The 144,179-nt window shown below is 43.1% G+C and overlaps 1 protein-coding gene across 1 annotated transcript; it reads left to right on the top strand.

Moving 5' to 3' along the window:
- The first annotated feature begins 49,959 nt into the window (after window positions 1-49,959).
- LOC141110042 (all-trans-retinol dehydrogenase [NAD(+)] ADH4-like) lies at window positions 49,960-113,239 on the top strand. Its single transcript, XM_073601281.1, has 9 exons — window positions 49,960-50,097; window positions 72,882-72,983; window positions 80,990-81,131; window positions 87,994-88,081; window positions 98,088-98,319; window positions 101,396-101,656; window positions 105,640-105,775; window positions 105,893-106,031; window positions 112,948-113,239. Exons 1-9 carry the CDS (start codon window positions 50,080-50,082, stop codon window positions 112,970-112,972), a joined length of 1,143 nt encoding a protein of 380 aa, XP_073457382.1. The 5' UTR covers window positions 49,960-50,079; the 3' UTR covers window positions 112,973-113,239.
- The last annotated feature ends 30,940 nt before the right edge of the window (window positions 113,240-144,179 follow it).

The raw sequence follows: 144,179 nt of genomic DNA, 5'->3' as shown, positions 1-144,179 counted from the left end.
ATCTATGTCTTATTGTATACATTTGGGTACCGTAATAGTCCAAATCTTTCTTGGAGATCCAGGGCAATTTTTGAGTAGCCCTTGCAAATTTCTCGTTCACCTGATTTGGATGTAAATTAAACCTGAAAGTCTGCAGTTAAAGCACATCTTGTTAGTTTGATTTCAAATCTATTGTGGTGGTGTATAGAGCCAAAAAGATTAGAATTGTGTCGATGTCCCAATATTTATGGACCTGACTGTACTTTACATTGTAGCAAAGTGTCATTTCTTCAGAGTTGTCACATGAAAAGTTATAATAAAATATTTACAAAAAAGTGAGAGGGGTGTACTCACCTTTTTGAGATAATTTTTGAGTAATTTTTTTGAGTAATTTTCACTTTTTTGAGTAATTTTCTAGCAAAAAAATTATGATTTTACATGTAGGAGAGAAGTATCAGAATTGGCCTGGCTGGCAAGGGGTTAATTACCATAATTAAGTAATATACAAATAATTATTATATATTGTTTCTAAGGTAATTTACTATATTTGCAAAAACTGTACTCAAGCAGGTGGCTTAACAGACAAATTACTTAAGTTTGAAGTTATAACTTCCAACCAGTAATTGCACAGTAAATAGATAAATATTAAAATATTATGTTATAACATATAACATAATAATCTATGATTTAGCTTGATTAAAACAGTACCTTTTCAACAGCAGCAGATTCTCATTCTACCACCTAAAGTGCAACTATGGGCAAAACTACTTTTTTTTCATTTTGGGTAAAGTAAGAGAGGGTTATAACCCTGATGAGATTTTTGTGGCCCTTTGCGCAGATTTCCCTTCGCTTCCTGTCCCCTAGCCAAACAGGAAGTGAGAGGAAAACCCTGCAAATGAAGGGAATTCATTGGGGACCCCCAGATGTCCAGAACGAGTGTCCCCATTGGAAGATTTCCCCTCTATTACTTTTCTGGGGACAACCCAAAATTTGGGATTTTGTTATACTTTCATTTTCAATGACAATGGTAGAAAGGACAAATAGAGAGGGTGAATCTCCCTAATGGGGGCACAGACAGCAATAAAAACTGAAGGTGTTCTAATCCCTCTCTACTCTATCCAAAACTAAAACAAAAGTTTTGCCTTTAGTTGTACTTTAATTGTGTGAGAAAAACATGCGATTGTGAGTAAATCTTATGACCATAAACCCATGTTTTCTCCTTGTAGTTAAGAGGGCTGGGCTGAAAGGGAGCATTTGTCTTTAAGACACGTCCGCTTCTATGATGCTGCAGTGAGAGGCGTGCCTCCACTGTGCATTTTTATTGGACAGCTTGGGCCAGTGGTACTTTATCATTGGTCCATGACTCTAAGCTGTCCATTGAGCTCAGTGCCTCTGACATGAAGTGAGGAGAGCCACTGTGAGTTCATCCTCTCAGTCTGCTGCAAACAGAGTGTGCCAGCTTGTATTTAAACTTGCCATTCTGTATGTAGCTTCTGACAGGCTGTGCAAGGAGCCCCGTATCTCCGGAACCATAGGTCATGGGAGCCCCAAATATTGACCAGTGGTGGGGTAGGAATGCAACTACATACCCCTAGGTCACCGAGCTACGACCCTTGAAGCTCGTTCTTTTGTGGGTTTTTTTTTTTTTTTTTTTATGTTAATGGCAGGTGAGACTCTACCTCACCTGCCCCCCCCTGACTGCACGTCCCTGCCCTCTTTTCTTATAATATGTGCATTCACCCATTGCCCCCCATAAACAAAATTGATGTATATATGTAGATCCAGCAAAACTAAAATTTAGTGCCAAGTGCATACAAAAACAAATGACAGTGCAAAATTATGGGTCAATTAAAATGTGTTGAATGGAGTTTTATATACAACCTTTACAACAATCAGAGGTCTTTCTCTATATATTAATTTTATGTAAAACATTACTTAACAGAACCAGGACTAAGGGAAGGTGGGCAGCAATGTGAGTAGAGTTGGGCCAAACACCTCCCGATTTGGTTCGCGCCAGAACTCTTGAACATCACAAAAGTTCAGACCTGAACCACAAATCCTATTAGTGACTGTGGAACCCGAACTTGGACGTGCCCATTTTGAAGGCTTATATGCAGGTTATTGGCCAGAAAAAGGGTATGGGGGCCAGGTTACTGCTCTGGGGGACATATATCAACGCAAAAAATGTTTTAAAAAGATCATTTTTACAGGAGCAGTGATTTTAATGATGTTTAAACTGAAACAATAAAAATGAAAAAATCCTTTAAATATAGTGCCTGGGGGGGTCCCCTTAGCCTGCCTGTAAAGTTGTGCATCTGTACCATGTATAGAACCTGGTGCAGCAAAGCTGACATTTATAAAGAAAAAAAAATCATTTTATAATGAATTAAATAATACCACTGCTGGCAATCAAAAAATGTTTAAAAAAACAGCATGGGGTCCCCCTAAAATCCATGCCAGACCCTTACCCGAGCATGCAGCCCACCAGGTCAGGAAAGGTAGGATGACAAGTGAGCATCCCCCCTCCTCCTCCTCCTGAACCATTTCAGGCCACATGCCCTCAACATGGGGAGTGCTTTGGAGCAGGGAGGCTCTGCCCCCCCAACCCAAAACAACTTGTACCCATGTTAATGGGGACTACGGCCACTTCTTGACAACCCTGGGCGGTTGTGAGGGTCTGCGGGCAGGGGACTTATCGGAATCTGAAAGCCCCCTTTAACAAGATGTCCCATAGATCCCGGCCCCCTCCCTACCTGAATGAGTAGGGGGTACATTGTACCCCTATTCATTCACCAAAAAAAAGTGTCAAAAATAAAGACAGGAGGCTGTTTTTGACAATTCCGCCCATGACAAAGGCTATCTGCCGAATGCCTGCTCCATCGTTAGACAGTTCTTAAATAGGTACTTAAATAGGCACCTGGTGGCACTGCCCCCCTTGTGACGTCACCGGCCAGTGCATGCTGGATCAGTGACAATACAAAGGGTCTTTATTTTTGACACTTTTTTTGGTGAATCAGTAGGGTGCAATGTACCCCTACTCATTCACAAGGGGGGGTGGGATCTGGGTGGGCCCTTGTTAAGGGGGCTTCCAGATTCTGATAAGCACCCTGCAAGCAGACCCCCACAACCACCATCCAGGGTTGTCAGTAAGAGGCCCTTGCCCCCATCAACATGGGTGCTTTGGGTGCCCATCAACAAGGTGCATAGCCCCCCCAAATCACTCCCCCATATTGAGGGCATGTGGCCTGGTATGGTTCAGGAGGGGAGGGCTCGCTCGTCTCCCCTTTCCTGACCTGCTGCATGCTCAGATAAGGGTCTGGTATGGATTTTGTGGGGGGGCCCTGCAATGTTTTTTTTCATTCAGCTGTCAGTGGGGAAGCCCGTTGACAGCTGATGACTCATCCGTTGTTAAGGACTCAGCGGCCGGCTTCCCAGCCCGCTCCCTAGCAACCAGCTATTTACTATGCAGCACGCAGTGCATTTTGGGGTGCTCAGCGGGCGAAAAAAAAGGGGTTCGCCAAATGGGTGAACAGGCGGTGTTTGGCCTGAAATTTTGCTTGTCTCGAACTGTTCACCCAACTCTAATTGTGAGTGATTTAGGCACTACAAAAGTAGACACACAGTAGTATCAATCTAACACTGGGTTTTCTAAAGGCTAAACAGATTTACATAACTTCTGGCAAGTAACACAGCTCACGTTTCAACTTTGTACAGCTCCAAACAGATTTACATAACTTCTGGCAAGTAATACAGCTCACATTTCAACTGTGTACAGCTCCAAACTGAAAAATACCATTGTGTCAAATAGCTAACACTTCTAGGATTGGACAACTAAGAAAATATATATTAAACATTGCACAGCCTACCATCTAAAAGCAATAAATAAACCTACTTGTGAAGTGTTACAGGGAAAGATGTGTTTTTTTTCTCTTTCAGATCTCTGTAACAGGAAATATAATGTAAAATGCACTGGAAGCAAATATTTGCCATAGCAGTCCATAAAGGTCACAGTTTGCAAGTACTGAGTCTTGTCTGCTTGGAAACCTTCTAGCTTATTTATTGTTCATGAATTCAGAGCTGCAGATTGAAATATGCAGGTGAATGCTTGGGCAGTGTCAAATAGTGCATATTAATTTATAAAATATGCGTGCATGTGTAAGATCTTTTCTTGCACAGTTACTGCACTGAAATTAGGCTATCATCTTCCCACCAACTTGTGATTAGGGGTGGGCAAACGGTTCGGCCCGAGTATGAGTTTGGGCCAAACAATTGCCTGAATTTGCAGAGTGTTCCCCCCCGACAAACACCCTGCAATGCACAGTACATTCTTTGCCCAATCAGGGCTCTGTGTAAGCTGGTTGGTAAGGAGCGGGGCCGGGAAGCTGGCCATGGCATCCCTAACAACCGATGAGTCATCACCTGTCAATGGGTTTCCTCACTGACAGCTGAACAATAAAAACAAATTAAAAATAAAAAAAGGCGTGGGATCCCTCCCAGTCCATACCAGGCCCTTTGGGTCTGGTATGGAGGGGAACCTCACGCCAAAAAAAAAATGGCGTCCAAAAATCCGTATCAGATCCTTATCCATGCATGCAAAAGGGAGGGACGAGCGAGCGCCCCCCTCTCCTGAACCATACCAGGCCACATGTTCTCAACATGATGGGGACAAGGGCCTCATCCCCACAACCGTGGCCAGTGGTTGTCTGCTTATCGGAATCTAGAAGCCCCCTTTAACAAGGGGCCCCCCTCCCATGTGAATAGGTATCGGGTACATAATACCCCTACCCATTCACCAAAAAAGTGTCAAAAACTAATAAACAAAAGTGAGAAGAGTGTCCCTCGATGTAAATCTATCGTCAATAACTCCGCCCGCTGACCCAATAAAATGAAAAAACAAAAAACGCTCCTGCCTCCTGGGACGACCGCCTGCCACCTGCCTGCTCTGCACTTTGACATTTCTTATATAGGTAAGGGGCGGGCCACCTGGCCATGTTACCCAGTGGCCCCGCTCCCTTGTGTTATTACATGCCCAGCATGCACCAGTCAGTGACATCAGAAAGGGGTGGTGCCACCGGGTGATGTGGCCAGATGGCCCCGCCCCTTACCTATATAAGAAATGTCAAAGCACAGAGCACGCATTTGGCAGGAGGCCTACCAGGAGGCAGGAATGGGTTTTTTTGTTTTGTTTTTTCAAATCAGCGGGTGGCGTGATTGACTTTGGATTTACATCGAGGGACACTATTTTTTTTATTTTTCAATAAAGGAATTGTAAAAACTTGTCTCTTGGGATACTTTTTGATACATTTTTGGTGAATGGGTAGGGGTACAACGTGATACCTGATACCAGCGCTGTATTTTGGCCTAGGCCGACAATGCCCAGGCCTAGGGCGGCACTTTGCGGGGGAGGCAAAAAAGCTGCCCCCTCCCGCACTAACAGTCCCCTGTGGGGACTTGCTATAGAGCCAGTGTTATGGGGCTTACTTGGCAGGGATTGGCGCTTCAATAAAGTGGCCAGACCGGCCGCACTTCATGCAATGGGCAGAAGTGGAGCCTAATGCTCTGCCTACTGTCATCCGTGGCATCCTAACTTCCTCCTGGCTCGGTTGTAGTAGGAGAGAGGAGGACGAGGGGAACCCCCAGGCCTGAAACTTCCCATTAAACAGTCAGAAAATCTCATTGTGTAGCCAGTTTGCTGTTCTCCTCCTGGGTCTCTATGGTGTCTGGAGCTCAGAGCGATGCTAAGGGTGAAAGCCATGCTGCAGCTGTCTGTGTTTTTATTGTACAGTTCAGGCATCGGGGAAAGTTTTTCTGTCCTAAGCAAATGTGTTTTAGTGCCTCACCCAATGTTAGACTAGTCCCACCTGCTGAGCAGAGCTACATATTTACATATAGCACTCTGCTTTAGATTTCCTTCACTGCTTGAACATGGGATGTGTGCTTAGCTACAGATCTACCATTTATAATTTTTCATGGTCTATTTCCTATACTAATGCTGCAATATTCTGCAGTGGCTTTACTATGTAGAACATCCACATGGCACTGGTGAGGTTGCACTGATGGGCACTGGTGAGGCTGCGCTGATGGGCACTGGTGAGGCTGCGCTGATGGGCACTGGTGAGGCTGCATTGATGGGCACTGATCATGCTGCATTGATGGGTACTGATCATGCTGCATTTATGGGCACTGGTGAGGCTATGCTGATGGGCACTGGTGAGGCTGCTTTGATGGGCACTGGTGAGGCTGCTCTGATGGGCACTGGTGAGGCTGCTTTGATGGGTATGGGTGAGGCTGCTTTGATGGGCACTGGTGAGGCTGCTTTGATGGGCACTGGTGAGGCTGCTTTGATGGGCACTGGTGAGGCGGCTTTGATGGGCACTGGTGAGGCTACACTGATAGGCTACACTGATAAGCTTCACTGATGGGCCCTAATAGGCTGCATTGATGGGCACTGATGAGTAGGGATGAGCCGAATACCCCCCTGTTCAGTTTGCACCAGAACATGCGAACAGGCAAAAGATTTGTTCGAACACACGAACACCGTTAAAGTCTATGGGGCTCGAACATGAATAATCAAAAGTGCTAATTTTAAAGGCCGATATGCATGGTATTGTCATAAAAAGTGTTTGGGGACCTGGGTCCGGACATGTATCAATGCAAAAAAAAGTTTTAAAAACGGACGTTATTTTGGGAGCAGTGATTTTAATAATGCTTAAAGTGAAAAAGTCCGAGAGCAAAATGACATTTTTAAAGGAAAAAAAGTAATTTAAAAGTATTTGCGGCTATATGAATTGTCGGTCCCGGCAATACACATAAAAGTCAATGAAAAAAAAAACGGCATGGGTTTCCCCCACAGTCCATTACCAGGCCCTGAATGAATGGTATGAATAGTAAGGGGAACCCCGAACCAAAATTTTAAAAAAAAATTGCGTGGGGGTCCCTCCAAATTCCATACCAGGCCCTTCAGGTCTGGTCTGAATATTAAGAGGAACCCCACGCCAAAATTTTTTTTTTAAATGGCATGGGGGTCCCCCTCAAAATCCATACCAGACCTGATTTTAAGGGGAACCCCGCTCCAAAATTGTTTTAAAAATGGCGTGGGGTCCCCCGAAAAATCCATACCAGACCCTTATCCAAGCATGCAACCTGGCAGGCCGCAGGAAAAGGGGGGGGACGAGAGAGTGCCCCCCCTCCTAAACCGTACCAGCCCACTTGCCCTCAACATGGGGAGGGGGCTACGGGGTAGCCCCCCAAAGCACCTTGTCCCCATGTTGATGGGGACAAGGGCCTCATCCCCACAACCCTTAGCCAGTGGTTGTGGGGGTCTGCGGGCGGGGGGCTTATCAGAATCTAGAAGCCCCCTTTAACAAGGGGACCCCCAGATCCTGGCCCCCCCTGTGTAAATTGGTAATGGGGTACAGATGTACCCCTACCATTTCACAAAAAAAGTGTCAAAAATGTTAAAAAAGACAATAGCCAGTTTTTGACGATTCCTTTCAAGACCAGAGGAAGATGCCGGAGGAGAAGACCGGAGGATGAAGCAGAGGAAGATAGAGGAAGAAGCAGGGGAAGAACAAGATGGAGGAAGAAGAAAAAAACCGAAGGAAGACCAGAAGAAGATGGAAGAAGAAGCGGGAAAAGAAGAAGACATTAATAAAGGAACTGTCAAAAACCGGCTATTGTTTTTTTTAACATTTTTGACACTTTTTTGTGAAATCATAGGGGTACAATTTTACCCCATTACCAATTCACACAGAGGAGGGCTGGGATCTGGGAGTCCCCTTGTTAAAGGGGCTTCCACATTTGGCTAACCCCCCCCCCTTAGACCCCCACAACCACCGGGCAAGGGTTGTGGGGATGAGACTCTTGTCCCCATCAACATAGGGACATCCTCCCCATGTTGAGGGCATGTGGCCTGGTACGGTTCAGGAGGGGTGGTGCTCTCATCCCCCCTCTTTTCCTGCGGCCTGCCAGGTTGCATACTCGGATAAGGGTCTGGTATGGTTTTTTAGGGGGACCCCCACACCATTTTGTTTTTTGAATTTTGGTGCGGGGTTCCCCTTAAAATCCATACCAGACCTGAAGGGTCTGGTATGGATTTTGAGGGGGACCCCCACGCATTTTTTTTTTTATTTTGGTTCGGGTTTCCCCTTAATATTCATACCAGACCCAAAGGGCCTGGTAATGGACTGTGGGGGAATCCCATGCCGTTTTTTTTCAATTACTTTTATGTGTATTGCAGAGACCCGACAATTCATTAATAGCTGCGAGTACTTTTGAATGACTTTTTTTTCCTTTAGAAATGTCATTTTGCTGTCGGACTGTTGTAAACATGGGAAACGTGTGCCACTTTACAGGTATACTATAGACACCCCCCAGGTACGAAATTTAAAGGAATAGTTCACTTTTATTTTTTCACTTTAAGCATTATTAAAATCACTGCTTTTAAAACTTTTTTTTGCATTGATACATGTCCCCTGGGGCAGGACCCGGGTCCCCAAACACTTTTTATGACAATAACTTGCATATTAACCTTTAAAATTAACACTTTTGATTTCTCCCATTGAAGTTTAAAGGGTGTTCCGCAGCTTTCGAATTTGCCGCGAACACCCCAAATTGTTCACTATCCGGCGAACGGGCGAACAGCCAATGTTCAAGTCGAACTCATGTTCGACCCGAACATAAAGCCCATCCCTACTACAGATGCACCACTTTAAAGGTAGACTAAGGGAACCCCCTGGCACTATATTTAATCACGTAAGGACCGGAAGGATTTGTCTCCTTAATGACCAGGCTATTATTTGCAATACGGCACTGCGTTGCTTTAACTGACAATTGTGCGATCATGCGACATTGTACACAAACAAAATCTATGTCCTTTTTCCCACAAATAGAGCTTTCTTTTTTACTTTTTGCCATAATAAATATCCAAAAAAAACAAAAATAAAAAAACGAATTTCTTCATCAGTTTAGGCCAATATGTATTCTTCTACATATTTTTGGTAAAAAAATCACAATAAGCATACATTGATTGGTTTGCACAAAAGTTATAGCGTGTACAAAATAGGGGATATATGTATGGCATTTTTATTATAATTTTTTTTTTTTTTTTTACTAGTAATGGGGTTGATCAACGATTTTTTGCGGGACCATTGACATTTATACAGCGATCAGATCTAAAAATAGACACTGATTACTGTATAAATGACACTGGCAGGGAAGGGGTTACCACTAGGGGGCGATCAAGGGGTTAAGTGTTCCCTAGGGAGGTTTTTCTAACTGTGGGGGGAGTGTACTGACTGGGAGTAGAGAGAGATCGCTGTTGCTGATCACTAGGAACAGCAAATCTCTCTCTACTTCCCTGACAGAACGGGTATCTGTCTGGCTCTCTGAGGAGCAATTGCGGGTCGCTGGCAGACATCGGCCACGAGCATCGGCTCTGGCGTCGTGCTGCGGGCATGTGCCACGCCCTAGAGCTCTTAGGCTCGGTTCACACTGGGGCGACTTGTCAGGCGACCTAGTCGCCTGACAAGTCGCCTCCCGTTCTGTGCTATGGAACCGTTCTAATCGGAGCGACGCAAGTCGCTCCGACTTAGAAAAAGGTTCCTGTATTACTTTGGGGGCGACTTGGGGCGACTTGCATAGACTTCTATGCAGAAGTCGTCTCGCAAGTCGCCCCGGCAGTCGTTTGCAGGTCGCCTCGCTGAGGCGACCTGCAAGTCGTGCCGCCCATGTGTGAACCGAGCCTTAAAGCGGCCGACGTACACCTACGATGATAAGCGCAGGTGTGGCCACTGGCCAGGCTAAGGCACACCTGTGCAATAATCATGCTGTCTAATCAACATCTTAATATGCCACACCTGTGAGGTGGATGGATTATCTCAGCAAAGAAGAAGTGCTCACTAACACAGATTTAACAGATTTAGACAGATTTGTGAACAATATTTGAGAGAAATAGACCTTTTTTGTACGTAGAAAAGGGCGCAGATCTTTGAGTTCATCTCATGATAAATAGGGGCAAACACAAAAGTGTTACGTTTATAATTTTGCTCAGTGTATTTGCCTGTGCATGTTGGTTGCAGTATCAAGCATTACACCAGATGCTTTGTTAATTATGGCTTCATCATAACTTTGCCAATTTTAATAGTAGTTGAATTAAAAACATTGCCAACATCCTGACAATTTTAATAATGCATGGGAAACTAAGCAATTATGCTAATATGTCACACGGACAACCAAATGGTAATGGTGTCAATAACAGCCAAAGAAAAGTGCAGCTCCGCCCACCCTGTGCTTCAATCCTCCGGCAGTCTGGGAAGGTAGATCAGTAGTCGGGTGTCGGTGATCTGATCAGAAGGTTCATGTTGTGTCTCTCGGACTCTGGACTTCTTTCCCATCAGGAATACTCAGAGATCCTCTGGCTGGACTGTTCCCTGGCAGACATTGTGGGGTGGGCGCTGTGTCCCAGGTAATGCAGTACAGCTGCAAGGCAGTGAGGGAGCGGAGATGATGATCAGATCCTGGGGGAGGTCATTTACCGGCCCCTTCCCTTTATGAATAAACACAGCGAGTGATCGGTACCGATCACTCACTGTGCTCATTCACAAACTGAAGCATAGTAAACTGTGTTTACTATGCTCAGTTTGTGAATTAACAGGAAGCAGCTCAGCACAGAGTACTTACCTTTCATTCACGGTCCAGTACAGTTGAGGCTGCAGAGAAAGGGACTGGGGAATCTCTGTCCTCCTCAGTCCCTTTCTCTGTCTCAAAAGTGGGACATCAGGAGTCTGTTTAGACACCTACGGGGGCTCCCAACAGGGCTCCTACATTTTTTTTTAAATGATACGAAATAAAATATTAAAAAATAAAAAACTACTGACACCAATCTCTGCCCTACTGACACCATCCACTGCTCTACTGACCTCTTTGTCATGTGTTAGCTACAGGGCAAAGGGGGGGCAGTTCTGCATCATTGCTCTACAATCTTGTCACAGTACTGATAGTATTGGTAAAACAATTGTCTATGAATTTTCACCCAGTATTGATCTGAAATACCATATAAACCATGTTCACGGTACAGCTCTCTTAGCTGGAGAGCTGTACTGTGTGAGGGAAACAGTACTAGTTTGGGGGGATCTGTATTGGTGGAATTTTGGCTTGGGGAGGGAGTTAACTCTTTGTTGAATTCTGTCTACTGACCTATGCATTATTCTCTACTGACCCCTGTGCTTTGTGTTATACACTCCTGCCCCTGTACTCTGCCTTATACATTCCTGACCCTTGTACTCTATACATATGCTCTCTGTGTCTTACACATTCCTAACCTCTGTGTATTACTTACTCCTGACCCCTGCACTCTGTGTGTTACGCACTCCTGACCCTTGTACTCTATATATATGCTCTCTGTGTCTTACGCACTCCTAACCTCTGCATTCTGTGCATTATTTACTCCTGCACCCTGTGTTTTACTTACTCATTACCTTGTATTCTATACATATGCTCTCTGTGTATTACACATTCCTAAACTCTGTGCATTACTTACTCCTGACCCCTGCACTCTGTGTGTTACGCACTTCTGACCCTTGTACTCTATATATATATGCTCTCTGTGTCTTACGCACTCCTAACCTCTGCATTCTGTGCATTATTTACTCCTGAACCCTGCACCCTGTGTTTTACTTACTCATTACCTTGTATTCTATACATATGCTCTCTGTGTATTACACATTCCTAACCTCTGTGCATTACTTACTCCTGACCCCTGCACTCTGTGTGTTAAGCACTTCTGACCCTTGTGCTCTGTGTGATAAGCACTCAGTTTTGAAGTTCCTCCCACAGTTGTGCACCACAATTTTCCATAGTATGCAGCTTGCACCAACCAATTTTTGTTTAAGATATAATCATATATTTATGTTTTTCTTCTATGTTTTTTGACATTTGCTACTATTTACTAATGAAAAGATGTACAGTATCTCACAAAAGTGAGTACATCCCTCACATTTTTGTAAATATTTTATTATACCTTTTCATGTGACAACACTGAAGAAATTACACTTTGCTACAATATAAAGCAGTGAGTGTGCAGCCTGTATAACAGTGTAAATTTGCTGTCCCTTCAAAATAACTCAACACACAGCCATTAATGTCTAAACCGCTGGCAACAAAAGGGAGTACACCCCTAAGTGAAAATGTCCAAATTGGACCAAAAATGTCAATATTTTGTGTGGCCACCATTATTTTCCAGCACTGCCTTAACCCTCTTGGGCATGGAGTTCACCAGAGCTTCACAAGTTGCCACTGGAGTTCTCTTTCACTCCTTCATGACGACATCATGGAGCTGGTGGATGTTAGAGACCTTGCGATCATCCACCTTCTGTTGAGGATGCCCCACAGATGCTCAATAGGGTTTAGGTCTGGAGACATGCTTTGCCAGTCCATCACCTTTACCCTCAGCTTCTTTAGCAAGGCAGTGGTTGTCTTGGAGGTATGTTTGGGGTCGCGCTCATGTTGGAATACTGTCCTGCGGCCCAGTCTCTGAAGGGAGGGGATCATGCTCTGCTTCAGTATGTCACAGTATATGTTGGCATTCATGGTTCCCTCAATGAACTGTAGATCCCCATGCAGCCCCAGACCATGACAGTCCCACCACCGTGCTTGACTGTAGACAAGACACACTTGTCTTTGTACTCCTCACCTGGCTGCCGCCACACACGCTTGACTCCATCTGAATCAAATACGTTTATCTTGGTCTCATCAGACAGTAATCCATGTCCTTAGTCTGCTTGTCTTCAGCAAACTGTTTGCGGGCTTTCTTGTGCATCATCTTTAGAAGAGGCTTCCTTCTGGGACAACCAATTTGATACAGTGTGCGGAGTATGGTCTGAGCACTGACAGGCTGACCCCCCACCCCTTGAGCCTCTGCAGCAATGCTGGCAGCACTCATACGTCTATTTCCCAAAGACAACTTCTGGATATGATGCTGAGCACGTGCACTCAACCTCTTTGGTCGACCATGACAAGGCCTGTTCTGAGTGGAACCTCTCCTGTTAAACCGTTGTATGGTCTTGGCCACCATGCTGCAGCTCAGTTTCAGGGTCTTGGCAACCTTCTTATAGCCTAAGCAATCTTTATGTAGAGCAACAATTCTTTTTTTTTCAGATCATCAGAGAGTTCTTTGCCATGAGGTGCCATGTTGAACTAACGAGTCACATGACACTGGAGAGGGAAAATGGCTAATTGGGCCCAATTTGGTCATTTTCACTTAGGGGTGTACTCACTTTGTTGCCAGCGGTTTAGACATTAATGGCTGTGTGTTGATATATTTTGAGGGAACAGCAAATTTACATTGTTATACAAGCTGTACACTGACTACTTTACATTGTAGCAAAGTGTCATTTCTTCAGTGTTGTCACATGAAAAGATATAATAATATACTGTATATATGGTTCATATTGTCATAAGATCTATTTTTTTTTCATTCTTTAAATAACTTGGAAGGCTTCTAGAAACGTTTAAACGAACTTTATATAATCCCCTTCAGCTGTTATTCAGTTCAGCAATAGGAATCTTTGTGTGGATATGTTTCACTTTGTCATATTTATACTAGATGAATGTCTTTCTCTCACGCTAGGAATACCAGACTCGCACAGACTTTTCCCTGTGCTTGTTGCAAGTAAAAACTTAACAGTTTTAATTTGATTTCATATTTTAGGAAAGGAAATAAAAATGATGTGTGTAGTGGAAAAATATACGCAGAATACTTCATTCTAAATAATAGGCATTAGGTATGTAAAGTCTTTACATTTTGTTGGTGAATTCATATATAAATTACATATTTGTCCTCCCAATCACATACTATAAACAAATATAGTAACATTATAGTTACATAGTCGGTAAGGTTGAAAAAAGAGACCAGTCCATCCAGTTCAACCTGTGGTGCATGAGAGTGCTTGTGTTTATGTCCATAGTACAGCGTATATCCCTGTATTTTGTTGTATCGCTAAAGTGGCCATCTAATAGTTCTTTTAAACTATTGACGCTTCCAGCTGACACCACTGCTTGTAGAAGAGAATTCCACATCCTTACCGCTCTGACAGTAAAGAACCCTCTACGCTTATTATGGTTAAACCACGTCTCTTCCAATTTCAGTGAATGGTCACATGTCTTTTTAACCACTTCACCCCCGGAAGGATTCGCCCCCTTCATGACCAGGCCGTTTTTTGTGATACGGCACTGCATCGCTTTAACTGACAATTGTGCGATCGTGCGATGCTGTACCCAAACAAAATTGACATCCTTTTTTTCCCACAAATAGAGCTTTCTTTTGGTGGTGATCACCTCTGTGGTTTTTATTCTTTGTGCTATAAACACACAAAGAGCGACAATTTTGAAAGAAAAATATTTTTTTTTACTTTCTGCTATAATACATATCCATATATATATATATATATATATATATATATATATATATATATATATATATATATATATAAACACATTTCAAAATCCGACAAAAAACTCAGCGCTTAGGACAAAAAGAAGGTGTGCAGCCTCCCCTGAATAACCCTCTAGGGGGCTAATAGATAAATGTAGTGAATAATTTGGGGTAAATGGCACTCCCTATGCTTGGGGAAATAATTCTCCCTATTTATACAAAAAGGCGTACATTCCACACATTACAATGGTTACATAAGCAAAAAGCGATGATCCACTAGTGATAGCCACTTATAGTATATAACTGCATTCAATCAAATCAGTTGTGATATATAAATAGGTATCAAGAAAAATATATATATTTAAATACCAAAATTCTGACCAGTCAAAACAATTAAAAAGTGGCCACGAAAAAGCTAAAGATGAATATAAATATGTGAAAAATAATAAAAATCAGTGATGTATCAAATCATAAATAATTCTCAGTGTTACATTGAAAAAAATTACACTAAACATATATCAAAATATGTGCATCACAAACAAGTCCAAATGATAAAGCATCCCAAAAAAAACGGTGTCAAAAAAGAAAAAATGGTGAAACTCCAAAATGGCAAAAGGAAAATGGTGAAGCTCCAAAAAGGCAAAAGTGTTCAGACAATCTAGTGACTCTTGTGCTTGATCAAATCTGGTGACCCTTGTGCTCCCCCTTGTGGGTCCCCACTCACCAGCTCCTCATACCCCTACAGGAGTGGTAGGCATGTATGGATGATCGTGGATGGTCTCCTTTGGTAGCTCTACCGTTGGCACGTACTTGCACCCATTACACCAAATCAAGGCGTCCAGACTGGTCATGCCCTCAGCACATCCTCTGCCATTAAAACATAAGCTGATGATCACAGGGGTCAGGACTTAGCCCTGAGGAGCTGCTGGATTATTTCTTGGATATGGTGGCGGAGGATGTGCTGAGCGGATGACCGGTCTGGACGCCTTGATTTGGTGTAATGGGTGCAAGTACGTGCCAACGGTAGAGCTACCAAAGGAGTCCATCCATGATCATCCATACATGCCTACCACTCCTGTAGGGGTATGAGGAGCTGGTGAGTGGGGACCCACAAGGGGGAGCACAAGGGTCACCAGATTTGATCGAGCACAAGAGTCACTAGATTGTCTGAACACTTTTGCCTTTTTGGAGCTTCACCATTTTCCTTTTGCCATTTTGGAGCTTCACCATATTTTCTTTTTTGACACCTTTTTTTTTGGGATGCTTTATCATTTGGACTTGTTTGTGATGCACATATTTTGAAATATGTTTAGTGAAATTTTTTCAAGGTAACACAGAGAATTATTTATGATTTGATACATCACTGATTTTTATTATTTTTCACATATTTATCTTTAGCTTTTTTGTGGCCACTTTTTTATTGTTTTGACTGGTCAGAATTTTGGTATTTAGATATATATATTTTTTCTTGGTACCTATTTATATATCACAACTGATTTAATTGAATGCAGTTATATACTATAAGTGGCTATCACTAGTGGATCATCACTTTTTGCTTATGTAAGCATTGTAATGTGTGGAGTGTACACCTTTTTGTATAAATAGGGAGAATTATTTCCCCAAGCATAGGGAGTGCCATTTACCATAATTTATTCACATACATAAAAACACATTTATTCATCAGTTTAGGCCGAATATATTCTTCTACATATTTTTTGTAAAAAAAAATCACAATAGGCGTATGTTGTTTGGTTTGAGAAAAAGTTGTCGTGTCTACAAACTATGGGATAGATGTAGGGACTTTTATTTATTTTTTACTGTTTTTACTAGTAATGGCAGTGATCTGCGATTTTTAGCGGGACTGCGACATTGCGGCGGACAAATCTGACCCCAAATGATACTTTTTGGGGACCAACGAGTCCACCCGACCCGCGGGCATGCTCCCGCCTGCAACTGCACCTGCATGAGCTGCCGACCTGCCGCAGTATATCTGCATGAGTTGGTCGGCAAGTGGTTAAACTCCCTTTTACTGAAAAGTTTTTCCCTATGCTAAGGTCACCAGTATGGTATTTGTATATCGCTATCATATCACCTCTCAAGCATCTCTTCTCCAGATCGAAAGAGTCAAAATGCAAGTCATTAGAAAAACAACCAGCAGTCTGTTGTTTTCCACAATGATATACAAAAATAAGTAATTGTGCTAATGGCATGCCTGTGATAGATGGAGATCAGGCCGAACCAATGGGTAAGCAGAAAAAAAGTGTCTTGGCCTTATTCTATGCTAGCCTTCCACCACCCTGACACTGGGTCCCAATTTGGGGGGAGATTTTTGCATCAGCGTCCTGGCTATATAATAGGGACTGGAAAGGGAGCAAACATGGAAATATATTTTCTGGGAACAGGACAAAATGTTGAGATAGATAAGGAAATACGCTGCGCTTAGATATGAGACTATATATGCATTCACCTTATCAATATAAAAGTGCCTAGTACCTGTATTTCAAATCCCAAAACCAAACCATATACCCAAAAATTAGTGCTATTATATATCCCATCCAAAAGCACAATGTGCCAAATATTGAATGGTCCTGTATAATTAAATATATTGTGCTACTGAATATCTTTTTATCATTTTCTTTCAACAAATAGAGCTTTCTTTTGGTGGTATTTGATCACCTCTGCAGTTTTTATTTTTTGCTAAACAAACTAAAACAGACCGACATTTTTGAAAAAAAAGTTTTTCTTCGTTTCTGTTATAAAATTTTGTTTTCTCCTTCACTGACGGGCACTGATGAGTCGGCAATGATGGACACTGATGAGACGGCACCGATGGGCACTGGTGAGTTGGCACTAATGGGCACTGATGAGGAGGCACTGATATGTAGAATTTATGGGCACTGATAGGCAGCACTGATTGGCACCGATATGTGGCACTGGTATGCAGCACTGATGGGCACTGACAGGCGGCACTGACAGGCAGCACAGATGGGCACTGACAGGCGGCACTGATGGGCACTGACAGGCAGCACTGATGGGCACACTGACAGGCGGCATTGATGGGCACTGACCGGCGGCACTGATTGGCACTGATAGGTGGCATTGATTGGCACTGACAGGTGGCATTGATGGACACTAATAGATGGCACTGTTGGGCAGCACTGATTGGGCAGGTACTGACAGGTATTAATGCTGGGCACTGATTGGCACTGTTATGGACACTGGCACTGTGGTGGGCTCTGATTGGCACTGTGATGGGCACTGATTGGCACTGTGGTGGGCACTGGCAGACTTTATTATTGGGCACTGCTGGGCACTGATTGGCAGCTGATTGGCACATCTAATGGGGCTGTGCAGATAATCAATGTGCTGATTATCAGCACAGACCCCCCCCCCCCCCAACAGGGAGAGCCACTGATCGGCTCTCCCTGTCAGCACAAACCGAGAAATGCCGTTTACCGGCACTTCCTGGTTCTCGCAATGATCAGCTGTGATTGGTCACAGCTGATCACGTGGTAAGAAGCCTCTGTGAGAGGCTTCTTATCACGATCAGAGATGCGGCGTGTCAGACTGACACGCCGTGATCGCTGCGCTGCGCGCCCCCGCGGGCGTGCGCCGGCATGTTATCCTGCTGGACGTCATATGACGCCCAGTCAGGATAACAGAACCACTTCCTGGCCGTCATTCTGTTATAGGCCGGGCAGGAAGTGTTTAAAGTGTTACTACAGTGTTACAACAGTAAAATCAGTTTGTATATGCAGTAAAGCACGCTCGGTATACTCACTGTGAAACCTAAGGGGTTAATCCTGGGCATTGTGTAAAAAGGCTGTTTGATCCTGTCTTCTCTGATCCTCCCCTTGTTCCACTGTCCCCAATCCATCTACTGATAGAGCCACTCTGCACATTCTCAGTTTGGTGTGTCTTGCTAGAGATTTTTTTTTTTTTTGGGGGAGGTTGCATGTGATCGGCACAGTGCCAATGACCACTGTCCAGACAGAGGGTCGGGAGTCATACAGACACATAGGACAGTCAGAGGAGAATGAAAACTTCTACAAGCTTTAACCAGACACTGATAGAAGTCATAAGACTGCTATATAATGCTGATGAGAAAGGGTATTTAGCAGTTTATATTTACTAAAATAATTGTATTTCCATGTTCTGTGTACTGTGGGAGACCAGATATAGTGAATGCAGGGTCCTGGGTTCAGTAACACTTTAAGCTCTAAAGGTGCCTTAAGGCTTAAAGACTTGTTTGGCAGGATTTGGACTTGTGTCAATGGGCAAATGCAGCTTGCCATCAGGTACATTCTTCTTGCATTTGAGATCAGTTTGAGCTGCTTCTGTGATCATTCAAAGTTTATTAACAGTTTCATCTGACTGCAGTATATCTCCCTAAGGCCTAAAATGAACTTCTTTCTAAGATGCATCAACCTGTTATAAGAGACTTGTATAGGTGACAAATGCCTGGGGAAATAGGCCTTAGGCTCGGTTCACGTATATATGCGAATCGGATGTGTTTTTAATCTAATTTGCATAACACGTGAAGCGGTCTGGCTTTCAGTGGTGCTGGTTCACACATGTCCTAGGCAGCTGCGGTCCATTTTTAAAAAGGGTCCTGTGCAATTTTGGGCCTGGTTTAGGTGCTAATTCAAGTAAAAATTTGCACTTGAATGACACCTGAACCGGTGAACAAAACCGCACCAGACTCCAATATGCAAACCGCAGCCGAATGTGTGAACCTAGCCTTAAAGCTGGCAATGTACAAGGGTTTTTAATTCTATCAGAAGCAACTACACTCTTGGAAGATTTGTATTATTTTTTAATATGGCATGCACAAAGGTGCTTTATAATGAAGATCTCTGTAGAAGTTATACCCATCCACTTATCTCGAATAAATTAGCAAGGATGAAAATATCTGTTATACTCTCTCCACATACAGTACATCAGATTGTTCCATTATTGTACAAAATACCTCTAAATGTGCAAAAATAATTTACTTTTGTGTTTACATTCACATTTTTAGCCCTTATGCCTCTAAATTTATTGTTCACCCATCATACCATCTGAGTTCCTTTGAAGAAATCTATAAAACTTGCACTGTTGTTAGGTATGTGGACAGCTTTGACAGTCTATGCCCTGAACAATATCTCTATTAAAGGGTGGAAGTAAACACAAACACAACCAAATCAAACAGATGGACAATTACATGGCATTACATTAAACATCACACACCATTCCTGGGCAGGTAGGTTCTTAGTGAACTTCACAGCAAATGCACCATGCACTACTTTCTTTCTTGAAAGATATTATATTACTTGAGAAGTATATATTTAATTATACATATATTATTATACATCTAAACTAAGAACCCAGTGTAATCAGTTCAGCATTGTTGCTAGCACGCTGAATCAAGTATGTGAAGCTTTTACCTCTTCAGGGATTCCATTCATGAGAACTCACCAGTCCCACCCACTGTCACAGTAATTACAAAGTCAAATGATGGTGTCACGCTTCTCAGTGGATGGTCTACAAAGTAGAATGCACAATAATAATTGAAATAGATTAATTCATTTGTGAGAGACTGGCATCTAATATGAAGGAACTCACTATTTGAGTCTAAGAGTGACATCAGTGCAGCAGGTAACCCACTTACTTCCGCCCACCCAAAAACCAAAATACTTAATTGTTGTGGGGTTGGCTTAATGTGAACCTGACAGCAATTTTTATCTTTAAAAAAGTAAAACTGCTTAAAAGCAATATATATACTTGCAAATTTCTTGTATCTAGAAGCATCCTTTGGGCATTAGTTGGCATCATGGGGTATGTATTTTAGGAAAAAAGGTGTGTTTATTGGGCATTTTTCCTGTATGAAAGGTCCTTTGACCGAAGAACCAAGCTTGTGAGCACTAGGAGCACTGTCTTCTGTTGATGAGTATCAAAATAAGGTGCCAGCTTTAAGCACTACTGATCAGACAAAAACTTCTACAGAAAATTTTCAGTGGTAGGTTGTACACAAGCAACAAATCAGCTCTGTAAGTTGCTGGGTCTTCTTTATTATGCACATGTGCACCATGACCCATTCACTTTCTTTTGGCAAAACGTTACTCTATAAGACCGCTGGAGGCTGTCGTGAATACAGCTCCCCATAGAGATGAGTGGGGTTGCAACATGCATACGTGGGATGAAGAGAACCTAGAAACAATGCTTTCTGAAGAAAGGCTGTGCTGCTCCTACCAGGGCCACACAGCCAAACTCACTGAAATGAAGGCAAAGGTAAGAATCAGACCAAGTGGGTAGCACTCAGGGGATGAGGCCATACCTTAAAGGACAACTTGTACCAAAGGTACAGTTGTCCTTTGCAGAAAATACTATGTGCCAGCACCCTAAGCAACAAACCTGCTTCATCTGGTGAATTCTGAGCAATGTGGCTTGATGTAGTCCTCAAAGCCTACCACCAGCCAAAACTTGAACAGAGCAGAGAAGAGTTGGGGCCGTTTTTTTTTTAATTTTTATTTTTTACAACTGTTACAATGTTGAGCGATTGATGGCTGTGCAGGCAAAAACAAAATGTGTATTTAGCATGCGGAAGGGTAAGAATTTCTGACAATGTTTTATTTGTGTCTATCTTTCTTGTTCAGCCATTAGGGAACAGGAAAGGGGGGGAAATAACCCCATGGGCCACAGGCAGAAATGAAGAACATCAAAGAATGCTTAAGTCTTTCTCGTGCTATTTAAAAAAAATATTTTGAGTGGACTTAGTATTTAATACTAGTTGTACTAGCTGTACAGCCTGGCATGGCATTGTTTAGATAGAATAGGAAAATACAATTTGGTTGTAACTGGTCCACAATAAGGCCACATGGCCACGAGCGTTTTTACAGCCGCTTTTATGAGCGTTTTTTGCAGCTTAAAATGCCTCTCCATGTTAGCCTATGGCCTCATGCCCACCATGGCGTTCTTGAGCTGTAAATGGCATAGGCGTTAAGGTCTAAAAAAAAGCCCAGGACTAGCACGTTCTGAGGCGCGACGCTAGAGCTGTAAAAATGCCAGACGTGCAAAAACGCGCATAAACGCCAATGCAAAATGCGTTTTTTAAGCCGTTTTTTTCCAGGCGTTGGTACGAGCTTTACAGCTCGTTTTTTAAAACGCCCCTGGACATGAGGCCTTAGGCCTCATGTACACTGGAAATTTGCTCTGCTACTCGTTGGGGCGTTTAGTGTTTTTTTTTCACTGCCTCTGAAGGCCTCTGTATGTTAGCCTATGCATCCATGCACACATAGCCATTTAGAGGAATTTAGAGTCAGAAAAAAAAACCCACAGCCAATGTGACCAGGAGCAGCAGAGTTTGGGCAGAAAAAAATGCTTGACGCACCTAAACGCGTGTACATGTATCTAAAAGCGCCTAAGCACTAGGTATGTTTAGTACTTGCACATTAATTCATTTCACTGGCCAGAATAAATTATTATTCTGGCCAGTAAAATTAATCAACACCCAAGTGCTTGATGTGCCTAAACGTGCTAGATGAGTTTACAAGTGTCAAGCGTTTTTTTTTTCTGCAAAAACTCTGCTGCCAGGAGGGAAGGAGTCTAGGAGAGTTAGCAAAACGTCCAGTGTGCATGAGGTCTAATACTTTGTACATAGTAGTAAGCTATGTACAAAGTTGTATGACAGTTGTACATACAGTGATCTTGTTATTCCTGCTCCCAATTCTCAAATCTTCTGATACTCACAAACAGCTGCATAACATTCAAGGAAAAGCCATATAGTTCAAGTTCAGTTCAACTTTGTATAATAATTAACAGAACTCTAGAAAAATCTGGTATTCTAAAATGTTAACTCAGCACTTATGGCATACCATTGTAAATGTATATCATTTTATATTGAAAAGTACTTTTTTTTTTTTTTCAGAATATAACAGTGTTGATAGTTTCCGCTTTTAGTGAATATACTTGTGTGGTAAAGCAGGCTTTCACTGGTTTCACCTTCAATGTCAAAGCGATGACCTATACTGTACATTAAAGAGGAAGTAAACGCAGTTTTTTTTTTCTTTTTTCTTACCTGCAAAGTAAAGGCATAATGTGCTAGTATGCATCGCATACTAGTACATTATGTGAAACTTACCTGCAAACAAAGCCCTCATTGCGGACGGCATCCATCTTCGCTCATCTTCCTGCCTGGTCCACAGACTCCGTCTGTGTGACTGGCCGGAGCGCGTGACCTCACTCCCGCGCATGCACGTGGGAGCCACCGGTCATGGCACAGGGCTCTAAGGAAATGGCACAGGTCACCGTTCCTTCAGAGCACATAGGTCTACATCATCGGCAGGCGCATACAGTAAATATCTCCTAAAGGGTGCAAGTTTAGGAGATACAGTATCTCACAAAAGTGAATACACCCCTCACATTTTTGTAAATATTTTATTATATCTTTTCATGTGACAACACTGAAGAAATGACACTTTGCTACAATGTAAAGCAGTGAGTGTACAGCTTGTATAACAGTGTAAATTTGCTGTCCCCTCAAAATAACTCAACACACAGCCATTAATGTCTAAAACGCTGGCAACAAAAGTGAGTACACTCCTAAGTGAAAATGTCCAAATTGGGCCCAAAGTGTCAATATTTTGTGTGACCACCATTATTTTCCAGCACTGCCTTAACCCTCTTGGGCATGGAGTTCACCAGAGCTTCAAAAGGTTGCCACTGGAGTCCTCTTCCACTCCTCCATGACAACATCACGGAGCTGGTGGATGTTAGAGACCTGGCGCTTTTCCATCTTCCCTTTGGGGATGCCCCACAGATGCTCAATAGTGTTTAGGTCTGGAGACATGCTTGGCCAGTCCATCACCTTTACCCTCAGCTTCTTTAGCAAGGCAGTGGTCGTCTTGGAGGTGTGTTTGGGGTCGTTATCATGTTGGAATACTGCCCTGTGGCCCAGTCTCTGAAGGGAGGGGACCATGCTCTGCTTCAGTATGTCACAGTACATGAACTGTAGCGCCCCAGTGTAGGCAGCACTCATGCAGCTCCAGACCATCACACTCCCACCATCATGCCTGATTGTAGGCAAAGACACGCTTGTCTTTGTACTCCTCGCCTGGTTACTGCCACACACGCTTGGCATCATCTGAACCAAATAAGTTTATCTTGGTCTCATCAGACCACAGGACATGATTCCAAGAATCCATGTCTTTAGGCTACTTGTCTTCAGCAAACTGTTTGCAGGCTTTCTTGTGCATCGTCTTTAGAAGAGGCTTCCTTCTGGGACGACAGCCATGCAGATCAATTTGATGCAGTGTGTGGCGTATGGTCTGAGCACTGACAGGCTGAACCCCCACCCCTTCAACCTCTACAGCAATGCTGGCAGTACTCATACCTCTATTTCCCAAAGTCAACCTCTGGATATTACGCTGAGCATGTCCACTCAGCTTCTTTGGTCGACCATGGTGAGGCCTGTTCTGAGTGGAACTTGTTCTGTTAAACCACTGTATGGTCTTAGCCACCATGCTGCAGTTTAGTTTCAGGGTCTTGGCAATCTTCTTAAAGCCTAGGCCAATTTTATGTAAAGCAACAATTCTTTTTTTTCAGATCCTCAGAGTTCTTTGCCATGAGGTGCCATTTTGAACTTCCAGTAACCAGTATGAGAGAGTGAGAGTGGTAACACCAAATTTAACAGACCGGCTCCCCATTCACACCTAAGACCTTGTAACACTAACGAGTTACATGACACAGGGGAGGGAAAATTACTAATTGGGCCCAATTTGGACATTTTCACTTTTTCACCTTTCACAGGGGTGTACTCACTTTTGTTGCCAGCGGTTTAGACATTAATGGCTGTGTGTTGAGTTATTTTGAGGGGACAGCAAATGTACACTGTTATACAAGTTGTACACTCACTACTGTGCATTGTAGCAAAGTGTCATTTCTTCAGTGTTGTCACATGAAAAGATAATAAAATATTTACAAAAATGTGAGGGGTGTACTCACTTTTGTGAGTTACTGTATTTACAGTACCTTTAGGTAAGCCTTATTATAGGCTTACATATTTACATTATTTGAAAATTCTCTTGGCTCCTGGTGAGCTTTGTTTACCCTAGTTCAAGTGCAGCAGAAGGTGCTATTGGAAGTGGGTTGCCGCATTGACTGCCGAGGGACTTCCAATCTATCACAGGTGTAGATGCTGCTGTAATGGTAGCCATATGATTTGGCGAGCGTTGAATTTACTTGACGTTAGTGGCTGTGCATCTGAGCACTATTCACATGTAATGGTTTTTCAATGCTAACTGTATTATTCACCATTAGTTTAATAAACCTAATTTAGGCTAGGTTCACACTGCTGCAGTGCGAATTTACCGCGATTTTACCGTGAATTTACCGCGATTTTACCGCGAATTTACCGCGATTTTACCGCGAATTTCAGGAGTTGGATATAGCTGCGATTGATAGTCTAGCCAATGGAATCATAATGTAAAAAAAAAAAGGGTCTTAACTTCCTGTGTACTTCCTGGTTTTTGTGGAGAGTAGTGTGGTGGAATTCGCACATATGTGAACCAATCAATGCGATTCAAGAACGATTTACATTGATGTCTATGGAGACTAAATTCGCAACGCAACGCAGTAAACTCGCACAGGACCTTTTTTTCACGCAGGTTATATTCGCAACGCGTCGATGTGAACGGCACTAATGTTAATCTATGTAATTTAAATGACTTGCGAATTTGAGCGATCGCAACGGCTCAAATTCGCAATAGAATTCGCAGCAGTGTGAACCCAGCCTAAAATTTTAATAAATCTTTATGTTATCTGTATTATCTCTTATGGAAATCTTATCAGTGCCTACTATACTTTGCTTCATATCACATCATCTGAATGGAGCACCGAGTTAACTTTGTTTGCATTTTTATTGCTTGCTCTACTCTGCACAACTCTGGGTTATCAATAAGAAAACTGGAATAACCTATTGCAATCAAATAGAAATAACTCAACAACTACCTATAGTAAGAGATCAGCCTGAAACTCATCACATTTGATAAGTGACACTATTTACAGTAGTTTTTTTGTTTCACTAGCTTATGGAAAGTAGCAGCAAGAAAGTTGAGTTGGAGGAAAATAACTAACATAATTATTTGGGAGTTTTTCCAGTCTGAAATGCTGTGCAAAGAGAAGCTTTTAAGGGGAAAAAGGAAAAATATGGATTTAAAAAATAGTATATCTTCCTCAACTTTTGCATATATTCTATCCTGTCATTATATAAATGTATCTCTCATCTTGGAACACTTCAGTTCTTTTGATCTCACAAAATGTCAGGGGTTGAAAAAAGTGCTTCTAGTTTATTAACGTTCGGCAGAATTGAGGATAAGCTTAACTTGTTCCTAAAATCAAGTCAGAATGTATGTTTGCATAAGGAGTTGGGTTCATTATCCTTGATGCTAACCTCAACTGATCAAATAGTCAATCTTGCACTGATAGTACTAACACTATAGAGAAGAACCCCCTTCAGTTTTACTATAAAGTTTGCAAAAACAACACATCCTACAGACTAGAAAAGCAAAAATATTGAGAACAAACTTGGCCATTTTTTTTTTTTTTTTGCCTTAAGGAAGGAAATACAATATTCTTTGTTTATTAATGTAGTTCACTAACTCAGTCACAAGTTTAGTACTCTTAACATGACGGTCACACATAAAGTTATAAGAACACCGAAAAAAATAGCTATATTTAAAGTTATTTATTTATTTATTTATTTTATTCATCTGTTTCATGCAGATCTGGTGCCAAATCTGATGAGTTAAACTAAAACTGCAATTCCCATTACGCTAAATGGGAAGCTATGTGCAGTAAGTCATAAAGCCCAATTCCAGAATATTAACAGTCACCATATCACCAGAGTTGGGCGAATGGTTTAGGCCGAGCAAAAGTTTGGCCTGAACATCGCCTGTTCACCCGCTCGACGAACACCCAAATTTGCAGGAAGTTCAGCGGCAGTTTGCCTCACCGAACGCCCTGCAATTCACTGCATGCTGCACAGTGCATCCTGAGCCCTGATTGGGCAAAGCTTTGCCCAATCATGGCGCAGTGAATAGCTGGTTCTTAGGAGCGGGCCGGGAAGCTATCTGCGGCGTCCTTAACAACCAATGAGTCATCAGCTATCAATGTGCTTTCTTGCTGACAGCTGAATAAAAAGTGAAAAAAAAAAAAACGGTGTGGGGTCCCCCCTCAGTCCATATCAGGCCCCCATGCCAAAATTAAGAAACTAAACGGGTCCCCCCCAAAATCCATACCAGACCTTTATCCAAGAATGCAGCTTGGCAGGCCAGGAAAGGGGTACCCCCCTCCTGAACCATTCCAGGCCACATGCCCTCAACAAGGGCCTCATTCCCACAACCCTGGGCTGTGGTTGTGGGGGTCTGTGGACAGGGGGCTTATTGAAATCTGGAAGCCCCCTTTAACAATGTGAATGAGTATGGGGTACACAGTACCCCTACTCATTCACCAAAAAAGTGTCAAAAACTAATAAAAACACAGAGACAGTTTTCGACAATTCCTTTATTAAAAAATAAAAAAACAGTTTTCCCGATGTAAATCAATTGTCAATCGTGATGTCACACAAGAGGATGGTGCAACCAGGTGGCCCCACCTTACCTATATAAGAACTGTCAAATGGCAAGCAGGGCATTCAGCGGTTTGCCTTAGTTGACAGCGGAATGTTTTTTTTTTTGGGGTAGGCGGTGGCAGTGAGCATCATGATTGACGATGGACACTGTTTTTTTAATAAAGGAAATGTCAAAAACAGTCTGTGCTTTTATTACTTTTTGACACTTTTTTGGTGAATGGGTACTATGTACCCCAGATTCATTCGGGGGGGGGGCGGATCTGAGGGCCCCCTTCTTAAAGGGGGCTTCCAGATTCCGATTCCGATAAGCACTCTGCCTGCAGACACCCACAACCACAGCCCAGGGTTGAGGGGATGAGGCCCTTGGAGGCGAGGCCCATCTCTACATACCACCCTCTATAACAAGCCACTGGTAGGAAAAAAAAACTGTCCAAATGCCCATTTTACTTGACTTAAGCCATGGTCACATGACAATCCATCTCTCTTCTTCTGCTTTCTTACTAAGGTCTTTCTTTGGATTTCCATATCACTGCCTGCTTGATGAGGAGATCTCTTATTCGTTCCGGTAACACTTCCAGTAGCTGCATCCTCTCTCATAGGGTCCAAAGGCAGAAGAGCTCCTGGGATGGTGGGGGGGGGATGTCTGGTCCCCAGGGCAGGAAATTAGCTTGGCTCATAGGGGAAACTCTGACTTTGATCCATTAAACTGCAGGATGGCTTAGGCAGAGGTGTTTGGAACAAAGATGGAGAAATAAGGTAATTAATTCATAATGCACTATTTAGATTTCATTTTTTTCCTGCAGTTGACCTTTAAAGCACGTTTCTAAACACAAAACACTGAACATAACTTGCTGCAAGAATGATCTCAATGAACTCAATTTAATTGTGTACATTTTTAGCTTTATGCAATGCGGACACAATTTTTTTTTATAAACTAGCATCTGAATGATGCTGATGGTAAAGCACAACTTTATATAACCTAGTTTACTGTTATACCCATTCATACCTTTGTGCTTCATGAGATGGTCAGAACAGTCTTCATTTAAAAAAAAAAACTTGCTGACAATTACATAATTGTCAAGATGCTCACTGAAAATGTAAAGTAGCTCTAAAGCCATAAGGTATTATTACCTTAATGCATTCTATGTATTATAGGGGTATTATAGGTTCAGCTTTCTTTTTTTCAAATAACAAACATGACATACATACCTGCTCTGTGCAATGGTTTTGCACAGAGCAGCCCTGATTTTTCTCGGGTCCCTTGCCGACGCTCCTGGCTCCTCAACCTTGACCAGTGCCCCTATAGCAAGCAGCTTGCTATGGGGGCACTGGTGCATGCTCACTCCCGAGCTCTGCTCTATGTGTCCATAAGACACATAGAGCCATGGCTTGGTCCTGCCCCCTGCTCTCTCTCCTCATTGGCTCACACTGCTGTCTCAAGGGAGCTTAGGTGCATTCTGGGAGGGGGGGGGGGTGCTGGACACAGAAGGTTGTTTACCTTCATGCACAGTATACATGAAGGTAAAAAGCCTTCAGCATTTACAACTGCGTTGTGGTAAACCTTTTAGTGCTCGTTTCTCCCTCTTCCCCCCATATATTTACCAGAGTCCTGTATCTATTCAGCCCTGTGCTTGTGCAGTTCATCTCTCCTCTCTCCGCTGTCTTATAGGCTTGGCTGAGAGCAGCCAGAGACATTAGCTCCTGCCACTGTTAGTCAAATCCAGTGAGGAGAAGCAGGGGGGCAGGGCCGAGCCACACTGTGTGTGTCAATAGATGTAAACAGTCTGGCTCAGGTACGTGTGCCACCAAAGGAAGTGGCTTCCCATTGTGGCACATTCAGAAGAGGAGAAGCCTAGAGCGCCGACGGGGGACCACAGAGGAGGAGGCTCTGGGCTGCTCTGCACAGAGCAGGTAAGTATAACTTGTTTTTTATTTTTTATATCTACGCTGGATCTTTCAGCCAGGAACTGACAGAAAAATGAAGGGTAAAAAATGCTTGTTTTGGTTTGCAATTAAGTGTGTTTATGCACATTTACAAGCATAGGCTGTTAGGAGCATATGAGCATAAATTCTACTGGCTAGAACAGCTTTTTTTAACCAGGGTGCCTTGCCTTGAGGTTTCTTCATGGGTGCCTGGGCAAAATGCCTAAAAATTGCCCAAAAACTGTATACAAGCCGGTGTATGGATGAAGTCTGCCTTTAGTTACACAAAGCCACAGGTTTTCATTGTGCACCATTACAAGCTTCTAGTTGCGAGTCAACCATTGGCGTCATTGGTTGATATAGAGGATGTCACAGCCTGCACAGCATCCTTGTTTGACCCTCCCCTGCCCCTCTCCATCAGCATTGGGGGTCATATTAGCTGAGTGATGGAGAAAAACCGAGGGAGAAGAGAAACATTGGAATACTAGTCAGTACCAGTTTGCAAAAGTGTATTCACTTCAAATGTTGAGTGTCCTACATGTGTGAATGTTGTTGCGTTATGCAATTAGAAAACTTTTTACATTTTTAAAATGGGGTGCTTCCAGACTGTCCACAATTCTTAAAGGGTGCCTTGACTGAAAAAAGGGTGAGAAACACTGGGCTAGAATATTAGTTCATTCTAACCACTGGAAAAATGTTTTTGTGCATATGTATATGTTTACGCATTTGATTGAACAAATTATGCTATCTAGCTCCTCTCCGGAGGTTTGGGGCATTTTTTTATGCCTCAGAACACCGCTCTAAAATATGAACCTAAATGCCTTGACTTGTTGGCTGAAATGTAGCTGCGTTCTGAGCTATAAAAAAAAAAGCCTTTAAAAATGCAGTTGTTTTTTTGCTCCTGTGTGCATGAGGCCTAAGAGATGTGTGTTATTTTTCAACACAGGTTAAAGTGGTATTAAACCCAAAAACAAAAATTGGCCCATTAGATGGGCTTAGACTTTAAATCTGTTAAACTTTTTTGAGAGGAAACATGAAAACTTGTAACTTTATTTGAAGCTACAAAAGGGATGGTTCGAATAAGGTCTGAAACATGACATTGATGATAATAAAATATGCACATTTAATTTTTTTTCTACATACCATAAGTGAGTGTTATGATGACCTACTGTAGAAGCCCTATCACGTATCGACACACATCTAGAAGAGTTGAGATATGTGATATTTATTGGAGTCACGCCGCTAGAGGTGCTGACCGGTGATTCATGTTTGCTAAACGTGTTTTCCTGGACCTCCCCATGTCAGCCTACTATGGGTCAGCTCCGCCCCCTCTGACCCCTCCAGGACCACCTCTTTTCTAGCCCATAAAGGGCTCACACCAGTGTTCTATTTTCGTCCTCGCTCCGGACGCCTTTTAAAGTTTATTTTTATTTTTTTCTTTATTTATTTCTTTTTTCTCCATCCATCCATCCTGTTGGGTTCAGCCTCTCCCGGTTCAGAAGACCACCCCATATAGGCTGTAAATCCCCTGAGGAGGTGGGTTCCCGTGGTGCTGGGATTGTATGGTACAGTATAAATGACTGTGTATTTCTGGAAAGGTCACTGGCAGTATAAATGATTGTATATACCTTCATTAGGCAGGTGTTGGCACTCTCTCCTTCCATATTTTTGTTTGTTCAGGCAGTGGTTTGGCTTGCTGGGACTTGTAGTTCACTGCCTCCACATGTACTCCTTTCAGGAAGCTCAGAGTTGAGCAGGTGAGGTCAGAGGTAGCTTCGTCTTTGGGTTGCCTAGCAAACATCAGAATGCTCACTGCTGATTGCAGCAGGCTCTGTCCTCTAGGCTAATCTCAGTCACCAGCTGGTCAGTTTGCTATTCTGCTCTGCTCTGGTAAGCCTCCTTTCAGGTCTCTCATTACTTTCTGCTCTGTTACTTGTCTGTCAGTGTATTTTTATTATCCTGTACCTTCTAGGACTGGGGAATTTTGCCTGCCTGCCTAGCTGCCTTAGGACTGAAGATTTGGATGGAGAAGACACAGCGTGGAAGGAAGCGTGGAAGGAAGACCAGAGAGTGATGACCTGGGTTCAGTCTGGTCTGACAAAAGATGCAGGCTCTTGTATGACCACAGCCTGGGGACATACATGTAATCTGCTGCTGTTCAAGATTCTCTTGGACTTCTGGACCAGACTGCACTCCCTTAGATATGGACTCCTCAGGCCACCAATTTTGGCAGTAAATAATTTATAGGTGCCCTGGGGGCCAAAGGCTTCACCAATTTCGGATGTTTCTCCAGCGTTCCCTCCCTCTTTGTTTGGTTCGGATCCCTTAATAAAGGTTTTTTGGTTTCAATTATACTCGCCTATGTGTGTTTTCCTTCAAAAAGGACTGTTTTTTAGGAGGCAGGTACATTTCAAAAATACAATGTGAAATTAACAAGGGACAACAACACCAAGCAACCTCCTTGAGATTAAATAATACAAGATAATAATGGTGTTGTGGTAACTTGACACACAAAACACACCCAAAAATATTCTGGAGTAAAAAAAAAAAAAAAAATCACGCTTTAAAAAAATAACCCAAAAAAAAACATTTTTGAGTCAGATGTGACAAATAAAAATATTTTATTGATGAAATCATGAGAAATTATAAAGAAATAAGTTTGTGAGAACTGTGTGAATATGAGCAGCAAAACAACTTCATTCTTCTCACATTATAAAGAAGAAGAGAGTGCGCTGCATTAAACAATTTAAAACATTGCAGCCTGATGAAAGTGCTATATCCATTCCGAATGCTAATTTTACCAGATCGAGCTGTTCCATCTCGGAATTTCTTCTGAGCATGCGTGGCACTTTGTGCGTCGGAATTGTCCACACACGGTCAGAATTGACGCGATCGGATTTTGTTGTCGTAAAATTTTTTAGCCTGCTCTCAAACTTTGTGTGTCGGAAAATCCAATGGAAAAAGTCCGATGGAGCCCACACACGGTCGGAATTTCCGACAACACGCTCCGATCACACATTTTCCGTCGGAAAATCCGACCGTGTGTACAGGGCTTTAGAATCATCAATTCAGCGGGTTTCTGGCGGCAGATCTGGCCTAATCCCACAGAAGAGAAAAAGACAACAGCAGCACTTTCGGTTTAACAAGAGATCCAAAGAAGGATTCAGAGAGGCCAGGGATTACAGACAGTTTTTCAGACAGTGGAGGGGAGCCCGGTTCAACCTTCCAGAAACCTTCCAAGCCCAGGGCCAACAAAGCTCCTAAGGCTTCAAATGAGTCCTTCTGAAGCTGTCTCCGCTTAACCCTCTCAAGTAGGAGCAAGACTAGCCCAATTACATGATGCCTGGATTGTAGCTGTCATTCGATCACGTTATTGTCTTGAGTTCAGAACAAGACCCCTCAGACCTTGTTCGTAGAAACTGGACTTCCTAAGGATATGGAAAGGAGGCAATGTTTGCCAGGATATATAGGGGAACTGTTGTCAGCAAGGGCCATCCTTCCGGTTCCAAGGCACGAATTGGGTCAAAGAGTATGTTCCCTTCTGTTGTCTGCTTTCGTTGTGACTCTCAGGGTCAAGGGAGTTCAAATATTCCATTATATAGACGACATGCTACTTCTGGGTCCGTCAAATGAGCTCCTTCTAGTTCATGTGAATTTCACTTGCAAAACACTAGCTCGTTTTGGTTGGTTGATCAACTTTCAGAAGAGCCAGATGCATCTGACCCAAATGTTGGAGTATTAGGAGTACAATTCAACACAGATCAGGGCCGTGTTTCTCTTCCTCAGTGGAAGGTCCAGGAGATCCAGTCTCATGCAAAGCAGTGATGGCCAGGCCTTCTATGATGCTGTAGGAATGCATGCAGTATCTGGGGGCTTTATCAGCCACAGTTCCAGTAGTCCCGTGGGTCAGGTGGCGCAGAAAGAGGTTTCAATGCAACTTTCTTCTTCTTCAATTCCGATAATCTGGTCCCTGGTTTGGTGGTCAGTAGCTCGCAATCTTTCCCGCGGAGTTCCGTTTAAGGCCTCAGGACCAATAGTGGTGATGACCAATGCCAATCTGGCAGGCTGCGGGGAACACTGCCTGGGACAGCAGGTTCAAAGCCAATGAAACCTTTGTGGGGCGAAGAGTTCAGATTTCCTGGGATTGGATGCTGTCAGACGTGCTCTCTTAACGTTCCAACCTATCTTGCGAGGTCGAGCTGTCAAGATCCTTTGGACAGCAAAACTACGGTGGCTAATGTGTGCATCAAGGAGGCACAAGAAGTCGCCCTCTCCTTTAGGTGTCATATCAATCTTCCTATGGGCAGAGAAGAATCTCGGCTCTCTTACAGCATCTTATCCCCCAGGGCCTGGGAATGTTTTAGCAGATCGCTTGAGTCGAGGCTTTGAGGATCACAACAAAATGAGGCCTCAACCGCAAGTACCTACGCAAGATCTTCAGGGTCTGAGGGACGCCTTCGATAGATCTTATGGCATTGGAGGAGAATTGTCAACAGCCTTGCTTCTTCTCCCCGGCCTGGCGTCCACAGGCGTTGGGTCAGGGTGCTCTGTCCAGGTCTTGGAACCTCCCCTTGATGTATCTGTTCCCGCCGCTTCCATTTGGCTATCAAAATCCTGCTGAAGATTCAGTGAGAAAGGGTCACAACAATAGTAGTCCTATCTTACTGGCTCAGGGAGCCGTGGTTCCCTCTGGCTTGGAGGATAAAGTTGGGCTCACCAATCTCCTTCTGCGGAGCGGGGCCTGACACCCGAACCGTGGGAGGATGAAGTTAATGACTTGAAAGTGAGAGGTGGGCTTTAACTGGCTGGGGTCTCTCGGGCGGTGTAATGGAGACATTATTACAGGCTCGTAAGAGGTCCACAAATGTGACCTATCACCGGATCTGGAATACTACACAAAGGGGTTGGGACCTTGGATCTCCTTCAGTATCTAACATTTTGAAGTTTCTGCAGAGTGGTCTCTAAGGGTTAGCTTATAATTCCCTGTAGGGTCAAATCCCTGCCTTATCGGCTATGTCGTGTACAAAATATGCTCTACATCTGTTGGTAATCTGATTTTTAGGGGCAGCCATAGAAATCATACCTCCATTGAAATCGTTTTACAAAAGAGGACTTAACATTAGTCTTGGGAACATTACTGGTTCCTCCGTTTGATCAAGCTTTCTCTTGTTCATTATTTCTTTTAGCAGTTTTTTTTGTTTGTTTTTTACTAGCCGTTGCCTCGGCCAGAAGAGTCTCCGAGTTGTGCGCCTTCTCATCTACAGAACCATATTGTTTGGTGCTCCCAGACAGCATAGTCCTTAGGCCGATAAAAAGTTTTCTAACTAAGGTGGCCACATAATTTCGTATGAACTGGGAAGTCATTCTCCCAGCCTTTCCGGCGGATACGGCTGATGAGTGGAGTAGTTTAGACCTGGTCTCTGTGGTTTCAACCTACCTAAAGTGTACTCAAAGCTTTTGAAAACAATATCAGCTGTAGGTGTTCCCAATGGGGCCTAAAAAGGGTATGCCAGCTACATCCAGAGTTGTGTCTTCCTGGTTTGTCAAGACCATACCCCTTAAGATTAAAAAATATTTCCTGGATCCTCCCCATGTCAGCTGGAGGATTCCCACCCACTTTATTAGTCGCAAGGCGGGTATTTTTTGAACACTGGTGTGGGCCGCCCTTTATGGGCTAGAAAAGAGGTGGTCCTGGAGGGGTCAGAGGGGGCTGAGCTGACCCACAGTAGGCTGACATTGGGAGGATCCAGGAAAGGAAAATTACGGTAAGTATGGATAACAATTTTCCTTAATTCTTTTTAACTTTTTGTAAGTGCAACTTTTTAAGCGGGATTTAAATAAAATAGTTGTTACGGAAGTATGCTATATCTATCCTTTCTTGCCCTGTTATATACAACCCGTGGGGAGCTGTGAGGTCGGACGTTTATATTCCATCAAGGAGGAGAGGAGCCATTCACCTGGTTTTAAGGAGACCAGCTGTTTTTTATTTGTATGGAGGTCAGCAGGCACTGTGCTTGGTGACAGATACTCACAGTGCATAAAGAGACTAGGCACAGGGTCCTTTGAAGTAGATGAGCACATATCCACTGAAGATTTTTACCTACATTGTTTTGTTTGTTTGTCACCACATCTTTATGTGGTTTTTTTAGACTCTTAAATTTTTGCTGTGCTACACTGATTTACATTTTTGATTATTTACAAGTGTTGTGGAATCACTTATACAGTGTTTGGCTGGTCAGCATTTTCAATGTATTTTATTTATTTTCTTGCTTTTTGTTAATTTGTTCAAGGATTCTTGCGCTGATTGCTATAACTATATTTAAGTGTCTATGGTATGCCCATGATATGGTAACACCCCTTTTAATAGTGGAGATAGCCTCCAAAAATATTTTCAAATGTTTCCAGCTAGGACATTTGCTTTTACTAAAATAAGTATAGAAACAGGTTTTAATCCCTTTGTTTTTTCCTTTTTATAAAGCGAAGATGTATGAAATGTTATGGTGGGACATCATTATTTTCCTAATACATGCATTATCTTGAAAAGATAGCAAGTAAACAAAGATATTGATTTAGGAAAAACAGATTAATTTTAATTCTCCTCTTCCTACAGAACTACATCACTTACAGGATAAATATCGCTGCAAGAACAACATTGTTTGTTCCCAAGTAGTTGGCGATAACATTTAGGATTGGCAAACAAAATAGAATTAATTACATGAGCTTCTCTATGTACAGTTGTGATTTTATCCTTTGTACCAGGTAATGTTTATTGTGCTGACCAGATATAACTACAGCTGGCCAGAAATGTTCATTGTCCGCTGCCATGGATGCAGTCATATGCTCAAGTAGAATAAATAATGCATGCACACACCACGCGTAAATTATTAGCTTACGTGCAATTTTTTTAACCAGAGAAAAAGTTTTCTTGAGAATTATACTGTAAACATACAGGCAGGCATAGTAGAAACGTATGTCAGGAAATACCTCTCACAAACCAATAGCGACAGGCCTGTCAGCTTAGCAAACAAGAGATAAGATATGTACAACATCTAAAAAGGGTTTTGGAAACTTATCATCAACATCCTTGTAGGGTATAAAGTCAAAAAAAGTCTACTCCAATGCAGCATGGCTCAGAGCAGCACAGTGGTGTAGTGGATAGCACTCTCACCTAGCAGCAATAGGGTCGCTGGTTCAAATCCCGACCACGGCACTACCTGCCTGGAGTTTGCATGTTCTCCCTGTGCCTGCGTGGGTTTCCTCCGGGTACTCCGGTTTCCTCCCACACTCCAAAGACATGCTGGTAGGTTAAAAAGCGCCCTGAGGCGATTCAGTTCGCATAGGTAGCGCTATACAAGTCACTCATTCATTCATATACAAGTCACTCATTCATTCATTCAGATGTAATGAGGATACAAGGAGATAAAAAATCAGACTAACGAAAGAGAAGGGAAGGCAGGAGAAAAGGGGAAGGGGTATGAAGGGCCAGGAGAAAGACAAGGAGCAAAGAGAAAAAGAAAGGGGGGCGGGCGGGTTGGGTGTTTGAAAGAAGAATAGGTGTTTAAAGCGGATACAGTACAATAATCACAAGCAACATTGCATGGCAATCCAAGCAGACCATATCTTATCAAATTTCTTTGGGTTGTTTACTTCCAACTTTCATAGGTTAATTCATACAGTGGTAAAACCATATCAATACTGACATACCAAAAAGATAAGGTGGGAGGGGTGGGGAGTTTCCAGTACAGTAGGATTTTGCGTCTTGCATAGAAGGTCACATAAGATAGAAACAATCTGACATATCGACTCACAACCACATGGTCCATTAATCCCAAAAGTAAGAATAAAAGGACCAATTGTAAGTCTATGTCCAATGTGATCAGATCTGGGAACAGGACTATACCATTTGTAAGAAGGTACCCGCAGAGGCATCTCAGTGGGTGCAAATCGGGTTGCTTTAGAATAATCCAGAGCAGCATGAGGACTCAGTATAGTCAGTTCCTCATTTGGGAAAGGAATAGTAGGAACTGAGTATTGTCAGTCTTGTAGATCGAGAGGTCTCTCGGAAGAGAAACAGGGCAGAGGATGATTAAGCACCACAAGGAATGCACATATCCTGGATAACAGTAAATGCCTTATATGAAAACAAGGAGGGAGGTAAAGAATTCTCTAAAATAAGTATCTATGAACACAAGAAACAAAAATACTAGGGTGTGGGGAAACCAAACAATTGGGGACTAAGCACACTAAGATGCAGTGACACCAGAAAGGAAGGAAAGGGCAACTGAAAAAAGATGCCCAATTGTAAGGTCTAGTGTGGGAGCTACAATGAGAATCTTGAGCATTCAAACCAAAGGAAATAACTTTCAAATGGACCCAAGGAAAGAAAGAAGAAAAATAATTATTATGAACACCAACAAAGTAGTACAGCTGTAGTAGATGAAAATGAGGTTTCTTCTGTTCCATCTATACAGTAGACTTTCCATGTTAAAGTGAGTGTCCATAAAGAAAACCAGGAGATTTGAGCATAGCACTGTAAAGGGTAGAAGCATATTTTCTACCTTACAGACATGTAGCTAGGGTGCCCTATGCAAATGGGCATGTAATGCTGGAATGCAAAATAACAACCTAGATGCCTCTGAGACATTATCATAACTGATGTGGAAGGCTACGGACAGCTGCTCAAGTTTTAAGACTTGAGGGCCTTGTTTTGTGTTAAGTCCTTGTTAAGGGATGAACTCCACTGTGACGAGGTATCACAAACATAATGGAAACCATGATTATAATGGCAGTCCCCAATCTCAAAAAGGAACCATTTTCAAATGGAGGAGGTAGGTAGAATGGAGGAGGAATTGTAGAAACTAAAATCTACCCTAGATGGAGCTTGGGTGCTATTTCAAAATCTGCTAGCAGATTCTAGAAGAAAAGGTTACACAGACTGACATATGCCAAAAGTGGTTATAGAAGGCATGTTAGACACAGTGCAGGTCTAAGGCACCGATGGCAAAGCTATAGGAGCTGTTATAAGGGTGATGAAATGAAAATAAAGGGCCCATGAACTAAAATGCAAGTATTGGATCCTTCTAAGATCTGTTCTTTGAAATGCTAGAGGAGTATGGAACAAGTTTACTTGTTGCAGCAGATTATGGTACTTGTGGCCAGTCCAACCACACCATAGAAAAGCATGACACAAGATACCCTCTATTTATGCTTGACTGTAGATGACAAATCCTATATTGAATATTGAGCATGGTTGAGAGCTCCCCTTTCTCTGTTAATAGGTATATAATTCCTGTTTGTACCTATTTTATTCCTCATTCTCTTCTTCCCTCTAGTGCGGATATATCTGACTTGGAAAGGGAAGATAGTGTAGATCTTATCTGGACACCAAGCTCATTATTATATACACTATATGGTCAAACGTGTTGGGACTTTACATGCACATGAACTTTAATGGTATCCCAATCTTAGTCTGTAGGGTTTAATATTGAGTTGGCCCACCCTTTGCAGCTATAACAGCTTCAACACTTCTGAGAAGGCTGTCCACAAAGTTTAGGAGTGTGTCTATGGGAACGTTTGACTGATCTTCCGGAAGTTTACTTGTTGCAGCCGATTATAGTACTGGTGGCCGGTCCAACCACACCATAAAAAGCATGACACAAGATACCCTCTATCTATGCTTGACTGTAGATGACAAATCCTATATTGAATATTGAGCATGGTTGAGACCCCCCCTTTCTCCGTTAATAGGTATATAATTCCTGTTTGTACCTATTTTTTTCCTCATTCTCTTCTTCCCTCTAGTGCGGATATATCTGACTTGGAAACAGAAGATAGTGTAGATCTCAACTGGACACCAAGCTCATTATTATATACACTATATGGTCAAACGTATTGGGACTTTACATGCACATGAACTTTAATGGTATCCCAGTCTTAGTTTGTAGGGTTTAATATTGCGTTTGCCCACCCTTTGCAGCTATAACAGCTTCAACTCTTCTGAGAAGGCTGTCCACAAGGTTTAGGAGTGTGTCTATGGGAATGTTTAACCGATCTTCCGGAAGCGCATATATGAGGTCAGGCACTGATGTTGAACAAGAAGGCCTGGCTTGCAGTCTCTGCTCTAATTCATCTCAAAGGTGTTCTATCGGGTTGAGGTCAGGACTCTGACTTTGTGCACGGGTCCAAATCATTTGGTGGAGGGGGGATTATGATGTGGGGTTGTTTTTCAGGGGTTGGGCTTGGCCCCTTAGTTCCAGTGAAGGAAACATAAAAAGCAGAAGGTGCAATCTGCGCAAAAATATGAATATATAAAAGGAATTATAAAAAAAAACCCTCATATGCAAGCTGAACACTAAATAGAATTTTTCACAAAAATCCAAAATATCAAATGTTATAGCAAGGTATTAGTGCAGCGCAAAGAAAACTTCTAAAGCGTTGATGAACAACAAGTCCCAGAAAGTCATTTTCAGTAGAATAATGAGAGAAAGTCCAGAGAGTTGATGGTCAACAAGTCCCAGAAAACCTTTATCAGTGATGATAAAATACACATTAGGTGACAGTCCCTCCACCTTATTATCTACTCTTACCTCAGGGCATAGACTCCTGAACTAACAGGTAGTCATGCAAGCAGATCCCAATATACCAAATGGGTTGAATCGGGTCACACACTCATTTCCAGACTCCTCAGAAATAGATACAGACGCCAAACCATAAATGATAAAAAGGAGAAGATCTAAGTGCTCACTGTATGTTAATAAAAAACGTATTTATGACCAAACACTGACTACTTACATTTAAACAGTTTGGTACAGGCATATATCTCAAGCATGTATCAGTCTGATTCCGAAGGTCAGCAGCGGGTGACGTCATATGTATCTCTCCCCCGTATGCGTTGCGTTCCTGTGAACTTCCTCAGCGGGGTCAGGCTACGGCGTCACCTGTCAGTCAGTTTATAAGAGGCCGCTGTTATGGCAACAGTTGATGCCAAACATAATGGGGCAGGGCCACGACGTGAGCCGTCAGCCTAGTCCAAATGCGCTGCTGTTATGGCAACGGCCGGCGCAGCGCAAAGCCGCAACAAATACAGCTCTGCAGCCAACAAATAAAATCAATCCATATAAAAAAGTTTTTAGACCTTCATCTTATCTAAGCTTTAGCTCTTGTGTGATCTAAACTCACCGTGTATTTCTACACAGCAAAGAAACGTATGAAAATTAAAATCTGAATGCAAATGGAGCAAAAAGAGTTGAAACACTGCCCTCATGTGGGTGTTAATAATATATGGGTGTGTTATTATTAGCATCCACATGAGAGCAGTGTTTCAACTCTTTATGCCCGACGGTATGACGTCACCTGTCATCCGCTGCTGCCCCCTGCTGCCTTCGGAATCAGACTGATACATGCTTGAGATATATGCCTGTACAGACTAAATGTGAGTAGTCCGTGTTTGGACATAAGTGTAAAGGCTGGCCGCAGGCCAGCTTGTATTTGTGGGAGGAATCTGAGAGGGCTATTTAAGCCTCCTTCCCTGTCAGGCCAGGGCTCGTCGGCGTTTCTCCCGGTGTTCCCGCGGGGGGTGATCACCCGCCCGCCGCTGACTCCTCTCCCCATGTACATCCAGCTCCACGAGGGAGCCGCCCGCCTGGTGCCCCGCCGGGGGGGGGGTTGGCCGCCCGCCCACTCGTCAGCCAGCTCCTCTCTCCCCTTACCATCTTGCTCCATGTGGGAGCCGCCCACCCGCGGGTGTTCAGGGGGAGGGATGTTTAGCCAGCCGCCTGCTGCTCTACTCATACGGCTCCACGAGGGGGCCACCCGTCTGTTTCTCCCGGTGCTCACAGGGGGGGAGGGGCGGCCACCCACCCGCCTGCTCCTCTCTCCCCACAATTCGTATCACTGCAGCACAGAGGACATCAGACCACACACAGCAGCCCAGACCTGAGGTAACAGGTCTGTTGTCGCTTGCTGTTGATGTACCATGCTGGATTGTTCATCATTTATTATCGAGTTTCATTGTGGTTTTAGTCACATGTCATTCTCATAAGCTTACATAAGGTCACATTCTTTGTCAGCAGGGCTTGGCTTGGCAAGACGGAGAGGATGTAACTACAAACATTGCTGCTTTTACTTGATTATTTTGTTTCTTTGGTCAGTGTTTCCATCATAGCGTTTCTGCCCCAGGAGTTCTGTCATAGCTTTTTCCTGCACCAGCGTTTCTGCCATAGCGTTTCTGTCCCAGCGTTTCTGCCATAGCGTTCTGCCCCGGCATTTCTGTCACAGCATTTTCTGCCCCAGGATTTCTGTCATAGCGTTTTCTGCCCCAGCATTTCTGTCATAGTGGTTCTGCCCCAGGGTTTCTGTCATAGCGTTTTCTGCCCCAGCATTTCTGTCATAGCTGTTCTGCCCCAGGGTTTCTGTCATAGCGTTTCTGCCCCAGTTCTGTCATAGCATTTCTGCCCTAAGGTTTTCTTTCAAATTTTTTTTCTGCCCCAGGGTTTCTGTCATAGCATTTTCTGCCCCAGGATTTCTGTTGTAGCGTTCTGCCCCAGCTTTTCTGTCTTGGCGTATAGTCTCGGCATTTATGTTCACTGCGTTTCTGCCCCGGTATTTATGTTTGCTGCGTTTCTGCCCCAGCTTTCTGTCATAGCATTCTGCCACAGCTTTTTTGTTATAGCATTTTCTGCCCCAGGATTTCTGTTATAGCGTTTTCTGCCCCGGCATTTCTGTCATAGCGGTTCTGCCCCAGGGTTTCTGTCATAGCGTTTCTGCCCCAGTTCTGTCATAGCGTTTCTGCCCCAGTTCTGTCATAGCATTTCTGCCCCAGGGTTTCTGTCATAGCGTTCTTCTGCCCCAGGGTTTCTGTCGTAGCGTTCAGCCCCTGCATTTCTGTCGTAGCGTTCGGCCCCAGATTTCCATCGTAGCGTTCGGCCTCAGCATTTCTGTCGTAGTGTTCTGCCCCAGCATTTCTGTCACAGCGTTCTGTCCCAGCATTTCTGTCACAGCGTTCTGCCCCAGCATTTCTGTCACAGCGTTCTACCACCAGCATTTCTGTCACAGCGTTCTGCCCCAGCATTTCTGTCACAGCGTTCTGCCCCAGCATTTCTGTCACAGCGTTCTGACCCAGCATTTCTGTCACAGCGTTCTGACCCAGCATTTCTGTCACGGCATTCTGCCCCAGCATTTCTGTCACAGCATTCTGCCCCAGTATTTCTGTCACAGCGTTCTGTCCCAGCATTTCTGCCCCAGCATTTCTGTCACAGCATTCTGCCCCAGCATTTCTGTCTCGGCGTAGAGTCTCGGCATTTCTGTCATAGCGTTTCTGCCCCAGGGTTTTTCCACAGCATTTCTGCCCCAGGATTTCTGTCATAGCGTTTCTGCCCCAGGAATTCTGTCATGGTGTTTTTCTGTCATGGCATTTTTCTGTCATGGTGTTCTGCCCCAGCATTTCTGTCTCAGCATTTCTGTCGTTGCGTTTCTGCCCCAAGATTTCTGTAATGGCTTTCTGCCTCAGCGTTTTAAGTCTCAGCATTTCTGTCATAACGTTTCTGCCCCAGGATTTCTGTCATTTCAATTCTGCCTCAGCGTTCAGTTTCAGCATTTCTGTCTTAGCGTTGCTGTCCTTGCATTTCTGCACCAGGATTTCTGTCAAGGCATTTCTGCCTCAGTGTTTCTGCCCCAGGATTTCTGGCATGGCATTTCTGCCTCAGCATTTCGGCCCCAGGATTTCTGTCATGGCATTTCTACTTCAGCGTTTAAGTCTCAGCGTTTCTGTCATAGCGTTTCTGCCCCAGGATTTCTGTCATTTCGTTTCTGCCTCAGCGTTCAGTTTCAGCGTTTCTGTCTTAGCGTTGCTGTCCTTGTGTTCCTGCCCCAGGATTTCTGTTATGGCATTTCTGCTTCAGCGTTCAGTCTCAGCATTTCTGTCATAGCGTTTTCTGTCATAGCGTCACTGTCCTTGCGTTTCTGCCCCAGGATTTCTGTCATAGCGTTTCTGCCATAGCGTTCAGTTTCAGCATTTCTGTCATAGCGTTTCAGGCTCGGTGTTTCAGCCTTCACCATTGCTCAGAGGGGCGTTGTTGTCCAGTCACGGCATACTCCAGTAGCTGTTTTTATCTTCGTTTTTTGTCATGTCTCATCGTACCTTTGTTCATGTTTGTACCTGGGTCAGTTAGCTAGGGCTCACATGTCAGGATCTGTCACGTCTACAGATCCATACGGGCTGAGATTTCATTTGTTAATGATTGTTGTCCACAATCTTCTCGCCCGTATACCATCATATGATGCACGTTCATTCATCACACCTGTACAATCACCCACCACGGTCTGTGGGTACACTAGCCCTGAGTTTTCAGTTTAATTACCTGTCTCTGCGCTGCAGGTTACTCGGGCTCACTTACCATTTACCACAGGGGGGGGATCCGTCATCAGTTTAATTTACGCGCAGTGGTCTTGACATTTCTGCTCATGTTCTCATACTTAGGTAGGCACAGAGGGGCGTTGTTGTTCTCATGTCTTGTTGTCTGTCATTTCTCGTGTTCTCAGGTTGGGCTGTATTGGCATCCATCATCCCCTTGATGGTCCTTAAGTGGTAGGTTTGGGCAAACGTCGTCATGATTCTGGATTCCACTCTTGGCTCTGATCTCTTGTCTAGGATGTGGCCTGGAAAACTGCTCAGGAACGTCAGTCCAGTTATCTTTTACGTTCCCCAGCCGTTTCCAGGTAGGGGGGGTTTCAGTCACTTTGGGTATGACTGTTTCATGCCATGGGACTTATTTCCCCAGGGTGGAGTCTGGCCCTCCTTTCTCGGTTCAGGATTCAGACTCGGTTGCCAGGTCACAGGCTGAAGCATGACCCGATCGAATCAGGTGGGACCAGTATTCTGTGTCTGGCATGGTTTCTCCATGTTGACAATGCTATTGCCATAGTGCATGGGCCTCATCCACCTACTCCATCACATCCTTCAGGTATTCAGCATTTTGAACTCCTGCCAGTTGTCCTTTTGCACTCACCCTCGCACTTCCCCATACCAGTATGGGTAGGCCAGGGGTTGGGGGGGGGGGTTTCACTGAGCACTTCATTGGTGTCCGGTTGAAGTTTCAATCTTCTCGGCTATCATTTTGCAGGGGCTCCTCGGGCCAGCCATTGCTCCCCTTCCCATACGCATCCTCTCATTCACAAGCAGTTTATTCATATGTCTGGGTCGTCTCAGGCTTCAGGCTCTATCCAATCGTTCAGGGGACGTTTAATTGGGTTCTGGGTAGCTTCGCAGGTTCTATAGGGGGTTCTGTCTCATCACCAAGTCAGGAGTCGGGGGGGGGGTTTCTCCTGTTATAGCGGACACTTATCGGACATATACTGTTGCCATCCGGGCGCGAGCTACTCCACTTGATGGATTGTAGATGGATTATTAACATACAGTGAGCACTTAGATCCTTTTTATCATTTATGGTTTGGCGTCCGTATTTATTTCTGAGGAGTCTGGAAATGGGTGTGTGACCCACTTCAACCCATTTGTTATATTGGGATCTGCTTGCATGACTACCTGTTAGTTCAGGAGTCTATTCCTTGAGGTGAGAGTAGATAATAAGACCGGAGGTGGAGGGACTGTCACCTAATGTGTATTTTATCATCACTGGTGAAGATTTTCTGGGACTTGTTGTCCATCAACTCTCGGGTCTTTCTCTCATTATTCTACTGAAAATTATTTTCCAGTGAATGCCATTAAAGTTCATGTGCGTGTAAAGGCAGGCGTCCTAATACTTTTGGCAATATAGTGTATATTCATATTGATTCTTATAACAGATAGATTATATATTTGGATTATATCTACTGTTTCTTATACTATATTGCTCAGCGCTGCACTTCTTGTGCTCTTTTTTGGTGTATCTACACTGTTTGTAAATCTTCTTTGCTTGAAAATCAATAAAACTTATTGTTAAAAAAAAAAAAACACATGATGCAGATACAGGACACATTGCTGTGGGCTGAACGCGGCCGGCAGGCCATAGTTTGGAAATCCCTGATTTAAAGGTTTACGCAGAATGCAAGAGTATTGAAATGGTATGCTTGTAATACTGCTCTGAAACAAAGGAGTGCTCTACAGTTAAAATAACTTTATAGGAGAGCACAGTTGTCAAAAGTCCTGTATCAGGATTTATTGACATGTGTCAAGGTTTACAAATACTAATAGACATCAGAGATTTGGCTACAACAGAGGTTATTCCATTGCTCAGAACAGGAGAGCCCTCTGTGGCTTAACTGGCACAATACAAACAGGTTTGGAAAACGCCAACGCAGAGCTCAGTGTTAAAATTCCATAATAGGCTTTTATGGAGTTAGTGGACTGTGAACTGGAGTGGCCCTTAGTGTTACTTCCTCTGCATTGGGGATCTGATTTATTGCCTGCAATTAGGCAGCTTAAACACACCTAGAATATACCTATGGTACTCTAAAGAAAAGAAAAAAAAAGCTGCAGAAGCAGGGGAAGTTGTATCTCTGGAGGTGACTGTGTCATTGATAGGCAGCAGCAAGGACAAACCAAAATAAGACCCGTGACCTTTGCAAATAGAGCAAAGGCGGGAAACTATCGCACACAGAAAAGTATGAACATATAGTATAAATGTGAGTGCAACACAGCTGTTAGTGATGCAACACTTAATTCACCAGTGCATCAACCCCTTCTGGGTAATTGGAGGGGAAATGGTAATGATTTATTATGGGGTAAGACCAAGACTTTCCAGTGGCAGACCTGGACAGCATTCTGCAGCAAACATGGGGGTTTATTTACTAAAACTGGCAAGTGCAAAATTTGGTGCAGCTCTGCATAGAAACCAATCCAGGGTTTTTTTTTGACAATCTAGTACACTTGGGGGTCTATGTACAAAACATTCTCTGTGCAGATGGGACAAAAACATCTGCACAGTGAAAATGAAAATTCTGCAAATTTTCTCTATGATTATATCCAAAATTGTCAGTGCCATCTGGTGGCTGTAGCCTCCCTGGCGGTATGATTATGTCAGTTCTTTGCGTTTCAAAGCGGTACAATTATTTTGCATAGAAATTTGGCGTTTTATATTGTAGGCCTGTAATTCTTAGCAATAACACACTTAAATCTGTCCAAACAAGAGTCTAGTAGATATCCCGGGTATAATGAAGTTTGAAACACAAAATCATAAATTATAATATAATAAATAAATATAAATAATAATTAAAAATAATAGTATAATAATATAATAATAAAATACATTTCCCCATGATTCACTATCGCTCAATTCTGCTTCGGGCAGAGGATGGAGCCCATGGACACAGCGGGGGGACATCGCAGGATCCCGGGGACAAGGTAAGTATACCGCACCAGGGTCCTGCAATGTAATCCCGAGTGTGGCTCGGGGTTACCGCTAATGGTGCTGAAATTTAACCCCGAGGCACACTTGGGAAAACTGCCAGGCAGGTTAAAGAAGCTATCTTTGTAGATATTTATTATATAGGTACATTAGACCAATGTACTTATGTGTAGCATACCGGGCCAATCTCCCTGGAAGCTGGGTATCGCTGAAGTAGACACCGCTACTCCAGTGATCACTATTTGCTTCTGGGTCCTGTGCCGAGCAGTTGCCCTGCTGCATACAGGAGATCAGTCACTCAGCGAAATAGTGAAGTTCTGGCCAAGTGCCATTTTTTATACTATTAGTGCCTCATCTCATGAATTTAGAGTTCACAGACACGGCTGTAATGAAATCACTGAACAGAAGCTGCCAGCAAGATCCTGCAGAAAAACACATGATCTTGTCAATAAAGAGCTTGATTATGCCTAAAACATCTGAAAAAGTGTTCTTTTCTTCTAACTCAGTTTTCAGTCCCAATACCAAAATTTATACACGTACATGTGTTTTTATTTTACAAAATCTTTATTGGTAGAAAAGTAAATTCAACAGACCCCAAGCGATTAAAAGGAGTGCATACATACATAGATTAACTACATATTAATTATGGATAAAAGAGAAAAAGAATTGTTCTTATCACTGTAACCATCTTCACTAGAACGAATTCTGGAACCAGAAGTGCCAGAGAGAAAAGTATGCAGAGAAAGAAAGGAAAGACAGGATGTAGAACGCAAGGAAGGACATAAAAAGGAGAGAGAAAAGAGAAGGGGGAAAGAAAAGAGTCCATCGTAGGGGGGGTCGGGAGACCCTTAAATTGAGAGAAGTAGGTTATTGAACCTGGAGGGTTGGTTGTATGATACCCATGGTTGCCAGACCCTGAGAAATGTATTGTGAATATCAGAGGTAAGGGCCGCCAGTTTCTCATTAATCATAATATCATTCATGCGGTTTTTAACTGCTTCAAAGCTGAGTATGGTGGTTTTTCATGCCCTCCCAATGGTCAACTTAGTTGCATTAAAAAGGTGCAGAACCAACTGGCGTTCTGGGAGGAGGAGTTCAAGGATAGGTTTACACAGAAGGGCTTCATAGGGGTCTCTTTTAAGGTTGGAATGGAGCATATTAATAAAAGGGTATAGACCCTGACCCATAATCTACATCAGTAGTCATCAACCCTGTCCTCAGGGCCCACTAACAGGCCAGGTTTTATGTATTACCTTGGGGAGATGCAGATTAGAATACTGCAATCACTGAGCAGCAAATGATATCACCTGTGATGTATTTTAGTTATCTTGCAAACCTGGCCTGTTAGTGGGCCCTGAGGACAGGGTTGATGACCACTGGTCTACATACTTTAGGACATGTCCACCAAATGTGGGCCATGGTACCTTCCTGCGAGCAACCCCGAAAACAAAGAGGGGAATAGGAAGGATTAAAACGAGCTAGTCTAGCTGGCGTATAATACCAGCTGTAGAACACCTTATATGCATTTTCCAGAATAAGGACATTCCTAGAACTCTTAGTAAGGGCTATTGTCATGATCTGCCAGTCCTCTGGATCCAATTGTTTACCCAAGTCTCTCTCCCACTAGAGATGATACAATCTCATTGGGGGTGTCCTAGAGGAAGTAATTGAGGAGTAAAGTAAAGATATTAATCCCAGAGAATGAGGTTTACCCCTAGCAGACGCTTTTAAAGGGGGTCAAGGTGTATGGGGTAGATCGGGCCTTTGTAAGTTGTTGGAAGAAGTGTTTAATTTGAAGGTAACTGTAATGTTCCTGAAGGGGGATATCATGGAAAGATCTAAGAACATCAAATGCTATTAATCTTGTAGGGGTGAACAGAGAATGAACATCAGTAAATCCATTATCCGTCCACCACGAGAACTATTTAGGTTTCTCACAACTGGCAGGAAATAATGGGCAATGAGTAAGACGCAGTAATGATAAGTGGGGGTTAATAGTCTTTCTGAAAATTTAACAGAGTCCCAAAGGCGAAGAGAGTGTATCATACATGGCCCAAACCTGTGCGTGCGTTTTGTGGGAGGGAGCCAGGGTACAGAGGAAATGGGAATAGGGTGAGATTCAACCAGATCAATAGTGGCCCATAGTGGCATTTGATATGTGTGATGAAGATGAGATAATGGGGCTATGTTCGCTGCCATGTAGTATGCTTGAAGATTGGGGACCGATAGACCCCCGTTAATCCTCCAAGAATACAAAGTCCGCTTATTGATCCGGGGTCAGGTGGAACCCCAGACGAATTTCAAGAGCTTGCGTTGGTGAATTCGCAATATGTACGAAGCGATCGGAACTGGTAATACTCAAAAGAAATACAACAATTTCGGGAGGTAGGTCATGTAAACTACAGAGATCCTGGCAGACCAGGATAACGGGAGGTAGGATAGCATGTCAGTGAGCTTTCTAAAGAGGGGGGAAATTGGCATGCTGCAGTCCTTCATATTTAGAAGTGAGACCTATACCCAAATAGGGCAATGAGGGGAGCCATTTAAATGGGAAATTTGCTTTTAAAGAGGTCAGTTCTGGGGGGGAAAGGTTTACAGACATCGCCTTAGACTTAGTAGCAGGGGCGTTGCTAGGGGGTGGCTTTTGGGGCTATAGCCCCGAATCTGAGGCCAATAGCCCCGAGTCTCTGCAGGGGTCCCCAAGGGGAGGGGAGGCTCTCTGGGGACCCTGATGTAAGGGAGAGGCTCTCTGGGGACCCTGATTTTAAGGCCTAGGCTCTCTAGGGACCCAGATTTAAGGGGGAGGCTCTTTGGGGACCCTAATGTAAGGGGCCCTCTCTGGGAACCCTGATGTAAGTGCGGGGGTCCTCTGGGTACCCTGATGGAAGGGGGAGGCTCTCTGAGGACTCTGATGTAAGGAGGAGGCTCTCTGGGGACCCTGATGTAAGGTGATGTAAGGGGGGGCTCTCTGTGGACCCTGATGTAAGCGGGGGGCTCTCTGGGGATATATATACACCCACACGTATATTACTGTATATACATGTGTATGCCCGCCCAAGCGTATGACTTTCTTTACTACGCTGCTATGGGCTCTAGCCCCAGATCTTTTGTAGAACTAGCAATGCCCCTGCTTAGTAGGGTTAACGTGTAGATCCGAAAGAGACGCAAAAGCCTCCAAAAGGGAGAATAAATTAGGCAACAAGATTCAATAGGATGTCATCTGCAAACAAGGAGATCTTATGAGCAGAACCATGTAAATGTGTTTTTATATATGCATACGTGCATAAATTACTGATCCTGGGCACAGATGTTTCTATTATGGATCTGAATACCGCACAGGTTTTCTGAGTTTTATGCAGCTGTGTGCATGGGCACATAATAAACAATACACCTAGACTCAGATGCATAAAAAAAAAATTGTGCTGATAAAAACGGTCAATTTTTTTGCGGTTTCTTACTTTTTTTTTTACTTCTGCATTTTCTTTAGATTTGTGACTGTTAGCAGCTCAGCGAACTTCTCATTGTAGCATAATGTAATTAGGGTAAAGGTCTCGTTTTTAATAAGATCAATACAGCCTTGCTCCTTAACAATAGCTTAAGTTACGTTTATGTTTATGAGCAGTGGTGCCTTTTTATTACATCTGTGTTATCTGTACTGTAGTATAGTAATAGCAAGGGAGGAGAGGCATGGGAGGGTTGGGGGCTGGAGAAACAGTGGGATATTTAAACCATATCAGGCAGTATTTTCCGTGCACTTGGAGAAAGCAGCCTGCACATTCAACTTCAACAGAGACGTCACAATGAGCACAGCTGGGCAAGTAAGAAAGTTTACTTGTTTGCCATTAAATATCCTGTTTAATTTCATCTGATCTATATACAAAACACACAGATACAAAAAAATTAAACCTGCAATCAGCCTAAATTTGTCATCATGCAGAAGGGATTGAAAAAAAAAAATCAAACTGAGATTACTGATATTTAAACAGAATGTTTTCTGTGTATTTTAGAAGTAAGTGGCTGGTCTGCACCCCAAAATGTATCACAATCCTACAGTGCAGAATTATTTTCTTTATGCAACCAGGCAGATCACACACAGGGAGTAAACTATGGGTAAAGAGATAGCAGCAGCAAAAAGTGTGAACTGCACGTACATATACATTTAGGCTCCGTCCGTTAGGCGTTTTTGGGCGTTTTTCTGCTCTAAGCCTCAGAATTAAAAATGCCCAACAAGACAAACCCCATTCATTTCAATGGCCCCTGTTCACATCTGAGCGTGCTGCCGCCTAAAGCATAACGCTTGTCGCTCAAAAGTACATGAGCTTCTTTTTTGGCAGATTACAGGCGTTTTAATGCTTTTACTTTGGTGACCTTTTGAACTTCAAAACGCCTGTACAAAAACTCTGCAAAAACGCCAGAAAAAAAACGCCCAAAAAACGCCTGTAAAATATCAATGCTTAGATGTGAAAGGAGCCTAAATGTCTCTTGTACCCAAGATGTTTTTTTTATTTATTTATTTATTTTTTATATTGAAAACTAAAATGTAAAACTATAAATATACTGAACATTTTTAGATAATATCTTATTCTAATCTTGAAAGTGACAGTTGGACTTCTGAAATGTATGCTTGCCTAAGGCAATGCATATGAGATGATGTCGCCCAGGCTGGTAACAGTTATTGGCTATCTATCTGCTTTTCACAAACAGTCAATGAGTTTGTTACATTTTAAATTGAAAACTAAAATGTAAATTTATATGAATACTGAACATTTTTAGAAAAGATTTCCTTCTAATCTTGATAGTGACAGTTGGACCTCCGTGTTGTTATGCTTGCTAAGGCAATAGAAAAGAGATGATGTCGCCCAGCCTGGTAATAGGTATTGGCTATCTATCTGCTTTCCACAAACAGCCAATGAGGTTAGAAAACTGTCAGAACAATTTTTCCTCCAAAATGTTTCAATCGGTGCCCTCAATCCTCCTGGCTCTCCTTCTCTGTTGACATAAGCATGCTTTCATATCCATCCCAAGAGTACATGTTTATGAAGCATTCTGCAGAGCCTGAGAAGCTCATAAATCCTTATAATGTGTCAGGGACCAGAGTACCAGGAATTATCTGTAGTGACTGAGCATCAGCAAAAGCAGGTGGTGCAGATATAGGCTCCAGAAAAGGTTCCAACATTTATTAGTAACCATTTTACCCTACTTTACTCCTACTTACCTTTTTAAACTCCTGCCTGCAAAACCTCTTACAAGCCGCTCATCTAGCTTGCCATTCCTCTCACAAGTTGTTTGGTACTCATCAATTACAGGCCATACATACACCCGTAGATTTTCAAGCAAATATTTGTATGAATAATTGTACAAACTATCATATAAAAATTCTCAGTACATATGATGACATGACAAATGTCCTTTAAAAGTACTTCAAAATCTCATTTGTTTTAACATTAGCTTGCAATGACATTGTTAGAAATGTGTTTGTGTGAAAAAAGGTTTCCATCCTGCCGATTCAAATTTTTTAACCTCAAGTACTCTGTTCAGTCACTTTAGCAAATCTGCGTTACAAAGTCATATACTTGGATGTGGTTAATGCAGAGTGTGCAGGGGTCAGGTGTATGTGATGTACATAGTTTAGGAGTCAGAAGTATATACAGCACACCGCACCACACCCATCATCTTATACATACATAGAACAGCAGTACCACCAATACACATATATGCCACTGCATACACATGCATACAACATATATACACATGCATACAACCTTCTAACCCTCTTGTATTGTATATGTAATAATAATAATAATAATAATAATAATAATAACATACATATACACTGTACTCACATAATTGCAACATACATACATATTTCATACATATACATGCAACATATATACACAGTGCATACACATGCATACAACAGACATGCACACTGCATACACATACATGCAACATACCTATACATTGCATACACATTCAACATACATACACACTGCTTGCACATACATACAACATACATACACACCATGCACATACATGTAACATACATACATACTGCATGCATACACATGCAACATACATGCACACTGTATACACATATGTGCAACATACATATACACTACAAACACAATTGCGACATACATATACAATGAATACACATACATGTAACATACATACACATTGCATACACATGCATGCATACAACATACATACACATTGAATACACATGCATGCAACATACACACACTGCATACACATACATATACACTGCACATACATAATTACAACATATATTCACACTGCATACAGATAAAGTACATGCAACGTACATACTGTATACATTGCATACATACACACTGCATACACATGCATGCAACATACACTCACACTGCATACACATACATACAAGATACGTACACACTGCATACACATGCATGCAACATGCCTACACATTGCATACATATACAACATACATACACACTGCATGCACATACATAAAACATATATACACACCGCATGCATATACATACAGCACCCATACACACTGCATACACATGCATGCAACATACACACACTGCATACACATACATAAAATACATATAAACTGCACATACATAATTACAACATATATGCACACTGTATACATATAAAGTACGTGCAACATGCATACATACGCTATACATTCATACAACATACATACACACTGCATACATGCAAGATACGTACACACTGCATACACATACATGCGATATGCCTGCACATTACATACACATACGTGCATACAACATACATACACACTGCATGCACATACATACAATATATATATATACACACTGCATGCATATACATTCAACACCCATACACACTGCATACACCTACATGCAACATAAATACATATACACACTACATTCACATTATGTGCAACATACATACATACACATTGTATATACATATATGCATGTTACATATATGCAACAAACATACACAATGCATACACATACATGCATACACCATACATACAATCTGCATGCATGTGTATACATACAACATTGCATGTATGAATGCACTTACATACAACATATACACACACTGCATACATATACATAAAACACACATGCAACATGTATACACACTGCATACACATGCATACAACATACATACACACTGCATGCATTCACATACAGCATATAAACACACAGCATGCACATGCATGCAACATACATAGTTATTGCATTTTGAATTTTGCCAACAGCGATAGACTGATTATAACAGGAGCACAGCTCCCAACTGTCCCTGATTTGGAACAAAGTCCCTCTGTCCCTCTTTCTTTCTCATTTGTCCCTCATTTTGAAAAATATTGTTGTATATAAAATGCACTTCAAAAAGTGTTTCCCGATACTAAACCTTTCATCCGATTTCTAAATTGATGCATTTCTAAATTTCAAAAGCCATTACCACCACAACAGCAAAAACATATAATGGTATTCTTAAATAGTACTGTAGGGTCTTTCTTTTATTTGCATGTCCATTTGAATAAAATACGTGTTGTATTTGTTTCTTTAATTTTGACACGTGATAACTGCCTGATTCTCAAGTTACATTTACATTATGCTAGTTCCTTCAAAAGACTCTTTACAAGAATGCTGTAACATGGCCAGTTTAGACATGTTGGCACAGTTTGACCCCTAAAAGATCTTTCTTCTTAAAGGCCTCTCCATCCATACAAATGCACACTATGCCCATAGGAGAGGGATAGCAGGTAGACATCCTTGGAACAGAAAAAGTAAAAGGAATCAATTGAAAAAAGCACATGGGGTGGACCATTATTGTCTTCAAATATTAGTCATTTGGAAGTGTCTGTTGACATTTTGATTTTGACTAGCTGAATTGCATTAACAGTGGGAGGGGCTTAAAGGGGTATTGTTTAACAAAACAAAACCCTTCTTGTACCCATAAAATATGCATTGATTGCTATGCCACAAGCAAGAGTCTCACAGGTCTGTGTAAACCTTAGCACAATCATTAAAAAAAAATTCCCATTACATATGATTTTGTGTACATTGAAAATAGAGTGCTAATACTTTTTCTAACTCTACCTTAAAGTGTTACTAAACCCAGTAATATGAAAATAGTTAATCCCCCCCCCCCCCCCCCCCCCCAGGACCACAGCTTATAAATCTTCTTTTTACATTAAAATATTGCCACTATATACCTTTTTGGATGATCTGTATACCACAGTTACATCATAAACTGCACAGTTTGTCCAGTACTGAGAGTTCAGGTAGGAGGAGATTTCCACTAGAGTCTGTATGCACGCCCACATGTGTGATGTCAATATCATGTGACCTGGCTAGCTCTGAGAACAAGTAAATGTTCTCTCCAGCATAAAAGACACAACTGAGCATGTGCAGGTCAGCTACCCTGCCTGTGTTAGCTGGCGTTCCACAGATAGACAGTGCAGGAGGTGGAGGATTAGTGCTTACAGGATAAAACAGCCTTTTTACACAATGCAGAGGATTAACCTCTTAAGTTCCACAGTGAGTATAACAAGCATGCTATGCTGCATTTACAGGCTGATTTTACTGTTGTGGGTTTAGTAACACTTTAAAGGAGTACTTCATTAACCACTTCACATCTTTAGGTTGTCTTAAAACATACTGAACTTCAAGTAGTTAAAGAAAGCTAATGGCTGCAGTCCTCCCTCCCAATTTCCCATCCTAGCACCCAGCACTAATCCTCTACTCTCTGAATCCCACCTCCCAACACACCCCTCCCCCCTAAATTCCACCTCCTAGCACAAATTCTCTCTTCCATAATTCCCCCCACCCAGCACAACTCTTCTTCCCCTTCAACACTAAACATTTACCCCCAAACTAGGGTTGCCACCTGTCCGGGATTGACCCGGACAGTACGGGTTTTGAAACATGTGCCCGGGTCTCTGCCCGCCTGAGACCCGGGCACATTATTCATTTCAGACCCGTGGCTCCCTGTGCCGAAGCTGTGTCATCAGTGCGGCCGTGGAGTTCGGGTCCGTAGCGCCGCCTTAGCGCTGCTGCTCCAGCACAGCTGTCTGAGTGCAGGACGGAGTCGGGACACAGAGGCGGAGCCTCCATGTTACCGGCCGGGTGCTCTCCTCCAATCCTCTGGCTGCCAGCAGAAGGGACAAGGAGGTGGGCGGAGCCTCCCCATTCCCTGCTGGAATGTGTGCACAGATCGCGCTGGGACTGGAGCCCAGCTTGTAAGGTAAGTTTTTACCATCCATGTCAGGATTTCAAAGTACTCTCACCTCCTTCCCCCCCACCATACACTATACATACATACATACATACATACATACATACACCTCCCCCCACCATACACTATACATACATACATACACCCCCCTCCCCCCACCATACACTATACATACATACACCCCCTCCCCCCACCATACACTATACATACACCCCCCCTCCCCCCACCATACACTATACATACACCCCCCCTCCCCCCACCATACACTATACATACATACATACACCCCCCCTCCCCCCACCATACACTATACATACATACATACATACACCCCCCTCCCCCCACCATACACTATACATACATACATACATACACCCCCCCTCCCCCCACCATACACTATACATACATACATACACCCCCCCTCCCCCCACCATACACTATACATACATACATACATACACCCCCCTCCCCCCACCATACACTATATATACAGTTCTGCCGGCCCCCTCCCATATACCATCCATATAGTTCTCTCTCTCCTCCTCATACACCATCCATATATACAGTCCCCCCAATATATACAGTTCTCCCCCCCCATACACCATCCATATATACAGTCCCCCCCCATATACACAGTCCCCCTCCCATATATACAGTCCTCTCCATATATACAGTCCTCTCCCCATACACCATCCATATATACAGTCCCCCCATATATACAGTTCTCCACCCCCTATATACCATCTATAGATACTGTTCTCCACCCCCCATACACCATCCATATATACAGTTCTCACCGGGTGACACAGTCCACTGCTCTACTGACACCGTCCACTGCCCTACTTAAACCGTCCACTGCCCTACTGACACCGTCCACTGCCCTACTGACACCGTCCACTGCTCTACTGACACCGTCCTCTGCTCTACTGACACCGTCCACTGCTCTACTGACACCGTCCTCTGCCCTACCTCTGCCCTACTGACACCATCCACTGCCCTACTGACACCATCTACTGCCCTACTGACACCGTCCACTGCTCTACTGACACTGTCCACTGCTCTACTGACACCGTCCACTGCTCTACTGACACCGTCCACTGCTCTACTGACACCGTCCACTGTTCTACTGACACCGTCCACTGTTCTACTGACACCATCCACTGCTCTACTGATACCGTCCACTGCTCTACTGACACCGTCCTCTGCCCTACTGATACCGTCCACTGCTCTACTGACACCGTCCTCTGCCCTACTATTACCGTCCACTGCTCTACTGACACCGTCCTCTGCCCTACTGATACCGTCCACTGCTCTACTGACACCGTCCACTGCTCTACTGACACCGTCCACTGCTCTACTGACACTGTCCTCTGCTCTACTGACCCCATCCACTGCTCTACTGACACCGTCCACTGTTCTACTGACACCGTCCTCTTCTCTAATGACACCGTCCTCTGCTCTAATGACACCGTCCTCTGCTCTACTGACACCGTCCTCTGCTCTACTGACACCGTCCTCTGCCCTACTGACACCGTCCTCTGCCCTACTGACACCGTCCTCTGCTCTACTGACACCGTCCTCTGCTCTACTGACTCTGTCCTCTGCTCTACTGACACCGTCCTCTGCTCTACTGACACCGTCCACTGCTCTACTGACACCGTCCACTGTTCTACTGACACCATCTTCTGCTCTACTGACACCGTCCTCTGCTCTACTGACACCGTCCTCTGCCCTTCTGACACAGTCGACTGCTCTACTGACACCATCCACTCTACTGACACCATCCACTGCCCTACTGACACCTTCCACTGCCCTACTGACACCATCCACTGCTCTACTGACACCGTCCTCTGCCCTACTGACACCATCCACTGCCCTACTGACACCATCCACTGCTCTACTGACACCGTCCTCTGCTCTACTGACACTGTCCTCTGCTCTACTGACACCGTCCTCTGCCCTACTGACACCGCCCACTGCCCTACTGCCACCGTCCACTGCCCTACTGACACCGTCCACTGCCACCGTCCACTGCTCTACTGACACCGTCCATTGCTCTACTGACACCGTCCACTGCCCTACTGACACCGTCCACTGCCCTACTGACACCGTCCACTGCCCTACTGACACTGTCCACTGCCCTACTGACACTGTCCACTGCCCTACTGACACCTTCCACTGCCCTACTGACACCTTCCACTGCCCTACTGACACAATCCACTGCTCTACTGACACCGTCCTCTGCCCTACTGACACCGCCCACTGCCCTACTGACACCGTCCTCTGCCCTACTGACACCGCCCACTGCTCTACTGACACCGTCCACTGCCACAGTCCACTGCCCTACTGACACCATCCACTGCCACCGTCCACTGCTCTACTGACACCGTCCACTGCCACCGTCCACTGCCCTACTGCCACCGTCCTCTGCCCCACTGACACCGTCCTCTGCCCTACTGACACCGTCCTCTGCCCTACTGACACCGTCCTCTGCCCTACTGCCACCGTCCTCTGCCCCACTGCCACCGTCCACTGCCCCACTGCCCCACTGCCACCGTCCTCTGCCCTACTGATACCGTCCTCTGCTCTACTGACACCGTCCACTGCTCTAATGACACCGTCCTCTGCCCTACTGACACCTTCCACTGCCCTACTGACACCATCCAGTGCCCTACTGACACCATCCACTGCTCTACTGACACCGTCCTCTGCCATACTGACACCATCCATTGCTCTATTGACACCGTCCACTGCCCTACTGACACCGTCCACTGCTCTACTGACACCGTCCTCTGCCCTGCTGACACCGTCCACTGCTCTACTGACACCGTCCACTGCCCTACTGACACCGTCCACTGCCCTACTGACACCGTCCACTGCCCTACTGACACCGTCCACTGCTCTACTGACACCGTCCTCTGCCCTACTGACACCTTCCACTGCCCTACTGACACCGTCCACTGCCCTACTGACACCGTCCTCTGCCATACTGACACCGTCCACTGCCCTACTGACACCGTCCACTGCCCTACTGACACCGTCCACTGCCCTACTGATACCGTCCACTGCCCTACTGATACCGTCCACTGCCCTACTGATACCGTCCACTGCCCTACTGACACTGTCCACTGCCCTACTGACACTGTCCACTGCTCTACTGACACCATCCACTGCCCTACTGACACCGTCCTCTGCCCTACTGACACCGTCCACTGCCCTACTGACACCGTCCACTGCCCTACTGACACCGTCCACTGCTCTACTGACACCGTCCACTGCTCTACTGACACCGTCCATTGCTCTACTGACACCATCCACTGCCCTACTGACACCGTCCACTGCCCTACTGACACCGTCCACTGCCCTACTGACACTGTCCACTGCCCTACTGACACCGTCCACTGCCCTACTGACACCGTCCACTGCTCTACTGACACCGTCCTCTGCCCTACTGACACCGTCCTCTGCCCTACTGACACCTTCCACTGCCCTACTGACACCGTCCACTGCTCTACTGACACCGTCCTCTGCTCTACTGACACTGTCCTCTGCTCTACTGACACCGTCCTCTGCCCTACTGACACCGCCCACTGCTCTACTGCCACCGTCCACTGCCCTACTGACACCGTCCACTGCCACCGTCCACTGCTCTACTGACACCGTCCATTGCTCTACTGACACCGTCCACTGCCCTACTGACACCGTCCACTGCCCTACTGACACCGTCCACTGCCCTACTGACACTGTCCACTGCCCTACTGACACCTTCCACTGCCCTACTGACACCTTCCACTGCCCTACTGACACAATCCACTGCTCTACTGACACCGTCCTCTGCCCTACTGACACCGCCCACTGCCCTACTGACACCGTCCTCTGCCCTACTGACACCGCCCACTGCTCTACTGACACCGTCCACTGCCACAGTCCACTGCCCTACTGACACCATCCACTGCCACCGTCCACTGCTCTACTGACACCGTCCACTGCCACCGTCCACTGCCCTACTGCCACCGTCCTCTGCCCCACTGACACCGTCCTCTGCCCTACTGACACCGTCCTCTGCCCTACTGACACCGTCCTCTGCCCTACTGCCACCGTCCTCTGCCCCACTGCCACCGTCCACTGCCCCACTGCCCCACTGCCACCGTCCTCTGCCCTACTGATACCGTCCTCTGCTCTACTGACACCGTCCACTGCTCTAATGACACCGTCCTCTGCCCTACTGACACCTTCCACTGCCCTACTGACACCATCCAGTGCCCTACTGACACCATCCACTGCTCTACTGACACCGTCCTCTGCCATACTGACACCATCCATTGCTCTATTGACACCGTCCACTGCCCTACTGACACCGTCCACTGCTCTACTGACACCGTCCTCTGCCCTGCTGACACCGTCCACTGCTCTACTGACACCATCCACTGCCCTACTGACACCGTCCACTGCCCTACTGACACCGTCCACTGCCCTACTGACACCGTCCACTGCTCTACTGACACCGTCCTCTGCCCTACTGACACCTTCCACTGCCCTACTGACACCGTCCACTGCCCTACTGACACCGTCCTCTGCCATACTGACACCGTCCACTGCCCTACTGACACCGTCCACTGCCCTACTGACACCGTCCACTGCCCTACTGATACCGTCCACTGCCCTACTGATACCGTCCACTGCCCTACTGATACCGTCCACTGCCCTACTGATACCGTCCACTGCCCTACTGACACTGTCCACTGCTCTACTGACACCATCCACTGCCCTACTGACACCGTCCTCTGCCCTACTGACACCTTCCACTGCCCTACTGACACCGTCCACTGCCCTACTGACACCGTCCACTGCCCTACTGACACCGTCCACTGCTCTACTGACACCATCCACTGCTCTACTGACACCGTCCATTGCTCTACTGACACCGTCCACTGCCCTACTGACACCGTCCACTGCCCTACTGACACCGTCCACTGCCCTACTGACACCGTCCACTGCCCTACTGACACCGTCCACTGCCCTACTGACACTGTCCACTGCCCTACTGACACCGTCCACTGCCCTACTGACACCGTCCACTGCTCTACTGACACCGTCCTCTGCCCTACTGACACCGTCCTCTGCCCTACTGACACCGTCCTCTGCCCTACTGACACCTTCCACTGCCCTACTGACACCGTCCACTGCGCTACTGGCTGACAGTGTCCGCTTTTAAGGTAGGCTATTTTCATATTTTAACTGACATTTCTTTTATTAATTGAATCATATTTTATGGGTACACTAATGCTTTTGTTTTATTTAACCATGCCCCTTTAAGTCCCCCCCCCCCACTGTTAATGCAATTGGGCCACAGCCACTGTTCACTGTAGCACACCTCATTACTACTCTCTTTGGGTAACCCAAGGTATTTTACAATCATATAGCATGCACTACAAAAAAATTGCTGTGCACCGCAAAAGTGTTCGGGTTTGGCTTGAAGAAAAGGTGGCAACCCTACCCCAAACCCCCCCCCAACACAACCCCCCAAACCCAGCATTAATCTTCCACCCCCCAAATCCCCCTCCCAGACAAATTATCTTTTCCCAAATTCCCGTTAGCACAAGTTCACCCTCTCAAATCCCCCCTCTCAGTCTAAATCCTCTGCCCCCTCAAATTCACCCTTCTAGCACAGATCCACTCTTCCCTAAATCCCTTTTCCCCAGCACAAATCCTCTCCCCTCCAAATCCGCCTTTAAGCTAATGCCTTCCCTTCAAATCTCCCTAGCACAAATCCTCTCCCCTGATTCTCCCTCCCAAACACAAATCCTAAGCACAAAACCTCTCCTCCACTAAATCCCCCCCCCCCCCCCAGCACTTCTCTACTTCCCCCTAAACCCCCCTTACCTACCACTAACCCTCTGCCCCCCGAAATCCCCCAACACAAATCTTCTAACCCCCCAGCACGAATCCTCTACCAAATCCCCCTTCCAGCCAAATCATCTTCCCACAAATCCCCCCTCTTAGCACAAATCCACCCTCAAAATCTCTCCTCTCAAATCCTCGCCCCCTCAAATTTATCCTCCTAGAACAAATCCTCTTCTGCTTGTCTGAGCCAAAGAGCAGCCTAGAATAAGCTTTCCTAGGCTCTGAAGTCTGTGACAGGCAGTCGTTGGGGAGAGATTGAGGCTTCCACAGTGGCAGGGGATTGTGGCATTGAGGATCTGGGGCACCCCAGAGGAGATGTGGGACACATACCTTGAGTGCCTGTGCTAGTGATACCCCTGCAGCTACCCAACACTTCAAACACATTTTGCACAGAAGATCAAATATCATGATAGTCAATCAATTACTTTTTAATTCTAATGCAAGAAATGTGTTTGCACTTGATTAAATCAAAAGCTTCAGGTCCCTCAAACCATACATTTTCTTCTAAACAGAGAAGTGGTCATTACTCACTAACTCTGCCCTTCTGTAGTAGATTCTATGAGCCATACTACCAACTGTGTGCCTCTAGACAAAAAGTAGCTAGGAATACTAAGAATCGCTACTTAGAAAGGACTCCCAGACTGCTCCAAATTCAGTGTGTGAGTTATTATTGAATTCCTCAGCTAATGTCTTTGGCATTCAGCCATTATGGTAGTGAACCATAAGAAATACAACAGCTAAGAACAATTTAAAGGAATTCTATGCTCACAGCATACACTTTCACTTTATAACTTCAGCATTGTAATACAAATAATAGTTATTTTTGACAATCCAATATAAACTTATTTGAATTTCTACTTGTCTGCTGCCTATCTCCACAACTTCCTGTATTCCCCACATGTTTTGAAGCTTCTCCTCTGCTGTTTACTTTCAATTTCTAGGGACTACATATCCCATGGTAACTTGCTGCCTGTGTTGCGTCAGATTAGGCGACCCGTCAGATTTCATAACGGAAGTGACGTTCCGTCACGGCCATCTTGTTACACCCTGCACTCGGCCACACTAATGCCCTGTACACACGGTCGGACATTGATCGGACATTCCGACAACAAAATCCATGGATTTTTTCCGACGGATGTTGGCTCAAACTAGTCTTGAATACACACGGTCGCACAAAGTTGTCGGAAAATCCAATCATTCAGAGCGCGGTGACGTAAAACACGTATGTCGGGACTATAAACGGGGCAGTAGCCAATAGCTTTTGTCTCTTAATTTATTCTGAGCATGCATAGCACTTTGTGCGTCGGATTTGTGCACACACAATCGGAATTTCCGACAAGCTCTCAAACTTTGTGTGTCAGAAATTCCTATGGAAAATGTGTGATGGAGCCTATACACGGTCGGAATTTCCAACAACAAGGTCCTATCACACATTTTTCATCGGAAAATCCTATCGTATGTACAGGGCAAAAACCTACATTCTGAAGTCGCCAAGCGGACATCTTTTTAAAGCCCCAAAATCTTGCATTTCACACTTATTTTTACCACTAAACTGAGCTTATAGCGTGAAACACAGTATTTAAAAGTCTGTGACACTGTTTTGATGTTGAATTTTAAAAGCAGCGGCAAGCTCGCTGATCTCACACGTTTGCTAATCTGACAGAAGACCGCTGCTTTTAAAATTCAACTTTAATACAGTATCATGGACTTCTAAATACTGTATTTCAAGATATAAGCTCAGTTTAGTGGTAACAATAAGTGTGAAATGCGAGATTCTGGTGGGTGTAAAAAGATGTCCGCTTGGCAACTTCAGACTGTAGGCTTACTGCGGCTGAGTGCGAGGTGTACCAAGATGGCCGTGAGGGAACGTCACTTCCATAACAAGATTTGACGGGTTGCTTAATCTGACGGAACACGTGCAAGCAGTGATTCCTGTACTGGCTCAGCCTTCTCAAACTCCTCCTCTTAGCATCACTGTAGTTCAGAAGGCAGACTCTGTGAATCTATGACACAACAGTGCTAACTCACAATGAATAGTAAATGCATGTCACAGAATTCAGAGAAGTAAATATTCACAAATTAAGTTTACAAACTTCAAGATCATTCAGAATAATAGAAGCAGGCTAGTAATAATTGAAACATGATGTGGAAATTAATATAGGAGTTTATATTTTGGCCATAGATATACTATAATTACTATAGCAAAGGCTCTATCTCTTCTTTATAATTAGTTAATGTTGAGAGTATGCATTTTGGGTATTTAAAGCGGGATTCCGGCCAGCTAAAAAAAAATTTAAAGTCAGCAACTACAAACACTGTAGCTGCTGACTAAGTAGATAATAATAAGTAGACTTACCTGTCCTGGGTGCCCGCGATGTCTGCCGCCCGAGGCCAACCCGTCCCTTAGCTCTCGGGTCCCGGCACCACCCTCCTAGGTAAGGGAAACAGGCAGTGGAGCCTTGCAGCTTCACTGCCAGCTTCCTACTGCGCACGCGCAAGCAATCTGTGAATGGCCCCGTGGTGTTCTGGGAACACACACAGTTCCCAGAAGACAACGGGGCCGCTCACCGAGGAGAGGAACACGCCGCGGAATAGGAAGAGGCAGATTAGGAAGACTGCCTAGCAACAAGGGTTTAGGTAAGTATAACATTTTTTAATTTTTTTTTAGGATTTTTGGTGGAATTTTTCCAAGGTGGCCCTCCACTTTAAGTCATTTGTTTATCAACAATGTCTTGTATGATGGAACAGTTGAGCTTTGTGCCTGCACGTGCCTCCATGCCACAGTATATGTACTGTGGTGGGGCGGCAAGTGTTTAACCATTTCTGGACCAGGCTTATTTCTGACATTTGTTGTTTACAAAAGTTAAAATCTGTATTTTTTGCTACAAAATTACTTAGAACCCCAAACATTGTATATTTTTTTTAGCAGAGACCCTAGAGAATAAAATGGAGATTATTGCAATACTTTATATCACACTGTATTTGCACAGCGGTCTACAACCCTTTTCCTCATGGGACTGTGGCGGCGGGGTTTCTAGAATCTCCTCAGGTTGAAAAAATGCAGGAAGGTTTCTGATTGGCCCCTGTTTGCTGGGCAGTTTAGGGGGATCTGTGAAAAGAATTTCAGATAAACAAGGGGTTCCGAGCCCCAGATTTCAGTCGCCTCAGTAGCAGCAAGCTGTGGTGTTCCCTCCCTCCCTCGCGGCTATTTTATTATGTGGCAGTTTTGCCTTATTTAAGGGGGACAATTTACATATTTAAAAAAAAAAATTTAAAAATAAAATAATTTTGAATATATTTATTAATAAAAGTGTTGATATTATTTGAAGTGAATGTTTTAATTATGGGGTGATTCCCCTCTTCTTTTGATGATACAGCTCGAGTCGTAGTGGCTGAGCTGTTTACGTGTTTTTAAATGGAAATAAAAGTCTATTTTATTTATTAAAGCCAATAATAATAAAGGCCGCGGCCATAATTTTATCCAAAGATAGTGTGAGTGTGTTTATTGTTTATCTAAATTCCTGCTGTCTGCTATCCCGTTATTTCTCTTGCTCTAACGTTCGCGGCGATACCTCACATGTGTGGTTTGAACACCGTTTACTAGTGTAACAAGTGTTTACAAGTGGGCACGACTTGCGTATTTTTTTTTTTATTACTGTTTTTCCTATTACAAGGAATGTAAACATCCCTTGTAATAGAAATAAGCAGACCTCAGATCTCACATTTACACTTAAAAAAAAAAAAAAGTAATTTTACTTTTACACGCAAAAAAAAGGGCCCTTTAAGGCCAGAGGGCAGAAGTAATGTTTGACATCGCTCCAGTCCTCCAAGGGCATAGAGTCGAGTGGGGGCCATCTTGCCCTCACTTAATTTATTACACATGAGTTCAGAAGTTCGGATTGTTTTTGCCGCTACCGACATCTCCGGTAAGCGGCGGGGGGGCACCTCTCCCGCCGCCAAAAAAAATTATCCCGTGGTAAACCCTTCACCGGAACCAATTCTGAAATAGGATCGCCCACTGTGTAAAAAAATATACTGGGGTTGTGGCAGCTATCTGCTGCCAAAACCACGATATTTAACTTCAAAGTCATAACGTATATACACAGTGGGCGGTCTGAAAGGGAAATGTTAGCTATCTAGTGCTACAATGAAGTGCCAACCAATGGATGGTGAAGGTTCAAAAGCGTTCACCATGTAAGGAAAAATGAGAACCTTGTTTCAGGCAATGCAATCATGTGATTGCAAGGGCAGCATTTTAACACATGCAACTACATACATCTGAACATTCCTTTTCCCTTTACTCTTTTAGCAGAAAAAATGATGTGCACAAAGTGACAGTACATACCTGCAATATTGTATTACAAAGAAATAGAAAAAAATTCAAACAAATTAAAGGCTCGTTTACACTTGCTTCAAAACAGGGCTTCAGACAGGCTTTGTTAACCACTTACGGACCGCCCGCCGTTATTATACGTCAGTAATTTGAAGAGGAATACCGTTGTTATGGCAGCAGCTAGCTACCATAACCCAGGTATCCTCTTCTTCAGTGGGCAGTCTGCTTCAAGACAAAAGTGATCTCACTCGCCGCAATATCCCTTTTATCGGCGGCGGGAGAGGGGTCCCCTCTCCCGCTGCGCTCTAATGCCCTCCGCCGTTTACCGGAGCCGCCGGCAGAGGCGATCCTGTTCTGTCTCCTGTTAGGTATGGAGTGAGGGGAAGATGGCCCTCACCCGGCTCCATACCAGTGCAGGGCGAAAGCGACGTCAGAACATCACTTCCGTCCATAGCTCTTGAATCAATTTTTTTTTTTTCAGACAACTTTTTTTTTTTTTTTTTTTTTTGCATTGTAGTGTAAATATGAGATCTGAGGTCTTTTTGACCCCAAATCTCATATTTAAGAGGTCTTGTCATGCTTTTTTTCTATTACATTCCTTGTAATAGGAATGAAAGTGACACATTTTTTTTAAAAAGAACAGTGTAAAAAAAAAGGGTAAATAAATAAGAAAAAAAAAAAATGTTTTAAACACGCCCTGTCCCACCGAGCTCGCATGCAGATGCCAAAGCATACATGAGTATCGCCCGCAAATGAAAACAGTGCTCAAACCACACATGTGAGGTATCGCCCCGATCATTAGAGAGAGCAATAATTCTAGCCCTAGACCTCCTCTGTAACTCAAAACATGCAACCTGTAGAATTTTTCAAACATTACATAAGGAGATTTTTAAGTGTAAAAGTTTGTCGCCATTCCACAAGTGGGCGCAACTTTGAAGTGTGACATGTTGAGTATCAATTTACTCGGCGTAATATAATCTTTCAGAATATAAAAAACAATTGGGCTAACTTTACTGTTGTCGTATTTTTTTATTCAAAAAAGTGTATTTTTAAAAAAAAAAAGTGCGCTTGTAAGACCTCTGTGCAAATACGGTGTGACAGAAAGTATTGAAAGTAATTTTCTAGCAAAAAAAAAATTTTTTAACTTGTAAACAGCAAATCTCAGAAATAGACTCGGTCTTTAAGTGATTAAACTGTCAAAATGCCAAATGCATGACAAAAATTGTAATGGCAAGTAAAACATTTTCTCCACTACTGTAGGGGTAAAAAATGCAGTTAATTACTGTATTTATTGGCATATAACACACACTTTTTCACCCTGAAAATTGGGTGCAAATAGCGTGTGCGTGTTATACGCCAATACTTCAATTTTAGCTGCCTCGGAGGGGACAGGGAGGGGGGGCAGGACGAGCGCCATCAGATTACATACAGTGAGAATCTCCTGTTTACTTGGCGGCCTCTGTAATAGGAAGTCCCGTCTCCTAGGCCGCCATTAGACCACTGTTCTGTCTATCATAGGAGATTCTCACTGTATGTAATCTGTCGGCGCTCGTTCCGCCCCCCTCCCTGTCCCCTCTAGGCTGCAGATGGGCATCGATCAGACTGCACTGATGGCAATAGTGAGGCTTCTGCATTGAAGGCAATTGTGAGGCTGATGCATTGATGGCAATGGTGAGACTGCTGCATTGATGGCAATGGTGAGGCTACTGCATTGATGGCAATGGTGAGGCTGCTACAATGAGGGCAATGGTGAGGCTGCTGCATTGATGGCACTTGTGAGGCTGCTGCATTGATGGCAATGGTGAGGCTGCATTGATGTGGAGTGGACTGATATGGCTGCATTAATGACACTTGTGAGGCTGCAGATGGGCACTGACCTTTATTTTTCTTCAAAGTTCCTTATTTAAAATTTACATTTTTTTCCTGAAACTTCCCTCTTAAAATGAATGTGCGTGTTATACGCTGATAAATACGGGTACATTGTTGTAAAGGTAATATCTCTCAACATCTTGTTATCTATAACATTTCTAAAAGAAATAAAATGCATTTAAAAAGTCTAAAATTATTGCGGCTTCATCTAAGAAACAAAGAGATGGCAATCACAAAAAGTTACAGTGGAAACATTTTTCTTGCTATGCAAAGAAGTGTTTGACAAAAAGCAGACTATCTAAGAATTTCAGTTATTTGTGATCTTAGCTACACCCACCTTCAGAATGTGTGCACGTGATAAATCATATATAAGTGCATAAACACATTCTTTCCTACACAGATTATAACTGTTATGCCAGAGACTGCTGTCATCGATATTTGACAATATAAGTCATTTTGAGGGCTTAGTCTAAATATGAAATTAACTTTGTGGATACAAATCTAAGTTATTAGCTATTTAAGGTTTAAGGTAATTCCTGTGTCCCCCTCTGTGTACTGACCACGATAATCATGGCTGCTGAACCCTGATTACCGTGGTCAGTTTACGTGCCTTCGTCATCCGCAGCTCTGCTGTCTCCCTCCCCCCCTCCTTCCGCTATTAGTAGAAAAGAAAAGTTAAAAATTGTCACTACCAGCCCCTCTCTTGTATCCAGGCATAACACACTCTGTGTAAGTGGTTTATTTTTTGTTTTTTCTTAAACAAAGCCTGTAAATACCTTTTTTTTTAGCTATATTCAGGCTGGTCACGTGACTCCCAATCCAGGGCTACAGTGGGAGGGGCTGAGCGGCCAGCACGACGGTCACATGACCTCCACAGCTGACGTCAGAGGGAGATATCGGCCCCTCCCGCTGTAGCCCTGGAACGGAGTAGGAGAGCGTCCGGGAGTCATATGACCAGCCTGAATATAGCTGAAAAACGGTATTTACGGGCTTTGTTTTAAAAAAAACACTTACAGAGTGTGTTATGCCTGGATACAAGAGGGGGGCTGGCAGCAAATTTCTCTTTAAAGGTAACAACCACTAATGCTCTGGTGAATTGCTAACAAGAATCCTAGGTCTGAGAACCTGATCATTCAGAAGAACACCAATAAGTATTTTGCATGACCACTGATTACACCACACCATTAACTGGGTCTCAATTCATGAAACAGTATCTACCGCTTTCAGATCAGCTGTAAAATACCTCAAAGCATTTGAAAATTTTTTTTGCATTTCGCTAAAAGACGCTACCAAAATATTGCATGTTCTATTTTTTGAAGTGATGCTGTATTTTAGTAGTAAGAAAAATGCAGCACACGCCAGCGTCACTAACAACCAGTAGACTGTATTCAAAATAAGAGCCGACATTAAAGAGAAAGTAAACTTTCCTCTATAACTTTTACCTATAGGTAAGCATATAATAAGGCTTACCTATAGGTAGTGTAAATATCTCCTACGGGCACTGTTCAGGAGATATTTACATTACTAGCAGCCAGTGATATCACTGGCGTGTGTGCTCTGAAAGAACGGGCAGCCATGCCGTTCCTTTCAAACCGCGTGCCGTAATTGCTGGCTCACATGCATATGCGCGGGAGTGACGTCATCACGGTTTCAGCCAGTCACAGAGCCAGAGTCTGCGAACCCGGAAGCAAGATGGGTGAAGATGGGAGCCCATTGCAGCTCTGAGATCTCGACGCTGGAGGGCTTTGTTTTAAAGTACGTTTAACATAATGTGCCTGCAATGTAAAGGCACAATTTGCCTTTACATAGCAGGGTGTAAAAAAAAAAAATGTCCAGCGATTTACAACTGCTTTAATTAAAAAAAAAAAAAAAATCCATACCAGGCACTTATGGGAACATGCAGCCCAGCAGACCAGGAAAGGGGAGGGGGAGTGTGCAGCCCCCCATTCCTGAACTATACCAGGCCACATGCCCTCAACATGGGGGGGTTCTTTAGGGGTGGATTCCCGCAAAAGCATCTCATGCCCATGTTGGTGAAGGCAAGGGCCTCTTCCCCACAATCCTGGACTGGTGGCTGTGGGGTGAGGAGGGTGACATATCAGGATCTGGAAATGCCCTTTAACAAGGGGGGCCCCAGACCTCAGCCCCCCAATGTAATTGAGTAGGGGTACATAGTAAAAAAAAAAAAAAAAATTAAAAATTTCCCCAAAAGTAAATCCAGCGTTAGTCAAAATGAATGCTGGTCCACACCCATTGCTAAATGAACTAAGAAGCGAGGGCACCCGTAATGTTACTGGGTGATCCCCAACCCCTTGTGATGTCATTGACACAGCAAAAAAAAGGGAGGTGGGGGGAGTTCAGCAAACTATGTATCACATATACTGTATAACCCAGGGGTAGGCACAGGTGCCGCAAACGGCACGCGAACCCGCTTTTGCAGACACTCGACTCTCTCCCCATCAGCAGAGCAGTGCAGGGAAGTGTCAGTGAGACACTAATGTATTCCAATTTCAGAATTCCCCATGCTGCACCTGAACTGAGGGGGAGGCACTGTGCCCCCACACATTGTAAAAGATGGAAAACGTTGTTTCGTTCTCTAACTTTGTTGTAGTTGTGATCATCAGATTTTGTGATGGGGAAGAGACTGAGTGCAGTTCTGGTGGTGGGGGGGGGGGGTGGTCCCTGTTTCCAGGAAGAGGAGGACTGTCATTGGCTACTGCTAAAGCCAATCACAGTCCAGCTAGCCCCGTCCACCATCTGAAGGAAGATGACTCGCTTGCTAGCCACTACCAATCTCGGAAAGAAGGGATTTTACTGTGATTAAGATAACCACAATCAGGTGACAGTTTGTGGAATTACTGTGCTTCTGAGAACTTTGTTGAAATTATTCCTGAACCTTCGCGTCACATACTACTGAACCCCGGTACTCACATACATCACTTATATCACATACAAGCCCATGGGCTGGATGCGAGAGGTGGATCAGCAGGATGAGTGTGCCAGGACAGGTAGATGTGTCTCATCTCTGCTTCCTTTCACCACTCTGCATATTACACATATCATAGATGAGCAGGAGGGTACAGCGGTGGGGAAAATGAGCAGGGGGGTTCAGAGATGGGACAGAAGGAGCAGGAGGGTACAGCGGTGGGGCACATGAGAAGGGGGTTTAGTGGTGGGACAGAAAAGCAGGGGGGTAGAGCAGTGGGGCAGATATGAAAGGAGGTATATTGGTGGGACAGATGAGCAGGGGGTTACAGTGGTGGGGCAGAAGAGCAGAGGGGTACAAAGGTGAGTCAGATGAGCAGGATGTACATTGGTGGGGCAGATGAGCAGATAAGTTGAGTGTTAGGACAGATGAGAAGTTGATTTAGTAAAGAGACAGTAGAGCATGGGCATACGGTGGTGGAGCAAATGTGCTGGGAGGTAGAGTGGTGGGAGGGATGAGAAGAGGGGTACAGCCGTGGGGCAGATGTGAAATGAAGTGCACTGGTGGGACAGATGAGCAGGGGGTTACAATGGTTGGGCAGAAGAGCAGGGGGTACAGAGGTGGGGCCAATGTGCAGGGGGGTACAGTGGCGGGGCAGAGGAGAAAGCAGGAACATTGGTGGGACAAATGAGCAGGGGGTTACAGCAGTGGGGCAGAGGACTAGGGGGGGTACAGAAATGAGGCAGATGTGCAGAAGAGAAAGAAGGTACATTGGTGGAACACATGAGCAAGGGGTACAGAGATGGGACAGATGTGCAGGAGGTACATTGGTGGGCAGATGAGAAAGGGGGTTACAGTGGTGGGGCAGATGAGCAGATAAGTTCAGTGTTAGGACAGATGAGAAGATGGTTCAGCGGTGAGACAGAAAAGCATGGGGGTACGGCGGTGGAGCAGATGTGCAGGGAGGTACAGTGGTGGGGCAGATGCGCAGGATAGTATAGTGGTGGGGCAGATGTGCAGGGGGTTACAGTGGTGGGGCAGATGTGCAGGGTAATACAGAGGTGGGGCAGATGTGCAGGGTAGTACAGTGGTGGAGCAGATGTGCAGGGGGACAGTGATCTGAGGTGTGAAGTTGCATGAATTGAGGCTGATCTGAGTAGTGGAGTTGCAGGAATTGGGGCTGATCTGAGGCGTGAGTGCATAATGTTAATTTCTCACTATTAACCTCCCTGGCAGTATGATTATTGCGGATTTTAGGTGCTGAAAGCGGTACAATTATTTTGCATGGAAATTTGGCATTTTATATTGTAGGCCTGTAATTCTTAACAATAACACACTTATATCTGTCCACCAAGAGTCTAGTAGATATCCCGGGTATGATGAAGTTTGAAACACAAAAACATCAATTATAATATAATAAATAAATATAAATAATTAAAAAAAAATAATATAATAATAATAAAATACATTTCCCCACAATTCACTATCGCTCAATTCTGCAAGTGTTCTAATTTACTATCGCTGTTTTCTAGCTGGTCTAAAGCCACTTTTGACGTAAAGGGACACTTTTTGGTTGCTATGGACAATCTCCATTTTCCAGGCAGAAAGAACAGTATATATAATATAAAACTGCATGCAGGGCATGGGCCAAAGCACTGGGGACAAAAGGGATGTGAAATGATTTCATACAGTACTGTAATCTGTAAGATTACAGTACTGTGTTATGATTTTTACTTTTTTTTAATTTGCCGCCAGGCTCCGCCCCCGTGCGTCGCAACGCTCTCAGGGAACGGAGCCCGGCACAGAGAGGCTTCGGAGGAGGACATAGCCCGCAGACACAGCGGGGGACATCGCAGGATCCTGGGGACAAGGTAAGTAACACCGCACCAGGATCCTGCAATGTAATCCCGAGTGTGGATCGGGGTTACCGCTAATGATGCTGAAATTTAACCCCGAGCCACACTCGGGAATACCGTCAGGGAGGTTAAAGTAGTTTACAGCATTTACTTTATAAAAAATCGCCACGCTCAATTTCTTTGAAAACATTTTTCGGCACACTGTGCTCAATAGGTTGCCTACCCCTGGTATAACCTGTATTAAAAGGGTATTTGTTATTAAAACATTTTGACTAATCTGTTCCCATCACTTTGATGAAACTTTATTTGCCATTAAAATGTTAAAAATTTGTAACAATAATCATCACAAATAAAAGATTCTGAGAAGCTATTTAACACTGATGCAAAACTCTGTTTCTGCTAACCTTTGTTCCATAACATCTTTAAAACATTGCTGTGTGAATTTCACAGTAAATCATTCTGTTTACTTCTCCTTGTTGGCAGGTTATTAAATGTAAGGCGGCAGTAGCCTGGGAGGCTGGCAAGCCCTTTAGTATTGAAGAAATAGAAGTTGCTCCCCCAAAGGATCATGAAGTTCGGATAAAGGTAACATTTATTCTTCTTTTTCCAGTGTCTGCAGAACTGAGCAATGTAATTTAATCTAACGCCATTAACTCTATGTTGATAGTAAAGCAGAAAATAAATAATTGCACAATAGTAGGCATAGAGGCAAAAAATTTAAAATATCAAAATTTAAAAAAATAAAAAAAAACCAGAGGGATATGGAGGCTGTCATTCCCGCCCTCCTCATATTCTAGTTGCCTGGCTGTCTGTGGTTTCAGTACTTACAGTCAGATAGTGACTTAGAACAAGCAGGCAGAGCTGGAATGCATTCTTCTTTAAATCTAGTATATTAGGCTGCTTTCACACCGATCAGTTTTTGCATTTAAAAAAGCGCAAGAAAAGCGGAAGGAAAATTCCTTTAAATGGGTGCTCTTCACACTGATCTGTTGCACTTCAGCTTCGATGAAAAAAATCCTGCTTGCTGCATTTTTGGTGCATGTTTGTTCAGTTAAAAAGAACACGGCAAAAACACATCCCTCCATTTAAATAAATGGAAACCGCACCAAAATGCATCAAAAACGCAACGCATCTATGGGAAGTGCTTTGTCAAGTGTGGAAAAATGCAATGCAAGCATATCAAAAACGCATGGTACTGCAGCACAAATGCGTCAAAACGCATATGTATTTTTTGTGTGATTTTTCAGTGGAGCAGTGTGAAAGTAGCCTTAAAGCAGAGCTCCACCCAAAAGGGGAAGCTCCACTTGTTCGCACCCCCCTCCCCCACCGCCACATTTGGCACTTTTTGAGGAGGGGGATTAGGTACCTGGTTTTGACAAGTACCCGCTCCCACTTCCATGTAAGATCATCACGGCAAACTATGAGGATTTTCCGGACCCACCTCTTTCCCCCCCGCTGCCTTCTGGGACACACACAGGTCCCAAAATATGGCAGGATTATTCAGAAAGTGCAGCACGACTCACGCATGCGCAGTAGGAAACCGGCTATGAAGCCAAAAGGCTTTACAGCTGGTTTCCCTTACTTACAATGCTGGTGCCTGCACCCGAAGCTGATTCAGGAATCGGCTCGGGGTGCCGACATCGCGGGATCCCAGGACAGGTATGTGTCCTTATATTATTATCAGCTGCAGTATTTGTAGCTGCTGACTTTTAAGTTTTTTTTTTCCAAACTGGAGCTCCGCTTTAAGCTCACAACACATGCAATCCTAAAATGGGAATAATAGATACTATTTACCTATCCAGTCAATTAACAGGCATGTGACGTAGGAGAAATAAATTAAACTTTTATTTTATGTCACAAATGCATTAAAAAACTTAGATCTCATCAAAAATAGGTGGCCCAGATATATATAGATATATCTCTATATATATCTATATATAGATATATCTCTATATATAGATATATTTATCTATCTATCTATCTATCTATCTATCTATCTATCTATCTATCTATCTATCTATCTATATATATGATAAAAACATCAAAAAGAGACCTTGCACAAATTTAATGTGGCGTCTACTGAGGACTCAAGAGGTGGTTGTCTTTCGAAAAAGTTACAATCGGTTAGAAGTCCTGGTTCACACCTATTCGTTTTTTTTGGTGCTTTTTGCAGAAACACATTTATTGTGGTTTCCTATGGGACACGTTCACATGTATGCTTTTTTTCAGCAGCTACATTTTTGGAACCTTTTAACGCAAAACAGTGCATTTTTGGTTCATTAAACATCAATGGAGACACTGCAGAAAGTGAGTTTTTAATGCATTTTTTTTTTTTTTATCTGCCCAACAACAAATTGGCGCAAATTGCCTTTAGTTTTACTTTAAAATTCAACCGCAATGATTCAATCAGCAAACAGCTTCTTGCAACTAAGTAATTAAAGTAGAGTTCCACCCAAAAGTGGAACTTCCACTTTAAGGCCTCCTTTCCAGCTCTCCCAGTGAAACTGAGCTTTTTGGGGGGGGTGGGGGGGGGTACCCGATTTTGACAAGTAGCCACTGCCACTTCAGTTCCGGTCACCTTAGGCGATCGGAAGCTGAAGTTCTCTTTCCCCCTCCCTCTCGAAGTCTTCTGGGACACATGATAGTTCCTAGAAGACTTTGGGACCAGTCACAGAGCGCAGCGCCGCTCGCGCAGGCGCAATGGGCACCCAGCTGTGAACCTGCAAGCTGTTACAGCCGGGTGCATATAGTAGAGATTCCAGCACCACTGAGGGAGGACACGGGGAGAACACGGCTGGAGTGAGTGCATCGCTGGATTGTGGGACAGGTGAGTGTGTGCTTATTAAAAGTCAGCAGCTACAGTTTTTGTGGCTGCTGACTTTTAATAAACACAAAAATGACTGGAACTCCTCTTTAAGTTGATGGCACAATGTCACAACTGTAAGCAAATCCTCATATCATATATCAACTTGTCATAACTTAGCTTATCTATAAAGAGCTATGTATCAATTTGTCATTCCTGTAAGCCATGCAGTCAAACTGAAATACCATGTGAAATACAGTTGCTTGTGTATACTGGGACTGGAGAGACCTCGATAGCTCTAGATCAGTGGTTCTCAACCTGGGGGTCAGAACCCCCTCGGGGGTCGAATGATGATTTGCTAGGGGTCACAGAATCCTGGGCTGTTCCTGAAGCCCACACCACTCTCCCAGCCTTTTCACATCCACCCAGCAGGGCTGTCTCCGGAGCCTGTGCCACCCACTCAGCCTCTTTGCAGCCGCCCATTAAGTTCACGGCATGGCTGGGGGGCAGAGACTAGAGGTCAGCTGACTATCTCCTGATTTTGGCATGGGTGTCACTGCTGCGAGACACCACAGAGCTGGAGTCACAGTGAAGCCAGAAACACAGAGAGTAACACTACCTGTGATTAGAGTTGCCATTAAAAGTCCCCACTACAGTTCTCAGATCAGCAGATGACCTTGATCAAGAGCACCTAAGTTGGGTCATCAGAACTCCCCCCCAGCACTGCCACTCATCCCATTTCCCCCCCACCCCCCATCAAGGAGCAAGAGAAGGAAAAAAAATAGAGAATACATGGAAGGGAGAGGAAAAGAGGGGGAGGAACAAAGAAAAAGGGAGAGAAAGAATAAGAGAAAGAACAAGAAGACTGGCTAGAGAGAGGGATGGGGGGGGGACAAAAGAAGAAATTAGGATAGAGAGGGATAAAAGGGAACGAAAGGAGAACAAAGAGAAAGCGTGGTAGATCCTAAAATATACCATAAGGGGTTTTAATACTGTACGAGTGGAATGGACTCAGGGAGCGCTAAATGTCCGCGGGTTAGGGACGCAAATTACTTGTCTTGCCTTGGGTGCTGAAAACCCACGCTATGAAAATTTTACTGTTAGGGGTCCCCACAACTTAGGAAATTTTATCAAGGGGTCACAGCATTAGTAAGGTTGAGAACCACTGCTCTAGATAATAACAGAGAATTCCTAAGATTGGTGCACCAAATATAGGGTTATCACTACAAATTTGTTTAGGTCACATAAGCTGCTAAACAACATCCAGCAGATATGTGGATCAAACAAAATGGTTCTCCCAAAGAGATTGTGTTTGCCTCTGGCTGTTTAATATTTCTTATGATGCAGCAACACTGTAAAATGTCCTTTTCGGAATAGTTACACACACAGTTACTATATACATACTGTATACTAATACTATATAAACAGACAATGATTGATTTACTTACAGCCTTTTCACACTGAGTCGGTTTTCGGGTGTTTTAGCGCTAGAAATAGCGCCTATAAAGCACCTGAAAACTGCCTCCCATTCATTGCAATGGGTGCTTTCACACTCGGGCGGTACGCTTGCGGGACATTAGAAAAAGTCTTGCAAACAGCATCTTTGGGGCAGTTTGGAAGCGCTGTATAAAACGCTCCCAAAACACCCCTGCCCATTGAAATGAATAGGCAGCACTTTCAAAGCGCCTTAAAAACGCTTTAAAAAAACAGCAAAATTTGAGTTTTAACCCCTTTTTTGTGGTTAAAAGCGCCCTGCTATCAGCCAAAAACCAGCGCAGCAGCGCCTCTAAACAGAGGTAAATCGCCACTTTGCAAGGTAAGTTGTACTTTGCAAAGGAATTTGCTCCAGAGTTTGGGCTAGGTTTACACGTGTGCGGGTCTGCACCTGTCCCCGCAGCCTCAATCACCAACACAATGAAACACAGGAGATGAGTGTGGGTGCCAATAATCCTAATGGCATGCCGCACGTACTAAAAATCACTCCTGCACTGGGAACCGCACTGTATTTGCAATGCAAATACTATGCAAATACTATGCAAGCTGCGACTTCTAAAATGGACCTTTTCCATGCTTTTCAGGAGGTGCGGCAGCCCATTTAAATGAATGGGCCTGCATGGTCCGAAAACGCAGCTCGCAGAACCTAGCCTTAGTAGATGTGCTGAAGGTTCACTTTGCAAAGAATACCCAATTACGAGCAGGGAAATGAAGAAAAAAAAAAACATTTTTGCTTGCACATGATTGGGAAATGGAAATTGGCTTAGCTGCACCTCATTCAGTAAGCTCTGGGGCAAATTCTCTTGCAAATGCAACTTCTTTTGTACAGTGAACAGTCTATTTGCCTTTCGTAAAATAACCCCGATGTCTCACTGTGAGGTTTGTGAACATCTAAAAGCTGAAGAAGTACAAATAGTGCAAAACAGCTTTTATACAAGTGAGTATTCATAAGTGTGATAGCTTGGGGTTAAAAAACTTTTCTTAAAGTGGTTGTAAAGGCAGAAGGTTTTTTATCTTAATGCATTCTATGCATTAAGATAAAAAAAAAAACCTTCTATGTGCAGCAGCCCCATCAGCCCCCCTATTACGTACCTGAGCCCCCTCTCTATCCAGCGATGTCCTCGAATGCCTCGGTTCACCAGGACTCTCCCTCCTGATTGGCTGAGACACAGCGCGATGCCATTAGCTTCTGCTGCTGTCAATTAAACTCAGTCAGCCAATAAGGAGAGAGAGGGGGTGAGGCCTAGGCACAGCTCCGTGCCCCCATAGCAAGCTGCTTGCTGGGGACACTCAACAGGAGGGGAGGGGCCAGGAGCACAGAAGAGGGACCGGAGAGGAGGATCCAGGCTGCTCTGTGCAAAACCACTGCACAGAGCAGGTGAGTATAACATGCTTGTTATTTTAATAGAAAAACAAAACAATACTTTACAATCACTTAAGTTGTTACTAAACCCAGTAATAGGAAAATAGTTCATCTGTTCCCCCACAGTGCCCACAGCTTATAAATCTTCTTTTTACACTAAAATACTGCCACTATATACCTTTTGAATGATCTGTATACCACGGTTACATGATAAACTGCACAGTTTCTCCAGTGCTGAGAGTTCAGGTAGGAGGAGATTTTCACTTCAGCCTGTATACACACCCACATGTGTGATGTCAATATCATGTGACCTGGCTATCTCTGAGAACAAGTACATGTTCTCGCCAGCATAAAAGACACAACTGAGCATGTGCAGGTCGGCTACTCTGCCTGTGTTAGCTGGCCTTCCCCAGATAGACAGTGCAGGAGGTGGAGGATTAGTGCTTACAGGATAAAACAGCATTTTTACACAATGCAAAGGATTAACCTCTTAAGTTCCACAGTGAGTATAACAAGCATGCTATGCTGCATATACCAACTGATTTTACTGTTGTGGGTTCTAGTAACACTTTAAAATCTGGTTGTCCTGGCTAACAGTGATCTATAACACTTACAAGAAGGAAGCAGTTCAAACAGATAATGTCCAGAATGTGAGAGGTCTGTAGTGATCGTCTCTGCCCATTTATATACTCAGGAGTTGTATAAGTCCTGGGTTATAGGTGGGTCAGCACCCAAAGACAGATTTCCCATTAGACACTGCAGGCACGTGCTTACAGGTGCCCTTCCTAGAGGGGTGCCCGTCTGTATGAGGGTTTTTTTTTTTTTTCATTTTAAACTTTTTTTAAAAAAAAGCATTTCAGAGGGACCATTTCCCATTGCCCAGCGCTTCGGAATTCTCTGCATATAGGCTGAACCAAACCAAATGGTGATAGAAGTGAAAAGAACAACCTAGCTTATGGCAAGTTCCTATATGATACAAAGATTTGGTCACATTTACAAATGTTTTGGTCCTCATAGCCTCAGGTCTTTGTATTGCATAGTTTTGATCAATTTAAAGTTGACTGTACAGATTATATGCTCAGATTGTAACATACATGGTGAGCTTTAAATATAAAATTTGGATAAAAAATGATTTTTGTCCAATAGGTTTAGTTTTTACTTACCTTTAATGAAGTAGGTCCCATGCTGTGCTGGCTGCTGGGTCCTGGAGAAATCTTCACTGCAGGAATGACAGGTTCTCCTCCTGCCTCTGAACTTCAGGCACTGAGGTAGTTAATAGCTTTTGATTTTAGGGCTGAATTCATTAAAAAAAAAAAAAAAGTTGTAATGGGGACACGCCCCTTCCTCTTCCATTGAGAAAATTCTTTGATTGCCTCCACTGTATGTAACACACACTCTGAATGGGGGAGAGAATTCTGTCATTCGTGGGACTTTCCTCTATTCAGAGATTGTGTTACATGCAGTGAAAGTAATGAAAGAATGTTTCTCATTGGAGGAGAGGACAGGTTTTTCCACTGAATTCAGCGCAGACACCCAGAGCTAATAATTTAAGAAGAGGACCTGTCATTACCGCAGTGAAGATTTCTCCAGGACTCCAGGTGCCTGCATGATATAGGACATCCTTCATTACAGGTAAATTAGGCCACTAAAAAGCTGTAAGGCAAAAAGAAAATGTAACTAAACTGCAGCTTTAAATGTTCCATTTAAAAGGTCCATTGCACCCCTTACTTGTTTTAAATGTCACTATTCAAAGAGCTATATAACATCCTTATTAATATATTTAAAACCGTGTAGGCAATATCAAACAAGAATAATTAAGAGCCACCTAGTATGCACTGAAATATGTTACAAAACAGTATTTTAAAAAAGAAAGAATAAATGTGTAGGAAATATGGTTCATATTTAACAGCAAAAAGATGCTGAGGGTGGCTTCACAGTCTAATGGGATTTTGTAATTTGCGTGTTACTGGGTTTTTATTTATTTTTTTTTGGCGCTGTTCATGTGAATGCATGCCAAAAATTAAATTTTTCCTGCTACATGCATGCTATCTGAAGACAGTAATGAAATAAGATGCTCCAAACAGTAGAGTTGATTTACTAAAGGAAGATAAATGCTACACATTATTATTATTATTATTGTTATACAGGATTTATATAGCGCCAACAGTTTACGCAGCGCTTTACAACATGAGGGCAGACAGTAGACTTACAATACAAATCAATACAGGAGGGATCAGAGGGCCCTGCTTGTTAGAGAAGGGAGGGTCAAGTGGAAACAAAAGGTAATCACTGTGGGGGATGAGCTGATGGAGAAAATGAAAAAAATGTTGTTGTTAGGTGTGGGTAGGGTAGGCTTCTCTGAAGAGAAGGGTTTTCAGGGATCGTCTAAAAGCTAATAGAGTAGGAGATAAGCGGACAGATTGGGGTAGGGCATTCCAAAGGATTGGAGAGGCTTTGGAAAAGTCCTGGAGGCGAGCATGGGAGGAGGTGACGAGGGAGCTAGAGAGCAGGAGGTACTAGGAATGTTGCACTTTGCAAGGGAATTTTCCTTAGAGCTTAGTGGGGTGATGCTCTACTAACTTCAAAGCACAGGCAAGCAAAAATGCTGTTCTTTTTTAATTTATTTTTTTATGTTCCTTGCACACTATTTGGTATTCATTGGAAAATGACATTTCACCACCTTCACTAAGATCTGAGAGAAATTTCATTGCAAAGTGAACAGCCTATTTGCCTTTACTAAATCAACCCCAGTATATTTAAAGTCTAACAGGAAAACTAAAGAACAGATATTAAGTCTGTACAACAATTGTTATGGTAAGGAATTTGTAGTGCTGCACAAGTGGCACTGGACACACAAATCTGACACTAAACCTAACAATGTACAATGTATGTGGATGGGGCTTTTAATTGTTTAAACACATTTTCTTATAGATCGCAGCCACAGGAGTGTGTAGAACTGATGCTCATGCTGTGAGTACTCATTTTAAGGAAGGTTTGTTCCCTGTGATCCTTGGCCATGAAGGTGCTGGAACTGTGGAAAGTGTTGGACCAGGTGTCACAAGAGTTAAACCAGGTAAGACAGCTTATTTTTATAATACTATGAGGGGAAAGTTTGGGACTTTAAATGAAGCCATGGCCTGGTAAGGTCCTGTGCCTCCATCCCTGTCAATATATAAGAAGGAGCAAAGAGCTGGGACTTTATATGAAGCACGTGATTGCAAATGAGTAGATTGGTAAATATTGAAGATGTTTATTATTTCATATACATATACTGTACATACACACTTAATGTCAAATGCTGAAACAATTGAACATGATAATAACATTGGTATCATATAACATAACATGATAAAATTTCACAATCCACCAAAGTTCATATATATTGCGACATCTGTGGCATTGTGCTGTGTGATAAAACTGCACATTTTAGAGTGGCCTTTTATTGTGGCCAGCCTAAGGCACACCTGTGCAATAATCATGCTGTCTAATCAGCATCTTGATATGACACACCTGTGAGGTGGATGGATAATCTCGACAAAGGAGAAGTGCTCACTAACACAGATTTAGACAGATTTGGGAACAATATTTGAGTGAAATAGCCCTTTTAGTGCATAGAAAAAGTCGTAGATCTTTGAGTTCAGCTCATGATAAATAGGGGCAAACACAAAAGTGTTGCGTTTATAATTTTATCAGTGTAAAACACATGATTAATGTAAAACACTGCATCTGATATGTCTACACATTTTGTGGCTTTGAGCCACTCTTCAGGAGCAAGCATGTGATGTATCTGTAATTGGAAAATTAATTATCTAAATGAGCTAACATGTATCAACATAGAAGAGGATGGGGTGAAAACACCCCCCCTAAAAGATTACTTACAAAATATGTGCATTGATGGTATAATGCTATGGATCGTTAGCCAACTGGAGATGTCATTACCGGGAGCTGTGGTGGCATTTTCAGTGGTAGCAACTGACACAGGCAACATCCCTGGCGGGCATAGGTCCACAAGGTACTCCTGGTGTGAAAATAGAGGGGATGAGTGAGCCAACCATGTAGGACCTCTGTGAAAATGATTATGGCTGGCAATGAAGCTTGTGCACATGATGAAAGTAATAAGTGCACAAGTAGAAACTGGTGACAATTTGGGCAGGGCAAAGGTGGAAAGGGGGGTGAAGAGAATCGGGAGATTTACCACCGGGTCACCTAACAATTGAAAGGTAAGTGAGAGGACAGAGGAAGGAAGTGACCATAGGTCATGCAGGTTTTACTTTGTAATATGTGTATGTGTGTATATGTATATATATATATATATATATATATATATATATATATATATATATATATATATATATATGAACTAATAAACATCTTCAATATTTACCAATCTACTCATTTGCAATCATGTGCTTCATATAAAGTCCCACCTCCTTGCTTCTTCTTACATTTTTATAATAGTTGTATGTCCTTACTAAAGGATGCCTGCGTGTACATACTCAGTTAGCTCAGTGACACTGAGCCTGTTAAAAGTGCAGACTTTGCATCTTTGAGCAGGGTTTCCTGTCTGATTGCTGAGGCAGGAAACTCTAGTTAGTCACCAAGTGCAGTGGCTGCCAATGCTGTGCTCAGTAAGGACAGTGTTACATCAGAATCGGTGACCTGTCAGATTAGGTAATGGAAGTAACGTTCCATCAATTGAATACTTACATGCGCATGCACAGGTTTGCTAATCTGACTGAACACCTGCAGTCATAAGACGCCAGCAGACATCTTACTACACCCAGCCACATCTTGAATCTCACAGTCATTTTACCAATAAAGTGAGCCTATACAAATAAACATAGTATATTCAGATGTGTCATGCTGTTTTCATGTTACATTTTCAAAGCGTAAAGGTTTAGCGATGACCAGTGCAGGTGTACCAAGATGGCCTCCGCCACTAATGGTGTCCAACTTCTTTCAAAATGTAACATTAAATACAGTATTGCAGATGTCAATATACTATAATTACTTATATCCGCTCAATTTATTGCTAAAATGGCTATGAAATTCAAGACGTAGCTTGGTTTAGTAAGATGTCCACTGCCGCCTTCTGACTGCAGCTGCTCTGTCAGATTAGCAAACCTGGTACGGATGCGCAGTAAGTATTCAGCTGATGGAATATCACTTCCATTACCTAATCTGACGGGTCGTCGATTCTGATGGAACACTGGCCATACATTATGCAATTTTCTTGTACAATTTTCCTTTAGAATTACCAAAACCATATAAACTGTCAAACCTAAACACTTTCAATTTGTATGCAATTAGGCTGGCCCTTACACTACATAGTTGAATGTAAATCTAAAGGAAATTGAATACGAAAATTAATATATGGCCAGCTTAACTCTGAGTCTCCACTTTTAACAGGCTCCAAGTGACTTAAAAGTCTCAGCCACTGTGCCTGTGGCTTTTCCAGGCTCAGCTTTATTGAGCTATACTGAGGACAGAGTGTCTAGTATGGACACTCAGACCTCATTTCACCCACTGTGGCTCCATAAGTGCCTCGTGGGTGGCATGGCCCTGGTCTTTGTGACACTGGCACTCTAAGCCCCACCATGCACAGAGAGTTTCTGAGAGTGCTTATTACTGGGGTTTGGTTTCCCCAGTAACCTTTTACATACATAACAATATCTGCCACTACATATTTTATTGAAAAACTGTTCACAGTATCTGCACAATTATTACCTTAAGAACATTTGTGATACTCCCTGTCACACAAGAAGAAAGGAATATTACAGAGATTAAAATATAGCAGTGCCTGTCAAAGAGACAGGGATTATTCAAATTCTGGTTTAGAATATTCAATTACAAAGTTTAAAGTGTTACTAAACCCACAACAGTAAAATCAGTCTGTAGTGTATATGCAATAAAGCATGCTTGTTATACTTACTGTGGAACCTAAGGGGTTAATCCTCCACATTGTGTAAAAAGACTGTTTGATCCCGGCTTCTCTGATCCTCCACTCCTTCCACTGACCCCTAATAATTTCCTGATAGCACGAGTTTATGGAGGCAGGCTGCACATGCTCAGTTTGGTGTGTATTCCTAGAGAGGTTTTTTTTTTTTTTCTAGGGAAAGGGCAAGTGTCAGCACAGGGCCAATCATCTCTGCCCAAACAGAGGGTCAGGGGTCTTGCAGTCTAATTGGACAGTCAGAAAACTACTCCTACAAGCTTTAATCAGTGCTTGGCTGGACACAGATAAAACAAGATTACTATATACTGCTGATGAGAAAAGGTTTTTGCAGTTTATATTTACTAAAATAATTGCATTTCCATGTTCTTTGTACTGTGTAAATATAGTGAATGCAGGCTCCTGTGTTTAGTAACTCCTTAATGATTTTGTGATATCTTTTAATGAAAATACAACAAAAAAATGGTGCAAGCAAAATATTTACAGAAAATTATATTACAAAAATAGACAATGGGCAACATTGTGAATAAAAGTGAAAGTACTTAGCAAGGATCTGAGTAGTCTGTGGTTCTGGCAAAGTCTAATCACTTCAGAGTAAGTCTGATTTTATAGAGTCACTGGCCCTCAGAATGTCTTTCCTATTTATTGTTGATAGAAATTGAGAGCTGTTGAGCTGCAGATGCAGTCATATTTTCTGGTCCCTGAGCAGAGCGTTTACACAAATGACCCAGTCGATGAAAGGATGCGAGGGGTGAGGGGCAAGAGTGCTAAAACATTGATGATATTTTCAGCAGATCCTCTCTCCTGGCCAGATTTCTAAATGCAGTCATATTACAGCCTGATAAACAATATTTTATTGCATAGAATGAAATCAAGGTTTGATAGAGACTAATTATGATGTAGCTCTTATATGCGGTTTCTTTAGAAGGGTGTCCCTGCATAATGTGTGTCCCCGCATAATATGGTGGTGTTTAGTATCTAATTATTAATCATTTTCTTCTACATTTGTGTGGACGCTTCTTATTAATGTAACTTTATACAACTTCCAGGATTTATAAAATATGACTGGAGTTTGGACAGTGAGAAAAATCCAGACAGGAATGAGGACTTTGGCCAGCTACAGTCAGTTAAAAAAAATACCAAGGAAAGTATAGCACATCTTTTAAAATAGCCATAAGTCATCTCTGCCTTTTGTGAGTTACGACTCCCAACTATGATGGCCAAATTAGAAATCCTTTCAGGCTTTGCGAACTGTGGGCCAAAAAAGTGTTTATCCAACTTGAGCAACTTAATAGATACCTTGCCTAATAGGTTTTATGATTTAGGCCATTAGCAATTATGACGGCTTATAACCAGACAGTGCAAAGCCTTCCAACCTACTATTGCTTCATCTATGGAATGTATGGCATCGCTAGGATTTTACAATCTTCTGAAAGAAGTTTAAGAGAACTCTTATGCTTGCATGTAATGCTGAACAGTTCAGTCTTACAAGTGGATTACTGGATTTTGAATTTTGAGCAGGATACCACATTACCCATTCAGTGAGGGGTCCTCAAACCTCATCACAGTCCTCACTAGGAACTGAGGGACGCTCACCACTATGAGTAAAATGTTAACCTAGAACCACATTTTGACATAAATCAATGTTAATAGTCCTGCTAGAATGGCTAAATAAAGAGTTATAAAAAACTTGACATGCATACCTCTCTTGAAAAAAAAAAGTGCTGCTCAATGCTTGCTTCAGTGCAAACCACAATATAAAAGTCTAGGCACCCATTCACATAATTTGTACCTAAAATGAATATTATACAGTATGAACATGTGCCTCAAATGGCCAAGCCTTCAATCAAGAGGTTCTTACCTCAAAGCTTTAATTTTGATCTACCTCCTATATTCCTTAACTTTTCTGATTGTTTTCCTGGTTGGTCATTCATGGCATACATGCCATAGACATGTGCAATTTGTTTTAGACTGAATATAAATTCAGGTGAATTTTTGGTTATTCGGAGACTCAGATGTATCCAAATGTCCAAATTACACATTGTTTTGTTTTGTATATTTGTTTTCTAACAAATTCCACATTTTCATATTGATTCGAATTCGGATTGGGCGAAAAATGATCAACTGATTAGAATTCTGTGCGAAGAATAGCTGGTTGTTAAGCAGTAGGCCGGGAAGCCGGCTGCCGTGTCCTTAACAACCGATGACTCATCAGCTGATAGCGGGCTTCCCCGCTGACAGCTGAATGAAAACAGAATTGCTGGCAAATAAAAATTCATTAAAAAAACAGTGTGGGGTCCCTCCATCCATACCAGCCCCTTCAGGTCTGGTATGGATTTTAAGGGGAACCCCAAACCCCAAAGCACCCCCCATGTTAAGGGCATATGGCCTGGTATGGTTCAGGAGGGGGAGGCGCTCGCTGGTGCCCCCCTTTCCTGGCCTTCTGGACTGCATGCTCAGATATTGGTATGGTGTGACTTTTGGGGAGACACCATGCCTTTTTTTTTTTTTTTTTTTTTACTTTGGCGTGGGGTTCCCCTTAAAAATCCATACCAGATCCGAAGGGCCTGACATTGATAGGGAAGGAAGAGCCTATACTATTTTTCTTTTCTAAATTTTTATTTGCCAACAGTTCTGTTTAAATTTCCCGCTGACAGCTGATGAGCTATGGGTTGTTAAGGGCGCTATGGATGGCTTCCCGGCCCGCTCCTAAACAGCCAGCTATTCTTCAAACAGAATTAAAATCAGTCGAATGTTTGTCTTTTACAAAAATTTGGCACTCATTTGAAAATGAATCAACGAAACAAAGTTAAATGAATCAACGAAACAAAATTAGTAACACAACTAATCTATCTGAAACTAAACAAAGCAATTTTTTCCATTCTGCACTTGTCTAACATGCAAGCACCATAAACAGTGTCATCTTTCATTGCACCACACTCCCAGAGCCTGCCAACCACATAAGGGGAAGTTAAGTATGTCAGTAGTTTTATTACTTGTTAACAATATTATTTATCCAATTTAGTCTGAAATTTTTTTTCTATGGTAAAATTTAATGTTGACATACAGTGGTTGATTTACTGAAACTGGTGAGTTCACAATCTGATGCAGCTGTGCATAGTGGCCAATCAGCTTTTAACTTCAGCTTGTTCAATTAAGCTTTGACAAAAAAAAAACTGGAAGCCAATTTATTTCTATGCACAGCTGCACGAGATTTTGCACTCTCCGGTTTTAGTAAATCAACCTCAAAGTATTCCAAAGACCTCGGGGTCTTTGGGAACAACGATGGACATTTAAATCTATCAAACTGTGACCACACACAGCTTTCTAATGACATAAAATTATGCTGTGTAACATCATCATAATGAAAGCCAATGAGGGTCACAACCAGTTCAACACTGTAGATCAGGTTAAGGGCTCTTTCACACGGGGGATCCGTATGTCCGTTTTTCATCCTTCCGTTTTCGGATGAAAAACGGACATACATGTATCCCTATGGAGCGTCGGATGTCAGCGGTGACATGTCCGCTGACATCCGACGCCGCTCCGATCCGAAAAGTGTAACGGAGGAAAAACCTACTTTTCCATTCGTTTTCGGATCGGATCGGGTGACGACGGACACTACGGTCCGTCATCATCCGATCCCCCATAGGGGAGAGCGGCGCTCTGACAGGTCCGTAGCTGCACAGCGTGCAGCGATGGACCTGTCATCTTTCTGCTCAGCGGGGATCGGCGAAGCGATCCCCGCTGAGCCAGCGGGTGTTCACGGGGCGGATCATCACTGATCCGCCCCATGTGAAAGAGCCCTTACTAATGTTCTGAGAAATTAAACACTGCTTTTAAAGATGGATAGCTGGGCATTTTTGCATGTTTTGTTCTTGTTCTTTGCAATACATAAACACAATTATGCCGTGTCAACAAGTATGGCCTTATAAGAAGAGCAAATTTCGTTTTAACTACATGTGTTTTTTTTTTTCTCAAGGTGACAAAGTCATCCCTCTGTATATCCCACAGTGCGGCGAATGCAAATTTTGTCTAAGTCCCAAAACCAACCTTTGTCAAAAGATCAGGTAAAGTTATATATATGAATTGTGAGTCTAGGGTGGTACATTTACAAGGGAAGGTTGGTAAACAGCTGCCACTTGTATTAGTATTTTATTACTCATTTCCTTATTTCCTTACTATAAAAAACTGAAACAAAACAAAGCATTCAATTTCAGTGTTTTACCTATGATCTTTGTGCAAGGAGTTTGTATCTGGGACCATTACTATAATCTCTTTTATCTATTAATATCCTTAAAGAGGAGTTCCTCCCGCCCCTTTAAAAATTAAAAGTCAGCAGCTACACATACTGCAGCTGCTGACTTTTTACATTAGGACACTTACCTGTCCTGGAGTCCAGCGATGTCGGCACCACGGCTGGTGGGGTGCTGCCGCCGCCATTGCTAATAAGGGGACCCGGCAGTGTAGCCTTTTGGCTTCACGGCCGGGTCCCTACTGCGCGAAGCACGATGTGCTCTCTCACTGGCCCGGTAGAAAGGGAGGGAGGAGGAAGGGGACTAAACTGCTGACACGTACTTTGCCGCGGCCTAGTCTCCCGGAAGTGGGGACAGGATACCTGTAAAAAAACAGGTGCCCGCTCCCCCCTCGACTCCGAAAGGTGCCAATTGTGGCACCGGAGTGGGGAGTAATCAGATAAGCGGAAGTTCCACTTTTGGGTGGAACTCCGCTTTAAAAAAAATCCTGTCACCACATTTCAATACAGCAAAATACTGCATGCTTGTGTCCCCAATATTCTCTGTGTTTCTATTGTTTCTTAACCACTTGCTTACTGGGCACTTAAACCCCCCCTCCCCTGCCCAGACCAATTTTCAGCTTTAAGCGCTGACGCACTTTGAATGACAATTGCGTGGTCATACAACATTGTACCCAAATGAAATTTTTAGCATTTTTTTCCCACAAATAGAGCTTTCTTTCTTTCATTGGTATTTAATCACAGCTGGGGTTTTTATTTTTTGTTATACAAACAAAAAAAGATGGAAATTTTTGAAAAAAAAAAAAATCATGTTTAATAGTTTGTTATAAAATCTTGCAAACAGGTAATTTTTCTCCTTCATTGATATGCGCTGAGGAGGCGGCACTGGTGGGTACTGATAGGCTGCACTGACGGGCACGGATAGGCACAGATAAGGCGGCACTAATAGGCACAGTTAAGGCGGCACTGATAGGCACAGTTAAGGCGGCACTGATGGGGACAGATAAGGCGGTTCTGATGGACACAGATAAGGCGGCACTGATGGCCACTGATGGGTGGCACTGGGTGGCACTGATGGGTGGCACGGATAGGTGGGACTGATGGGCACTGATAGGTACCACTGATGGGGGGCACTGATGGGCGGCACTGATGGGGAGCACTGATGGGTGGCACTGATGGGCACTTATGGGCACTGGTAGGTGACACTGAAGGGCACTGATAGGTGGCACTGATGTGCAGCACTGTTGTTGCACTGATGTGGGCACTGATGGGTGGCACTGATGGGTGGCACTGATGGGTGGCACTGTGGGCACTGATGGATGGCACTGATTGATGGCACTGTGGGCACTGATGGGTGACGCTGGTGGGCAATGGTAGGCGGCACTGCTGCCTATTGCTTTGTCACTGATGATCCCCGTGATCGGGACTGATGTCCCGATCACGGTCGCCGATTACCAGCTCTGTTTACATCACATGATCATTGGCTGACAGCTGATCATGTGGTCCCGACCCCTTACTCTGATCTGTGATCAGGCGAGTCTCATAGACTCGCTGATCACAGAGCATGCCGCGCGCGCCCTGCAGGGGGCGTGCAGACTGCTCGTGCAGGGGACGACGTCAATAGACGTAGTACCAGCAATGTAGATCCATGCTGTTGCCGTCATTTGGCAATGGCCCGGATCTGAAGTGGTTAAAGAGTTTCAAAGGTCAAAATGTAAAATCATATATTCATATTCCACATTGTATTTCAGTTATTTCTAGCCTACTTTTAATAATCTGAACAGTCTTGAAGTCTGTAAACGTACGTTGTGAAGATCCCCACACACTTGCTTGACATCCATGACATGTATTCACTATGCCCTGTTGATAGGCACTGCGATGTCAGACATTTTTCAGAGCCTGCCTTCAGAAGTACAGTGGTCCTGAGAGGAGGAGTTTCAGGAGGCAGAGTCAGTACAGGAATCACTGCTTGCAGACAGCAAGGTACCATGGGACATGTAGTCCCTAAAAATTGAAAGTAAACAGCAGAAGAGAAGCTGCAAAGCATGATGGGAATACAAGAAGTTGTAGAAAAATGACTAGCAGATAGGCAGCAGATCACAACATGATTTTCAAGTAAGCTTATAATTGGATTGTGAAAAAAAACTATTGTTTGTATTCCTATTACAGTGCTGATGTTATATAATTAAAGTGTAAACTGTGACCATGGATCTCCTTTAAATTTACAAGCATAGTCATAACTTTAAATCTTACCCCCGTTATCCAAACCCTGAAACATAGACTTCAGGCTTGGTTTGGGTACCCTTGTATATACTTTTCTGTGGCAAGGGGCTACCCAGCGAATCAAATTACAGGTTCTTCAACAACCATGGAAGGAGAGAGGTTTGGCGGTTCCCAATTTATCCCGTTACTTTCTGGCAGAGCAATTGGTCTATCTCCATAGGTGGCTGATTCTTCTGGATAACGATGAGGCGGTGTCTTTGGAGGCAGCTGTTGTTGACTCCAATGAGGCATTGTCCCATTTGGGAACTAGAGCCCCCTGTCCTCTCACAATATCCATGCAAGCCAAAATTCAGGCTTAGGAGGTGACTAGGCGGGCGGAGCTTAGAAGTGATAGTGTAGTTTCTCCCTATACGCCTTTATGAAAAAATCCTCAGCTACATCAATTCTATGCTTTTCCAGAGCCCATTAGTTGGACTGAATTTTGGGTAAAAAACAATAGGATCTGTGGTGTGGAATGGGACACTGCTTGCATTTGATGCTCTAAAAGCCCAATTTTGATTGCCTCTCACCTCTTCCGCTACCCACATTTCAGACACGTCTTTCACACTTTCGCCTCTTTAGGTATAGAAGTGTGTGTGGGTGAATTGGAATCCTTACTAAGGGATAACACCTTAAAAAAGACACTATCATACATATATAAACAACTATTTATTGATACTGCCAGGCTTCTTCAGCTGTGTCGTAATGCTTGGTTGGCCAGTTCTCCTGGCATGAATGGGGATGACTGGGATGATATTTGAAACTCCTCATTAACTAAACTAATGTCCACAAGAGACAACCTTATGCAATATAAACTCTTGCACATCATTTTTTTTTTTAACACCTGCTAGATTGGCTAAAATATTTCCCTCCCAGTCGTTTGGTTGTTGGTGATGTAATTCCTCAAATGCTGATTTTATTCATGTATTTTGGGATTGCACATAAATACAACAATTCTGGCTCAATGTATAAATTCTGTCACGACAATAAACATAATCCCCATTGTGGAGATTTACTTGCTGGGATTGGTTGACCCCTTGGCCCCTACAAAGATGATTCGAACCCTATTGTTCTATTATGCCAGGAAAAGCATTATTCTTTCTTGGAAGAAGTCTACTCCTCAGACCATTACGACCTGGAAGGCTCTGACAAACAAAGCCCTGCCTCTTTATAAGGCTACATATTCCCAGTAGAGTGAGAGCTCTCTCTCCTTGAAAATGCGGTTCAACTGTTTATCAATACCATGTTGCAATTTGATGGGGATAGGTATCCAATTGCATTAGATATGTCATCTACTTGTGAAGAGTTGTTTTACACCTGAGTGCCATAGTCGGTTACATAAAAACTGTTATGAAAAAAACATTTTTTTATGTGGAATTGTAGTTGTCTCCTATCCTGACATTGTCATTTGCTATTCGGCAGGGCCGTGCTGGCCACTTGTGCTGATGTATGATTCTTTTATGGTTTTCGTTTTCTTTTGTTTTGTTTTTTTGTCATTTGACAAGTGTCATGTTTGTACCATGTCCAAAATTAAATAAAAATAATTAAAAAAAAAAAAGTTACAAGCATAGCGAAGTCCTGACCTCTGTGCAGTTACAGCAAAACTCCAGCCGATCAGAGAATGAGTGAGAACACAAGTATGTATTATTTTTGCTGAATTGAAAGATGGTTTCAAATTAAGAAGTGCAAACTGGTGACAATACCTCTTTAAGAACTTGTCAGGATTGTTATGACCTGTCACAGCCAAGAGACCCCCATACCCTAATGGAGGTTGCTTCCAAAGCCTGTGCTGGCCCTGGAGCAGAGCACTCCTCTGCAGCATCAAACACAGAGATGGCCACTTCCAGCACTTCATAGGACACCATATTATACCAAAAATACTGATAATGGAGGCTAAAAAAAAGGAACAAAAACAAAAAGGAACATGTACATGTACATTCACTCCTAATTAATGCAGCACGTGAATATGTTAGAAAACTGCACAAAAACACTATGCCATTTTAACCACTTCCATTAGGGGGCCTATTCTGGCACTCCTCTCCTACATGTAAAAATCATAATTTTTTTGCTTGAAAATTACTCAGAACCCCAAAACATTATAGATGTTTTTTTTTTCAGAGACTCTAGGGAATAAAATGCTGGTCGTTGCGGCTTTTTATGTCACACAGTATTTGTGCAGCAATTTTCTAATGCTTTTTTGGGGGGAATAAAGAAAAAACAAATCACTAAAGTTAGCCAGATTTTTTTGTATAATGTGAAAGATGATGTTACGCAGAGTAAATAGATACCTAATATGTCATGCTTTAAAATTGCGTACACTTGTGGAATGGCGCCAGACTTCTGTACTTAAAAATTTCAAAATTTATACAGGTTACCTGTTTAGAGTTGCAGAGGAAGTCTTGGAATAGAATTGTTGCTCTTGCTCTAATTTTCACAGCAATACCTCACATGTGTGGCTTTAACGCTGTTTACATATGCGGGCTTGACGTACATATGCGTTCACTTCTGCGTGTGGGCACGTTAGGATGGGGGCACTTTAAATTTTTTTTTTATTGTTTATTTTACTTTTATTTTTTTATTTTGACACTTTCCCTTTAATTTTTTTGATCACTGTTATTCCTAAGAGTGTAAACATTCCTTGTAGTAGGAATAGGGCATGACAGGTCCTCTTTACAGTGAGAGCTGGAGTCTATAAGTCCCCAGATTCAGTGGCGGCTGGTGCTCAAAATTTTTTTGGGGGGCGCAAACAAACTGAAAAATTCTGAAAAAAAACATCAATTGCAGCCTCACTGTGTCCATCAATTGCAGCCACCGTGCCATCAAATGCAGCCACTGTGCCCATCAATTGCAGCCACTGTGCCCATCAATTTGCAGCCACTGTGCCATCAAATGCAGCCACTGTGCCATCAAACTCAGCCATTGTGCCTCTTTAAATGCAGCACTTGTGCCAATCAAATGCAGCCACTGTGCCCCATCAAATGCAGCCACTGTGCCCATCAAATGCAGCCACTGTGCCCCACCAAATGCAGCCACTGTGCCCCACCAAATGCAGCCACCGTGGCCATCAAACGCAGCCACTGTGCGATCAAACACAGCCACTGTGCCCATCAATTGCAGCCACTGTGCCATCAAATGCAGCCACTGTGCCCATCAAATGCTGCCACCGTGCCTCATCAAATGCTGCCACCGTGCCCACCAAATGCTGCCACCGTGCCCATCAAATGGCGCCACTGTGCCCATCGCCACTGTGCCTATCTCGGTGGGGCAGCGGGAGATGGCAGTGAGCTGTGTCCTCCATGCGTCTCCCCCCCTCTTGATAGGCGTCCAATCACAGCGCCTGTCGTTTCAGACAATCAGGTGATGGGTAACACACCCCCGCTTCCTGATTGGCAGAGAGGCGGTTCAGTGTTAGTACAGTGAATATTCATTTGCTGTTCTAACACACCTGGGTGAACTGCGAGCGCAACGCTCTGTAAATGGTGTTCACACCACACATTTGAGGTATCACTGTGAATGTCAAAGCAAGAGCAATAATTATAGCACCTTCTTTGTAACTCTAAACTGGTAACATGGAGAAAATTTTAATGCTTGCCTATGGAGATTTTTAAGTATCCTAGTTAGGCACCATTCCACGAGCGCACGCAATTTTAAAGCATGACATGTTAGGTATCTATTTACTCGGCGTAACATCATCTTTCATACTATACAAAATATTAGGGTATATATTCAATTTTTATTACATTTTTTTATTATTATTATTAATTCAAGTGTATTTTCTCCCCCCAAAAAAATAGCGTTTGAGAAACCGCTGCACAAAAACAGTGTGACAAAAAGCTGCAACTGCCATTTTATTCTCTAGGGTCTCTGCTAAAAATATATATATAATGTTTAGGGGTTTCTAGCAAACAATACTGATTTAAACTTGTAAACAACAAGTGTCAGAAAAAGACCTGGTAGGTGAAGTTAGATAATAAAGTTACAGTTGGCTCATACAGAATTCATTTTGTTCTATTAAATTTGTTACGAAAAACACTACAAATGTTTAAAAAGTAAAATGTGCAATTTTTACACTTTAATGCAGCTTTCTGTAATATTGCCAATGCCATAAATAGTATCTTGCGCAGAGTAAAAAAAAAATATTGTAAGGTTATATGGGAGCATCTAGTGGTTAAAAACGGAACTGCAACTATTATCGGGTTCGAGTGTAAAATAACATAAAAACAAATATCTGTGTTTTACCATAGTAGCAATCAGGATCATACCAATATTTATATTGGTTAGAAAATATTAACTATTTTGTGCAAAATGATCACTGTTGAGAGTTTGCATAATTTGTGTATTTCTATCATTTATTTTTGTTTTATGACACCCATCAGTATAAATGGTTTTACATTTATTTTTTTAAGTTCATTCTACTGAGTTTTTGGCATAATTTTTAATTATTTGCATAAACTATTATTTTGCGCATAAACTTGTATTGTAGAGTGCAGCAATGACATTTAGTTTGGAAAGCATACTGTTTTTTACTAAACATAAACCCTGCACGTTGGAATGCCTGTTAATTAATTAAGACATTCTGCCATTGCTAGGAGAAAGGGAGGGGTGTTGGTCTTCCATTTTGGTCTCTTTTTGGCATAACGGTTTCAAAAGAAGTTTCAAGGAGGTCCTGTTCTTGCACGGAGTTCTACCTGATGACTGCAAGTCATGAATATTAAAAACCCTTTCATTCCTAAGCCTATTTCTGACATTTGTTGCTTACAAGTTAAATTACATATCTTTTGCTGGAAAATTACTTAGAACCCCCCAAACATTATATATAGATATAGATATATCTATATCTATATCTATATATATATATAGATAGATATATCTATATCTATCTATATATATATATATATATATATATATATATATCTATCTATCTATCTATCTATCTATCTATCTATCTATCTATCTATCTATCTATCTATCTATATAAGATAAGATTAAGATAAAATAGATAGAGTAGATAGATAGATAGATAGATAGATAGATAGATAGATAGATAGATAGATAGATAGATAGATAGATAGATAGATAGATAGATATTTGTTTTAACAGAGACCCTAGAGAATATAATGGCAATTGTTGCAATATTTTACGTCACACAATATTTGTGCAGCAGTCTTTCAAACGCAATTTTTTGGGAAAAAAGACACTTTGATTAATTGAAAAAAAAAAACAGTAAAGTTAGCCCACTTTTTTTGTATAATGTGAAAGAGGCTTTTACGCAGAGTAAATTGATACCTAACATGTCATGCTTTAAAATTGAGCACACTTGTGGAATGGCGACAAACGATGGTACAGTCATAGGTGGTGAAAGGTACTCTTTATGTAGGGATTGGGGGTCTAACAGACCCCAATCCCTCCTTTGCACTTAAAAGTATTCAGAATCGCCAAAAAATGGCGATTCTGAATACTGTCATTTTTTTTTAAGTCAACACCATTGGCAGCAGAGTAAACTGGAAGTGACGTTGAGACGTCGCTTCCGTGTTTTTATATAGGAGGCTAGATTGAAGCTATTTCTGGCTTTGTTCCAGTCTCAGCCAGGTCGTGGATCGGGTCTCCCGGTGGGGCAGGAGGCCCGGGAAATGCGGTGGAAGGCGACAGGAGAGGGGACGTCCCCTCCCGCTCCTTTAGGATAGCAGCCGAGCGGCTTTTAGCCGCTTCGTTTGTTATCACTAAAAAGCTGACCGCCAGCTTTAAAAATGGTACCGGGGTGATTGCAGGCATCATCCCGATATAACCCCTTCAAGCCAAGGCCGCATATGTGCGTATGGTCACTGCTAAGGGGTTAATATCCAATATTTTCCATATATGTATTCAATTATTGAAAATAACATCTAAACTTCCTGTGTCAAACAAAACCAAAGAAATTTGCACCTCAACGTATCGACCAGCCTGCAACCAACCAAATTATTCTGTCTAATGCCGCATACACACGGTCGGACTTTTCGTCTACAAAAGTCCGACGGACGCCGACGGACCAAAGCTGGCTGACAATCCGATCGTGTGTGGGCTTACCCGGACTTTCGACTGACTTTTCCAACCACAAATCTGACGGACTTTAGATTTGGAACATGCTTCAAATCTTTACGTCGTAACTCCGCCGGACCCAGAAATCCGGTCGTCTGTATGCTAGTCCGACGGACAAAAACCCACGCTAGGGCAGCTATTGGCTACTGGCTATCAACTTCCTTATTTTAGTCCGGTGTACGTCATCACGTATGAATCCGTCTGACTTTTGTGTGATCGTGTGTAGGCAAGTCCGTTTGTTAGAAAGTCTGCCGCAAGTCTGCCGCAAGTCCACCAAAAGTCCGTCGAAAGTCTGTCGGACGGGCTGTCGGACTTTTGTAGCCGAAAAGTCCGACCGTGTGTACACAGTTTGCATTAAAATCAAGGGTTTCGTTTGCACACATTTTTAAATACATGTGTAAGCTACCGAGCCATTTCACGGCATCCCAGTATTTTCTGCAGTCCTAGCTCTATAAATTTTTGAGAGCCTCCACAGTAGGGTTGCCAATTTTTCTTCAAGCCAAACCCGAACACTTTAGCGGTGCAGGGCAATTTTTTCTCTTGTAGTATACACTATAGTATTATAAAAGACCTGGGACACCCTTAGGTGGCCCAAGGACAGTAGTAATGCAGCGCACTGCAGCGAACAGTACATGTGGCAAAATTGCTCTTGCTGACATCATCACCTCCCCTCCCGGTGATGCTGAACCTGCCCCCAGACAGCCATCCACAGCTCCCGGGTGGCAACATATTTTTATGTGACTGTCTTGGTTACTTGGGGAGCCACAGCCCTGTCTGAAAAAAGGGGCCGGGTTTCAGGCGGACGGAAACCCAGACTGTCCGGGTAAATCTTGTACAGGTGGCAACCCTACTCCACAGTGGAAGCACATGCATAATAATGGATAGATAAAGGCAGGTAAGCCTGGTGCGTCCCCTCACCAGTATTCCAATAGTACAAACAAATGGCCACTGCCCACACCTATAACTGGCCTTCGCAGAGAGGAGTACATGGAAGGGGTGACCAAAGTAACATCTAACATCTTCCTGTATATTAGTATAGAGCATAATAAATAAAAACAGGAAACTACAGTTTCCTTTTACATCCATTTCCTATAAGCCCCAGTTCACACAGGGGCGGCACGACTTGCAGGTCGCCTCGCCGAGGCGACCTGCACACGACTGCCACGGCGACTTGCAAGACGACTTCTGTATAGAAGTCTATGCAAGTCGCCTCAAGTCGCCCCCAAAGTAGTACAGGAACCTTTTTCTAAGTCGGAGCGACTTGCGTCGCTCCTATTAGAACGGTTCCATTGTACAGAACGGGAGGCGACTTGTCAGGCGGCTAGGTCGCCTGACAAGTCGCCCCTGTGTGAACCGGCACTTAGTTTATTTTCAGTAAAATTATATTAATATTTAGATTCTTAAAAATCCATAGAAATATTGCCTCCCCTGCAGAGCACCTACAAAATAGACAGCATGATTGTTCTGACTATTTTTTTTTACAGCAAAATTAAAACTGCAATCTCTGATCAAGATTTTATGGCTGATAACACAAGCCGGTTTAGCTGCAAGGGGAAGCAACTGTACCATTTCATGGGCACCAGCACCTTCTCTGAATACACCGTTTGTGCTGAAACATCCGTGGCCAAAATTGATGATACGGCCCCTCTGGATAAAGTCTGTCTGATTGGCTGTGGGTTTTCTACTGGCTATGGTGCAGCTATCAACACTGCTAAGGTATTGTTGTAATTGTGTTATATATGTGCTGATCACAATTGAAATATGTCATAAAAATTATTGAATATTCAAAAACAGTACCCAGAAATATGTTATCAATCTGTTTATTGTCCATTTACAAAGGTAATCCAAATTGCAGGTAACATCAGATTGTGATGCATGCAACTGCAATTGTTTGTTTTTGTAAAGACACCATACGTATCCTGAGCATATACAGTACGTGTCCCCATCTACATCAACTCACAGTCCTAAACTTGTATAGTCAGCAAATATTTAAGATAATTTTCAGGGGCATATTGTGGCTGACATTGGGTACCTAAGCTGGTTATCTACTGTAATACTTTATTATCATATTTTTTGTTTCTAATAATTGTGTATGTCCTGGCCTCAGAACACGTACAATAACTTATTCACTGCAGGATCAATTTCCCATTTTTGCACACTTTTAAATGGACAGTATTGACTTGTAAATGTACCTCCTCTTTTCCTACCCTTAGCTATGTTTTATTGAATTTCTTTTATTTTTTTACTGTTTGAATATAAGCTTTTTTGTTTTCATCACTTTTAATTGCCCTTTTATTCATAAATATTTATTCGTTTTCAAAGCTATACAAAAAGAAATACTAAAGATATTTCATCCTACTAAGGGCACGTTCACACCATTGCACTTTGGTACTGCGCAACCCATTTTGCAGTACCATTCATTGTAAATTGGCACTCCAATGTACCTGAAAAAGGCATGTAAATCACAACACAGCACAGCAAAACTCACTGAGATTGATTTGTGCAGTTTCTCTAGATCTAAGGTGAACATGCAAGGAGAATAAAAAAAAAAAAAATGTTTTGCTTGAACATGATTGGATGATAGAAATCAGCAGAGCTTCCCCTCAGATCTATAACTACTGCACTTGCAGTGCACAGTAAGATTGCCTTTAGTAAATCAACCTCCCCATCTCCTGTTTATTGCACTGTTCTCTGGGAAAATGCAAAATGACACATTTTCGCATGCGTTGTGATGCATTTCAGACCTTTTTTTTTGATGCAACAGTCATCAACACATGACAACACTATCAGCCCCAGTTCCATTCAGGGTGTACCATCAGTGTTGCCAACCGCCAGTATTTTTACTGGCAGCCAGGGAACTTTTCTCCTGCCAGTAAATGCCAGTGACAGGAAAAGGTTGCCAGTAAAAAATATGGCTGTGACTTACTATAAGAAATATGTTTTTTGCCTTAATATCTATCTTAAAGGGGTTGTAAACCCTCAGCATTTTTCACCTTAATGCATTCTTTGCATTAAGGTGAAAAACCTTCTTTACTGCAGCAGTGCCCCCGAGCCCCCCTTATACTTACTTAAGCCCCATAATTTCCGCAACGGGAACTAGCACACCAGCTCTGGCCAGTGTCTCATGTCCTGATTGGATAGATTGATAGCAGCTCCAGCCATTGGCTCCCGCTGCTGTCAATCAAATCCAGGCCGAGTCCTGCTGTCTGTGTCAACAGACGCAGCAGCAGGACACGGGAGCACGCCCGCACGGGTGTCCCGTAGGAGAGCGCTTCTCTGACGGTACACTCGAGAAGAGGAGGAGCCAGGAGCATCATGGAGTCACCCCAGAAGAGGAGAATCGGGGCCACTCTGTGCATAACCAACTGCACAGCAGAGATAAATATGACATGTTTGTTTGTTTGTTTGTTTTTTTAAACTGAACCTTTATAACCCCTTTAAATCACATTGCTAATTTCGTATTGTACTTGTTTGTAGCCTAAATACAGAAATTTGCACTTAAAACTGTAGTTTTGGAAATGTCAGTAAAAACGTGGCTGTGCCAGTAAATTTTGGGTGTTGTGTCAGTAAATTTCAATCTGGTAGGTTGGCAACATTGTGTACCATACAGGGACATTAGGAATTTTTTTTTTTTTTTTTTCCAATCAGGTAAATTTTATTGACCCTTTGTTGTTTTCTCATACAGAAACAAAAAAAGCACAAAGATCATAACAAAAGAGTATCAGAAAGAAAACAACATCTGATAACAAAACACACAAAAAAAAAAAAAAAAAAATTAAAAAAAACTGCACAAAGCGCTTCACAGATTCAATACAATTTTTAATATCATCTGTAAATTATTGCATAGAACATTGGCTCATAAGGGTTGACCCTCCAATTATACACTACCACAAACTTAGATTATATAGAATTATCTTGAACAGTAAGTTAGACTGGCAGGCTCTAGCCGAGTCACGTCACCCTGGTGACTACATCCCACCATCCACAGTATCTATCTTTCTTTACCCAACCTCTGGTTGCATCCTGTTAACTGCCATTGGTATCTCAATGAATATCCTCTGTACCCCGGGGAGGGGTGTATAGGAGGAATTATTAGAATCCACCCAAGATTATAATTTTTTTTGAAAATCTGGCATTTTTTTACTGTTTTCATTATGATTTAGGGGCTATTCATGCCAAAGCATGAACTTTCTTGCATGTGCACATTAACACATTCCCAAACAAAACATGTGGTATATATATGAGTTTTAGTGCATTGTCTCTCAGCCTGAAAGGCACCCACCACCCATACCCAGTGCAAAAAAAAAAATAGGCACTTGCCCTGGAACACACTAAAATGTACAAATGTAAATGGACTGTGCTTCGTAATGCCTCAAACATAACCTCATTATGACCTTAACACAACACACTTCAAGGTAGAAAAAATGCCTGTTACTGCACACATAGCTGTGAATAAAGTCTAAGCTATATTGGTTTAACCTCTTAACAACAGCTACGATTCCCCCTCCATGCCCTTCCATTTTCCATGAACTAAAAGGTGACAATAGAAAGGCTGATGGACAGCAGCTTTCATTTCTGTACTTTGGCATCTTTACCTTGAGTTTCAGAGGACCTTTTCCCAAAATTGGTGTGGACACTGCATAGACTAGTCTTTCTTTTTTTACAGCAAAATATTTGTTTTTATTTTATGAAGATACTGCTTGTGTTATAAGGCCTCACAAAATCTGGCAAACATATTTCATTTGGTAGCTCTTTGACATGGTATTGGTAAATTTATGTTTTCCTCTTGTAGGTTGAGCCTGGCTCTTCGTGTGCCGTCTTTGGTCTGGGAGGAGTTGGGCTCTCAGCGGTCATGGGATGTAAAGCAGCTGGTGCAACTCGCATCATTGGCATCGACATCAACAAAGACAAATTTCCAAAAGCACTGGAGCTTGGAGCTACTGAATGTATCAGTCCAAATGACTACGAAAAGCCTATCCAGCAAGTCATAGCTGAACTTACCAATGGCGGGGTGGACTTTGCTATTGAGTGTATTGGAATTATTGATGTCATGGTAAGTATTTTATTGTTCTCTATTTGAGAAAATTCAGAGCATACATTCACTTTATAGTCATAGAATAGCATGCATCACCAGGCTAACATGTCTAAAGTCCAAAACTGAATCAGTCATTTCTGGCTCTTCTAAATGCTCATTTACGTGTGTCTGTATGTATTTAACATTTCAGTTCACAAATATATGTTTTCTTTATAGGAAAAGTGCCCCTGTATTTTTGATTCCGCAAAATGAAAGTACTTTGTATTGTTTATGGCAATCTGGCTGATTTTAATTTTATTAGTTGCTAGATATTAGCATAGCATAAACCTAAGTTAGTGAGACCATTCCGATATCCATTTCTACTCTGTGTGGGCTGGGGATGATTTACTGGTAACAACATTCCCAACTTAAGTAAACAGAAATATGACTTTTTTTAACTAGAGTTACCAGAAAAAAAAACATTTATTTTTAGCATTTAAAATAAAATTCTGAAAATCTGCACACATATATTTAGGGTGCATATGGATTTAACAACTCTGAAATGTAGCATAAGGGCTGCTTTGTGTGGTCATGTTGGAACAGGAAGGGGCCATCCCCAAATTGTTCCCACAAAGTTGGGAGCCAAGCCCAACCCCTGAAGAACAACCCCACACCCAAATACTCCCAAAATGATTTGGACCAGTGCACAAAGCAATGTCCATAAAGACATGAATAAGCGAGTTTGGGGTGGAGGAACTTGACTGGCCTGCACAGAGTCCTGACCTCAACCCGATAGAACACCTTTGGGATGAATTAGAGGGGAGACTGTGAGCCAGGCCTTCTTGTCCACATCTGCTTGACCTCACAAATGCGCTTCTGGAAGAATGGTCAAACATTCCTATAGACACACTCCTAAACCTTGTAGACAGCCTTCCCAGAAGAGTTGAAGCTGTTATAGCTGCAAAGGGTGGGGCAAATCAATATTGAACCCTACAGACTAAGACTGGGATGCCATTAAAGTTCATGTGCGTGTAAAAGCAGGTTTCCCAGTTCTTTTGGTAATATAGTGTATGTTAGCTGGTTCAGTCTCTAGTGGGCAACAGGTCCTTTAACAGATATTTTAATAAAGTCATTCTGTGTTGTCAGACCTGAATGCAAAAGAAAGGTGTATGGGTAATCATGCTTTAAACCTTTCTTCTAAACTTTCCTTCATACTTAAAGTGTACCTAAACTTAAGAGCAAAATTTTAATGCATTGCAGCTTAACAGTCCTTAGATGGCTGCATTCCTTTTTTTTTACAAGCTTTGAGGTTGATTTACTAAAACTGGAGAGTGCAAAATCTGGTGCAGCTCGGCATAGAAACCAATCAGCTTCCAGTTTTTTTGGTCAAAGCTTAATGGAACAAACTGAATTTAGAAGCTGATGCACAGCTTCACCGCATTTTGCAGTCTTTTCGTTTTAGTAAATCAACCCCAGTATCTTGACCTGGTGATTGTACCAGGAATGCACTTTCTGTCCTAGGGTGACAACTGTACAGTAACTAGCAGGAGCACTCCCCACTCCTCTATATACAGTGAGGGAAAAAAGTATTTGATCCCCTGCTGATTTTGTATGTTTGCCCACTGACAGAGAAATGATCAGTCTATAATTTTAATGAGCTATAGAGAAAATGCTGCGCTGTCCTGTGAAACAAAACTATAAAAACTACAGCTGCTAGCACACAAAAAAACCAAGTTACCCAAAATAAAAATATATTTATTACAGTGCAGCGCTAAACCTACAAGAACGAATCAAGAGTAATATGCACCTGTGAAAAAAGTGAAATATAGTGACAAGTATAAAAATGTATATGAGCAGTAATCTACTGCAAAGGGACAAAGTAATGTCTATATAAGATGTGACACAAAACAAAAGTCCATGATTAGTGAGATAAGTGGAAATCGTCTCCAAAAAAGAGGGGGATACCATATATCCTGGGGAGACTATGGACACTCGGATGGGAAGGCGGCCACAAATACCAAAGCACACAAATCTTCAAGAGGAAAAGATGGGTACTTTACCAGATCCGTAGGACGCACCTGCCGTATAGCAGTGCGTCTATAAGGCATGAGAGGGTGGTTGTCCAGGATATGTAGCTGGATGACGTCCTCCGGGTCTCAATCACCGATGAGAAGTGGTTGTCTTGGACAGGTCGCTGGATCTCCGGTACACACGATCTCAGGTTCCGGAACAGATTGATCAGGAGAAAATGTTTCTCAATAGGCCCATGGAGGAAGAAAAAGGGGAACTCCACATAGTGTAGATCAAAATGGGATTTTTATTGTCCAAAAAACCATACAAAATAAAAGTGATCGCAAATGGATAAAAAGTATAAAAATGGCAATGTGGGAAGCTGGAATAGCTGGCCCTACGCGTTTCGACTCACAGTCATCAACAGGGGCATGATAATTTTAATGGTAGATTATTTTAACAGTGAGATACAGAATAACAACAACAAAAATCCAGAAAAACGCATTACAAAAAAGTTATAACTTGATTTGCATTTTAATGAATTAAATAAGTATTTGACCCTTTTGCAAAACATGAATTAGTACTTGGTAACAAAACCCTTGTTGGCAATCACAGATGTCAGACGTTTCTTGTAGTTGGACACCAGGTTTGCACACATCTCAGGAGGGATTTTGACCCACTCCTCTTTGCAGATCCTCTCCAAATGATTTATGTTTTGAGGCTGACATTTGGTAACTCGAACCTTCAGCTCCCTCCACATATTTTCTATGGGATTAGGGTCTGGAGACTGGCTAGGCCACTCCAGGACCTTAATGTGCTTCTTCTTGAGTCACTCCTTTGTTGCCTTGGTCATGTGTTTTGTTGTCATTGTTATGCTGGAATACCCATCCATGACCCATGCTCTGGCTAAGGGAAGGAGGTTCTCACCCAAGATTTTACAGTACATGGCTCTGTCCATCATCCCTTTGATGTAGTAAAGTTGTCCTGTCCTCTTAGCACAAAAACACCCCTAAAGCAGAATTCATGTTTGACGACAGGGATGGTGTTCTTGGGGTCAGCATTCCTCCTCTTCCAAACACGACGAGTCGAGTTGATGCCAAAAAGCTCAATTTTGGTCTCATCTGACCACAACACGTTCACCCAGTTCTCCTCTGAATCATTCAGATGTTCATTAGCAAACTTCAGATGGGCCTGTACACGTGCTTTATTGAGCAGGGGGACCTTGCTGGTGCTGCAGGATTTCAGTCCTTCATGGCGTAGTGTGTTACCGATTGTTTTCTTGGTGATTATGGTCCCAGTTGTCTTGAGATTTTTGACAAGATTCTCCCGTGTAGTTCTGGGCTGATTTCTCACCGCTGAGATCTTGCATGGAGACCCAGACCGAGGGAGATTGACAAATATTTTGTGTTTCTTCCATTTGCGAATAATCGCACCAACTGTTGTCACCCTCTCACCAAGCTGCTTGGCGATGTTCTTGTAGCCATTCCAGCCTTGTGTAGGTCTACAATCTTGTCCCTGACATCTTTGGACAGCTCTTTGGTCCTGGCCATGGTGGTGAGATTGGAATCTGATTGACCGATTGCTTCTGTGGACAGGTGCCTTTTATACAGGTAACAAGCTGAGATTAGGAGCACTCCCTTTAAGAGAGTGCTCCTAATCACAGCTTGTTACCTGTATAGAAGACACCTGGGAGCCAGAAATCTTGCTGATTGATAGGGGATCAAATACTTATTTCACTCATTAAAATGCAAATCAATTTACAAAATCAGCAGGGGATCAAATACTTTTTTCCCTCACTGTAACATAGGAGATGTTTTGTAGTCAACACTGATTTCTGAACACAATACTAACTGGATGAGCAGCTTTTTTTTTTTTTAAACAGATATAACAAAATGATAACGTTAAATGCTAAAATATGATAGATTTAATGTTTACATACACTTTAAAACTCATCTATGCTACCTCCACTGGTATAACAGATACTCCTTGCTTTAATATCTTTTGTTTTCCAGAAAGCAGCACTGGAGTGCACCACAGTAGGCTGGGGAACATGTGCAATTGTTGGTGTTTCGCTGGCAGAAGAGGGTGTACCAGTTGCTCCATTTCAGCTGATAATGGGACGTACCTTGAAAGCCACATTCTTTGGAGGTGAGATTGATCTTCAGGAACGAATACTTAAATAAAGCTAACAATCTATACACATACTTGTTTTGGACATATCACCTGTAGTATTTTTTTAAACCAAGTTATTAACTTATTTAACAGGCTGGAAGAGTGTGGACAATGTTCCAAAGCTGGTATCTGAGTACCTATCTAAAAAGTTTGACTTGGATGCATTGGTGACTTACACTTTGCCATTTGATGATATTAACAAGGCTTTTGACCTCATGCGTGAAGGAAAGAGGTGCGTATAAAGAACAATACATTAGCAAACCTCAATGGCAAAACCATAAGATAGATAAGATAAGATAAGATTAGATAGATAGATAGATAGATAGATAGATAGATAGATAGATAGATAGATAGATAGATAGATAGATAGATAGATAGATAGAGAGATAGATACCCTGTTTCCCCGAAAATAAGACTTAGCATGATTCTCGGTGATGGCTGCAATATAAGCCCTACCCCCCAAATAAGCCCTACCCTGTTTCCCCGAAAATAAGCCCTACCCTGAAAACAAGACCTACAAGGACTTTAACTAGGGCTTATTTGGGGGGGTAGGGCTTATATTGCAGCCATGACGACAATCACGCTAGGTCTTATTTTTGGGGAAACAGGGTAGATAGATAGATAAGACAAGATAGATAGTTAGCGAAGATAAGATAGATAGATAGATAGATAGATAGATAGAGAAGATAAGATATATAGTTAGAGAAGATAAGATAGTTAGAGAAGATAAGATAGAGAAGATAAAATAGATAGATATGATAGATAGAGAAGATAGCTAGAGAAGATAGAGAAGATAGCTAGAGAAGATAGAGAAGATAGCTAGAGAAGATAGAGAAGATAGAGAAGATAGATAGATAGAGAAGATAAGATAGTTAGAGATGATAAGATAGTTAGAGAAGATAAGATAGATAGATAGATAGATAGATAGATAGATAGATAGATAGATAGATAGATAGATAGATAGATAGATAGATAGAGATGATAGATAGATAGAGAAGATAAGATAGATAGATAGAGAAGATAAGATAGATAGATAGAGAAGATAAGATAGATAGAGATGATAGATTAATTTCATGCACGAAAAGTGACTAGGCTCAAATAATTACAGTAAGACATCAACCAGCAGATAATTCTAAACTTTTAGAAACTGACTGAAACCTGATTTTAGAGTCTTTGCTGTGATTGTTAAAGATATTGTAAAGTTCTACATTTTTTTTTAATAATAAACATGTCTATATTTACTACTCTGCTCAATAGTATTGCACAGAGTAGCCCCGAACCTTCCCTTCTCAGGTCCCCCGCCGGCACTCTCAGCTCCTCCTCCTTTCCAAGTGCCCCCATAGCAAGCTGCTTGTCAGGGGGGCACTAGTGCAGGCTTGAGTCCTATGAGGAGAGAGAGACCAGCACTGCTGTTCTCAGGCACAGCGCTAATCAAGATAGGGCTCAGGTAAGCATAAAGGGGGGCTGGGGGGAGCTGATCATTGAAGGTTTTTTACCTTAATGCAGAGAATGAATTAAGGTAAAAAAAAATTAAACCTTTAAAACCACTTTAGGGATATTTGAAAATGAATAAAAGCAGCTACAGAGGTCAGAAATGGCTTGCTTTAACCACTCCAGGATCAATATGTTATACATCCTGTTCAGGCCATTTCTCAATTTTCAGTGCTGTGATAGTTTGGGTGATAACTACTTTGACATGCAACACTGTACTCAAATGAATTGTATATCATCATCAAATGTATATTGTCTAATGACAGCATGAGCAATAAAAAGTTTGACTGCCTGCTTGTAAATTTTAAAATAAATTTCCACTTTATGTTTACTTTTGCCTTTAGTTACACTTAAAGGGGTTGTAAAGGTAAAAATTTTTTCACCTTAATGCATTCTATGCATTAAGGTGAAAAAACTTTTGACAGTACCGCCGCCCCCAGCCCCCCCGTTTTACTTACCTGACGCCTCGAATCTTCGCTGCTCGTGCTCGTCATCTTCATTGCAGCTCAGCCTGGTCGCTGATTGGCTGCAGTGGATGGATTGAAAGCAGCGCAGCCATTGGCTCGCGCTGCTGTCAATCACATCCGATGACGCGGCGCGCCGGGGGGCGGGGCCGAGTGATACAGCGAGCGGCTATAGCTGCCGGCTGTATCACGGGAGCGCGCCCGCAAGCACTCACCACCGTGCGAGGGAGCTCGCATGAAGGTGGTAAATGCTTGCGGGGAGGAGCTGAAACAGCCGCCGAGGGACCCCAGAAGGCACAGTGAAGGTAAGTATAACATGTTTGTTATTTAAAAAAAAAAAAAAAAATAACTTTACAACCCCTTTAAACATTTTCCCATTTCATCCTCTGTGGATGCCACATGCAATATTTTCATTACTTTGCTTTATTTGCAAATTTTTACTATTGAGAAAAAGTTTATTTTTCAATTCACAAATCACCACACGACCCTTGTATTATTGATTTTTTTTTTTCCTGCATATTGCAAACAAAAGTACTTTACAAAAAATGTACACAAAATTAAATAGGTTTTACTATCCAAAATAAAGGTAGTAATTTTGCGGTTTTGTGAGGTGCGTGTGATCAGCAGAACTATCATAATAGAGATAAAATAACTTTTGAATCGGAAAAAAATCCTAAACCATGAGAAATTTAAGTCTTGGACCATCAGATATGAAAATGTTTAGAGTCTAAAAATGATTTAATGCAAAACAATTAGTGACTGCACTTTATGTATGTATGACAACAGAACAGTTTGAAGAGCTAACTTTTGGGTGACAAAATAACCAGCATAGTTAAAGTGGTTGTAAACCCTTACATATAGTGAAGCATAGTGAAGTGAATGGGCTCCGGTGATACACAGGAATTAAACAAATCATCCTACATATGCTGTACTTGTTTATCTGCAGTCTTCTCTTCTGTATATCCATTCAAAGGGCAGAATTTATAAAGCTTATCTGAGCTGTCTAATAAAGGGGGTGGAGAGCTGAAGTTATGAAGTTATGAAATATGCTTTGTTCATATTTCATGTCAGAAGTTTACAAATACTTTAACATGACTTATAATACTAAGGGCATGTACAGTATCTCACAAATGTGAGTACACCCCTCACATTGTAAATATTTTATTATATCTTTTCATGTGACAACACTGAAGAAATGACACTTTGCTACAATGTAAAGTAGTGAGTGTAGAGCTTGTATAACAGTGTAAATTTGCTGTCCCCTCAAAATAACTCAACACACAGCCATTAATGTTTAAACCACTGACAACAAAACTGAGTTCACCCCTAAGGGAAAATGTCCAAGTTGGGCCCAAAGTGTCAATATTTTCTGTGGCCACCATTATTTTCTAGCACTGCCTTAACCCTCTTGGGCATGGAGTTCACCAGAGCTTCACAGGTTGCCACTGGAGTCCTCTTCCACTCCTCCATGATGACATCACGGAGCTGGTGGATGTTAGAGACCTTGCGCTCCTCCACCTTCCATTTGAAGATGCCCCACAGATGCTCAATAGGGTTTAGGTCTGGAGACATGCTTGACCAGTCCATCACCTTTACCCTCAGCTTCTTTAGCAAGGCAGTGGTCATCTTGGAGGTGTGTTTGGGGTCGTCATCATGTTGGAATACTGCCCTGCGGCCCAGTCTCCGAAGGGAGGGGATCATGCTCTGCTTCAGTATGTCACAGTACATGTTGGCATTCATGGTTCCCTCAATGAACTGTAGCTCCACTGTGCCGGAAACACTCAAACCATGCTTGACTGTGAGCAAGACACACTTGTCTTTGTACTCCTCACCTGGTTGCCGCCACACACGGTTAACACCATCTGAACCAAATAATTTTATCTTGGTCTCATCAGACAACAGCAGTGGCATTGCTAGATGGGGGCAGTGGGTGTGGTCCGCACTGGGTGCCACCCACTACAGGGGTGAAACCATTCCGAGGGTAATGAAAGCCCTGGCTCCCTTTGGCAGTTTTTTTTTTCCTTCAGCCGGGACACACCTCCAGCGCCGTGGCCGTGCCTGCTATGTGTTCTCCTCTTCCCGGGCAGCGCGGCTGCACACTGTCCTCTCCTCTTCAGCAGCGGGTGTTCTGTGCTCCTGAGCCGCCCAAGCTGGTGCGGTAATGGGCGGAGGGTGTTGGCTTGAGATGGGGGGGATGTCCTCCGCCGCCTGAGGTGAGATGTTGTGGGGGGGTGGGCTTGCTGATGAGGTTGGTTTATGCTGCTGGTCACAGCTATATCATATGGAGGGGGGTGGTTTGTTCTGGGGGGGTCTGTACTAATGGAGGGGGTGTGGTTTGTTCTGGGGGGTCTGTACTAATGGAGGGGGGTGGTTTGTTCTGGGGGGTCTGTACTAATGGAGGGGGGGTGATTTGTTCTGGGGGGCTGTACTAATGGAGGGGGGGTCGTTTGTTCTGGGGGGTCTGTACTAATGGAGGGGGATGTTGTTCTGGGGGGTCTGTACTAATGGAGGGGGGTGGTCTGTACTAATGGAGGGAGGTGGTTTGTTCTGGGGGGTCTGTACTAATGGAGGGAGGTGGTTTGTTCTGGGGGGGTGTACTAATGGAGGGGTGGTTTGTTCTGGGGGGTCTGTACTAATGGAGGGAGGTGGTTTTTTTCTGGGGGGTCTGTACTAATGGAGGGGGGTGGTTTGTTCTGGGGGGTCTGCACTAATGGAGGGGGGTGGTCTGTACTAATGGAGGGAGGTGGTTTGTTCTGGGGGGTTGTACTAATGGAGGGGGGGTGGTTTGTTCTGGGGTGGTCTGTACTAATGGAGGGGGGGTTGTTTTGGGGGATTCTGTACTAATGGAGTGGGGGTGGTCTGTACTAATGGAGGGAGGTGGTTTGTACTAATGGAGGGGGGGTTGGAGGGGGGGTCTGTACTAATGGAGGGGGGTGGTCTGTACTAATGGAGGGAGGTGGTTTGTTCTGGGGGGTCTGTACTAATGGAGGGAGGTGGTTTGTTCTGGGGGGGTATACTAATGGAGGGGTGGTTTGTTCTGGGGGGTCTGTACTAATGGAGGGAGGTGGTTTGTTCTGGGGGGTCTGTACTAATGGAGGGGGGTGGTTTGTTCTGGGGGGTCTGCACTAATGGAGGGGGGTGGTCTGTACTAATGGAGGGAGGTGGTTTGTTCTGGGGGGTTGTACTAATGGAGGGGGGGTGGTTTGTTCTGGGGTGGTCTGTACTAATGGAGGGGGGGTTGTTTTGGGGGATTCTGTACTAATGGAGTGGGGGTGGTCTGTACTAATGGAGGGAGGTGGTTTGTTCTGGGGGGGTCTGTACTAATGGAGAGGGCTGGTTTGTACTAATGGAGGAGGGGGTGGTTTGTTCTGGGGGGGAGTCTGTACTAATGGTGGGGGTGGTTTGTTATGGAGGGGGTTGTTTGTTCTGGGGGTCTGTACTAATGGAGGGAGGTGGTTTGTTCTGGGGGGTCTGTACTAATGGAGGGGGGGTGGTTTGTTCTGGGGGGTCTGCACTAATGGAGGGGGGTGGTCTGTACTAATGGAGGGAGGTGGTTTGTTCTGGGGGGTTGTACTAATGGAGGGGGGGTGGTTTGTTCTGGGGTGGTCTGTACTAATGGAGGGGGGGTTGTTTTGGGGGATTCTGTACTAATGGAGTGGGGGTGGTCTGTACTAATGGAGGGAGGTGGTTTGTTCTGGGGGGGTCTGTACTAATGGAGAGGGCTGGTTTGTACTAATGGAGGAGGGGGTGGTTTGTTCTGGGGGGGAGTCTGTACTAATGGTGGGGGTGGTTTGTTATGGAGGGGGTTGTTTGTTCTGGGGGGGTCTGTACTAATGGAGGGGGGTCTATACTGAGGGAGGGGGGAGGTCTATACTGTGGGAGGGGGGTCTGAACCGAAGGGGGTGGTCTATACTGATGGAGGGGTTTATACTTCGTAGAGGGTCTGCACTGACAGGGGGGTCTTTACTTAGTGGAGGGGGGACTGTACTGGGGGGTGACTATAGTTGGTGGAGTGGGGGGGGTGACACCATGTTTTATCGCACCGGGTGACACCGACCCTAGTGACGCCACTGGACCAGAGGACATGATTTCAGTAATCCACGTCCTTAGTCTGCTTGTCTTCATCAAACTGTTTGCAGGCTTTCTTATGCATCATCTTTAGAAGAGGCTTCTTTCTGGGACGACAGCCATGCAGACCAATTTAATGCAGTGTGCGGCGTATGGTCTGTGCACTGACAGGCTGACCCCCCACCCCTTAAAACTCTGCAGCAATGCTGGCAGCACTCATACATCTATTTCCTAAAGACAACCTCTGGATATGTCGCTGAGCACATGCACTCAACTTCTTTGATCGACTATGGCGAGGCATGTTCTAAGTGGAACCTGTACTGTTAAACCTCTGTATGGTCTTGGCTACCATGCTGCAGCTCAGTTTCCGGGTCTTGGCAGTCTTCTTATAGCCTAGGCCATCTTTATGTAGAGCAACAATTCTTATTTTCAGATCCTCAGGGAGTTCTTTGCCATGAGGTGCCATATTGAACTTTCAGTGACCAGTATGAGAGAGTGGGAGCGATAACACCAAATTTAACACACCTGAGACCTTGTAACACTAACCGGGGAGGGAAACTGGCTAATTGGGCCCAATTGGACATTTTCACTTAGGGGTGTACTCATTTTTGTTGCCAGTGGTTTAGACATTAATGTCTGTCTGTATGTTGAGTTATTTTGAGGGGAGAGCAAATTTACACTGTTATACAAGCTGTACACTCACTACTTTACATTGTAGCAAAGTGTCATTTCTTCAGTGTTGTCACATGAAAAGATCTAATAAAATATTTACAAAAATTTGAGGGGTGTACTCACTTTTGTAAGATACTGTATATAGTGTTGTGAAGATAATATTCACTGTACATTCACCAGTGAATTTTTCACAGCATTTATATAGCACAATCACTTGCAAGCAAGCAACAGGTAATCTGTTGATTCTTCTTATGGCAACACTACAAATGCACGGGAGTAAGCAGTACCCACTCCAGCAGGTGAAGATAAGACCTGTACTGCCATATTATTTCTTGTGAGATTATCTTTAAAAGTATACTTTACCTTTTTAAATGTTTCACTTATTTGCTTTAAATTCAATAAATGTTAAACAGATGAATTTACCATTCTGTTGTGTTTTTTTTTTGCATGCAGCATCCGAACAGTGCTGGTGTTTTAATTGTGAGCACCTTGGAAGCCATTAAGAAACATATCTACTAATAATGTGCAGCATCATCATGTTATACTACAGAGAATTCTGATACTGCATAGAGTATATGAAAAATATATCACAGGTGTTTAAGGATCACTAAAGAAACAAGCAATTTTATATATCCGCAATAAATTGTGTATGGTGCAGTTCCTGTATAACCCTGTTTAATGTTACTGTGTGTTTTCTGCATGCTATACTGCTGTAAAATAAAACATGTAAATTAATTGTGACCTATATCTTTATAGTAGAGCAAACTATTTTATGAAATAGGTCCCAGGCATTCCTCTGACATTCCTCTGACAACTATTGCTCTTGGATGCTTCACATATTTTGAGTAAATGTTTTGAGCACAGGAATAAGCCCTGTCCTACAAATCTGAATTTGAGAAAACCAGATTTAGTCCCCCATATTTCAGTTCTTTGCAGGATACAGGCACAACCTGCATATGCATCTATATGTTTTAAAGGGCAAGTTCACTTTAAAAAAATAAATAAATAAAATAAATGCACATTTATTACTAATTTTTTTTTTTGTAAGAGCCTGGAAAGCATTCCAAGCTGCTGATTGCGGGTGCCATGCTGGACTTCTACAGACAAGTGTAAGCTGTCTGCCCGTACATCGGACAGGTAGGCAGTTTCACAAAGACAGGAAGACTCAATTAATTACTCGAGCGCTCAACAGTGCCCTGGTTCACGGAGAATTACAAGCTGAGAGCCACAAAAGCTGTTGGTACTTGTAGTTAATTCATTCACACCGGTCTGTGAATCAATGACTCGGCCGTGTTGACAGAGCCTCGCACAGCCAAGCCCTTTTCAAATAGTGACAGCAGGTACAGGGAGAAGATCCCAGGCCTGCTGTCACAGGGAGTGTGGGGAACAGCTGAAGGTTCGGGAACATATTACATCTACCACCTTAAGGATGGGTGAAACATGTAACATGTTCCCAAGGATGAGCTTATCCTTTAATTATTGTCTATGGAAAAAGTAAATACATCCCCACATTTACAACTGTTCAACTCCATGGAATTATTATCCACTGTTTCCGATTAAGGCGCCAGAATATTAGAACCTACTTAGAAAATATGCAGGTAGAACCTGTCTGATTTAAACCTCAGACATCTAGGTGTTGATTTACTATAACTGGAGAGTGCAAAATCTGGTACGGCTGTGCATGGTAGCCAATCAGCTTCTAACTTCAGCTTGTTCAATTAAGCTTTGGCAAAAAAAAAAAAACTGGAAGCTGTTTGGTTTCTATGCAGAGCTACACCAGATTTTACATTATAGCAAATCAAACCCCTAGGGTCTGATGTTCTCTTTTCTATTGGGGCAACAAGTACCAGAGAAGGATGATATGACAGCCAGACAGCAGGAGAGTAGTACCAGCATAGTGAAGGAAGTGGTCAGTGCCCCAGCAATTGGAACCAGACCCGCGTAGTGAAGACCCTAGGGACCCAGATGCATGGTACAGGAAAGAAGAAGATCGCGTAGTTGAAACCCTTCAGACCCAGTCGCATGGTACAGGAGAGAAGAGAGTTAATTATACACGCGCATGGAGTCCGCACTGGTGCCCGGTGGGACCCCCGTGGCAGAGTCAAGCTGGACTGGTGGAACGAGACACTGCTCTGTGGTATCTCCTTCAAAATGTCGCATCCTGGGCAGGTGTATTTATTGTGGGACCGTGAGGCACCTGTATAACAGTGTCAGGTTATGACACAGAGACACCTGGGTGTACGGCTTGCTTTTAAGTCAGGGTTCCGCCATAATGTTGATACCACATAAATGTGGCCCTGCCTGGTCCCGGGCATCAGCGAGCGTGTACACTAGTCCAGAGGAAAGAGAAAAGTGAAAGAGAGCAAAAAGGCTCCGGGTGCACTGGGCAAGTTGACCTCGCCCACAGGTGTGCCAAGAAAAAGTCATTGCTATCCAAAAAAAGAACATTAGAGCAAGACTACATTTTGCTACTGAACACATAGGAAAAGAAGGGGGTCTTCTGGAAGAATGTTCTATGGACTGGAGAATCAAAGATAGAGCAGTTTGATCACAGTAACAGTAGGCATATTTTATGCAAACCAAAGACAGCTTTTCAAGAGAAGAATCTGATGACCATTGTGAAGGATGTTGGTAGAAATGTTGGGGTTGGGGGCTGCTTTGCTGTTTCAGAGTCTGGGCAGTTATTGAGCTAACTAAAAAGTCTGCAATTTTGAACGGAAGTATATATTCTAGGCACATACTGCTCTAAACATGTGTACTGCTAGTTGCACCATCCAGCCCATCCAGCTTCAGCAGCTATAAGCCCCTCAAAGAGTTTATCAGTCTGCCTGTAGAAGGACTGGATGACTCACCTGTGCCCTCCACCTGCAACTTAACGCCTAAATGGCTAGTGAGTATAGGGCCTAATTAGTCTCAAATAACCCCCTCCTCGTCCCTCTCACCTTTGCTAAATTTACATATTACCAAACAGAGGTGTATCTTGAAGCTTGTGGGCCCTGATGCAAAAGTTGACCTGGGCCCATCCCCCACTACCCCCCACCACTTCCACCGTGTGTGCAGATACACCCACCACACGCCAATATACTCAAAGTGGCTTAAGTGTTTAGAGTTCCCAGAGTTCCTCCTTACATTAGAGGACAGGGATCACCCCTGGAGAATCAGAGGACAGGGATCACTGCTGGAGAATCAAAGGACAGGGACCCCTGGCAGGTCATTTGGCAGAGCTCCTTTCCCATTCCAGCACTGTAAACAGCCCTCCCACAATACACAGGGCTGAAATAACATTCCTTTACACACAGTCTATCAGTCTTCACAGGGTGTATCTGGCTTTTATGTTGCCGTTCTGAACTATGAAATCCCCTGGTCGGAACAGCAGTGTAGTTGCAGTAGGGAAATACACCCTATGCAGATCATGGCTAACTGACTGTGTTGTAAAGGAATTTGATTTCAGCCCTGGGGAGGAGAAGCAGTGTAGAGTGCTGTACTGGGAAAGAAGCTCAGCAGCGGGCATAGCATCCAGGGTGGAGGGGGTGGTCAGGGGGCTTTGGGGGGGGGGGGGACTTAGATCTGGGGGGACAAAGCCATGTGACATGAAATCTGGAGCCTGCAGCCCCTCAGGGGCCCCTCCCATCATGGCTACAGGACAGCACTCTCCTCTTAACTCGCCGAGCTTGGTTACCATTCCATGTTGCCAGCACACAGCACAGACACTTCCTCATTCTGGGCTGTTCTCACCCCATGCTCCTCTCCATTCAGGAAATGGCTCACAGCTTCTCCCCAGCCAATGAGAACAGAGGGGTGTGGACTGTGGAAGGCAAAGTGGAAGCCCAGTACTGGAGCATGGCTGTGGGGCCCTAGAGCAGATCGGAGCTGGACTTTGTGGAGGATATGATATGATAATATGACAGGGAGGCTGCAGGGGCCCCCTTGAGATAGGGGCGGGGTTGCAATTGTGACGCCTGCAACCCCTTATGCTACGCCCATGTTATCAGGTAATGACAAAGCTTTTGCCAAATGAATGGACTCACAGATAAAATTAAACTTGATTAGATCTATTAATAAGACATCTCCTGAATAGGGATGAGCCAAACACCCCCGGTTCAGTTCGCACCAGAACCACGGACACGGACCAAAAATTAGCGCAAACTTTAGAACCCCATTGAAGTTTATGGCACTGGAATGTTCAAAATCAAAAGTGCTAAATTTAAAGGCCAATTTGCATGGTATTGTCCTAAAAAGGGTTTGGGGACCCGGGTCCTGCCCCAGGGGACATGTATCAATGCAAAAAAAGTTTTAAAAACGGCCGTTTTTTCGGGAGCAGTGATTTTAATGATGCTTAAAATGAAAAAAAAAAAGTGAAATATTCCTTTAAATATCGTACCTGGGGGGTATCTATAGTATGCCTGTAAAGTGGCACATGTTTCCCGTGCTTAGAACAGTCCCTGCACAAAATGACATTTTTAAAGGAATAAAAGTCATTTAAAACTGCTTGCGACCTTAATGTAATGTCGGGTCCCGGAAATATGGAGGAAAATCAATGAGACAAATGGCATGGGTACTCCCCACCCTCCAGTCCATTACCAGGCCATTTGGGTCTTGTATGGATATTAAGGAGAACCCCGCACCCAAATTAAAAAAAGGAAAGGCGTGGGGCCCCCAGGCCCTATATACTCTGAACAGCAGTATACAGGCGGTGCAAACAAGACAGGGACTGTAGGATTGTTGTTAAGTAGAATCTGTTTGTAATTTTGAACTGGTACATTTTTAAAGTGTAGTTCCAGCCAAAAAAATCTATTTTTAAGCTTTTTGGAAAACATAGGGAAGGGTTATCACCCCTGTGACATTTGTTTTGCTGTCTGTGCACCTCTTCAGAAGATTTCACCTCACTTTCTGTCCCAATGACAAATGTTTTTTGACAATTTGGGGTTTTTAGTGAAACAAGGATTGGTGATAAAGCATCAGTGGAGAGGAGACACGTTTTTCCCATATTAACACTTATAGGAGAGAATTTCCCTTCTGAGGGGTAGATTTCATCTCACTTCCTGTTGTCTCCTTCCGTTTGCAAGTAGGAGTGGTTTGTAAGTTGGATGTTTGAAAGTAGGGGCCTGCCCTATATACTCTGCAGAAATTGCCGCCTTAGGTGTTGGTGTTGCCACAACACTGTAAGCCCTCACAGTTACTCTTGGTGGGAGCTGGAATGGGCCCTGCTGTGAAATATTAGATCAAGAATTGTAATTACATGCACCTGTTGAACAGGGGCAGAAAAATGGGGCCTTTGGTGGTGGTGGTGGTGGTGCTGGTGCCACAACACTGTAAGTCCTCACAGTTACTCTTGGTGGGCGCAGAAACGGGCCCTGCTGTGAAATATTAGATCAAGAATTGTAATTACATGTCCCTGTTGAACAGGGGCTGAAAAATTGGGCCTTAGACACTGGGGCTGGTGCCACAACACTGGAAACCCTCATGGATATACTAGTTGGAGCGCAGGAACGAGCCCTGCTGCAAAGTATTGCATCAAAAATTGTAATTACACGCCCCTGTTAAACAGGGGCTGAAAAATTGGGCCTTAGCCACTGGTGGTGGCGCCCAGAACCAAAAATATTCTTACAAGCTATCAGCATGATCATTGAGGAGGAAGAGGATAGTCACTCAGCATAACAGGATAGTCACTCAACATCAGCATAGGCAGTCTTGAAGGGATCTGACATTTCAAAAAAAATTATTCTGTTAAATCAGCATCAGGTGCTTGGTAGCTGGTGGTGATCCAAGACTGATTCATTTTTATGAAGGTCAGTCGATCGACCGAGTTGGTGAAAAGGCACACCCTGTGATCAGTTACAAAGCCTCCAGCAGCACCGAATGTACGTTCCAAAAGAAAGCTGGATGCAGGACAGGCCAGTAGCTCAATTGCATACTGTGCAAGTTCTGGCCAGTGATCCATCGTCAAGACCCAGTAACCCAGAGGATTTTCGGTGGTAAAGGTGTCCAAGTCAGATCTTGCCCCTAGGTATTCCTGCACCATGTAAAACAGACGCTGGCGATGGTTGCTGGAACCGATCATACCTTGGGGCTGCGGACTAAAAAATTGTCTGAACGCATCGGTCAGACAGCCACCTTCTCCATCGCTCCTTCTTTGACTGACCGAAGCCTCAGAAACACGTTGTCCAGGAACCAGAATTTGTAACCTCCCAGTCTCTGGAAACGCATTGCACAGACCTTTCTACAAGGCCTCCCAAAGATGTTTCAACCTCTGCTCCCTCTGTGACGGCAAGATAAGGTCCGCAACCTTACCCTTGTAACGTGGATCAAGGAGGGTTGCCAGCCAGTATTGATCCCTCTACTTCATACCACGAATACGAGGATCATTACGCAGGCTTTGAAGGATCAGGGAGGCCATGCAGCGTAGGTTTGCTGAGGCATTCGGTCTGGAGTCCTCTGGGTCACTAAGGACGACATGATCTTCCCAGCCACGTACAAGTCCATGGGTTTCTTGGGACTGTAAATGATCGCTTAAAGACTGCTGCTGATGCTGAGTGCCAGGCTCCACCTCCATGCTGACATAGCTAAGGAAGTCCTCCTCTTCCTTCCTCTGTTCTGCCTCAAGTGCTCTGTCCATTATTCCACGCAGCGTGTGCTCCAACAGGTGGACAAAGGGGACAGTGTCACTGATGCATGCACTGTCACTGCTCACCATCCTCGTGGCCTCCTCAAATGGTGACAGGACAGTGCATGCATCCCTGATCATGGCCCACTGGCGTGGGGAAAAAAAAACAAGCTCCCCTGACCCTGTCCTGGTGCCATAGTGGCACAGGTACTCATTGATGGCCCTCTGCTGCGTGTGCAGCCGCTGCAGCATGGCCAACGTTGAGTTCCACCTGGTGAGCATGTCACAGATTAGGCGGTTCTTGGGCAGGTTAAATTCCTTTTGGAGGTCAGCCAGCGGAGCACTGACATTATATGACCTGCGGAAATGCACACAGACTTTCCTGGCCTGCCTATGGACATTCTTTAAGCCCGGGCACCTACCTAAGGACCGCTGCACCACTAAGTTAAGGACGTGAGCCAAACAGGGCACATGAGTCAGTTGTCCCTGTCAGAGGGCGGAGAGGAGGTTGGGGCCATTGTCGCAAACCACCATATCTGCCTTAAGCTGGCGTGGCATCAACCACCTCTGAACCTGCCCCTGCAGAGCAGACAGAATATCTGCCCCAGTGTGGCCCCTGTCCCCCAAGCACACCAGCTCAAGCACCGCATGGCATCTTTTGGCCTGCGTGCTTGCGTAGCCCCTTGAACTCCTACGGAGCACCGCTGGTTCCGAAGACAAATCAGCACAGGAAGAGGTCATGGAGGAAGAAGAAAAGGAGGGGGTGGAGGAGAGAGGTGTGGCAGAATCACTACTAGTAATATTTTGGAGGCGTGGTGGCGGAACAACCTCCAACACTACTGCACCCTGTCCTGCATCCTTCCCAGCTGCCAGAAGAGTCACCCAGTGTGCCGTGAAAGATAGGTAACATCCCCGCCCATGCCTGCTGGACCATGAGTCAGCGGTATTATGCACCTTACCACTGACCGCCCTGTCCAACAAGGCTAAGACATTGCCTTCCGTGAGAAAAAGTTGCCTTTGGGAACCTGCCACTGAGGAACCGCACATTCCACAAACTCACGGAAGGGGGCAGAGTCTACCAACTGAAAAGGCAGCAGTTGAAGTGCTAGCAATTTAGCCAGGCTAGCATTCAACCGCTGGACATGTGGATGGCTGGGAGCGAACTTCTTTCAGCGATGCAGCAGTTGGGGCAGGGAAATTTGCCGTACTGATAGCAGATTGCCCCCAAATACTTGGCTGTGACACACCTAATTTTACACCTTCATTCCTCTCAGTGCAGGTCTCAGAGAGGACTGAAGGTATAGTGGGGTTGGAGATCCCAGCTGATGAGGAGCAAGGAGAGGTCCTCTTTGTTCTTTGATGTAGGTCTTTTAGGTACGCTTGCCAACGAACTGCATGGCAGGTCAACATATGTCTGGTCAAGCATGTGGTGCCCAAACGGGAGATGTTTTGGCCACGCAAGATACGCTTGAAACATATGTTGCAAATAGCAGGGGTGGGATCTGATGCACTCGTCTCAAAAAAGGCCCACACCAAAGAACTTTTGGAATAAAGGGCAGAGACAGCAGCGCCCTGCACATGCGGAGCTCTGCGGTGTGATGCAGTCGGTGTGCTGCCCTTAAGCTGGCCCCTGAAGGGCATCCTGCCTCGTTGGTGATGAGCCTCCTCCTCTCTCCTATGAGGCACCCACGTGGAGTCAGTGACCTCATCATCCCCTACCTCCTCATCACTGGAGCAAAGCTGGCAGTATGCTGCAGCTGGGGGAACATGACTGCCAGATTGCTGTCCTTCTTGGGCACCCCCTCTCTCTAGGCTCACATTACTGCCTTCCTCTAGCTGGGTACCATCATCGGAGCCTTCAAAATGCTGGGCATCCTCGTGGAGCATGTATCCAACACTGTGGTCAAACAGTTCGGGGGACTCCTCAGGAGGACATGGTGGGGCTAGGGAAGGAGTGACTGATGCCATTGAGCCGAGGGAAGAGGCCACGTTGGCAGCTGCTTTGCCAAAGTACCCTGAGCCTGGGTGAGAGAAAATGAGGAGGATGAGGACGGCTTGGTCATCCACTCTACCAAGTCTTCCACATGTTGCGGCTCAATGCGGCCAGCTGCTGAAAAAAAGGACAAGTGTGTCCCACGGCCACGTGCTGATGAGGATGCACCGTCTTCACGACCAGCACTGTTGCCTCTAGACACAGAGCCTACTTGCCCTCTTTTATTGGCTTGTGACTGTCTGCCTCTCCTTGTTGGCCTTCCAGACATACTAATGGCCTGCAGTGAGATGTAGCTGCACAAAGCTGGGATGTATATATATACTGATACTGCAGCTAGCAGAATCAACTGGCTGCCTGTAGTATTATTAGTATGAGAACACCAGCAATTGTCTTCAGGTAGCTTTAGGTGCACACTGTGCAGAGGACGCAGTACACTAACTGTAAATACTGTAGTTGCCTGCCTGTGGTATTAATAGGAGCAGAACAACAGCAATTGTCTTCAGGTAGCTTTAGGTGCACACTGTGCAGAGGACACAGTACACTAATTGTAAATACTGTAGCTGCCTGCCTGTGGTATTAATATAGGATCAGAAGAACACCACCAATTTTATTCAGGTAGCTTTAGGTGCACACTGTGCAGAGTACACAGTACACTAACTGTAAATACTGTAGCTGCCTGCCTGTGGTATTAATAGGAGCAGAACAACAGCAATTTTGCTCAGGTAGCTTTAGGTGCACACTGTGCAGAGGACGCAGTACACTAACTGTAAATACTGTAGCTGCCTGCCTGTGGTATTAATATAGGATCAGAAGAACACCATCAATTTTATTCAGGTAGCTTTAGGTGCACACTGTGCAGAGGACACAGTACACTAACTGTAAATACTGTAGCTGCCTGCCTGTGGTATTAATAGGAGCAGAACAACAACAATTTTCTTCAGGTAGCTTTAGGTGCACACTGTGCAGAGGATGCAATACACTAACTGTAAATACTGTAGCTGCCTGCCTGTGGTATTAATATAGGATCAGAAGAACACCACCAATTTTATTCAGGTAGCTTTAGGTGCACACTGTGCAGAGGACACAGGACACTAACTGTAAATACTGTAGCTGCCTGCCTGTGATATTAAAAGGATCAGAAGAACACCACCAATTTTATTCAGGTAGCTTTAGGTGCACACTGTGCAGAGGATGCACTACACTAACTTGTAAATACTGCAGCTGCCTGCGGTACTGTACTAATAGGATCAGAAGAACACCACTAATTTTCTTCAGGTAGCTTTAGGTGCACACTGTGCATCAGACGCACTACATTAATTTGTAAATACTGCAGCTGCCTGCAGTACTGTACTCATAGGATCAGAAGAACACCACTAATTTTCTTCAGGTAGCTTTAGGTGCACACTGTGCAGAGGACGCGCTACACTAACTGTAAATACTGTAGCTAATAGGACTAATAGGATTAGAAGAACACCAGCGATCTTCTTCAGGTAGCTGTAAATACTGTAAAAACACCTGCCTGCCTGTCAGTAGTAGGAAGAGAATAACAGGAACGGATCTAGCTAAACTGAATACAGTATATATATATATATATATATATATATATATAATATATATATATATATATATATATATATATATATATATATATATATATATATATACACACACAACACCTAGGATGTATATATATATATATATATATATATATATATATATATATATATTTATACACAATACACTGTAAGTGCAGCTGACTCGCCTGCCTACTCTATCTAACTTAAATCAAATTACTCTGTCTATCTATCTCTATCTCAACGCCAGAACACACTACACAGGGCCGCCGTCCAGGCAGCCTTATATAGTGTGGGGCGTGTACTAAACCCCCTGAGCCATAATTGGCCAAAGCCACCATGGCTTTGGCCAATTACGGCTCTCTGTACTGACGGCGCTGTGATTGGCCAAGCATGCGGGTCATAGTGCATGCTTGGCCAATCATCAGCCAGCAATGCACTGCGATGCCGCAGTGAATTATGGGCCGTGACGCGCCACTCGAATTTGGTGTGAACGGCCCATATCGTTCGTAATTCAGCGAACGGCCAAACACACGAAGTTCGAGACGAGCATGGGTTCGAGTCGAACACGAAGCTCATCCCTACTCCTGAATTGTCATATTTATGCTCTTCACTATGTGATGAGCTCCTGACCTGGAATGCATATGCTTATCAGATGTCAAGATTTGGTACTTGTTGTTTCTAGATATCTCACTAAGTGAAGCAAAGATGAGGAAGACAGCCTTGGAGCCAATTCTGCATCCACATTTAAAGCAGAACTACAGCTTAGTAATACAATCTTTATAATTTGCATACTGTATATATTGCAAATGTGTTTTTACAGACTAACCTCAAAATATCACCTCTGTGAGTGCCACCTGCTGCCCAATAATGCTCTCCTTTCCTATTTATTTCCTCTAGTTTCTCATCATTATTTCAAGTCTCGCCCACAGTGACACATCAAGGGAGAAGGAATTCCACTTTAGCTGGCAGAAGTTGCTCTCTTGCTAGTTGGGAACACTGCAGAATCTTGCCTGCTAGTGAGGAAGCAGCCACAAAGTGACATATCACTGGTACAGCTAGCAATGGAGAAAATCCTTCGGAAAAAAATAATCCACAGATTAGGCATGTGCAATTCGTTTCGTTCCGAATTAGTTTTTTAATGAATTTCGACAAATTCGTTAATTCGGGAATATCCGAATTAACGAAAAGCCGTTTAACTAATTTTTTCCGAATATTTGTAAATTCGATAAAATTGGACATTCGTAAATTCGGGCATTCGTACATTCGTACAGTCGCAATTTACGAATGTACATTCGTACATTCGTAAATTAGTGAATTCGTAAATTTGTAAATTCGAAAATTCGGAAATCTGAAATAATAGTTAACTAATAATAACTTAATTATTAGTAATTACTAGTAACTTTTAAATTATAGGTATTGTAATTTCCTTTCAAATTTGGCTGTTAGTGAACGTAACAAATACAAATTTATCCGAAGTTATGAATGATCCAAAAAAACGGAATGGAACGTAATGAATTAATAATAATAAATAACAATAATAATAATAACAACGTTTTATTATTATTATTTATTATTAATTTGTTCCATTCCATTTGTTTAGATGCAGCATTCGTTTTGGATAATTCGTAACTTCGGATAAATTCGTATTTGTTACGTTCACTGACAGTCAAATTTGAAAGGAAATTACAATACCTATAATTTAATAGTTAGTTACTATTTCAGATTTTTGAATTTCCGGGTTTTTGGATTTTCAAACTTCGAATTTACAAATTTCCGAATTTTCGAATTTACAAATGTACGATTTTACGAATTTACGAATGTACGAATTTACAAATATACAAATGTAAAAATGTACGAATGAACAAATGTACGAATGAACGAATGTTCGAATTTATGAATGTACTAATGTACGAATGAATGCATTTACGAATTTACGAATGAACGAATTTACGAATCTTGATCATAACGAATGACCCGAAAAACGAAAAAAATAATAAACTAATGAAACGAAAACGAAAATGAACAAATTTTTTGGCTGTGCACATGTCTACCACTCAGGACAGAGCCATGATGTCTGCGCCGTGCCCCTGTCTGCACCACCCCATAATCTGCTCTAAATTTATAGAGAGACTAAGTAGGCATGCATTTCCCAGATGGTCATTATTGGGGCTGATTTGAGACACCTGAATATGGGGAGGAGATGGCCAATATCAGACCAGCTACAGACACAGGCTAGGGTCGTAAAGCTAATTACCTCTCTTGATCACTCAAGCCAAATGGGGTTGAGAATCAATCACCAGTAATATTGCTATTGCAGTGTGTTTGTTATAGAGCTAGCATTAAATCTAGAAGTTTAAAGATATGGCAATAGAAGACATTTACCAAAATTGTTACAGCAAAGTCAGTTCAGTAGAGATGTCCAGATGGATAGCAGACATTTTCCTGTAAAAGGGCAGAGAAGACATGATCAGAATTGATAACTGCGTTGGTGAAACTGAGCATCACTCGTGACAGAGCCACTCAGGTCAGAGCCATGATATCTGCGCCTTGCCCCTGTCTGTGCCACCCCATAACCTGCTCTAAATTTATAGGGAGACTAAGTAGGCATGCATTTCTCAGTTGGTCATTATTGGGTCTGATTTGAGACACCTGAAAATGGGGAGGAGATCGCCAATACCAGACCAGCTACAGACACAGGCTAGGGTCGTAAAGCTAAATACCTCTCTTGATCACTCAAGCCAAATGGGGTTGAGAATCAATCACCAGTAATATTGCTATTGCAGTATGTTTGTTATAGAGCTAGCATTAAATCTAGAAGTTTAAAGATATGGCAGTATAAGACATTTACCAAAAATGTTACAGCAAAGTCAGTTCAGTAGAGATGTTCAGATGGATAGGAGACATTTACCTGTAAAAGGGCAGAGAAGACATGATCAGAGTTTGTTAACTGCGTCGGTGAAATTGCGCAAAACTCGTGACAGAGCCACTCAGGACAGAGCCATGATGTCTGCGCCTTGCCCCTGTCTGCGCCACCCCATAAGCTGCTTTAAATTTATAGGGAGACTAAGCAGGCATGCATTTCTCAGTTGGTCATTATTGGGTCTGATTTGAGACACCTGAATATGGGGAGGAGATGGCCAATACCAGACCAGCTACAGACACAGGCTAGGGTCGTAAAGCTAAATACCTCTCTTGATCACTCAAGCCAAATGGGGTTGAGAATCAATCACCAGTAATATTGCTATTGTAGTGTGTTTGTTATAGAGCTAGCATTAAATCTAGAAGTTTTAAAGATATGGCAGCAGAAGACATTTACCAAAAATGTTACAGCAAACTCTGTTCAGTAGAGATGTACAGATGGATAGGAAACATTTAACTATAAAAGGGCAGAGAAGACATGATCAGAACTGATAACTGCGTCGGTGAAACTGCGCATCACTTATGACAGAGCCACTCAGGACAGAGCCATGATGTCTGCGCCACCCCATAAGCTGCTTTAAATTTATAGGGAGAATAAGCAGGCATGCATTTCTCAGTTGGTCATTAATGGGTCTGATTTGAGACACCTGAATATGGGGAGGAGATGGCCAATACCAGACTAGCTACAGACACAGGCTAGGGTCTTAAAGCTAATTACCTCTCTTGATCACTAAAGCCAAATGGGGTTGAGAATCAATCACCAGTAATATTGCTATTGCAGTGTGTTTTTTATAGAATTAGCATTAATTATAGAAGTTTAAAGATATGGCAGTTGAAGACATTTACCAAAAATGTTACAGCAAAGTCAGTTCAGTAGAGATGTAGAGATGGATAGGAGACATTTACCTGTAAAAGGGCAGAGAAGACATGATCAGAATTGATAACTGCGGCGGTGAAACTGCGCATCACTCGTGACAGAGCCACATAGGACAGAGCCATGATGTCTTCGCCTTGCCCCTGTCTGCACCACCCCATAAGCTGCTTTAAATTCATAGGGAGACTAAGCAGGCATGCATTTCTCAGTTGGTCATTAATGGGTCTGATTTGAGACACCTGAATATCGGGAGGAGATGGCCAATACCAGACTAGCTACAGACACAGGCTAGTGTCATAAAGCTAATTACCTCTCTTGATCACTCAAGCCAAATGGGTTTGAGAATCAATCACCAGTATTATTGCTATTGCAGTGTGTTTGTTATAGAGCTAGCATTTAATCTACAAGTTTAAAGATATGGCAGCAGAAGACATTTACCAAAAATGTTACAGCAAAGTCAGTTCAGTAGAGATGTACAGATGGATAGGAGACATTTACCCGTAAAAGGACAGAGAAGACATGATCAGAATTGATAACTGCGTTGGTGAAACTGCGCATCACTCGTGACAGAGCCACTCAGGTCAGAGCCATGATGTCTGAGCCTTGCCCTTGTCTACGCCACCCCATAAGCTGCTTTAAATGTATAGGGAGACTAAGCAGGCATGCATTTCTCAGTTGGTCATTATTGGGTCTGATTTGAGACACCTGAATATGAGGAGGAGATGGCCAATACCAGACCAGCTACAGACACAGGCTAGGGTCGTAAAGCTAATTACCTCTCGATCACTCAAGCCAAATGGGGATAAGAATGAATCACCAGTAATAATGCTATTGCAGTGTGTTTGTTATAGAGGTAGCATTAAATATAGAAGTTTAAAGATATGGCAGCAGAAGACATTTACCAAAAATGTTACAGCAAAGTCAGTTCAGAAGAGATGTACAGATGGATAGGAGACATTTACCTGTAAAAGGGCAGAGAAGACATGATCAGAATTGATAACTGCTACGGTGAAACTGCGCATCACTCATGACAGAGCCACTCAGGACAGAGCCATGATGTCTGCGCCTTGCCCCTGTCTCCACCACCCCATAAGCTGCTTTAAATTTATAGGGAGACTAAGCAGCCATGCATTTCTCAGTTGGTTATTAATGAGTCTGATTTGAGACACCTGAATATGGGGAGGAAATGGCCAATACTAGACCAGCTACAGACACAGGCTAGGGTCGTAAAGCTAAATACCTCTCTTGATCACTCAAGCCAAATGGGGTTGAGAATCAATCACCAGTAATATTGCTATTGCAGTATGTTTGTTATAGAGCTAGCATTAAATCTAGAAGTTTAAAGATATGGCAGTATAAGACATTTACCAAAAATGTTACAGCAAAGTCAGTTCAGTAGAGATGTTCAGATGGATAGGAGACATTTACCTGTAAAAGGGCAGAGAAGACATGATCAGAGTTTGTTAACTGCGTCGGTGAAATTGCGCAAAACTCGTGACAGAGCCACTCAGGACAGAGCCATGATGTCTGCGCCTTGCCCCTGTCTGCGCCACCCCATAAGCTGCTTTAAATTTATAGGGAGACTAAGCAGGCATGCATTTCTCAGTTGGTCATTATTGGGTCTGATTTGAGACACCTGAATATGGGGAGGAGATGGCCAATACCAGACCAGCTACAGACACAGGCTAGGGTCGTAAAGCTAAATACCTCTCTTGATCACTCAAGCCAAATGGGGTTGAGAATCAATCACCAGTAATATTGCTATTGTAGTGTGTTTGTTATAGAGCTAGCATTAAATCTAGAAGTTTTAAAGATATGGCAGCAGAAGACATTTACCAAAAATGTTACAGCAAACTCTGTTCAGTAGAGATGTACAGATGGATAGGAAACATTTAACTATAAAAGGGCAGAGAAGACATGATCAGAACTGATAACTGCGTCGGTGAAACTGCGCATCACTTATGACAGAGCCACTCAGGACAGAGCCATGATGTCTGCGCCACCCCATAAGCTGCTTTAAATTTATAGGGAGAATAAGCAGGCATGCATTTCTCAGTTGGTCATTAATGGGTCTGATTTGAGACACCTGAATATGGGGAGGAGATGGCCAATACCAGACTAGCTACAGACACAGGCTAGGGTCTTAAAGCTAATTACCTCTCTTGATCACTAAAGCCAAATGGGGTTGAGAATCAATCACCAGTAATATTGCTATTGCAGTGTGTTTTTTATAGAATTAGCATTAATTATAGAAGTTTAAAGATATGGCAGTTGAAGACATTTACCAAAAATGTTACAGCAAAGTCAGTTCAGTAGAGATGTAGAGATGGATAGGAGACATTTACCTGTAAAAGGGCAGAGAAGACATGATCAGAATTGATAACTGCGGCGGTGAAACTGCGCATCACTCGTGACAGAGCCACATAGGACAGAGCCATGATGTCTTCGCCTTGCCCCTGTCTGCACCACCCCATAAGCTGCTTTAAATTCATAGGGAGACTAAGCAGGCATGCATTTCTCAGTTGGTCATTAATGGGTCTGATTTGAGACACCTGAATATCGGGAGGAGATGGCCAATACCAGACTAGCTACAGACACAGGCTAGTGTCATAAAGCTAATTACCTCTCTTGATCACTCAAGCCAAATGGGTTTGAGAATCAATCACCAGTATTATTGCTATTGCAGTGTGTTTGTTATAGAGCTAGCATTTAATCTACAAGTTTAAAGATATGGCAGCAGAAGACATTTACCAAAAATGTTACAGCAAAGTCAGTTCAGTAGAGATGTACAGATGGATAGGAGACATTTACCCGTAAAAGGACAGAGAAGACATGATCAGAATTGATAACTGCGTTGGTGAAACTGCGCATCACTCGTGACAGAGCCACTCAGGTCAGAGCCATGATGTCTGAGCCTTGCCCTTGTCTACGCCACCCCATAAGCTGCTTTAAATGTATAGGGAGACTAAGCAGGCATGCATTTCTCAGTTGGTCATTATTGGGTCTGATTTGAGACACCTGAATATGAGGAGGAGATGGCCAATACCAGACCAGCTACAGACACAGGCTAGGGTCGTAAAGCTAATTACCTCTCGATCACTCAAGCCAAATGGGGATAAGAATGAATCACCAGTAATAATGCTATTGCAGTGTGTTTGTTATAGAGGTAGCATTAAATATAGAAGTTTAAAGATATGGCAGCAGAAGACATTTACCAAAAATGTTACAGCAAAGTCAGTTCAGAAGAGATGTACAGATGGATAGGAGACATTTACCTGTAAAAGGGCAGAGAAGACATGATCAGAATTGATAACTGCTACGGTGAAACTGCGCATCACTCATGACAGAGCCACTCAGGACAGAGCCATGATGTCTGCGCCTTGCCCCTGTCTCCACCACCCCATAAGCTGCTTTAAATTTATAGGGAGACTAAGCAGCCATGCATTTCTCAGTTGGTTATTAATGAGTCTGATTTGAGACACCTGAATATGGGGAGGAAATGGCCAATACTAGACCAGCTACAGACACAGGCTAGAGACGTAAAGCTAATTACCTCTCTTGATCACTCAAGCTAAATGGGGTTGAGAATCAATCATCAGTAATATTGCTATAGCAGTGTGCTTGTTATAGAGCTAGCATTTAATCTACAAGTTTAAAGATATGGCAGCAGAAGACATTTACCAAAAATGTTACAGCAAAGTCAGTTCAGTAGAGATGTACAGATTGGTACGAGACTTTTACCCATAAAAGGGCAGAGAAGACATTATCAGCATTGATAACTGCGTTGGTGAAACTGCGCATCATTCGTGACAGAGACACATAGGACAGAGCCATGATATCTGCGCCTTGCCCTTGTCTGCGCCACCCCATAAGCTGCTTTAAATGTATAGGGTGACTAAGCAGGCATGCATTTCCCAGATGGTCATTATTGGGACTGATTTGAGACACCTGAATATGGGGAGGAGATGGCCAATACCAGACCAGCTAAAGACACAGGCTAGGGTCGTAAATCTAATTATCTCTCTTGATCACTCAAGCCAAATGGGGTTGAGAATCAATCACCAGTAATATTGCTATTGCAGTGTGTTTGTTATAGAGCTAGCATTAAATCTAGAAGTTTAAAGATATGGCAACAGAAGACATTTACCAAAAATCTTACAGCAAAGTCAGTTCGGTAGAGATGTACAGATGGATAGGAGACATTTAGCTGTAAAAGGGCAGAGAAGACATGATCAGAATTGATAACTGTGTCGGTGAAACTGCGCATCACTCGTGACAGAGCCACTGAGGACAGAGCCATGATGTCTTCACCACCCCATAAGCTGCTTTAAATTTATAGGGAGAATAAGCAGGCATGCATTTCTCAGTTGGTCATTAATGGGTCTGATTTGAGACACCTGAATATGGGGAGGAGATGGCCAATACCAGACTAGCTACAGACACAGGCTAGGGTCGTAAAGCTAATTACCTCTCTTGATCACTAAAGCCAAATGGGGTTGAGAATCAATCACCAGTAATATTGCTATTGCAGTGTGTTTTTTATAGAATTAGCATTAATTATAGAAGTTTAAAGATATGGCAGTTGAAGACATTTACCAAAAATGTTACAGCAAAGTCAGTTCAGTAGAGATGTAGAGATGGATAGGAGACATTTACCTGTAAAAGGGCAGAGAAGACATGATCAGAATTGATAACTGCGGCGGTGAAACTGCGCATCACTCGTGACAGAGCCACATAGGACAGAGCCATGATGTCTTCGCCTTGCCCCTGTCTGCACCACCCCATAAGCTGCTTTAAATGTATAGGGAGATTAAGCAGGCATGCATTTCCCAGATGGTCATTATTGGGACTGATTTGAGACACCTGAATATGGGGAGGAGATGGCCAATACCAGACCAGCTAAAGACACAGGCTAGGGTCGTAAATCTAATTATCTCTCTTGATCACTCAAGCCAAATGGGGTTGAGAATCAATCACCAGTAATATTGCTATTGCAGTGTGTTTGTTATAGAGCTAGCATTAAATCTAGAAGTTTAAAGATATGGCAACAGAAGACATTTATCAAAAATTTTACAGCAAAGTCAGTTCGGTAGAGATGTACAGATGGATAGGAGACATTTAGCTGTAAAAGGGCAGAGAAGACATGATCAGAATTGATAACTGTGTCGGTGAAACTGCGCATCACTCGTGACAGAGCCACTGAGGACATAGCCATGATGTCTTCGCCACCCCATAAGCTGCTTTAAATTTATAGGGAGACTAAGCAGGCATGCATTTCTCAGTTGGTCATTAATGGGTCTGATTTGAGACACCTGAATATGGGGAGGAGATGGCCAATACCAGACTAGCTACAGACACAGGCTAGGGTCATAAAGCTAATTACCTCTCTTGATCACTAAAGGCAAATGGGGTTGAGAATCAATCACCAGTAATATTGCTATTGCAGTGTGTTTGTTATAGACCTAGCATTAAATCTAGAAGTTTAAAGATATGGCAACAGAAGACATTTACCAAAAATCTTACAGCAAAGTCAGTTCGGTAGAGATGTACAGATGGATAGGAGACATTTAGCTGTAAAAGGGCAGAGAAGACATGATCAGAATTGATAACTGTGTCGGTGAAACTGCGCATCACTCGTGACAGAGCCACTGAGGACATAGCCATGATGTCTTCGCCACCCCATAAGCTGCTTTAAATTTATAGGGAGACTAAGCAGGCATGCATTTCTCAGTTGGTCATTAATGGGTCTGATTTGAGACACCTGAATATGGGGAGGAGATGGCCAATACCAGACTAGCTACAGACACAGGCTAGGGTCGTAAAGCTAATTACCTCTCTTGATCACTAAAGCCAAATGGGGTTGAGAATCAATCACCAGTAATATTGCTATTGCAGTGTGTTTGGTATAGAATTAGCATTAATTATAGAAGTTTAAAGATATGGCAGTAGAAGACATTTACCAAAAATGTTACAGCAAAGTCAGTTCAGTAGAGATGTAGAGATGGATAGGAGACATTTACCTGTAAAAGGGCAGAGAAGACATGATCAGAATTGATAACTGCGGCGGTGAAACTGCGCATCACTCGTGACAGAGCCACTCAGGACAGAGCCATGATGTCTGCACCTTGCCCCTGTCTGCACCACCCCATAAGCTGCTTTAAATTTATAGGGAGACTAAGCAGGCATGCATTTCTCAGTTGGTCATTATTGGGTCTGATTTGAGACACCTGAATATAGGGAGGAGATGGCCAATACCAAACCAGCTACAGACACAGGCTAGGGTCATAAAGCTAATTACCTCTTTTGATCACTCAAGCCAAATGGGGTTGAGAATCAATCACCAGTAATATTGCTATTGCAGTGTGTTTGTTATAGAGCTAGCATTAAATCTAGAAGTTTAAAGAAATGGCAACAGAAGACATTTACCAAAAATGGTACAGCAAAGTCAGTTCAGTAGAGATGTACAGATGGATAGGAGACATTTACCTGTAAAAGGGCAGAGAAGACATGATGAGAATTGATAACTACGTCGGTGAAACTGCGCAACACTCGTGACAGAGCCATTCAGGACAGAGCCATGATGTCTGCGCCTTGCCCCTGTCTGTGCCACCCCATAAGCTGTTTTAAATTTATAGGGAGACTAAGCAGGCATGCATTTCCCAGATGGTCATTATTGGAACTGATTTGAGACACCTGAATATGGGGAGGAGATGGCCAATACCAGACCAGCTACAGACACAGGCTAGGGTCGTAAAGCTAATTACCTCTCTTGATCACTCAAGCCAAATGGGGTTGAGAATCAATCACCAGTAATATTGCTATTGCAGTGTGTTTGTTATAGAGCTAGCATTAAATCTAGAAGTTTAAAGATAAGGCAACAGAAGACATTTACCAAAAATGTTACAGCAAAGTCAGTTCAGTAGAGATGTACAGATGGATAGGAAACATTTAACTATAAAAGGGCAGAGAAGACTTGATCAGAATTGATAACTGCGTCAGTGAAACTGTGCATCACTCATGACAGAGCCACTCAGGACAGAGCCATGATGTCTGCGCCTTGCCCCTGTCTACGCCACCCCATAAGCTGTTTTAAATTTATAGGGAGACTAAGCAGGCATGCATTTCTCAGTTGGTCATTATTGGGTCTGATTTGAGACACCTGAAAATGGGGAGGAGATGGCCAATACCAGACCAGCTACAAACACAGGCTAGGTTAGTAAAGCTAATTACCTCTCTTGATCACTCAAGCCAAATGGGGTTGAGAATCAATCACCAGTAATATTGCTATTGCAGTGTGTTTGTTATAGAGCTAGCATTAAATCTAGAAGTTTAAAGATATGGCAACAGAAGACATTTACCAAAAATCTTACAGCAAAGTCAGTTCGGTAGAGATGTACAGATGGATAGGAGACATTTAGCTGTAAAAGGGCAGAGAAGACGTGATCAGAATTGATAACTGTGTCGGTGAAACTGCGCATCACTCGTGACAGAGCCACTGAGGACAGAGCCATGATGTCTTCGCCACCCCATAAGCTGCTTTAAATTTATAGGGAGAATAAGCAGGCATGCATTTCTCAGTTGGTCATTAATGGGTCTGATTTGAGACACCTGAATATGGGGAGGAGATGGCCAATACCAGACTAGCTACAGACACAGGCTAGGGTCGTAAAGCTAATTACCTCTCTTGATCACTAAAGCCAAATGGGCTTGAGAATCAATCACCAGTAATATTGCTATTGCAGTGTGTTTGTTATAGAATTAGCATTAATTATAGAAGTTTAAAGATATGGCAGTTGAAGACATTTACCAAAAATGTTACAGCAAAGTCAGTTCAGTAGAGATGTAGAGATGGATAGGAGACATTTACCTGTAAAAGGGCAGAGAAGACATGATCAGAATTGATAACTGTGGCGGTGAAACTGCGCATCACTCGTGACAGAGCCACATAGGACAGAGCCATGATATCTGCGCCTTGCCCTTGTCTGCGCCACCCCATAAGCTGCTTTAAATGTATAGGGAGACTAAGCAGGCATGCATTTCCCAGATGGTCATTATTGGGATTGATTTGAGACACCTGAATATGGGGAGGAGATGGCCAATACCAGACCAGCTAAAGACACAGGCTAGGGTTGTAAATCTAATTATCTCTCTTGATCACTCAAGCCAAATGGGGTTGAGAATCAATCACCAGTAATATTGCTATTGCAGTGTGTTTGTTATAGAGCTAGCATTAAATCTAGAAGTTTAAAGATATGGCAACAGAAGACATTTACCAAAAATCTTACAGCAAAGTCAGTACGGTAGAGATGTACAGATGGATAGGAGACATTTAGCTGTAAAAGGGCAGAGAAGACATGATCAGAATTGATAACTGTGTCGGTGAAACTGCGCATCACTCGTGACAGAGCCACTGAGGACAGAGCCATGATGTCTTTGCCACCCCATAAGCTGCTTTAAATTTATAGGGAGACTAAGCAGGCATGCATTTCTCAGTTGGTCATTAATAGGTCTGATTTGAGACACCTGAATATGGGGAGGAGATGGCCAATACCAGACTAGCTACAGACACAGGCTAGGGTCATAAAGCTAATTACCTCTCTTGATCACTAAAGGCAAATGGGGTTGAGAATCAATCACCATTAATATTGCTATTGCAGTGTGTTTGTTATAGAATTAGCATTAATTATAGAAGTTTAAAGATATGGCAGTTGAAGACATTTACCAAAAATGTTACAGCAAAGTCAATTCGGTAGAGATGTAGAGATGGATAGGAGACATTTACCTCTAAAAGGGCAGAGAAGACATGATCAGAATTTATAACTGCGGCGGTGAAACTGCGCATCACTTGTGACAGAGCCACATAGGACAGAGCCATGATATCTGCGCCTTGCCCTTGTCTGCGCCACCCCATAAGCTGCTTTAAATGTATAGGGAGACTAAGCAGGCATGCATTTCCAGATGGTCATTATTGGGACTGATTTGAGACACCTGAATATGGGGAGGAGATGGCCAATACCAGACCAGCTAAAGACACAGGCTAGGGTCGTAAATCTAATTATCTCTCTTGATCACTCAAGCCAAATGGGGTTGAGAATCAAACACCAGTAATATTGCTATTGCAGTGTGTTTGTTATAGAGCTAGCATTAAATCTAGAAGTTTAAAGATATGGCAACAGAAGACATTTACCAAAAATCTTACAGCAAAGTCAGTTCGGTAGAGATGTACAGATGGATAGGAGACATTTAGCTGTAAAAGGGCAGAGAAGACATGATCAGAATTGATAACTGTGTCGGTGAAACTGCGCATCACTCGTGACAGAGCCACTGAGGACAGAGCCATGATGTCTTCGCCACCCCATAAGCTGCTTTAAATTTATAGGGAGACTAAGCAGGCATGCATTTCTCAGTTGGTCATTAATGGGTCTGATTTGAGACACCTGAATATCGGGAGGAGATGGCCAATACCAGACTAGCTACAGACACAGGCTAGGGTCGTAAAGCTAATTACCTCTCTTGATCACTAAAGCCAAATGGGGTTGAGAATCAATCACCAGTAATATTGCTATTGCAGTGTGTTTGGTATAGAATTAGCATTAATTATAGAAGTTTAAAGATATGGCAGTAGAAGACATTTACCAAAAATGTTACAGCAAAGTCAGTTCGGTAGAGATGTAGAGATGGATAGGAGACAGTTACCTGTAAAAGGGCAGAGAAGACATGATCAGAATTGATAACTGCGGCGGTGAAACTGCGCATCACTCGTGACAGAGCCACTCAGGACAGAGCCATGATGTCTGCACCTTGCCCCTGTCTGCGCCACCCCATAAGCTGCTTTAAATGTATAGGGAGACTAAGCAGGCATGCATTTCTCAGTTGGTCATTATTGGGTCTGATTTGAGACACCTGAATATAGGGAGGAGATGGTCAATACCAAACCAGCTACAGACACAGGCTAGGGTCATAAAGCTAATTACCTCTTTTGATCACTCAAGCCAAATGGGGTTGAGAATCAATCACCAGTAATATTGCTATTGCAGTGTGTTTGTTATAGAGCTAGCATTAAATCTAGAAGTTTAAAGAAATGGCAACAGAAGACATTTACCAAAAATGTTACAGCAAACCCAGTTCAGTAGAGATGTACACATGGATAGGAGACATTTACCTGTAAAAGGGCAGAGAAGACATGATCAGAATTGATAACTGCGTTGGTGAAACTGCGCATCACTCGTGACAGAGCCACTCAAGACAGAGCCATGATGTCTGCGCCTAGCCCCTCCATCATAGGGAGACTAAGCAGGCCTGCATTTCTCAGTTGGTCATTATTGGGTCTGATTTGAGACACCTGAATATGGGGAGGAGCTGGCCAATACCAGACCAGCTACAGACACAGGCTAGGGTCGTAAAGCTAAATACCTCTCTTGATCACTCAAGCCAAATGGGGTTGAGAATCAATCACCAGTAATATTTCTACTGCAGTGTGTTTGTTATAGAGCTAGCATTAAATCTAGAAGTTTAAAGAAATGGCAACAGAAGACATTTACCAAAAATGGTACAGCAAAGTCAGTTCAGTAGAGATGTACAGATGGATAGGAGACATTTACCTGTGAAAGGACAGAGAAAACATGATTAGAATTGATAACAACGTCGGTGAAACTGCGCAACACTCGTGACAGAGCCATTCAGGACAGAGCCATGATGTCTGCGCCTTGCCCCTGTCTGTGCTACCCCATAAGCTGTTTTAAATTTATAGGGAGACTAAGCAGGCATGCATTTCCCAGATGGTCATTATTGGAACCGATTTGAGACACCTGAATATGGGGAGGAGATGGCCAATACCAGACCAGCTACAGACACGGGCTAGGGTCGTAAAGCTAAATACCTCTCTTGATCACTCAAGCCAAATGGGGTTGAGAATCAATCACCAGTAATATTTCTACTGCAGTGTGTTTGTTATAGAGCTAGCATTAAATCTAGAAGTTTAAAGATATGGCAGCAGAAGACATTTACCAAAAATGTTACAGCAAAGTCAGTTCAGTAGAGATGTACAGATGGATAGGAGACATTTACCTGTAAAAGGGCAGAGAAGACATGATCAGAATTGATCACTGTGTCGGTTAAAAAACTGCACATCACTCGTGACAGAGCCACTCAGGACAGAGCCATGATGTCTGCACCTTCCCCCTGTCTGCGCCACCCCATAAGCTGCTTTAAATTTATAGGCAGACTAAGCAGGCATGCATTTCTCAGTTGGTCATTATTGGGTCTGATTTGAGACACCTGAATATGGGGAAGAGATGACCAATACCAGACCAGCTGCAGACACAGGCTAGGCTGGACACTGGGCAAGGCTGCAGATGAACATTGGGCAAGGCTGGACACTGGGCAAGGCTGCAGATGAACATTGGGCAAGGTTGGACACTAGGCAAGGCTGCAGATACACACTTCAAATGTAATTTTTTTTCCTTAAACTTCCCTCCTAAAAGTTTTGTTCCTTAAACTTCCCTCCTAAACTCGGGGTGCGTGTTATACGCCATCGCGTGTCGCCGATAAATACGGTGTGTATATATATATATATATATATATATATATATATATATGAATTTTTAAATATCTATGTGTGTATCAATTGCAATGTGCTATGCTTGGTTTTTTACTAAAACAAACATGTCATCATATTTTATTAAGTCATGTTTCATGTGCCTCATATCTCTTTTTCCTTGTCAAAAGAAGTTTATTGAGTATACAATATTATAAAGATACATAAAGTAAGTTTACAAGGATCTATAAAGTAAGTATAAAGTGGGAGATTTCCATGCTTTGGCCACTGTTTGTTTTGCAGCCGTTGTTAGTTGGATCATAAGTTTGAATTGAGAGAGTGTTAACCATTCCGGTTTTAGATTAAGTAAAGTTATATATGGATCTGGTTGTATTATTTTTTTAAATATTTTAGATGCAATCACGAAGACTTCCTTCCAGAAGGTTTGGATTACTGGGCACGTCCACCATATGTGTAAATGTGTGCCTATTTCTGGGCATCCTCGAAAACAAAGAGCTGAGGTATTAGGTGAATATTTTGCCACTCTAGCGGGTACAAGGTACCAGCGAGTTAGGACTTTATAATTTGTCTCCAGTGCTAAGATGTTGGGTGAGGATGAATTAGATGTGAGCCATATGTTAGACCAGTCCGTGTCTTCTAAAGTTCGTCCCAGGTCCTCCTCCCACCTCTGAACGTAAGAGGGTCTATTAAGATTTACTACTCCATATAATTGATTATAAAGTGATGAAATTGTACCTTTAGCAAATGGATCTTTTGTACAGATTGATTAAAAAATGGATAATTGGGATAATGGTGTATCCCCCTTTAGGAATGGTGTATAGAAATTTTTGATTTGGAGATATCTAAATATCTCAGAGTTTGGTAGATCATATTTTTCTCTAAGCGATGGGAATGAAAGGAATGATTTAGATGCTATGAAGTCATTTAGTGTCTGAATGCCTGATGTTGTCCAAGCTTTAAAAGAATTTGGGTAGATCCATGCCAGATAAAAGGCCGGATTTCTGATAAAAGAAAGGAGAGGATTGTGTGGAGATTGTAACTGATATTTGGTTTTTAGTTTATCCCAGAGAGATAAGAAGTGTTTAGTTATGGGATTATGAATTTTAAAGCGGTCTTTAGGATCAAGCCATAACAAGTTTGATATTAATAGAGGGTCATTTTCTGAAGCCTCTATAAATACCCATAATGGGATTTCCTGTTTTGCATGGTATTTGGACAGACTGGCCAAATGTGCTGCTCTGTAGTAGTTAGTAAAATTAGGGTATCCCAGGCCTCCTTTATTTTTGGGAAGATGTAGTGTGTGTATAGGTATACGTGGTTTAGAAGAGCCCCATATAAATGAAGTTGCTCTTTTTTGTACTATTCTCAAAAAATAGGAAGGAATTGGAATAGGGAGGACTCTGAATAGATAAAGCAATTTGGGTAGAATAGTCATTTTGATTGCATTAATCTTCCCTATCCAGGATAAAGGAAGTTGCGACCATTGTTTTATTAGATTTGTGATCTGTCTTAATACAGGAGGATAATTGGTTGAGAATAAGTCAGAATGAGATGCTGTTAAATGAATTCCAAGATATGGGATTGATTTTTCTGCCCATGGGAGTGCAGCCCTAGCCGGGATCAATTCCATGTTTGTGAGCGAAATATTAAGCACTAGGCATTTCTTAGGATTAATCATAAGGCCGGATAGGGCTGCAAATCCATCAAGAGCTGGTATTAAGTTAGGACCAGAGACCTGTGGTGATGATAGAAAAAGTAATATATCGTCTGCAAATATACATAATTTGTGTGTAATACCTACTACTTCAATGCCAGTTATAGTTTGGTTTGTTCTGATGTATTGGGCCATGGGTTCGAGTATAAGGGCAAATAATAAGGGATATAATGGGCAACCCTGTCGGGTACCTCTTTCGATATTAAAGGCTCATATCTCTTTTTAATCTCCATATTGCTGTAGCCCAGCACCTGGCTACATTTATATTAGAAAAAGGAAATGGAATATTATGTCAGGGTTAAAGTGATTGTAAATGATCCCATTGTAAAACAACCCATTCAGTTTAAAATAGAAATGAAAGGAAAAATATTTTTGTATAGATATAAAAATACATTATAAATACCTTTTTCCCTTTTATATTGGTGATCACATTCCCTCTGTTCTCAGCTGCATAAGAGCTGGGGGGGGGGAAGCAGCAGTGCAATGAGCTTCCCAGTGAATGGCTGTGCAGCAGGGGAGTCTGATCATTGGAAGAGAGTAGGCTGAGTTCCCAAAATAACTGGAGAACTGACGGCGGTGTGTTCCCCATGCTTAGTGTGGTCAGTTTTTAATAGGAAAACAGAGGGGCTGGCAGCAACACCAGGGAAATCACATAAAGGAAGCAATAAAAAGAGAACATGAGACTTTTTTCATACAAATACATGGTACAGCAGGCACATATCAAGCATGTGAAATGTTGGGGCAACAAATGCTTTAATTGTTATCAAGTGGTACGACATTATCAAAGCTTACTGCTCAAGTGTTACAAAAAAGATACCAAATTGTTTTCTTGTTAATCTTTAACAGGGACAGCTGCCTAGTGTGAGATATACACTGGAAACTTTTATTACTGAGATTATCTATTTGCTGAATTATATGACACCAAATAAAAGACTCTTTCCTCCAAACTTGTTAAAGAGGAAGTAAACACTGCATCTTTTTTTTTTCTTTTTTCTGACCTGCAAAGTAAAGGCATAATGTGCTAGTATGCATCGCATACTAGCAAATTATGTGCAACTTACCTGCAAATGAAGCCCTCATTGTCACCGTTGGAGGCTGCATCCATCTTCACCCATCCTCCTTCCGGGTCTACAAACTCCAGCTGTGTGACTGGCCGGAGCCGGGTGATGTCACTCCCAAGCATGCTCTGAAGAAAGAGCACGGGTGGACGCTCTTTCAGAGCACATGCATCAATGACATCATTGGCGGCATATACAGTAAATATCTCCTAAACGGTGCACGTTTAGGAGATATTTACAGTACCTATAGGTAAGCCTTATTATAGACTTGCCTATAGGTAAAAATGGCGTGTAAGGATTTACAACCACTTTAAAGCGATATTAAAGTCTTTTTTTTTTTTAATTAAATTACAAATATGGCAACAGTGGTTTTGCACAGAGCAGCCTGGATTCTCTTCTTCTCGGGTCCCATGCTGGCACTCCTGGCCCCTCCCTCCTGCTGGATGCCCCCACAGATATCAGCTTGCAATGGGAGCACCCAAGCAGGAGTGCTCCCGTGCCATGGCTGTGTGTCCATTCAGACAAAAGCCAATCGGGAGTGCGAGTCCCCAGAGAGGCAAGGCACATTGCTGGATCAAGGGGGGCTCAGGTAAGTATTGGGGGGGGGCTGCTGCACACAGAAGGTGTTTTACCTTGTGCCTTTACAACCACTTTAGGTGCCTTTACAACCTTTTAGGTGCAGCTCCCCCAGCCCCCGAAAAACTTACCTGAAGCCAATCTCAGTCCAGCGCTGTGCACAAGAATTGCTCCCTCTCTCCCTCCTCACTGAACTCTGGGAGTGCAGTGGGAGCCATTGGCTCTTGCTGATGTCAATCAAGTCCAGTGAGGAGAGGCCAAGCTGCACTGTGTGTGTCAATAGACGCAAACAGTGTGTCATGGGATCACACCCGCACGAGTACCCTCCTTGCGAGGGGGGTACTCGAAAGGGGAAGGAGTAAGGAACACCAGCGGGGGACCCAAGAAGAGGAGGATCGGGGCTGCTCTGTACAAAACCAGGTAAGTATGATATGTTTGTTATTTTAGACAAATAAAAACGGAACCTTTATTATCACTTTAACCATAGGCATATGGATGCACACCAGTATAGAAATAATACAACATTTATAGAAGAAGAGATCAATAACAGTACATACATAGGGGCCGATAGGAGTCCTGGTGGAATTGTGCACACATATCCGGGTATATAGTTATTACTAGAGATACCTCCAGATGAATGTTGCAGCATTTTCAGGGCCCCTAAGGATGATGTGGCTTTGTGTTGGAGACCTAAAGTCAGGGTCTGTGGTCATGGGGAGATCCTCCAACTGTTGCCAACCAGCCTGGAATGGAGATTCTCACAGCAGGGACTGTGGTGTGGCACTGGAAAGTCCCTCCATAATAGATTCCAATCTGACATGCACCTTAGCCTATGACTCCAACATGGCCACCAAAAGACTAACCTTGCTTTAGTCTAAGCTGGTTATTGAGCCATAAGCTAAAACAAATTATAGAATGCCAAACCAGAAGGGACAGGGTTAACTAGAATAACAGGAGCTGCATATAAACTATGTTACAGGCACAGCTGCCAATACACTGGAAGGTGACCACTACACATACAGTAGCACAGACCAAGCTATCTGGTCACTGTGTATGTGAAATAAGAACAAAGACAGAGCAGAGATACTCTGTTCATCACAGGGATTTAAAACACTCAGCATCTGCAGTTAAAGTGGAGGTCCACCCTGAAAAAAAAAATACCTAAAAAAATGGAGGAAAAGAAAAAAAAAATGTTTTACTTACGTGAAATGGCTGTTGCTAGGCAGTCTTCCTAATCTGCCTCTTCCTACACTGCAGTAATCTTCAGTCTTCTGCTTCCCATGTTGTCTTCTGGGAAATGGGGCGCGGTGTGTTATGGGAACTGTGTGTGTCCCACAACACATCGCATCCCATTCATAAAGCGCCGCTCGCGCGTGCGCAGTAGGAAACTGGCAGTGAAGCCGCAAGGCTCCACTGCCTGTTTCCCTTACCTAGGATGGCGGTGCTGGGACCTGAGGGCCAAGGGACGGGTCGGCCTCGGGCGGCCGACATTGCGGGCACCCAGGACAGGTAAGTACTTATTTAAAGTCAGCAGCTACAGTGTTTGTAGCTGCTGACTTTTTTTTTTTTTTATAACGGAATCCCGCTTTAAATTACACTGAGCAAAATTATAAATGCAACACTTTTGTGTTTCCCCTTATTTATCATGAGCTGAACGCAAAGATCTACAACTTTTTCTATGTACACAAAAAGGCCTATTTCTCTCAAATATTGTTCACAAATCTGTCTAAATCTGTGTTAGTGAGCACTTCTCCTTTGCCAAGATAATCCCTCCACCTCACAGGTGTGGCATATCAAGATGCTGATTATACAGCATGATTATTGCACAGGTGTGCCTTAGGCTGGCCACCATAAAAGGCCACTCTAAAATGTGAAGTTTTATCACACAGCACAATGCCACAGATGTCGCAAGTTTTGAGGGAGCGTGCAATTGGCATGCTGACTGCAGAAATGTCCACCAGAGCTGTTTATAAAAAGAAAAGTAATTTTGCCCTAACCATACAAAAATAAAAATCGTGCTGCTGCTCGTGTTAGTCAATAAATACAAAAGACCCAAAAAATAATTAGTATATAGTGTAACAAGCGCGCATCATAAATTGTTGTGTACTCAAATAGAAGTGATCCTAATAGTTATGACTACTATTAGTATAACACACTCAAAACCATTCTAATATGAAACAAAACCATTTGAGAAAATACTAAAAAATTCTTTTGAAAAAAAATATTTTTTCGTGAGATTAACTTATATTGAAGTTATATTAACATAATAAGAATTATATGGTATTCTTATAACCACACACTAAAGTGTTCTGAGGTTTTGAATAAATCTATAAAACACATTTGCACTATGGAGCCTCTTCCGCTTTGTTCCCACTGAGGTGTATCTTCTCTATGGATGAATTAAAGAGCTAATATCTTGAAATCGGATACATTGTACCAGTAAGGGTAAATCTGTTCAAGTGGATTGGAGCGAAGTGGATGAGGAAACCTCCAAGGAACAATGCCCAGGTGATAATCCAAGAAGCCGGCAGGCTAATGCAACATGTTCATCTGATCTCACTAACCTGAGATCCATCTGATCCGGTAAGCGGCTTTTTCTACTATATCTGTGAGAAGGAGGATTATCGGTGTGTCTCTTCCCAAAAAGAAGATTTGTGTCAACATCAACCTAATATATTCCTATTAAGGACTGATTACTATTCCTATTTATAAGATATCTAGGGAGGTCAAGTTATTCACTGATAACTATTTTTAGCACTAATTGGATATGTATAGTGGTTGCTACATTGTTGCGGATTGAAATTCCTAAGCAA

Source organism: Aquarana catesbeiana, linkage group LG01 (genome assembly GCF_042186555.1).
Source record: "Aquarana catesbeiana isolate 2022-GZ linkage group LG01, ASM4218655v1, whole genome shotgun sequence".
Lineage (NCBI taxonomy): Eukaryota > Metazoa > Chordata > Amphibia > Anura > Ranidae > Aquarana > Aquarana catesbeiana.
Note: the sequence above shows the minus strand (reverse complement) of the source record. Positions and strands in the feature narration are given on the sequence as shown.

Bases quoted from the DNA above. Each gene is read 5' to 3' on its own strand.
- LOC141110042 (XM_073601281.1), top strand. The intron at 101,657-105,639 runs GTAAGTATTTTA...TTTGTTTTCCAG, and splicing joins TTGGAATTATTGATGTCATG to AAAGCAGCACTGGAGTGCAC. The intron at 105,776-105,892 runs GTGAGATTGATC...CTTATTTAACAG, and splicing joins GAAAGCCACATTCTTTGGAG to GCTGGAAGAGTGTGGACAAT.